Source organism: Zychaea mexicana (genome assembly GCF_025766255.1).
Source record: "Zychaea mexicana strain RSA 1403 chromosome Unknown BDB00scaffold_64, whole genome shotgun sequence".
In the NCBI taxonomy this organism is placed as follows: domain Eukaryota; kingdom Fungi; phylum Mucoromycota; class Mucoromycetes; order Mucorales; family Lichtheimiaceae; genus Zychaea; species Zychaea mexicana.
In genome coordinates, this window is record NW_026516727.1 from 40,891 (window position 1) to 176,972 (window position 136,082).

At 41.1% G+C, this 136,082-nt stretch overlaps 27 protein-coding genes across 27 annotated transcripts in view; 18 read left to right on the forward strand and 9 right to left on the reverse strand.

Moving 5' to 3' along the window:
• Positions 1-1,740: 1,740 nt before the first annotated feature.
• BDB00DRAFT_767898 (uncharacterized protein) lies at positions 1,741-2,293 on the forward strand (the record flags this gene model as incomplete). Its single annotated transcript, XM_053119702.1, has 2 exons — positions 1,741-1,833; positions 1,892-2,293. The coding sequence occupies 2 exons, from the start codon at positions 1,741-1,743 to the stop codon at positions 2,291-2,293; spliced, it is 495 nt and encodes a 164-aa protein (XP_052977212.1).
• A 4,284-nt stretch (positions 2,294-6,577) lies between these two features.
• Positions 6,578-8,836, forward strand: BDB00DRAFT_960223 (kinase-like domain-containing protein). The gene is made up of 6 exons (XM_053129707.1): positions 6,578-7,074; positions 7,150-7,272; positions 7,411-7,960; positions 8,077-8,140; positions 8,285-8,546; positions 8,702-8,836. Exons 1-6 carry the CDS (start codon positions 6,898-6,900, stop codon positions 8,792-8,794), a joined length of 1,269 nt encoding a protein of 422 aa, XP_052977213.1. The 5' UTR covers positions 6,578-6,897; the 3' UTR covers positions 8,795-8,836.
• A 3,290-nt stretch (positions 8,837-12,126) lies between these two features.
• On the forward strand, positions 12,127-16,211 carry BDB00DRAFT_521105 (P-loop containing nucleoside triphosphate hydrolase protein). Its single transcript, XM_053117708.1, has 10 exons — positions 12,127-12,291; positions 12,532-13,947; positions 14,048-14,258; positions 14,392-14,657; positions 14,799-14,942; positions 15,042-15,189; positions 15,295-15,356; positions 15,520-15,577; positions 15,665-15,721; positions 15,852-16,211. Exons 1-10 carry the CDS (start codon positions 12,208-12,210, stop codon positions 15,992-15,994), a joined length of 2,589 nt encoding a protein of 862 aa, XP_052977214.1. The 5' UTR covers positions 12,127-12,207; the 3' UTR covers positions 15,995-16,211.
• Positions 16,212-17,900: 1,689 nt separating this feature from the next.
• BDB00DRAFT_835242 (uncharacterized protein) lies at positions 17,901-21,346 on the forward strand. The gene is made up of 3 exons (XM_053124391.1): positions 17,901-18,056; positions 18,159-20,438; positions 20,560-21,346. The coding sequence occupies exons 2-3, from the start codon at positions 18,320-18,322 to the stop codon at positions 21,291-21,293; spliced, it is 2,853 nt and encodes a 950-aa protein (XP_052977215.1). The 5' UTR covers positions 17,901-18,056; positions 18,159-18,319; the 3' UTR covers positions 21,294-21,346.
• A 938-nt stretch (positions 21,347-22,284) lies between these two features.
• Positions 22,285-26,545, forward strand: BDB00DRAFT_835245 (pyruvate carboxylase). Its single transcript, XM_053124392.1, has 5 exons — positions 22,285-22,476; positions 22,571-22,669; positions 22,782-23,025; positions 23,147-24,457; positions 24,555-26,545. Exons 1-5 carry the CDS (start codon positions 22,387-22,389, stop codon positions 26,333-26,335), a joined length of 3,525 nt encoding a protein of 1,174 aa, XP_052977216.1. The 5' UTR covers positions 22,285-22,386; the 3' UTR covers positions 26,336-26,545.
• On the reverse strand, positions 26,546-28,993 carry BDB00DRAFT_835247 (mate-domain-containing protein). The gene is made up of 5 exons (XM_053124393.1): positions 28,500-28,993; positions 28,144-28,411; positions 27,645-27,999; positions 27,425-27,577; positions 26,546-27,312 (listed from the first exon to the last, which is right to left on the reverse strand). Exons 1-5 carry the CDS (start codon positions 28,710-28,712, stop codon positions 26,799-26,801), a joined length of 1,503 nt encoding a protein of 500 aa, XP_052977217.1. The 5' UTR covers positions 28,713-28,993; the 3' UTR covers positions 26,546-26,798.
• An 83-nt stretch (positions 28,994-29,076) lies between these two features.
• Positions 29,077-29,741, forward strand: BDB00DRAFT_835252 (uncharacterized protein). The gene is made up of 2 exons (XM_053124394.1): positions 29,077-29,389; positions 29,460-29,741. Exons 1-2 carry the CDS (start codon positions 29,263-29,265, stop codon positions 29,579-29,581), a joined length of 249 nt encoding a protein of 82 aa, XP_052977218.1. The 5' UTR covers positions 29,077-29,262; the 3' UTR covers positions 29,582-29,741.
• Positions 29,742-30,232: 491 nt separating this feature from the next.
• On the reverse strand, positions 30,233-34,717 carry BDB00DRAFT_835263 (P-loop containing nucleoside triphosphate hydrolase protein). The gene is given in 18 exon segments (XM_053124395.1): positions 30,233-31,421; positions 31,527-31,590; positions 31,652-31,674; positions 31,772-31,849; positions 31,921-32,110; positions 32,228-32,278; positions 32,385-32,464; positions 32,684-32,749; positions 32,871-32,938; positions 33,037-33,118; positions 33,196-33,315; positions 33,414-33,479; positions 33,614-33,620; positions 33,804-33,806; positions 33,823-33,865; positions 33,940-33,962; positions 34,082-34,145; positions 34,279-34,717. 18 exon segments carry the CDS (start codon positions 34,649-34,651, stop codon positions 30,549-30,551), a joined length of 2,274 nt encoding a protein of 757 aa, XP_052977219.1. The 5' UTR covers positions 34,652-34,717; the 3' UTR covers positions 30,233-30,548.
• A 200-nt stretch (positions 34,718-34,917) lies between these two features.
• Positions 34,918-38,752, reverse strand: BDB00DRAFT_521419 (Lecithin:cholesterol acyltransferase-domain-containing protein). Its single transcript, XM_053117710.1, has 10 exons — positions 38,230-38,752; positions 37,998-38,128; positions 37,763-37,873; positions 37,645-37,675; positions 37,214-37,416; positions 36,942-37,094; positions 36,292-36,873; positions 35,945-36,186; positions 35,771-35,835; positions 34,918-35,670 (listed from the first exon to the last, which is right to left on the reverse strand). Exons 1-10 carry the CDS (start codon positions 38,649-38,651, stop codon positions 35,394-35,396), a joined length of 2,217 nt encoding a protein of 738 aa, XP_052977220.1. The 5' UTR covers positions 38,652-38,752; the 3' UTR covers positions 34,918-35,393.
• Positions 38,753-39,157: 405 nt separating this feature from the next.
• Positions 39,158-40,176, reverse strand: BDB00DRAFT_874798 (ribosomal protein L5 domain-containing protein; the record flags this gene model as incomplete). The annotated part of the gene is made up of 2 exons (XM_053127262.1): positions 39,158-39,476; positions 39,632-40,176. The coding sequence occupies 2 exons, from the start codon at positions 40,174-40,176 to the stop codon at positions 39,158-39,160; spliced, it is 864 nt and encodes a 287-aa protein (XP_052977221.1).
• A 181-nt stretch (positions 40,177-40,357) lies between these two features.
• On the forward strand, positions 40,358-42,832 carry BDB00DRAFT_835281 (uncharacterized protein). The gene is made up of 3 exons (XM_053124396.1): positions 40,358-40,650; positions 40,747-41,211; positions 41,331-42,832. The coding sequence occupies exon 2, from the start codon at positions 40,765-40,767 to the stop codon at positions 41,026-41,028; it is 264 nt and encodes an 87-aa protein (XP_052977222.1). The 5' UTR covers positions 40,358-40,650; positions 40,747-40,764; the 3' UTR covers positions 41,029-41,211; positions 41,331-42,832.
• A 4,256-nt stretch (positions 42,833-47,088) lies between these two features.
• On the forward strand, positions 47,089-49,845 carry BDB00DRAFT_835303 (uncharacterized protein). Its single transcript, XM_053124397.1, has 8 exons — positions 47,089-47,251; positions 47,386-47,619; positions 47,771-47,817; positions 47,927-48,035; positions 48,126-48,475; positions 48,549-48,682; positions 48,785-48,907; positions 49,008-49,845. The coding sequence occupies exons 1-8, from the start codon at positions 47,153-47,155 to the stop codon at positions 49,724-49,726; spliced, it is 1,815 nt and encodes a 604-aa protein (XP_052977223.1). The 5' UTR covers positions 47,089-47,152; the 3' UTR covers positions 49,727-49,845.
• Positions 49,846-49,878: 33 nt separating this feature from the next.
• BDB00DRAFT_521560 (timeless protein-domain-containing protein) lies at positions 49,879-53,423 on the reverse strand. The gene is made up of 14 exons (XM_053117711.1): positions 53,054-53,423; positions 52,785-52,959; positions 52,564-52,693; positions 52,299-52,475; positions 52,092-52,226; positions 51,885-51,995; positions 51,710-51,803; positions 51,189-51,607; positions 51,078-51,122; positions 50,894-51,018; positions 50,646-50,776; positions 50,417-50,556; positions 50,204-50,347; positions 49,879-50,135 (listed from the first exon to the last, which is right to left on the reverse strand). The coding sequence occupies exons 1-14, from the start codon at positions 53,364-53,366 to the stop codon at positions 49,935-49,937; spliced, it is 2,340 nt and encodes a 779-aa protein (XP_052977224.1). The 5' UTR covers positions 53,367-53,423; the 3' UTR covers positions 49,879-49,934.
• A 644-nt stretch (positions 53,424-54,067) lies between these two features.
• BDB00DRAFT_835308 (uncharacterized protein) lies at positions 54,068-54,722 on the forward strand. Its single transcript, XM_053124398.1, has one exon. It carries the CDS (start codon positions 54,116-54,118, stop codon positions 54,605-54,607), a length of 492 nt encoding a protein of 163 aa, XP_052977225.1. The 5' UTR covers positions 54,068-54,115; the 3' UTR covers positions 54,608-54,722.
• Positions 54,723-54,762: 40 nt separating this feature from the next.
• On the forward strand, positions 54,763-58,462 carry BDB00DRAFT_521591 (anaphase-promoting complex subunit 5-domain-containing protein). Its single transcript, XM_053117713.1, has 19 exons — positions 54,763-54,988; positions 55,079-55,171; positions 55,243-55,288; positions 55,374-55,408; positions 55,486-55,723; positions 55,812-55,874; positions 55,968-56,064; positions 56,132-56,221; positions 56,305-56,380; positions 56,474-56,541; positions 56,619-56,760; positions 56,841-56,964; positions 57,054-57,154; positions 57,220-57,356; positions 57,441-57,570; positions 57,643-57,741; positions 57,845-58,018; positions 58,092-58,209; positions 58,286-58,462. Exons 1-19 carry the CDS (start codon positions 54,845-54,847, stop codon positions 58,363-58,365), a joined length of 2,055 nt encoding a protein of 684 aa, XP_052977226.1. The 5' UTR covers positions 54,763-54,844; the 3' UTR covers positions 58,366-58,462.
• BDB00DRAFT_521575 (NUC173 domain-containing protein) lies at positions 58,390-63,093 on the reverse strand. The gene is made up of 11 exons (XM_053117712.1): positions 62,959-63,093; positions 62,841-62,870; positions 62,720-62,773; positions 62,558-62,637; positions 62,258-62,474; positions 61,842-62,183; positions 61,676-61,767; positions 60,005-61,581; positions 59,817-59,933; positions 59,494-59,743; positions 58,390-59,424 (listed from the first exon to the last, which is right to left on the reverse strand). Exons 1-11 carry the CDS (start codon positions 63,019-63,021, stop codon positions 58,560-58,562), a joined length of 3,687 nt encoding a protein of 1,228 aa, XP_052977227.1. The 5' UTR covers positions 63,022-63,093; the 3' UTR covers positions 58,390-58,559.
• Positions 63,094-64,423: 1,330 nt separating this feature from the next.
• On the forward strand, positions 64,424-65,328 carry BDB00DRAFT_789904 (peptide methionine sulfoxide reductase MsrA; the record flags this gene model as incomplete). The annotated part of the gene is made up of 5 exons (XM_053120911.1): positions 64,424-64,450; positions 64,481-64,576; positions 64,885-64,998; positions 65,128-65,160; positions 65,260-65,328. The coding sequence occupies 5 exons, from the start codon at positions 64,424-64,426 to the stop codon at positions 65,326-65,328; spliced, it is 339 nt and encodes a 112-aa protein (XP_052977228.1).
• Positions 65,329-66,743: 1,415 nt separating this feature from the next.
• On the forward strand, positions 66,744-69,355 carry BDB00DRAFT_835316 (uncharacterized protein). Its single transcript, XM_053124399.1, has 7 exons — positions 66,744-67,431; positions 67,573-68,211; positions 68,290-68,587; positions 68,684-68,829; positions 68,905-69,037; positions 69,105-69,200; positions 69,285-69,355. The coding sequence occupies exons 1-7, from the start codon at positions 67,183-67,185 to the stop codon at positions 69,332-69,334; spliced, it is 1,611 nt and encodes a 536-aa protein (XP_052977229.1). The 5' UTR covers positions 66,744-67,182; the 3' UTR covers positions 69,335-69,355.
• Positions 69,356-69,368: 13 nt separating this feature from the next.
• Positions 69,369-70,476, forward strand: BDB00DRAFT_521671 (uncharacterized protein). The gene is made up of 3 exons (XM_053117714.1): positions 69,369-69,634; positions 69,701-69,797; positions 69,857-70,476. Exons 1-3 carry the CDS (start codon positions 69,402-69,404, stop codon positions 70,319-70,321), a joined length of 795 nt encoding a protein of 264 aa, XP_052977230.1. The 5' UTR covers positions 69,369-69,401; the 3' UTR covers positions 70,322-70,476.
• Positions 70,477-70,499: 23 nt separating this feature from the next.
• On the forward strand, positions 70,500-72,490 carry BDB00DRAFT_521872 (kinase-like domain-containing protein). Its single transcript, XM_053117717.1, has 5 exons — positions 70,500-70,683; positions 70,768-70,881; positions 71,001-71,285; positions 71,366-71,402; positions 71,471-72,490. Exons 1-5 carry the CDS (start codon positions 70,642-70,644, stop codon positions 72,343-72,345), a joined length of 1,353 nt encoding a protein of 450 aa, XP_052977231.1. The 5' UTR covers positions 70,500-70,641; the 3' UTR covers positions 72,346-72,490.
• BDB00DRAFT_521682 (regulator of chromosome condensation 1/beta-lactamase-inhibitor protein II) lies at positions 72,491-74,807 on the forward strand. Its single transcript, XM_053117715.1, has 7 exons — positions 72,491-72,821; positions 72,896-73,328; positions 73,491-73,649; positions 73,723-73,793; positions 73,964-74,042; positions 74,161-74,304; positions 74,440-74,807. Exons 1-7 carry the CDS (start codon positions 72,636-72,638, stop codon positions 74,595-74,597), a joined length of 1,230 nt encoding a protein of 409 aa, XP_052977232.1. The 5' UTR covers positions 72,491-72,635; the 3' UTR covers positions 74,598-74,807.
• A 2,146-nt stretch (positions 74,808-76,953) lies between these two features.
• On the forward strand, positions 76,954-78,196 carry BDB00DRAFT_874807 (E2F/DP family winged-helix DNA-binding domain-containing protein; the record flags this gene model as incomplete). Its single annotated transcript, XM_053127263.1, has 4 exons — positions 76,954-76,990; positions 77,106-77,355; positions 77,458-77,959; positions 78,056-78,196. The coding sequence occupies 4 exons, from the start codon at positions 76,954-76,956 to the stop codon at positions 78,194-78,196; spliced, it is 930 nt and encodes a 309-aa protein (XP_052977233.1).
• Positions 78,197-86,078: 7,882 nt separating this feature from the next.
• BDB00DRAFT_835384 (uncharacterized protein) lies at positions 86,079-86,396 on the reverse strand. The gene has a single exon (XM_053124400.1). It carries the CDS (start codon positions 86,360-86,362, stop codon positions 86,129-86,131), a length of 234 nt encoding a protein of 77 aa, XP_052977234.1. The 5' UTR covers positions 86,363-86,396; the 3' UTR covers positions 86,079-86,128.
• A 36,590-nt stretch (positions 86,397-122,986) lies between these two features.
• On the forward strand, positions 122,987-123,304 carry BDB00DRAFT_835476 (uncharacterized protein). Its single transcript, XM_053124401.1, has one exon. It carries the CDS (start codon positions 123,021-123,023, stop codon positions 123,252-123,254), a length of 234 nt encoding a protein of 77 aa, XP_052977235.1. The 5' UTR covers positions 122,987-123,020; the 3' UTR covers positions 123,255-123,304.
• A 6,944-nt stretch (positions 123,305-130,248) lies between these two features.
• BDB00DRAFT_930818 (cytochrome P450) lies at positions 130,249-132,711 on the forward strand (the record flags this gene model as incomplete). Its single annotated transcript, XM_053129016.1, has 10 exons — positions 130,249-130,467; positions 130,584-130,724; positions 130,814-130,894; positions 130,983-131,108; positions 131,194-131,233; positions 131,324-131,528; positions 131,615-131,732; positions 131,805-132,192; positions 132,291-132,465; positions 132,558-132,711. The coding sequence occupies exons 1-10, from the start codon at positions 130,324-130,326 to the stop codon at positions 132,709-132,711; spliced, it is 1,572 nt and encodes a 523-aa protein (XP_052977236.1). The 5' UTR covers positions 130,249-130,323.
• A 722-nt stretch (positions 132,712-133,433) lies between these two features.
• Positions 133,434-134,579, reverse strand: BDB00DRAFT_874821 (ribosomal protein L1-like protein; the record flags this gene model as incomplete). The annotated part of the gene is made up of 5 exons (XM_053127264.1): positions 133,434-133,507; positions 133,582-133,641; positions 133,750-133,788; positions 133,857-133,946; positions 134,057-134,579. 5 exons carry the CDS (start codon positions 134,577-134,579, stop codon positions 133,434-133,436), a joined length of 786 nt encoding a protein of 261 aa, XP_052977237.1.
• A 253-nt stretch (positions 134,580-134,832) lies between these two features.
• The window catches only part of BDB00DRAFT_522174 (uncharacterized protein), a 4,137-nt gene continuing 2,887 nt past the window's right edge, over positions 134,833-136,082 (reverse strand). The window contains exon 2 of the mRNA XM_053117718.1: positions 134,833-136,082. This exon is cut by the window's right edge and continues 2,282 nt beyond it. Within this exon, the coding sequence (XP_052977274.1) occupies positions 135,086-136,082 (997 nt within the window). The 3' untranslated portion in view covers positions 134,833-135,085.

The window sequence follows — 136,082 nt, forward strand, 5'->3', positions numbered from 1 at the left end:
CTTACCGATACAGTCTTCCCAATGATTGATCATGAACTACATTGTTGGGATAGTCGGCTTCATGGTTCAAAATGTTACTTGTTAATACTCGTGCTGTTCCGACATGATATTAGGACAACGAGTTTCGTAATGTATCATATTGACTAGTAAGCACAATAATATGCATATGTGGGATTCTTTCTACCTGCTCTTTCCAGTTGATTTCGGTTGTGTAGGAGTTGTTGTAAAGCACCCTTCCAAACTCGGTTCATGTAATTCTTGATATTTAGGACATGCTCTCTCATATCTGACATAAAATAAAAACGATGAGCTATCATATCTATTTTCCTTAGTTTCATAGTGCTTTTATATTCTGTACTTGAGCCATACTTTGCAGCGCCATGACAGCAAAATTGTTTGCTAGCGAATCTCTCAATGACCCAGGAGCAATATCCTCTGGCTCGAAGTATTCTAATATATCATACAGTACACATGCATCAAATAAAACAACGTTTAAACCATTGTCACTGATATACTGCTCTGTTAGTTTTTAAATTGAAATGTTGCAATCACTTACGTTCATTATTGTGTGGGTTAGTTCTTTCTGCGACAAAGATTGCTGCCGTGCGCATTAGGTCTTCTTTCCATGGTAGCTATTGGATTATCGGATATTAGCACGAATTTTGGAATAAATATGTAGATATATATTGAACATACAGGAGGAACTCACGTTCAAAAAGAATCCTGGTAATTCGTCGTGTAATCCGTACGAAAGCACTTTGAACGCAATGACCCAAAAGCCTTGCAAAAACAACGGAGGTGCATTATGATAATAACCCTCAAAGTGACGCCTGAGGTGCAAAGAAACAAGATTGTAAACATCTTGTTTTCGGAAAGAAACCAGTTCTGATGTTTGTCTTAGGATCGTCTACAAAAAAGATGTACAATCATCAGCCTCAATATTCAGGAAGGATAATAATAAGCTAAGGAAGTTAAAAGTGAACGTACTCGGAAAAAGTGGTATTCGCCATGAAGAAATGCTCTGACCGAGCAAGGTCGAGTTACGACCCGCGTTCTCTCGCCAAAGCCGTTGAACTCTACAAACGGCTCTGGGATAGCTGGAACAGGCTCTTGGACAACGGGAGGAGGGGGTTCTTTAGGGATCTGTGGAGGCTCTTCAACAACTGATGACATGCGTATTTTAAGAATGGGAGAGATTTGGAAAGAGCCGAAAAAGAAAGAAACTGATGGTTTTATACGGTGAGGTGATGGTTTCATGCAAAGTTGTCATTCTCATGGGACCATTGTATATGTATATCATATGACGTGTTGATTTAGCTCAGAGGCATGCTTTGAATATTCATGTTATCGGCTTACCATACAGAGCAGGAAGTGCAGCGCGCATGAATGATTTGGTACATAAAGTGTCCTCATTGTCATCCACGAGGGTTCGGCTGTTAAGACAGAAAATTATCAAACAATAAAGAAATGTATCCGCACTGGAATGAGCTTCGACGAATGCGTTTTATTATCCGTGATGGCAAATAGAATAAGAACAAGTTGTTGTTCTTTCAGTGATAAATAGGTCCACTTCAATCCGAGTTTATATCAAGTCATGCCGAGTGTTGCTCCTTCCTCTTTCCCAATCGCCCACCGCACGCCAGCTTCGTTTTGCTCAAAAAGAATGCATGGTAAGTTACAATAGAAGCAAATGAGGACTTCCCAAGTAGTAGACAGTAACCCTCTGTATTTTTTTCCCAGATGACCAAGTCAACTACCAAAGATCCTTTCGCTGATCAAGAAGTGACTGCATGGAAGTCGCAAAAGGCTCGCGCCTGGGAGCAACGGCATATGGTACGAGTAAGAAAAAGGAAATCACAGAAACTTGTGCTCACTCATACATCTCTTTTAGAATGCGGAACAGTATTATCTTCACCATGTGGATCCAGGCACGATGATTAACATTGGACAATTTAATGTTGCAGAAAAGGAACAATTTCAAGAAAGGCTTCACGAATGGGAGGAGAGAAATCTCGTCCAGAGTTCTACGTGGGGGGCATTTTCTCTTTCAATACCAGGCAGGACTGGAGTACAGTGCCGCGAACGCTACAAAAACATGGTCAAGGAAGGGTATACAAGCAGTTCAAACAAATCTTCATCCATAACTACTGCGGCACTGCCTGACACTGAATTATCCGAGTCGTGGGAAACCCAGGAAACACGACAACTCGAGAACCACATCGACTGCATTCATCAGCAATCGCATGGAAAGAGGTACTCCTTTTCTACTGTTGTTTACCGGGGGTTTCGATGAACTAAGAGTATGATAATCTAAAACGTTCTGTCCTGGAAAACGCGAAGCCAAGTGACATCAACATCAGCGGCCAGACAAGCAGTCGAACTACAAACAAATGGCTTGCCAGTTGATTCCAAAATACCACCAGCTCCAGCCCATCGACCCATACGTCCAAAGAAAGACGTGCCCATTTTGTTAAAAAGTCTTCTGAAAAAAGCTAAAGTCGCTTCTCTTGTTTTTGAAACAGCTACCAACAAAAAGAGGAACACCCAACAAGCAAGACCAACAAGTGAAAAGAGTTAGATTAGTCCTGTCACAAAAATCTATGAATTTGGATGAATAAAAGTCTTCTGTTATTATAGTACTGGGAGTGGGATAAAGACAAATAAGCACTTTTCAAAACTTAATGCCTGTATGTGCTTCATTGTCATTCATTTACTGAACGAGTATCTTCGATATGTCATTGTCCCCATTAAAAAAGTATATGACATATTTGTCAAAGCTCAGCTTTATTGGATATTAAGGTCTAATTTCATTGGCTCGCCCAGCCTCATACGTACTATTCCTGCCTTACTTTGCATGAATTTCCCAATCACACTGCGTACTGTCCAGGGAACCAACCACCTGCTGTAATGATTATATGAGTGATGGTAAACAATACAACAAGGGTAATAGCTGCAAAGGTGCGGGAGATGATACTTATCGTCCGATGATCACTTTGCCAGGAGGAGGCGTTTATGCAACACGAAGATCACCTTTTTCCTCCTTTAGATTATCAAACGTATAAAGTTGTCAATAGCCCCTGAGGCTCATCGATGTGTACATATGTTCACACGGTTTTTATCATATACACTATCAAAGCTGTACCAACCCATATCCTGGCATGGCCATTTTTTTACAAAATGGCAAGTAAAGGCTAATAAAGTCTTTTGTCCTTATCCAAAGGATATTTAAAAAAAAGTGGGAGCTTGATGATGTCAAAAATCATAGGTACTGTCAACAGCAGCAAAGGTAGCCTTGCCGAAGTTGTTACTCAAAAAGTGACGCGAGGTACTGTATATTTTGATATGTACGAGTTGCAAGACAGTAAGAAAGCACTTGTCGATCTTGAACAACAAAGGTTACCGTGTGTACATACAGCTCGGCCTGAATCAGTGGTATCGATATGTTATGTGCTCAAACAGTTGCATCTCTGTGTGTCTACATATTGAGAAGTGCAACACAATGGATAAACATAAAAAAGCACGCCAGATTGGTGACCCAGAAAAGGTATTAACAAAAAAAACTGAAAGAATCCATTGCTAGACTGAAGTATACTGAATCAACTCAAGACCTGTACCAGAAATGTTGAACCTGCTACAAGATCATTAGAGAAAGTAGCGCGGAAACGACGCATGAAAAGCGAGCTTCCAGATCCGCACAAGGTCGAGCATGCATTTTGGAGTGCTACTGAAGCCACCATCGTGACAATCATCTCTCAGTACTGCAGAAAGCTTAAATACCTCAATTTCAATTTCAAAGGGTAACGTGGTAACAGCAACAGCAGTGGTACAGTATCACCGGGATGGATAATATGATGACCATGAACATTAACGCTAATAAGGAGCACGTGTCATCATCATCACCGTCAGATTTCATAACAGCTCCCGCGACAACACTCGAAACCAACATAGAAGCACCTACCGACTTTATGGATCTCTTTGCAGAGCATTGCACAACCATTCAAAATTTACGAGCATCGATAGGCAATGTGCCTCTTAATAATTGGCGGACGCTGATCGCGATTTGCGACTTATAAAGCTTAAACACATTGGAATTGAATTATACACGCGGTTTTAACAAAGACATGAACACAATTATAGCCGATATGATTCGCCAATCAACCTAACCTGCGTCAGCTATCGTTTGAAACAGTCATATTCAAGGTCAAGAATCATTGAAGCGATAGCAAACTTACAGTGTGTAAAGGGCTCGAGAACCATCGATTGTAACGCCTCAAACAACGGTCAAAACCTATGACCTCTGTTTCCACAATTGGCTGTCAAGGCTGAAGGATAATTCACTTTACAAAAACTGGTCTTGTCAGAGACACTTTTCATGATTGACGAGATCATTATATGGAATGCTAACGAGGCGAGCCCGCGGTGACAGAAGAAAGCATGAATCTGTTCTCTGAAAACTTGGTTACTATCTCTCAATGCTATCATGCTGCTGCTACTCCTCGTATTCAGCAAATCACCCCAAACGGTCTGGAGTGTATTACCGATGTTACGCTTCGTCAGTTACTGTATCCAGAATCAAAGGATTGAAACAGTTATCGTTATTCGACTTACACAATATCACCCAAGAAGGATTTATGCGCGTTCGATCCGTCATCAGTCAAGCTTAAGGTCTTAAATTGCTGCAAAAATATTTCATGACTTGTGCCTTTGACCTCTTCATTACTTTGCATTTCTAGCTATCATAGTAAGTATTAAATAAATAAATAGTATCTTTGAGTTCCTTACCTTTCTCGAATTGTGGAAAACTCTCGGCGTGTCCACGATGGCCAGGTCATTATCTTACTGCACACAGTATCAAACTAGAATTATAATTAATACACATGGCAACGAAATGCTCTTGATAAAAATAAGCTTCTCATTCTACTGCCACTTGATGTATAAGATATATCTTTGATTCAATTAGCGCTGTTTCTTATTAATACGCGTCTTGTATTTATGATGCGGGTGGAAGATGATCATCGCCCCTATCAATTGATATGTGCATACAGCGGAAGGAAAAAAGAAGCACATCATTTGACAATCATTTTAGTGATTCCTATATAACTATTATTAGCTACATGCTGCATTCGGATCGATATCCGCTGCAACATGTTTTGAAACGGGCTGACGACAAGCACACGCGAAAGGGCCACCCAAGCGCAACTTGCATAAAAAAAATTAGACCCTTCCGAACGGGATGGCGTGTTTATCACGAGGTAATTATGACACACAAGAGCAAGAGAAGCTGACAGAATATCTAGATTACGGAACTGCTATTGAGATCATCCGTGAAGGAAGGATGAAGAACGATCCATTTTTACATATCAGAAATACTAGCGGTGGTACTAGTAGCAGCAAACCAAGATTCCGTAACAAGTAAAGGAAGAGCAGTTGGCGCCTTTATGGTTGATCTATTTTTTTTCTGCGTATGCAGGGCAAATCTTACAGCTTTTGTATTACGGTGCTAGCACTAATAGTGTGTTATGCTGCCAGCAGCCATATGCTGTGTGAAGAAGATCGTAGTATGCCTGGGCAGCCAGACGGTGATTGTTGAAACTCAGAAGCACGAGCGTAACAAAAAAAAAACACGGAAAGCGAGATTTTTTTTTTCTCTTGTGAAAATACTTTAATATTGATCTTAGGTTGAGTTCATTATTATCACGTTGCATCTGAACTGCTTCTTGTCAATTTCGTAACATCCGAGCTGTTGGAGAGTTTGAAATTGGCGGGATGTTGTTTCTTTACTTGCAGTCAGTTGGTAATGGACGATGAGAATAATGTACACCCATTGACACATAATATATGGAAGGTTTTATCCGGTGTACAATTGGCATTTTGGGAAAATGATGATACTTTCAGGTACTTCTGATTATAGCTTTCAAAAGGCTATATGACGAATAATTGTTATAACACACCTTGAGGATTTTTTGTTTCTGATTCCATACAACGAAATGCCAAAAGTACACGTCGTTAGTATTGCGAGCTTTGCCAAGAAAAGAAAATAAAAAAGGTTTATGAAACGCTATGTAAGGGAAACCAGAGTTCTGGGCATATGTGGGTTAATAGCTACGTGCGGCAGCAAGCAGCAGCAGCAGCGGATGCGGCGGAAGAGATAGAGAAAGAGGATGGAATGAAGCCAAAGAGAGAGACGGAGGGGGGTTGGGAGGAAAGAGAGAGAGAGAATAAGAACAATGGGATGATAAATGATGCAGCACCGTTTGCATGGTAGCCAAGTGTGACAGATGAGCTGTTGATGTTACCAAAGCGGTTGTGTTCATAATTATCTAGCATTTGAATTTGTGTTTCTTCTGCTACTGCTGCTGTTGTTGTTGTATAAACTTTCTTTTTTCTTGGCTGCTAGCTGTACGTAATGTAGTATCAACAGCAGTGGCAGTAGCTATAGTAGTAATAGCAGAAGCTGTATAATATGTGGGAACGACGAATCAAGCTTACAGCACCTCCTATTATGACCGGACCTTCTTTTCGAAGTGCTTCACCCATTCAACCCCCCTATCGCCCACACACGCAGGTGTGCAAAAAAGAGTGTTCGCCGCTTGGCCCTCCCCGGGAATCAACTTTTCCTTTCACAAAGTGGACATGCACAAAAAGCATGCTGCTCTTTCGAATATCTCGTGCGATGGGCCTTCTTATTATCCCACTGCTGGCTTGCTGCTGCAACCCTCATCCACCAGAAACCCAATCCTCCCCCTTTCCTTCCTTTCTCCCCTTCCCGCTTCACCATTCTTCTTTAAATAAGCCTTTGATTCTGCCCGATTCTTCTTTCGTCCCCTTCTCCCTCTCTCTCTCTCTACTTACTCATCGCTTATTTTTACCCATTCCTTCTATATACTACTTTATATTATGCAACGCTCGAAATCAGCATCAAATCGCTTATCACCACCGTCACCGTCTTACTCGCCCGACGTCTCTATACCCCAAACCACACGTCGTAAATCAGCTGGTTGTTTGAAACGTATCAACTCATATGGACAATTATCATCGTCTGCCGTCGACAGCAGTAGCAATTTGGCTGGCAAGGTAATCAAAATAAGCAACTCTCCTCTCTTCTCCCGACGACCGGCAGCTAATGCTGACCCATTCTGATTCTTTTAGAGTGCTTGGCGGTCCCCTGGACACTGTCAAATTCCCGACGTTCTTGGTAACGCATATCTTAAACCCGAACTGCCAACCACATATGATTTACGGCGTGTAGATCATTCGAAAAGAGTTTCTAGTGTAAGCGTTATTATTCATGATGGTGGTGCTGTCGTTGTTGTGGGGAACAGTGCGGTGTGGTTACAGTAGTAGAGATGTTTTTTAATTGCTTCTGACATAAATAATGACGCTCACTGACGATGGCAATAATATTAACAGCGTCCGTGGTATCCACCCAGCCCCTATTACGAGATCCCACAGCCTCCGCCACTCACCCAAAAAACTGACAACGAGTTTGAACGTAAACTGCGCAAAATTTTGAAAAGCGTGCGTGTACGCACAGCAGACCCTCGACTACGCTACGGCCACTTTCAAGAGATCGGCACTGGTGTCAACGGTGCTGTTGTCCGCGCTCGTTATCACCGGAAACCTGGAGTCCAAGTAGCCATCAAGCGCTGTATTCTTTACCCAGACCGCGACTACCGTCAAGCCATTGTCCGTGAACTGTGTATCATGGCCAGCAAACACCCCAACCTGATTCGACTTCGCGAAGTGTCTATCTGGCGAGATGACTTGTGGATTGCCATGGATTTGATGCGCTCGTCCGTATTCACAGTCTTGTGTCGTCGAGGCATTCCCGAGCAACACACAGTCTACATTACATGCGAAACGCTTAAAGCACTGATCTACCTGCATGCCATTGGTTATCTGCACCGAGATATCAAATGTGAGAACATTTTACTCGGGCGGGACGGTCAAGTAAAACTGGGTAAGCAATCACGATTATTTACCATTACTACATACGCAAAAAGGGAAAGTGCCCAAACATTCAAATTCCTCTAATAATTTTGCCTTCACCTCCCCTTTCTTGCGCTCCCCTTATAGCTGATTTTGGATTATCTGCATGCACTGATCGCCACAACCGCGATCGTCTGGGTACGAACAAGTGGTATGTATTTGTTGCAACATTCCGTTACTATTATTATTGCTGTTGTTCTTGCAGCTACAAAAAATTCATCGCAGCAAAGATCCCTATTGTTCTTGTTTCTAATAACCGTATGTGCTACCCTGCCAACTTTTCGTTTTAAAACAGGATGGCCCCAGAGCTGATTCGCCAAGAAGTCTATGATGAAAAGATTGACATGTGGTCGTTGGGTATCACCATCATTGAAATGATGGACCGTGTGCCCCCTCATTACTTGCTTAAAAACGAAGACGAGTTATTTCAAACCATCACAAGTGAACCTGGTCCAACGTTCAAGTATAGTTATCCCTCGATCTATATGCGCGGACTTGTTGCTTGGCTCCTGGATGAAGAGCCTCGATCAAGACCCGGTGCAAATGACGTGCTCATGGTAAGTTGTAGTTCCTTGTCAATTTTGACAGTTGACAAACAATAAATTGTCCTGTCTATCCAAGCATTACTGTCGACAGAAAACAACGAAAAGGAGAAAAAGTATACTCATTAGTCATCTACCAACTCTCTCTTTTTGGGTTCGCCATCTTACAGGAACTGGACGTGCACATCAAAAGTAATCTTCTCCCTTGCAGTTCGCCATCAGAACTGGCACGTTTTCTTGGCCAAGTTTTGCCGCCTCAGTGATCCAAAAGCATCCAATAATAAAGCATGTATTCATTGCCATCCACATCTTCAGTTGAACTTTGTTTCTTTTAGTATATTGGGTTATATAAATGCTGGAGTAGTAGCAATAGCTGCTTGCTCCTGTTTTTTGTCCTTTCTGTCTCAATTATATCTGGTCATGTCGCAGTGAACACTGTATACTACTATCATATTACTACTACTTTCGTACTTCCATTTACAGCTTACACACAGCGAACGATCGGTAATCGAGTTCAGCATCTTGGTTGTCTTCTTCCATTCCTAACGTCAGACTTGCATGAAATAGGGCGTGATATAACTGATTGATAGGTTGTATGCATGACTTTGACAGTGGAACTACAATTTTCATGTATACAAAGTAAAGAGCTAGAGAAAATATGTATGCAATGCGCCATGCACTCTCCTCTTTTCGACCGTTTTTTTTTTTCGGTGGTAGCATTAAATTAGTATGTCTTTTACAGACAGCTCTTGCTTCTACTTAAGATACTACTGTATTTCTCCAATCATACGTACATACTTCACGCATATGGGCTGCATATGCTACATGATACATAATGCCAATGGATAGTGATATGTGTACTGCGGCCCATATTATGTATTTAAAAATGGTATAGCTCACATCCAAAACCACAGTGACCGTTTGAACCTTTTGGGGCCGTACAATGCCTCGGAAAGTTGCTTTAGGTATCCCAATGGCCACAAACGAAAAGTTGGACTTTTGGGATGGCAGTAGACGTAGAATGGTGGTCTACCGAGAAAAAACGACTGTGTGCGATTTTTGGAAACGAAGAGAAAAGGGAAAGGGGGAGAAGCAAAACATCAAGCACAGATTGTCAATAGCATTTTCATCAACTATCGTGTATATAGAGAAATGGCTTTGATATAAATGCTGTAGGCCTTTTCGTGGATGGATTGTTTGTTGCGTATATGTAATTGATCAATAACAAAGCTGTCAAAAATCAGTCACTTGGAATTTCCTTGATTACCACTCTTTTTTGCTAGGGATGATCATATTTCATATAATGATATCAGTAACTCCCAAGATAACAGCCCTGGTTGTTGTTGCTGTCTTATCCTGTGTTGGTCCGTTCTACTTTAAAGCAAGACTTGTTATTTTGACAAGCAAGATCGATGTTGCTCCCAACGATTTGTATATCTATCGTAAGCTAAAGTACATTGCTGCTACTAGTTCTATGATAGGATATGAGAGAAGAGGGAAAACCTTTACCTTTATCAGGATTACAAGTGCTAGACTAATAAGTACCATTAGTCATTGATTTTGGAAGAAATGCTGCAATATAATAGTACTGTAGATGGCATTTTTCGTTTTCCTCGACATGTCAAATATAAAAAGTAATTGAGTTCGAGTCCCTTATTGGCAGGAGCTGCCACAGACAGAAAAAAGGGGACGGAGAGAATTCACAAGCACGAACACCCGTACAGAGTGAGAGACCGCTGTTCTTCTGGATCCTTTCTCTGATGGGCTATGATTATATTTTAACAGATGAACGGGGGTCCTGTATCGTAAGACAAGATTGATCGAAGGAGATACGAGACTAGTCCCTTGGCGTTGGCTCCACGGGAGAAATAGAGCTTATGTATACATACGCCCTCTTATCCATTATATGATAACTGGGGGCAACGGACATATGGTACATAGTAAAACAAGATCTCGTTAATTTCTTTGATATTGTATGTACATTCTTTACACAATTATATATACTACATACACGCCCCATCTTTGAAGGAGGCAACAACATGCTATAAAAAAAGGGAACAAAAATCATATTTTGTACCAATTACATTTATTATAGTCACGCCCTTATTATCTACCACGGGCAATACATCTCATCCATCTTTTTGAAAATGATGAGATAATGATGATGGTCGAAAATGCTAATATGACTTAAACGTGTGTGATGGTGTATGTGCACGCACAGATGAGTTACCCAGGCTGTCAGGCATTAAGGGGTTATGTGCGGGTACTATAAATGATGTTATGCACGTACAACTGAACTGGAGATCGAGCAGTCGCACCACTTTTACTGGCCTCTGCAGTATGATACGTACTCTCTCTTAGTTACTATTCGACATTAAAATGCAGCAAAAAGTTCCCGTATGCATATACACTAAATTCATATTCTCACTCTGTTATGCAAAACTTCACATTTTGCAATAAACTTCGGATCGATTGTGAAATGTGAAGTCTAACTGATAATAACCGATGTATCATAATCCTAAAATGAGTGGGAAATAAAAATAAAGTGCAGTTATTCTTTTTTCAACAAAGATTTTAAAGGGGTGCAGTTAATCCTCAGTGATAGCTTTCCAGAGTATTATTTTCTTGTACACAAAGATAGCATGCTTGATAAAATTTGAAGGTATGATATGCACGGATAGGTTTAGTAAAAAGACAGTATATGATATCTATCTAGGGGTTTTTTTTACTGAGCTTTTATAGCGGTGTAAAACTCGTGTCTTTAACCGAAGATTGCGACAAATGCATGGACCTTGATTTATCGTTTAATGGCCTAGGAACTGACAAGGATGTTGCTAACTAATAAACCGCGATATGCAGCACGAATACTGTATAAATTGTCATCACGCATGATCATGATGGTGTGCGGAAGTCGACAGGCCTTTTGTTCTAGAAGACACCAAACTATAAAAAGATGAACAGGCTTGCCAAATGCTGTAGAAAAGTATCAACGTAATTCGTTTTTTTGAATAATTTAATCAGTAAATCACAAATGTTTAAAGCATCTTTACCCAATTGCGGTATGATGTACAGTGCTACCCCTTCTGGTAGCAGCCCTTCAAACATTCGACTCATCCGTGCCGATTGAATACAGTATGCTACAATGCTCCCAGATTTGCTATACATAAAACTTGAGTATAAGCAGGAAGTGCTTATATATATGATGCATTTGCTATCAGGCGTCATTAGTACATGCCAGAACACGCATGATTGTAACATTGAGAAGTTTTCGCTGTAAGTTTATGTATTAACTTCTTATGTATTAACTTACGATGTGGCTCGCAGTAGTCTCCCATCGTCGTGCCATGTTGTACCATTTTCTTCCTTTTGTTAAATGAGCTCAGAGGGATTCTTGAAGTACTACCACTTGTTTTAATCCGTTGTCTCAATCCGAACAAGTACCTAATCATCAACATGGAAATTTCTTGGCTAAAAGCAGTAATAGAAGCAAAAAAAAAGTGGTCAGCTGTTCCTTAATTTCCAAAAATGGGCAAACGTCATTGTTTAGCTCTCCGACAGCATAATAGACAGCTGCGTCCTGCCGCCCTTTTTTTTGACACGTTCTGGGAAAAAAAGGCATAGAGTAATACATAGGCTCTCTCGTTTCCTCTCTTCCCTCCCCCAAATCTCAAGCGGAATGGTGAATTGTAATTGTGGCAACGATGCACGCCACTGTGCAATTATTCAGCCTGGTACTGAATTGGGTCGTTGGTATTATAAGGCAAGTCTTGTATATTTCTCCATTTCGAAACAGGGCTACTGGGAAGTTTGAAAGTGTTGGCTATTGTGTTGTCGTCCATTGCTCGCGCAGTAGTTGCAAGAAAAAGAAAAAGGCGATTCAACAAATTGCATTGCATTCATTGCGCCCGTGATCCGATTGCACGTTCTCCGTTACTTACCTTACTCGTTCCCCCCCTTTTTATATTGTGTTCTTTTTTGTTGGCACTCTCAAATAACATAGTGCCCAAGCAGCAGCTGCACTTTTTTCCAATGGGATGATGCGACACCACGTCAAAAGTTTACAGCATCTTCCGTCGCCTCTTTTCCCGGAAATGGGCAGTCGCAATACGGCCAACAAGTTGGAAATGGCAGCAACGATGCTAGTCGTAACCGCCAATCACAACGTCTACGTATCAATCGTTCCTTTACACCCACTGAAGTCACCTTCCAAGTGCAGTCAGTTACCCAAATCCGCCTCCACATGCGTAATAATCAACACTTGACTGAGCTTTTACGGGGAATTTCTACCTACAAAGACGACTGCTGGATGATCCCTGCGACAAAGCAAGCCTATGATCGAGCAGTGAGAACATTGATCAGTGATACCTCAGACACCATTACAAGAATCAATCCCTTGCCATCATATATCGTGAAACTCCTTCCTACTGAAGAAGAAGAAGAAGAGGACAAAGACAATGCAGAAGATGGCGGCGAGCTTGATGCTGATTCTGATGCTACAACCGACGACGGTCAAGACGAGGAAGGAAGTTTAGCAAATCACGATCAACAGAATCTTGACAACGACAAGTCCGAATCAGCTATCTCAACTGACGAACAAGAAGGTAACGGTGATGATGAAACTAAAGAAGTCGGCAGCAACAGCAGCAATATCGGGTCGCTCAAGCAAAAGAGCAAGGGAAAAGGTCGAGCCACACATGTACATGACGATGATGAAGACTATCAAGAAGAGGCAGAGGAAGACGATGAGGATGAAGAAGATGATGAATCGGTTCAGCTTAGCGCACACGGCCGCCGCACGGAAAACACAGAGTTCGAAGAGCAAAGAAGCCAGAAAAAACGTTTACGGGACATTCAAGGTACTGATCTCTGGCGCGTACTCAAGGACTTTCAACGCAAAGGCGTAGTTGAAGGCATCAAGAGGGACGGCCGCATGCTTCTTGGTGACGATATGGGCCTCGGAAAAACAATACAAGCCATTGCTATTGCGTATGCGTACTCAGACAGCTGGCCCGTACTTATCCTCTGCCCATCCTCGCTTCGCTTCACCTGGAAAAACGAGATCACGCGCTGGATTGAAAGCGTCGATGGGGATGATATACGTGTGATTACCAAAGGACCCCAAATGGTCGAACTTGCAAAGCCTGTCGTCGACGATGAGGGTGATAATGAGCAAGAAGAGGATGTGGCGGAAGACACGAAAGCATCGTCATCTAGCTCAACCGCATCAGTACTTCAACGACGAACAACAAGAGATCGTAGGTGCAAGCAGAAACTGCCGGCTAAACGCCGCAAGGTACAAAAGACCAAGTTCTGGATCGTAAGCTATGACATTGCCACCAAGCAGATAGACTATATCAGCCAGGCAAAGTTCAACTTTATCATATGTGATGAGAGCCACTACTTGAAGGGTTTAAAGGTATGTACCCGATACAACAATTATTATTAACTTATGATGTATGTGATCAACGTGTCGCTGTTGCTGATAGTTTTGATATTTTTTTATTTGCCTTTTACAGACACAGAGAACCAAGTCTATTGTTCCTGTTCTTCAAAAGAGCAAACATGTTCTACTATTGTCCGGAACTCCCGCTTTCTCAAAGCCGTTAGAGCTTTTCTCTCAATGCAATGCGCTACGCCCGGATATTTTCTCTTCTCTGTACGAATTTGGTGCGCGGTACTGTGCTGGTTCGAGTGGACGGAGCTACGGAAGAAACTCGGTATTCAAAGGCACGTATATGAATACTGTAGAAGCATTTCATGATCTAAAGTAACAGCACTTTTAACCGACACATCCCTTTTCCCACCCAGAAGAAAATAACAAACTCAAATAAGTACTAAAACCACCGTTGAAATATATTAGGCGCCAGCAACTTGCAAGAGCTAAACTTGCTTCTGACCCAAACTGTACTGGTGCGACGTCTCAAGGATGATGTTGGCATCGAACTCCCTCCAAAGACAAGACAAACCGTGTTCATGGATGTTGCTGCTTCGGTGAAGCGAGCGATGAAGAAGAACAATGAGTACATGCAAAAGACTTTGCGCGCAATGGATAAGCCTGACAATAGTGGAGGCGGTAGGAGCAGCAAGAGTGACGAGCCGAATAAGCGAAAGTTGATGTTACAATTGGTGAGTTAACACCAATTCCATATCGATTGAAATCATTCCTTAGGACGAGACACTGCTGTTTATTGTCGAAACTAACTACTAAGGATCATTGTATGACTATGATCAATCTCGGTATCATATTGCTTCTTCATTGATGTGTAGTATACGGACACTGCTGCTGCCAAAATCCCAGTCGTAAAAGAATATCTCGAGCATGTATTTGGCACCACTGATCAAAAGATGATCATCTTCGCTCACCATCGTTCAATGCTTAATGCCATTGAGGAATGTGCTATCAGTTGCAACGTATGTATATCAGTAATATCTTGCTTCTTACTGAGATTCTAATGTGGCCTTTTTCCTTTTGCTCTTCTACCACCATTACATTAAATGTATATACGATAGATCGGCTATATCCGCATTGATGGCTCAACTCACCCCGATGTGCGTCAGCAAATGTGCGACCGTTATCAAGCGAAGGGATCGAGTGTTCAAGTCGCTATCTTGAGCCTTTCCATTGGTGTTGGATTAACACTTAGTGCTGCTGATTTGGGTATGTTACCATTGTTGTTATTTGATATGAACATTAAATATCTATTTGAAGCCGACATACGGATCTACATCTGCTGCTTAACCTACTCAAACTACTGAAATGTAGTCCTATTTGCCGAAATACATTGGACACCTTCCACTCTGTTGCAAGCGGAGGACCGAGCTCACGTAAATATACTTGTATTTTTTCCCATCCTCTTTCCAAACAATCTCACAGTTAATCACATACACTTACCTTTAAATATTACTGGATATATTTGAATGATAATATCCTTATCAAAAAAACGCCATTCTTATTTCATTGCTTTATTTTCTCTTACCGATTTTTTAGCGAATTGGAAGAAGGGGACCGGTAAACATTGTCTACATCTTAGCACCCGATACCCTTGGTTCGTGAATAGTACTTATTTAAGAGGAGAACCATGTACTGCCCATTCATATGTTAACAATATCTTCTTTGTTTATACAATCATCAGATGGGTATTTGTGGAAACTCGTGAAGAAGAAGCTGAGTATTGTCGGAGCAGCCATCGGTAAGATGACTTAGGAATAGTTGTATATTTAAATTTGAGCTTTTTCTCTTTTTTTTTTTGGATCACCTGTGTGAAGGGAGGGGAGAAGTAACTATTAATGTATACTTTTCTGTTGCTTGTTTATGTTTAGATGGTACCATTAGTAAGGTCACCATCAATGAAGCATCATCTTCAGGATTTGACTGGCTTGGTGACGACGAGCAATCGGATTTCGAGCGACCTGCACAAGAAGACGACAAGGACGATGGTCAATCAGATGGTGACGTTGAATGAGGAGACATAGACGAAGGCGATGATGCCTAACCAGCGAAATTATACATTACCCACTCTAAAACTATATCTGTCTGTTACATAGCATTAGAAACACACTAGCACATACACACAAACAAAAACCATGTACATCTCTTTTATAATACCTTTGCACATAATATGTACTATATAGCACACAACACATACAAAGTTATCCTTGCATATAAATCACTGATAAAAATGACAAAATTCAATGTTACATATTGCTACCATTACAATTACAGTCGCTAACAAGCTCTAAAAGTGGATATGTACTAATCACATCTGCTGATGGTTGCCATATTTTTTTTTGTTTAGGATGCGCCCATGTTATTCTGAGCTTTTCAACCAGTCAAAAAAGCATTTTACTATAAAGCTGATCAATATCGAATTGCTTTCACGTTCTTGAACTGCACTGTATCATCAGCATAAGGCGGAAGGAAAGTTCACCAGTGTTAGTAATGGTGCCCTTGCTACCGATATACATGTACGGCCTTTCAAGTCAGCGAAGTTTGTTCTAGAATCACTGTATTGAAACACAACATGATGCTTGACCACTTCATCAACAAGATTACAGTTAATCTTCATTAAAGATAATCGATAATAGCAGATATTTTTTTTCTTCTTCGAAGGTACAATTGATATTATAGTTAGGAAAAAGCCATATAATTTTGATCGGCTGTTTCTCCGTAAGTCTTAAAACATATTACATCTTACGTGTGACAGAGTCAAGACCGCTATAGCTGCTATGAGTGGATCCGTCAATTATTCAGGAGGTGGTAGACTCAGCGATAATCCGAAAAAAAATATAATATAGAAGCTGTAACAATTGTTTCTTCCACAGTTTTAGTAACACTCACAGTTACAGGACAAAACATCTTATCGACTACTATCCGATGACTCGTAAGAGAAAATTATAAAGCGATCAAAATTTGATTTGATCGAGCAGTTGATAGACCGACGTACAATCACGATCTTCAAATACCTGCTTGTATATAGTGTATATGGAGATTATTTGTAGAAGTCAAATGAGGCTCGTCAAGGTCCACCTCAACAAGAATGATCGGAAATAAGGTATAGTCACAATCTGAACGAGAAGACATCTTTGAGCTGTTAATAAACCACCAACACCCGGGGCATTCGAAACTGATTATTATTGCCTCTCCAAGACCCACCACCCTACATTTCAAGCTAGCAAACGGACGTTATGTTTCATGTTTTGTAATAGATGCCGACAACACGAAAGGGGTACTGATGTCGTGAATGTATTAGCTATCTCTTCTTTCAAGACTGTATTAATCAACTCGAAACACTAAATTACTGTAATAAGTGCAGATAACAAGGTTAAACTCGTAAAAAAAAACCAACCTGTTGTTATTGGTAAACCCGCATTGGTCAGGTGGGTTGGGGTGGTTGAGCAGTATTTAAAGTATGTACTGTGGAGGTCATGTGTGTGTATCTGATTGCTGTGAAGCGGGTTATATAATAAATTTTCAGGAGAGATGCAGCACATTAATACGCTAGCCAGCATACATAGCATCCATATTTTGTACATATCTAGGACGAGCAGACCCTCTCTCGGTCCGCTCAACGGAATAATAATCAATCCATTTTCTCACAAAGGAACCGTTCGTCCCTCTCCTCCCCCCCCCCACCTCCCGTGGTGGTGGCCGTGGTTGGTATTAACATTATCCATTATGAAATGGTACAACCTGCCAAGTTGAAGCTTTGACGTATTATTAACTACAGGGCCTTGTTTGTAAGAGTAAAGCACTATTACTGATGCACATATGACAAAGAAAAAAAACGTGTCTTTGTGAAATGTGTGTAACATTGGACGAACAAAAAAAAAGACCCGCGTCTCTCTTTTTGGCCCTGTTGCCTCTTGCTGCTTGTGTTTTGTGATGTCGTTGAGACAGAGACCGGAAAGTTCACCCGTGCATATTTCATAGTTGTTTTTTTTCCCACTCAACCATAACCTACACACCTTTTTCCCCCTTTTATATATCCACACCCCCAAAACATACACTTTTTTATTATTCAAAAGGTAAACCTCTACAGAAAGCACTTTAAAAGAAAAGACAGAGAGAAAGAGAGAGAGGGAAGGGTGAGGATGTATAGTACGTGTATATTTACTGAAACGCTTCAGTTTACATATACCCCCCATACCAACAATAACCAACAACAGCAAAAAGCGAACTCTATAATACAACAACGAAAACCATACGTCTCTCTCTCTCTCTCTATATATATATATATATATATTCACTCATCACATCGCAACATAACCACAACATACCGCACATTTCTATGACCGCAATGGCAACGGCTCCTGCACCATCCACGAGCATGCAGCAGGAAAGGCAGCAGCAGGAGGAGGGGGAGGAGGAGCAAAAGAATCTTGTCTTTCACAGTCTGTGCACTACCCCATTGCCACAAAAGGAGTTAGAAGAACTTCAAGCCATGCGCAATAACGAAGACGATGACGACCATCAAGAAATAATGGCTCAAGTCAACATAATCTCAACAAAATTAACACAATGGCTCAGTGTGGCGCACATGACGGTATTTACACTGGAACAAAGTGTCAAAGATGACCCCGCCGTCACCTTGGATACGCGACCGCTCGACGCTGCTATGCAACAAGCCCAGCCGGTAATAAATGCATTTGTCGAGTTGAGCAACGAGTATGACGACGACGACTTGTTACCCAGCATGATGAAGATGACGGTTGCCAAGATACAGAGCGAGTGGTCTGGTTTGCAGCATTTTGCATCCTCCGTCACAAAGACCGTCAATGCGTTGGTTGAGGAGCGGCAGCTGGTGGCTACCATGGATTACGTCTTGCTGCAGCTGGACGATATTTCGTTGATGATTTTCCAGTACCATGAGAAAAAGGCCATGGTGACGCCGTCCACGTCGTTTGGCACACAAATGTCTTCGTCGACTAGCAGTTCAACTTCAAATAACACAACAGCAACAAACACCAAGGATGATGGAATTTTGGTCGCAATTGACGAACGGGTCGAGCCAGTGTTTCGCGAGGTAGAACGTGTCTATGCCCGTATGACATCTACATCTGATGCTCCTGCGGACAAGTCTGGTATGCTTGCACGGAAACATGCCATGGTTCAGGAACGGTGGGAGAATTTGCGATCGGAAATCGATGATCTCAAGTATGGACTCAAGGAGGATCGCTGGTTGACGGTGTTCCGACAAGTCGCTGACCAGGTCGATGTCATGATTGATGGGCTGGAAAAGACCACGGCTCAGTGCTATGTCATGATACAACAAGTGCGAGACAGAGCCGCCACCGCCGTTGGTGGTGTTCCCCGGCCGCATGGATCTACCACGTCGATATCATCCTCATCCTCGTCTGGATCCAGCCATAGCCACCATCACCACCCTCCAGTCGTTGTCGATCAACACAAGTTTCGGTCGGCGGAAAAGAACTTTGAGGCCAAGTACAAGTACTATACGCCATCGATTGATCGTATGCTCGCCATGCTTGGAAACGGGATAGCGTCACGTGTGGGCCAGGACTTGCAGACTACCCGACGGCACCAAACCATGTTGCAGAAATGGACACAATTGAAAGGCGAGATGGACGATTTGCGAATGCGCGATTTGCCAGAGACGGAACGGTTATTGATGGCCGACAGACCTATCAGTCCTGCCTGGTCACGTATGAGCGATCGGAGCGACAGAAGCTGGAAGGGGTATAGGAGTCCAGAGCCACCGGCCGTGTACGATCGTTCACGAAGTCCTTATTCACGATCCACTTTGTCGCGCACTGGGAGTCCGTTGTATGATGATCGACAGCAACATGGACGCAGTGCAACGCCAAGCAGTGGCATGCGAAGCCATAGTAGTATTGGCAGCGGCGGAGGCAGCAGCGCTTATAATCGAACCATGAGCCCACCGGTTGTGTATGGTCGTCAGCGTACTGTTAGCCCTCTTTCGTTTGGCAGCTTATTGCGGCCCAGTACGTCTGATTCGTCGTCCGTGTCTTCATCGTCACAGCGCACAGACGATGAACTACGGAAAAAGAGTCGGGTACCTACGGAGTCATTTATGAAGCCAACCAAAAGCAGCACATTACGCAAGCAGAAAGCGGCTGCAACTGCAGCAGTAACAACAGCAACAGCAGCAGCAGCATCCAGACAACGTGAAGCCAGTGTACGGTCAGCAACACCCAATAGCAGCGCCCATCGCTACCACAACATCAATAGTCACACACTTCCCAAACGTCCCATGAGCAGTATGGATCGGGTAGGATCGCCCACGCGGCTACCTGTTCCTTATTCTGAGCGCGAACGAGCCATGTCTCCTGTCCGCCGCTCAGGCACTCCATCCCTTATCCCTCGACCTAAGACACCCTCACGGGCAGCATCACCCACTCCACCACGACCTCGCTCCTCCATGGCACGTATGTTCACTTTGTCATGAATTGTCTTCACCTTCAATAAAGACTATCAATCGCTCCCACCCACCAACCCAAGAAACGGTTTATTAAAGATGGCTAACTTTTGGGTTTTTTTTTCAATCAGACAACTCACCAGTACCACCGGTCCCTAAGCAACAGCCACAGCAGCCATCTGCTGAGCACCAACGGAGGATATTACGAAAGAAGCAATCCATGCCGGCCTTGATGCATCGGTCCGGCTCACCTGCCGCAGCAAGACTCCTCAATGCACGTACACCATCACCCCAATACGGCTACCGTCGTAGTAGCGACTATACAACATTCAGCGATGATGAGGAAGAAGAAGAAGGCCAAGACGACTATTACTATCGGAGGAGGACGGACAACAACTATAACGACTACGATGATGAAGACGACGACGAAGAATATTTCAGTAATACTAAAAACGATAATGATAATGACTTGTTAACACCCTCATGGCGAAAGCAACAACAACGACAACGACAGCTGCAGCAAAGACTAGAAGAACATCCAGCGTATCGACCGGACCGCAAGGATCCACTGGACGTGGAGGTGGCCAACATTGTGAACGCCAGTCCGATTGCGATCAAATGCCAAAAGGGGCCCAACGGATCAGGGCGATACTACTTTGGCAGCGAGTTGAGTCCGTCGGTTGGAGGAGGCAAGAAGCTTTACACGTGCAAACTGATGAGCTATACAGGAGGAAGACGGAGGCATAACACGTCGAATACCGACAGGGCAGCAGCAGCAGCGCCGCGCAACAAGGTGCTTGTGCGTGTTGGAGGTGGATGGCAGGATTTGGAATTGTTTCTACTTCACTATGGGATCCTCCACTAATAAATAATAATAAATAAATAAACTGAATAAAACAATAGCCGGCTGTTAAGCACACATTGGGGTTGATGGGGTAGAGATAACCGTTTATTATCTCTTTTTTTGTGTGTGTGATCCACTATGCTATTCGGCTCGGTTCTTCACGTTAAGCCCGGCAAAACGTTAAGGAAAACCCGAAAATTGAATGTCCGGCTGGGTAAACCACTCATTGAACTAATAGAATCGGCGACCTACCAGATAAAGCAGGCAAGACAATCACTGCTCACTGATTAGCAGCTGGTTTTCAATGGCGCTGTAGCATTTTATCTCTTTCTCTCTCTCTCTCTCTCGCGCACCACCAACCACCAACCAAGGACCACAAAGCAACCAAAAGAGGAGCAGTGACGATTTTCATGTGGCCATGCTTGATATTCACGCGATCGACAACAAACAAAAAGTCAAAAAAGGTTTAAGGTTGCATGAACCGAGGGGAGGGCTCTCTGTCTCTTTCTGTTATCACCATCTTGGCCCTGTTATCTCTCCCTTTGCTTCTCCCATCAATGCCGCAAATGTGGGGAAAACAAGCGGATTTCGTTGGGAATGTGCGGGAATATGATTAGGAAAGTAGGCGGGAAATATTTGGTTTGATCTATTGGATGACCTTTTTTTTTTTTTTTTTTTTTTTTGGGGGGGGGGTGTGTGTGTGATGGAATTTCCAGTGAGTAAGGATGAGAGAGGCGGTGGCAGTGATGTTACCGAACCCGGGAATTTATTCCCACTTCTTTGCTCTCTTTTTCTCCTTCCTCTCTACTTGATTTTTTTTTACAAGGTACGTTTGTGACGGGTATGCTTTCTTCTCCGGGGCTTGTTCTTAGACGTCAGAGAGAGCGAGTGAGAGAGAGAGAAAGAAAGAGGCAAAAGAGAAGGTGGGGGTGCATATGTCATCATATGAATCTTTCCGGGACCTTCCACTTGGGACGCTTTATAAGCGTGTTTGATCGTCCATCGTCGTATTCACCTACTTTTCTTTTTCTTTTTCTTTCTTCCGTCTGCCCTTTCGCCTCCACAACCAGCCCCCTTCTCTCTTTCCCAACCCTCCATATCGTAACAACAAATCATGCCTCACCGCGAGCACTCCGTCGAAACAATTCGCAGAAACAGCGAGGTCATGGGCAGCCTGCGCAAACTTATGGTGGTCAACCGTGGTGTAAGTAGTACTACAATCTTGTTCATTGTGGTGACGCACCGGGACTCTTGCTGATTGTTCTCTCCCCCCCGTGCGTATGTGACAAACAAACCAGGAAATTGCCATTCGTGTCTGCCGCACAGCCCACGAACTCTCGATGCGAACCGTCGCCATCTTCTCGTATGAAGACCGACTTTCCATGCACAGATATAAGGTAATAGCACTCTATTCTTGTTCGCATAAGATGGAAGGATGGACGGATGGAGTGGTAGGAGAGGAGGACGACCAAGAAGTTAATGGACGAGGATGTATCCATCTACTACTAGGCCGATGAATCATATCAAATCGGCGAGGTCGGTAAGTTCACACCCGTTGGCGCCTACTTGGCCCAAGACGAGATTGTGCGCATTGCCAAAGAACGAGGCGTGTCAATGATCCATCCTGGCTATGGCTTCTTGTCTGAAAACGCCGAGTTTGCTCGCAAGGTGGAGGCAGCAGGCATCACATTCATTGGCCCGTCTCCTGGAGTCATTGATAGCCTGGGTGATAAGACCAAAGCCCGTCAAATCGGTGAGTTTTTCATTATGATTGGGTCTGCTTGCGTGTGTCACACCATCATTGTTTGTGTATGTGAAAAACTGAACTCTAATTAACGTCATGTCCTTACAAACAAACAACCACGCATCATCAGCCATGGAGTGCAACGTGCCTGTCGTGCCCGGCACTCCCGGCCCCGTCAGCGAATACTCTGAGGCCAAGGCCTTCATTGACACGTATGGATTCCCCATCATTATCAAGGCCGCCATGGGCGGTGGTGGTCGTGGAATGCGGGTCGTGCGCGACGCAGCCTCGCTCGAGGATTCCTTCAACCGTGCCAAATCCGAGGCCCTGTCTGCCTTTGGCGACGGCACCGTCTTCATCGAGCGTTTCTTGGACAAGCCCCGTCACATTGAAGTCCAGTTGTTGGCTGATCGTGCTGGTAACGTCGTCCACCTGTTCGAGCGCGACTGCTCTGTCCAGCGTCGCCACCAAAAGGTCGTCGAAATCGCCCCTGCCAAGAACCTCGACAACAAGGTCCGTGAGGCCATCCTCAACGACGCCGTCCGAATTGCCAAGCAAGTCAAGTACAAGAACGCCGGTACTGCCGAATTCTTGGTCGACAATCAGGGCCGTCACTACTTTATCGAAATCAACCCGCGTATCCAGGTCGAGCACACCATCACTGAAGAAATCACCGGCATCGATATCGTTGCTGCCCAGATCCAGGTTGCTGCCGGTGCGCTTTTGCCCCAGCTTGGCTTGACCCAGCAACGCATCCGTCAGCGCGGCTATGCCATCCAGTGCCGTGTGACGACTGAAGATCCCGAGAAGGGCTTCCAGCCTGACACTGGCAAGATTGAAGTATACCGTTCCTCGGGTGGCAACGGTGTTCGTCTGGACGGTGGTGCAGGTTATGCTGGCGCCATCATCACGCCGCATTATGACTCCTTGCTTGTCAAGTGCACGTGCTCTGGCTCCACCTACGAGGTTGCGCGTCGCAAGATTGTGCGCGCACTGGTCGAGTTCCGCATCCGTGGCGTCAAGACCAACATTCCCTTCCTGCAGCGTCTGCTGACCCACGACACCTTTATCAACGGCAACTGCTGGACAACCTTTATCGACGACACCCCCGATCTGTTCCGTCTTGTGCAGTACCAAAACCGTGCCCAGCGCATGCTCGGGTACCTCGGTGACGTGATTGTCAACGGCTCGCAGATCAAGGGCCAAGTGGGCGAGCCTTCGTTCAAGCACGAAATCGTCCTGCCTTCGATCCACGACGAGGCTGGCAAGGAAATCGACGTCGCATCGACCCAACCCACCGCTGGCTGGCGCAAGATCTTTGTCGAGCAAGGCCCCGAAGCATTTGCCAAGGCCGTGCGCGCATACCCGGGCACACTCATCATGGACACCACCTGGCGTGACGCCCACCAGAGCTTGCTCGCCACTCGGGTTCGTACAACCGGTAAGTTTCGCAAAACCATGGCATTTTCCTTTTTGAGTAAAATTCCCCGTCACAAATCTCATTCCCAGAAATTTAAACTTTTTTTGATTTTCACAAGATTTGCTCCGAATTGCACCTGCAACTTCACACGCTCTGGCCAATGCCTTTTCGTTGGAGTGTTGGGGCGGCGCCACCTTTGACGTCGCCATGCGCTTCCTCTATGAAGATCCTTGGGAGCGCTTGATCCAGCTCCGCAAGGCCGTTCCAAACATTCCGTTCCAGATGCTGTTGCGTGGCGCCAACGCTGTCGGCTACACCTCGTACCCGGACAATGTCGTCTACGAGTTCTGTGCCAAGGCTGTCAAGGCCGGTATGGACGTCTTCCGTATCTTTGACTCTCTCAATTATGTCGAGAACATGCGCTTGGGTATCGATGCCGTCAAGAAGGCCGGCGGTATCGTCGAGGCCACAGTCTGCTACACCGGCGACGTGTCCAACCCGAACAAGAAGTCCAAGTACGACATTGACTATTACGTCAACCTCACCCAGGAACTCGTTGACGAGGGCATTCACATCCTCGGCATTAAGGATATGGCCGGTCTGCTCAAGCCCGAGGCCGCCAAATTGCTCATCGGCACAATCCGTAAGAAATTCCCCGACTTGCCGATCCACGTGCACACTCACGACACTGCTGGTACTGGTGTTGCCGCTATGCTTGCGGCTGCGGCTGCTGGCGCTGACGTTGTCGATGCTGCCGTCGACTCCATGTCCGGTATGACTTCGCAGCCTGCCATGGGCGCTCTTGTGGCCGGCTTGGAACAGACCCACTTGGGCACCGGTATCCGCCACGAAGATATCCAGGCCTTGAACTCGTACTGGGAGCAGGCACGCATGCTCTACTCTTGCTTCGAAGCCAACGTCAAGGCTGCCGACTCTGGCGTCTACGACCACGAGATGCCTGGTGGCCAGTACACTAACTTGATGTTCCAGGCTCAGCAGCTTGGTCTCGGTACCCAATGGATCGAAATCAAGAAGGCCTATGCCGAAGCCAACCAGCTCTGTGGTGACATTGTCAAGGTCACTCCGTCCTCCAAGGTTGTTGGTGACTTGGCTCAATTCATGGTTTCCAACAAGCTGACTGCCAAGGATGTCCAGGAGCGCGCAAAGACCCTGTCGTTCCCTACCTCGGTTGTCGAGTTCTTCCAGGGCTACCTTGGTCAGCCCGCCGGTGGATTGCCCGAGCCTTTGCGCACCAACATCATCCGCAACTTGCCTCGCATCGACGGCCGTCCCGGTGCTACCATGGCTCCTCTTGATTTGGCCAAGCTCAAGGAAGAGCTCATCGAAAAGTACGATGGCATCAACGACTACGATGTCTTGTCCGCTGCCTTGTACCCCAAGGTCTTTAGCGAATACCGTGACATGGTTGCCCAGTATGGTGACTTGAGCGTCATCCCCACCCGCTACTTCTTGGCCAAGCCTGAGATTGGTGAAGAGTTCCACGTCGAGATTGAGGAGGGCAAGACGCTTATCATCAAGCTGTTGGCCGTCGGTCCCATCAACGGCACCGGCAAGCGTGATGTCTACTTTGAGCTGAACGGTGAGGCTCGTGTTGTCGGTGTGCAGGACAAGAACGCTGCCGTCGAGACGGTCACTCGCGAAAAGGCTAACTTGTCCAAGCCTGGCGATGTCCCCGCTCCCATGTCTGGTGTCGTTATTGAAGTTCGCGCCAAGGAAGGCACCCAGATCAAGGCCGGTGATCCTGTCTGTGTGTTGAGTGCCATGAAGATGGAGACTGTTGTCTCTGCTCCTGTTGCTGGTCGTGTTGAGTTGGTTCCTATCAAGGAAGGTGATTCGCTTTCGTCTGGTGACTTGGTCGCTCGCATTGTCAAGGACTAGGTTTCCTTTTTTCTTTTCTTTCTTTCCTCTTCGTATTTCCCTTTTTCCTAATTTGCATGATTTTTTGTACAATTTTTATATATTTTCTACCCTTCCTATACTTGTAACATAGCAAAATCGTTCCTTCTTCCTTCACGCACGGCATTATATTCTATAGATAGCTCCAAGTGGAAAAGAAGTGAAATATACATATGTTGTTTTAAACGCTAAAAAAGAGCGCTTTTTCTTTATTATTAATAATTATGGTATGATACAACTCGAAACGGTGATTGTTAGAAAGGATGGAGGTGGGGAGCGTGAAAGAAGAGGAAGAGATGCAGTAGTGTGTATTGTAAATTTCATGCAGTTAATGAGAAACAAATGTGGGGGGAAGGCGATAGTTAGTATATGAAAAAGATGACAATAATACGAATTTAAGGAGAAAAGAAAAAAAAACTTTTGTGTGTGAACGTGTGTAAGAAATCTATGCTGCATGTAAAAGAGGTTCTTGCTCGTTGTCCTCATGGATGTGGGTTTCTTCTGTTTTGACGCGACTGTGCACACGTGCCACCTCTGCGTCCCAATTGACCGTGAACAAGAACAGACACTCGCCCGCTGCACCCAAGAACAAAGCGACAGACAAGCTGATCCAGATGCCTGTCAAGCTCCAATCCGCGACAAACGTCAATGCATAGCCCATTGGCAGAGCAACCACATAGTAAGCAAACAAATTGATCCATGCTGCCACGTTCTGTCGACCGCAACCTCTCATCACACCACCAACAACACCACACAAGCCATCTGCGATCTGGAAAACGGCGCACAGAGGCAGGATATGGGCGACTCGTAAAACAACGTCTTCATCCGATGTGAACAAGTAGCCAAGGAACGGTCGAGTCACGATAAACAGGATCGAGTTCATTGATCCGAATACGATGGCGAATATGAAAGCTACCATGGAAGCACGCTTTGCTTTCATTGCGAAAGTTTCTCCAAGCCTACACAGTTCAGAAAGGGGGAGGGGATGGTCGAGTTAGTCCGGTTTTTATCCATAATTATATTAAATCGCCCTTTTGATATAAAGTTTGCGTTGGTTTTGGGATACATTACGCATTGCCAACACGATTCGAAGCTGCGACACTGATGCCGTAAGGGATGGTATACGTGGCTGATGCGACAGTCAGACAGACCGATTGAGCAGCTAAATCGACTGTGCCGAGGTACGAAGCTGCCAATGCTGCTAATTCGAATGCCCACCATTCACTAGAGCAGAACAAGAAGTTTAGTATCTCGGTGAAGCAATCTAATTCAAAGGTACAAGGTACCTTACCTGCACACCATGAGGATACCAGGCACGGCCAGCTTCAAAAAGGGCCACCATTCAGTAAAGGCTTCACGCGACCAGCCGCCCCAAGCCTCACTGCCCTTGTAAAAGCGGATGTAGAGCAACAACAGGGCGAGCATGAGCCAGTAACTGATACTCGTAGCCAGGGGTGCACCAATGAAGCCCAGGTTGTAAGGCTTGCCATGCACAAGCAGATAGTTCAAGCCAAAGTTGAGCGGTGAGGCAATCATCAATGCATACGTCGAGGCTTTCATGATGCCCTGTGCTTGCAAGTACTTTTTGATGCCTTCGAATGCAATGAATGCAGGTGCACCCAACAAGAGGTACCGCAAAAAGATACCTAGAAAGACATAATGTTTAGTAAAGTTATGCGGGGTAAATTTGCAAAGAGCGAGAGAAATAAAAAAAGTTTTCTCTCTCTCTCTCTCTCTCTCTCTCTCTCAATGCTGCGGGTGCACAAACAACAGAAAAGCGCTGTAAATACCAGCATGAAGAGCCAACTCCGGTTCCTGATTGAGCGCCAACAGAATTCGTGTAGCGTTCCACCAAACAATGGCAATGGGAATGAACAACACACTCAGAATTGCCAGTGCTCGCTGCAAGTGGACACCGACCAGCGTTTTGTCGCGAGCACCCGTCCATGCCTGTGAGCACAACGTATCCAACGCTGTGGCCGTACCAAATGCCACACTCCATGCCGACACATTTGCAAACATGCTAGCCAATGCGCTGGCTGCAAGTTCAGTCGAGCCCTTGATGATAACAGTAAATAGTCGCATTAGATAGGCAAAAATGTTTACATCCGCCAATGTTTGGATAGATCTGATCCTTAAACCTTACCAGGTGACCCAAGGTGAATATGCTGGCAAGCTGTAGTGAATTTTGTAGCAAATAGGTACCAATCACTGGTAAGCAGTTGAAGAGCAGCCAACGGAACTCAGAAGACCAGCTCCCGTCATTACGATTCCTCGACTTGGGTACAAGTGGGCTGGTCTCAGTGGGCGTTGCCGACATTGAAGAAGTGATCGACGCAATGTCGTCCTCTGAACGCATTTCACTTGGAAGGAGGGAAGGGGTTAGATCGACTGTTGTAGTGGTAGTACTTGTTGGTAACTGTTTACTGCTGTTGCTGCTGCTGCTGCTGCTGCTGCTGTGTGAATTCGAAAGCGTGCTCTCTTGTTTGCGTTTGTTGTGAACAAGGACGACGACGACGACGAGGACGAGGACCAGAGGAGGGGTATGAGCCTTTAATGAAGAAGGAAAGAAGAAGAAACAAAAAGAAGAAAAAAAAATTAGTAGGTCCAGTATAAAAAATTCCTTTTTCTGGATTTCTGACACTCGATTACTCAGATGTGTGTGAGGCCCCTAGTCTCGAAATAAGTATATTTTTTTTTTTTTTTTTTGAGTCAATGTGCCACAAGTCCGCAGTCGTCGGGCCTTTTCATCCGAACGATTGAACGATAAGCGATAGATGATCTGAACAAGGCTTCTCCATTACTAATGGTTCAATGTTTACAAGTCCTTTCTTTTGTTTTTCTCTGACGACCCCCTTTCCCTCATATTTCAAGTTTCAAATATGTTTTATCATGGGTTGGGATCATCCATGGATTCTTGCCAAAGATGGACTTTTTTTCGATTTGAACCCTTTTTGTCCTACCTTCTCACGCTTCTCTTACGAGCCACCCAATCCAGTACTGCTTGTTACTGCGGTGCTTTTCGCCATCCACCAAGTACGCACGTAATATCAGTAATTCAAACCAGAACCAAAACAGCAACGTCCCTAACTTTTCGATCTATCAGTCACAGTTGCACTGTTCGATAGCATAGTTATACAAGTCCTTCTTTTTTGTACAGCCATGATCTTCGACCATGTAAAGAGTCGTACAAGCATTACATGCGACAATGGAAACTATCTTTGTTGAAATTGAAAAAAGGGTTTTTGGGGTATAGTCTACAACATGATGGTTGTATCTGCAACGAGTTTCTCTATGCTCACAAGTCGTCTACATGGAGAATTTCGTTAGTTTGGAGGGGGAGACATCAAGCCCTCATCATCATCATCATCATCATCATCATCATCATATTTTGCTTCAAGATGCTACTGATGATTTCATCATTGTGAAATACTCATTGGATGTTTCTTAGGGCCACGCTCGCTGATGATTGTGCCGCTGCTCTGGTCGTATTATTATTGTTGTAGGTGAGATAATCATTTGACGTGCTGTCGAGTGCACCAAGTGTTTGTGCCTGACCCAAGTACTCCTCTTGTTTTACACATCCTGCATCAAGATCGTGGTTGGAAAGTATGTGGCGCAGCAACCATCAGCTTATGCGTGTACATCGTAATGATATAAAATGTGAAATATCCATACTGTACTTTCAGGGCACGCTGACGAACAAACTTCCCAGTTCTCTTGATTCTGCTACATATAACAAATAAAAAGCAGTAGTTTTTGTATAGCAAAAGGATAGTGTACTACTGTTCCCTTTCCATCCTTATCTTTCCACCATATGACTAATATAGGATACAAATATGAAATTTCGAATCGGTCGGTCGTGTTGCCTGTAGATATCAGATTTTAAGGATGACGCATTTGAACTATGAGGTGGCAGGATTATTGATTGATACTCAATTAGCAGCAACAAGAAGGTAAACAAGATAACGATGGGATTTAATGGTTCCGTCAAAGCGCTTAAATGTGTGGGAAAGGTATGATAGTAAAGCGAAATCAGCAGCTGGGGGCTGGGTATGGTACTGTAATGGGTTAATGTGAAAGGTTAAAAGTATGTACAAAGTGTGTGTGATGGTGGTAGTGATAAGGAAGGGGTATATGCTATTATATTTTTTTTTGATACAAGGATAATCTGGTATTATTATCATCATCATCGTCATGTGCTGATCGAATACGCGTACATGGCTGTTGCAGCAATGACGCTCCATACGCCTCCATACAAGACCGGAATGTTCAATTGATGACGAGCATCCTTAGCATTGTTGTTGCTGCTATGGCCTTCTTGTTGTTGTTGTTGTTGCTGCTTCATCACCATTGCGAGAGCTTCATCCACCAACCGCTCGTCTTTCTCTTGTAGTTCCTGCTGCAACTGCTGTTGCTGTTGCTTGGTAAATGCCAATTCAGCTGTTGTTTGCTCTAACGACCGCGCGTACATTGTGAGCTCCTGCTCTAACTCTTGCACACGAAGCTGATACGCCTGCTGCTGTTGTTCATTCTTGTCCGCATCCTTCTCGTCATCATCGTCATCCTCACTGTCGCTTTGCATTGTTGCCTCTTCTAATTGTTCCTGCAACAAGGCCACCTGCTCTTGAAGTGACTGATTCAAATGCTTCACTTGATCATCGTCGTCTTCTCGAGTCACAATGACTTGCACCAAATCGTCTTGCCTTTCCTTTGATGCAATCAACTCGTTCTCAAGACTTGCCATACGACTCGTCAGCTCCTTGATATGCTCACGGTATTCTTGCACTTGTTGTGCATATTCCTCACGATCCCGGTTGGCCGACGCTAGAGCAGTTTCAAATCGAGCAAGTGATGCTGTATATCTTGCGATTTGGCGCTCTTGTTCTCGAATATGGTCTTTTTGTTCCGAGGCTATTAGCTGTGAGCTTTCGAGTGATTGTTGTAGTTGCACCATTTCTTCGCGTGTTGCTGTTAGTCCTTGCTCGCATTGTGCAAATACTTCTTGCATGGTGCTGTGGCTTAATAAAGAATCGCTCGTGACAACTCGGTCGGCAAGCTTGGATACCTATAGGGTCAAGAGAGAGAGGAGTCATATAAGTGACTGGATGTTTTTTCTATTGTTATCTCGCTCTTTAAGCGCACACACGTGAGTGTCGCGAGGTATACATACAGCTGTAACAGTGGTAGGTGCATTTTTGGAACTTGTCAAAATAAGACTGAGAAGCTGACTTAATCTATCATTTTATCAAATTAGTAATTGTACCACAGAAAGATTGGGGATCTGCATATGTTTACCTTTCTTTGGTTTCGAACTCTTGCTATAAAACAAGCGCACATTAGTAAATTTGTTTGCTGTCCTTCTGAGAGAGCACATAGCGTGCCGCAGTATATACTGCAATACCACGGGAATCTTACCTCAGTTTTCTCCTGCACTCTCGATTGGAGATCAGCAATAGTGGATAGACACTTTTGTAATTCTGAATGCTCATTGATCTATTTCGCAAGCGACAGAATTGTTATTTAAAATTACTGATCCAACCGCTCGCTTTTTCCTTTCTTCTTACCTTTGTCATTTTGGCAGAAGTTCTAATTTGTTTGGCGCGTTGTGCAAATCGCAACGTATTGAGGGATTCATCCTTGGATCGCCATGTCGGATTGATAGTGCAGATGATGGAAATACGTGCATTGCCGGATAATGCGGTTTGAAGAACACGCGTCAAAGTTGAACTTCGATACTGAACGTGGACTTTTTCACTGATGATAGTTGCAATGATGGATCAATAAACAATACGGCTATAGCTCTCTTTTGTATCCCTGTGGCCTCCTGCTATTTTTTTTTTTTTTGCTTTTAAACGCTGCAGAAAAACTTACTTGTGCATTTTTTGCAGTATTTGTGATATCACATTGCCCAACGACAAGAGACTATAAAGGACATAAGAGAACAAAACTTTAGTATCTCTGTGGCGTCCCGAACCCCCCTCTCATTCTTTTTCTAGTGGCGAGTAGTAACAAGACATGTTTCGTTTACCTTTTGTTAATGTAACCGCCTTCTTGGCGTCGCTCAACATCCGAGGTTGCCTTTTCTGAACCAGCCAAATCAATCAAATTCTAAGAATAGTTTCGATGCATAATTTTGCATGTGTGTTTATGAGCTCATATTGCACAATAAGAAGAAAACAAAACTCTGTCGCAGCGATGCAGTATGTGATGCGATGTGATGTATGTAGGCTTTTTTATGTATAATTGTAACAGTAAGGGAGGAAGTGCTGCTTCTTCTACTGTATACACTCGAAAAGAAGAAGAATCACCCACACCAGATTAACTTACCAATTGCGATACACGAACCGAACCTTGATCGGGAACAAACGCAGCCTTATTTCGACTTTCAATCACCTGCAATGCAAGAGACGTTGCTGTTAGTAAACACAGCAGCAAAGACAAAAAGCAGGAGGTTCCCTAAGATAAGCCGCCCTTGCAGCATATCATGAGGGAAAGAAAAAAGAGGGCGCATTACAATTTGCAGGATGGTGTGCGATCGGCTGCTATGCGTATTGTAGTCCGTAGCACTGATATGTCGATTATCTATTGAATGACGCGTGTCACTATTCAACCCCTTCTTGGCTGCTCTTACATATACAAAACACTTGTATACGCGACAACAGAGAAGGGTTTTCACTGACCTTCACCCTTCTTGATAACGTCCAATACTTGTTGTGCAGAGTTTACAATCACTTCACGCAGGTTCTGTACATACACTCCTCTCTGACATACATGGAATGATAACAACACAAAGTGAGTACATGTCGCATCGATAGCAAGCAAAAACTGAGTCAAGTTACCTGTTTATCTTCACGAATCTCTGGCTTGACGTCGTCGTTATCCTCACCAATTAGGTCTCGGATCTTTTCTTTGTAGATTTCAAGGTACGAAACGCGTAACATGAATTCTCGGCCGGGATTCTATTATTGATGCATTACAAAAAGCAAGGTCTTAAAAATCATGCATCCTGCACAACGGCGTATTTTCTTCGTCCTCATTCTTTTAGCACGGAACTTACCTCTTCGATATATGTAAACAACTCATTGATGGATCTAGGAATAACACCAGGCTGTTCTTGTGTACCTGTTGTAGTAGCACATGCATCGCATAAGTCCGTAAGAGGATCAGTTGACCATGTCAAATAACAGGGACCCAACGTGAAGAGAGACATAGACTTACCCATCTACAGATGATATTGTGTAACGCGCCGTCGTCCAACATCATTTTTCATCAGTCCCCCTATCATTTCCACTAGGTATAATCCGTTTTAAACAGAAAGTAATCCTACCATTGTCTAAAAATAACAAGACGAAAATGACGATTAAGTGTTTCATTCTCTGTGGTAATACAAACAATTGCTGATTGTTCAAAGGGGTCGCCGGGGGAGGGGGGAATGAAGGTACCAGGGGTAAGAAAAGACACTTACATAAGTCTTTCCACTTGCAGTTTGACCATATGCAAATACGGTTCCTGGAGGATTTTAAATGAGCATCGTTAATTAACTGACCATGCGCAGAAAGAACTCAGTGTCGAATGAACCATACCATTGTATCCCGCCATCGTCGACCTGTCGTTGACATTGTTGTTGTTTATATGTTGTGTTACATATCAGCCTATTTATGATGGGCAAAAAATGGCTACTACTACTACTGCTACACTGTCACCGTAATAAAAAAAAATTGTTACCTGACAAGATCCCCGATGCCTGTGTCGTACACGAGTTTGTTATCCACCCCGCTGACCACAGCATCTAATTGGAACAAAAGGGGGAACGCACGTCAGTATACCAGACAGAGAAGAAGAAGAAGAAGATGTTGATGACGACAGCACCAAAGCCCACTCTATCCTTCCCTCCTCGTTCGTTTCAAAGAATGAAAGATTACCGTATTGAAACACTGAGCTGTTCTTCCGATTGTTCTGCGGTAGTTGGATCATGCCGGGCTCAGGGCCGACGAGCCAGCAGGGGCGCTCAGCTTTGGTGCGTTCTTCAGAAGAGTGAGGGCGTAGTCGGACCATGACTTGTACGTTTTCTTTGATGGACATGGAACGGGAAGAGCTGGACGGTGATGGAAACAAAGAAGGAGACGACATGGACTCTGGCGAGGATGGTATTAAGGGCGTGGCTGGAGGAGAAACTGGGCCGACTGCGGATGAAGAAGAAGCAGCAGTAGTAGAGGTGGTTGTGAAGGTGGTTGCAGCACTACTGCTCATGGATGAAGTAGGAGTTAAATTAAGTGATCGTGGTCGTATCATCATTTTTGCTGTGTTTGTTGCGTTTTGGTCAGTCGGGAAAAAAAAAAGTAAGGGAAAGGAAGGAAGAGAAGAGAAAAGGATGCAGGCTACAAAAAAATTAAAAAAAGAAAATAGTTTGTGGGACCGGAATCCGCCATCCGAGGCAATAGTCACATGTACACTACTGTGCCGATCCATCTTCTGTGTCTATAAAGGTGAATGTACCGCACGGTGGATGTGTCTGTTTGGATTGTAACTGTGCTGTGCTGTGCGCCATGTCTTGTTGTGGCCTTCTTGCTTCGTCAAGTCAGCTCACTTTTGTATTATTATTACGTATTCTTTATTTACTGAGTATAGCATTACAGTACATGGTATGTTGGTCATTATGTGGGTGGAGGAGAGTTGTCGACGGATGAATACGGAATTTGTCCATCCCTTTACAATGTTACCCTTTTCTTTGCAAAGCCGGCAACATGCTTGCCTCCATATAAATAGTTATGCATAGTCGTAGTGTGATGTGTAGAAGGATGTCGATCCTCTCGAATCTTTTGCAGTAGCCCGTTGTGCGTGTATGCGTGTGTGACAGAACAGACAGCTGTCAAAGCACACCTACTACTTAATCCCCTTTTTCTTCCCTAGTTGAGATCAATGTTGGCGGCGTATCGTTCAATGTCAGAGAATATACGCTGAGTGACATTGTTGCCTTTGCCAGAAACAATCTGCAGGATGTCCGTCTAATACATAACAAACATACAGTGTGCCAGTGTTAATGTTCTCCAGACAGTGTATATTTGAGTCGCATCCTCATCCCACATATGCATTTCATATAACTTACAATCATCTCCCAGTTGCCAAGAATGTCAACGTGGTCGCCTGCTTTTCTGCCACCGCGCACATCCAGCTTGCTCTCGCTCTCCTCATGTTTGTACTCCCTAAGGACCACTGGGATGTGTGCTGGGTTGTAGAGGTCGCCGTGCTTTGTCCATCCACCATTGTTTGGTTCACACATGTATCCTAACGAGAGAACTGGAATCGTACCGTCACTGGACACGTTACCAGGACAAAAGGTCTTTTTATGAATGAAACTGGAGAATGCAGGTCGTCATGTATATTTTAGGGCTTATTGTATGCCTCTGTCCTTACCCGTCCGCAAACCGCACCCCCGTCTCGACGCCATTTATCGGATCATGGGCATCTGGGTTAATGAACTATAATTGCCATCAAAACCCCCCCACCCCATTCCCCAGGAAGAATTAGTTCTCTGTGTATGTGTGTATGTGTTGTGTGAAGCACATTTATTAAAAGTATCTTGTGTACCAGTTCTGGCGGTCGTATCACTTCGTCTATTGTGCTCGATAATGATCCCAGGAACTCTTTGGCTCTTTCTTCATGTTCTTGCTGTGCTTCTTGTTCTCGTTGCTGTGCTTGACACCGTGCGTCCGTCATGTTGCTCTCGTCGCAATACACCTGCTCCCGCTTATCCTGGTTTTTGGCATAGTAATAACTTCGTTCGGTCGGCAGGTTAACACCATACATACAGTAAATCTTCATGCTCGGTGCTAATAGTAGCAAAAAAAGTTGAGTCGTGTGTATCATTTAAGTTTCGTGTACGTTGTGAAAGGAGCTTGCTAAACCATGGATTGAAATACGGTGTGTACACTTACCATTTGGAAGCTGTGTTTCAAGCACATTACTCCACTTTGTTTCATCTCGAGCATTCTTTTTCAGCTGTTTCTTGTCTGTCGATATACCAAAAGAGTAATTGCTGCGCAGCATATCGTGGTACTCCTTGGAACTGTTCTCATGTAATAACTGTATGACCGATTCAGCCGTGTGGTTGCGGATTCTGTCATCCTCAGCGTCCTCTTCTTTAATAGCGTCACTGCTGCTGCTGCTGCTGCTGCTGTTGTTGTTGTTCTCGTTGCTATCACTGGTACTGCTGTCACCACCACCATCACCAACATCGTCATTGATACCATCATCAATGAGTACAGTTGCTGCTGACTCGGCATTCGATTTAGTAAACGAAATCATGTTTCCATAGGAGAGGTGATCGCCCTGAAATCCGAGCACCGGGTCGTCTGGTGCCACGTCGCTTGTTCCCCAAATAAGTTCGCCGCCTTTCGGGAGCATGCTCGATGCGCCAGCCCATGTTCGTAGCAAGCTGGCCCGTTCTCGCCGCGAGAAGAATTTCTCTAACAGATATGCTCCAAAACTGCCTAATGCCATCGTATCACGCGTCTCACCTATCAAGTACAAGAATGCATGCGTGTTACGACACGTTGATCACATGCTGTCTTTGTCATTCGCTCACCTGAAAGCATGGCTGTAAGTGCCTTTGGACATCCTAAATAGGGACCTCCAATGTTCACAAACGTTTCTATATTATCTTCGGTCCACGATGATCCGCCATGACCGTGGTCATCGTCTTCAACCCATTTAAGAAAGTACGGGAATACAATCGAGCCTACAGTTTTATTTATTGAATTAGTTAGCATGATGAAAGTATACACGCATTTGAGAAAACTAGGCCATCCATCCCCTATCAAGTCAGCTGGCGTCCTATCCTGTATGTCTTTTTCTTACCCATTGAATGCGTGATGATAACAGTTTTGCGACCCTCATTACGATTTGCAGTCTCAATAGTTGATTTGAGTTTGGAGAAATATCTGTCGCGAACTTCGAGGTTGGAAAAGGATAGCCGCCAATCGTAGCTAGCCAAGTGCATGTTGTTGCTGTCGTAACCGATGGCAGCAAGATTCTCAATGACTCTTGCCCATACCCAGTATCTAGAAGCGAGTACAGCAGCGTAGAAGGAGATTGAAGGAGTGGATATTTGATCGATATGGAGCGAAACAGGGAGAGTGTGAACAGACAAAAGGGGAGTGTAAATGAGTAGTACATGGTAAAAATGGGGAGTAAAGATTAATTAGCCCGGCGGTTAGAAGCAACAACGACAATAATAACCCGTTTGGTATGCTATCCAACTACTTTGGTATTTCTTTTTGGTACTTTACCCCGTGACGAAATAATCGGCAGCATCAAGACCTAGCCATAAAAATTAAATATATCACACTTGTATCAGCCCTGTTATTGTTGTTGCCAGTATTGCGCCCCTTATTATCATATACACACCTTGAGCAGCCCGTATCTTGATGCCCGGTTCAGGGTCAAGTCCAGTGACCGCATCTAGTTTTAGATGGTCAGTCCAAAGTTCCTTATCCAGAAGAACGGATCGAAACATGGCTACATGATAGATATACACGATGAATTAAGAACGAAGATAAACAAGATCAGTAACGCGAACTAAGAGCTGGTAAAAATGATTCTTGGACATTGATAAATCGTAGTGATAGAACAGATACTGTACTGGTTGTGCCCCACATTCGTTTTCTAAAATACTTTTGACTTTTTTCCGAGACGCCCCAACTTTCGAGACCTGAAGAGATAATCCCGGGTATAAGGACAACGGGGTGATGTGGCTTTAAACCAAGCTCGTCTCTATAACATACACAAAAAATTCCCAAGAAAGGGGGGGAAACAATAAGTTTCTTTCCACATTAAAAAATTCTCAGCAATTAAAAAGCGCGGGGATCTTTTACTTGACAGATAACGCAGGCATAAATGGTATATCACTTGACGGTGATGGTTTGAAGAATCCGGTCACGTTGCCAAACAGTTCATCCACCACGTCTGTGCCAGGCATGATACCCGTTAGGTCAATATCTGCCAGCTGCAAGGCAAGATAGGTCTGCAGTTCATTAAAATGGTTTTGCGCCGTTGGCGTGGTTGACGCTGCACCAATCGCTGCCAAGGCACCGACAGAAACACCAATGATGAAATGAAATCGCTTGCGTTTCCAAAATGGTCGATCGTCGGTCCTGTACAGACCGCTGTCTGCCAAGATATCCTCAGGCGTTTCGGAATCTCTGGTATTCCGTGATGCAGCGCCTACCGATTGTCTCGGATCAAGTGGACGATCGTTCTTTTTGTTGTTGGAAGAAGTGTGAGTCCGTCGTCTCATGGCTGGTGTATATGTATATATATATCTTTTTTCTTTATTGTTTCTTCTTAAGCTGGGAGCGATGATAAGAAAGAGGCGTGCTTTGGGTGTTGGAGCTTGGGTAAAAACGAAATAGATAGGAAAAGGGAAAAAAAGAACGAGAGAGAAGTTTCAAAGATGTCTTTGCCATTTTTAGATCTCCCCTTTGGTATAATTCGACGTAATGGTGACCCAATCTGGCGAGACCAAGAAGGTACCTGAAACAGTAACCCGCCTCCTCCAGATTGATGAGCAATCCGAACCGATCCGCTTTCTAAATAGTATAAAAAGATACTTTTCTTTGTATATTAGGAAGGCGCAAAAAAAAACACATTTACAATGAAAGATAGAGGGAGCATGAGAAAAAGAGTGACAAGAGCGATAGAGAATTTTGATCTATAGGGTGTGTGAATATGTTGTGAGGATGTCGTGTGAGTGTTATGTTGTCAGTACAGACGAAACGAGGTTGATTGATAAGTTCCAATAGATCAGTTCTTGGTCTTGAACGGCACAGAGAAGCCGGAAAGAAGCAACCGACCGTCGGTATTGGTGTATGCAGTTGTGTTGAAAATGACATCGAAGCCGGTCATCTTGGGATAGACGTCGAAGGAGCCTTCGATTTCGGGGAAGAGCGCCAATGCCGAGGCGGGGAAGCCAAGGGCAATGTTACCATTACCGTCACCAGCAGTCAGCTGAAGTCCAGGCCATTCTTTTAAACGTGGCAGCACGATTTCCACCAACTTGTCCATAAACTGATACATTTCCTCACCGCGTAACGTCACCTTGACACCAATCGGCATGCCCTCACTAACATTGTCATCATCAACAAAATTATCAATAAGCACGTCAGGTTTTTCATCCTCCTCACCCCATCCACGCTCAACAACAAATATCCGCTATTACTGCCATGTTACAACCTGTTTACACGCGCCAGTATTCCACATAAAAAAAGATATAATTACCGTAATTTCCAGTTGGCGACCGAAGTGCGAGCATACACAACTTCAGGACGTACCGACGTGATACTCTGGAAGGCCATAAATGCAGACAGCAAATTATGCTTGCTGTGAATGGCGTCCTTGACCATGGCGTGCAATGTGATTTTATCGAGACCAGGAATCGTGCTGGCGCTCTTGGGAGGCTGAATAGGTTTGACGGGTTTGCCACCTTTTCGTGTACGTACAGCATCGGGTGTCACGGTCGTGTTTTCTTCCGTTGATGCTACTGCTTCCGAATCAGCGTTGGTTGCGGCCAGCGCACGGTCGATTTGTACTTGAACGTCGGGATACTTGTACGTCGAGGGCGCTGCACGAGCGTGATCGTATGTCAAGATCATGAGGTCTTCAGAAAGCGTGCTGTCATAATATTCTTTCAAACGCAACAATCCGTGAGACGAAGAAGCAGCGCATTGCGTGGTCGAGAAAAGTGCTCGTCGTGGTGCTGTTGCTGTTGTTGACGAAATAGTACGCGCAGCTCTTTGAGCAGCACTCCGTAGAGCAAAAGCCATGGCGAAGTTATAATGTGAGTGTGTCTTACAAATGTTGACAGGGCTCGCTTTCCTTGCCCGCCACCTCTTTTTTGTTGTTTTTGAAATTTCGTGACGGCGACTTTAACTGTCTTGGTCGGCCCAGCAAAGCAATTCAACCTCGATTTTTAAAAAAAAAAGTCAGCTCAAGCCTCTTTCATCACTCCGCATGACATGAGTTTCGAGGATTTATAACGAGCTTGGTAGTTTTTCGTTTTCTGCTCTATGCCATGCACACCTTACCAGGTGAAGCACGTTTGGGTGACTTGATTGTTTTTTATGGATCTTTTACTCTTAACAGCTGCATAATAAAGCCAGCTATATAGCGAAAAAGATTGTGCCATATCATACATTTTGCCCTGGTAAATGGCTACACAGCTTCATCAGTTGAAACGATGCTACTGCGGTAAAGAGTGTAATGTTGAGTAGCACACGCATTGCGTAAATTGTGGCAAAGTAAGCTATTACAACCATATAATAGAGACAAGGCTCGTTCGGGAATGATATAAGATACTACCTTTCCCTTTCTTTTGTAAACTGCTACTACTTCAGCGTAGAACATCAAAAGATATGACGATGAAATCAACCCGCAGCGGATGCCAACACGAAATCAGCGTATCCACAGAAGACAAGGAGACAGGTGGTGGGAGCAACAGCAATACCAGTAGTAGCAGCAATGGAAAAGAGAGAATGACAACGGCAGCAAGGAACATCCGCTTGATCAATATCTTGTCCTCTGATATTTGGTTGTTAATCCTTCATTATCTCTCAAGTCGCGAACTTTTACGTTGCGCTATCACCTGTACAACTTGGTGTGAACTTCTTCTCCAGTAGCCACATTTCTGGAAAACTTGGACACTGAACTGAAGCTGAGCGTAAAACATCACCAACATGTCGCACGTATCCTTCGACACCAGGAAACTGTCCATTTAATTGATGTGCCGGCCGTGCCACTGTTCGCGCGAGAATACTGGAGTTTACTCGTTGATATGCGACAACATGACACGTCTATAATTGGTAAGCGTCTCTATTTACACAAACACACACGTTAATAGACGATGGATTCTTTGTCAAATAAAACATTAAGTACAATTGAACCTGTTCTGGACATTATATGTGTGTGTGTGTGTGTGCAGAATTCGACGAGATGGAATTTGGTGATTCAAGTGGCCTGGAACCAGTGCTCAAGGCAGCAAATACAAACTTGGAGAAGCTGATTGTCAAAACTGCGATAACGTCCCCGTATATAACCTTTTGATGGACGATTGGCTCGAACCGTGCACAAATCTAAAGCAGCCAAGTCTCCCACGCAGTTGGCCGTGGCCAGAAAGCAGCAAGAATCAAACATCGACAATACCACCTAGATTAGCACAGGAAAAAAAATGTGCGATCATTTCAGCTCTTGTCGCTGCTCCATTTACATGTCTCGGTCAGTCCAGAGCTAGCTTACCTGGTGCCGTATATGTTACGCCGTTGCCCTAATTTGGAATCCCTTGCGCTCGATCCCGAAGATACGGTTGACGACCACGGCAAAATCTTAAACGTTGCTCTTGAATCCTGTCCTAACCTACAATGGGTTGCCTTGGCCCCATGTTGTGCATCGGCTCGAACACCATTTTTTAATGAAGCTCTGGACAACGAAGACTACTCAGAAGATGGCTTGTACGGATTGTTTTTCTGTGGCAAATACCTCCTTCTCAAGGATCCAAATGACATTTATCCGCTGCTGAAAAAAGAGCCACGCAACGCTTCGTGTTCTACATATGGTTTACGAGGGTTCAGCAATGTTCTGGCATACCTTGCACTATCTTGGACAGCTCGGCGTGCCAAAGTTGAAGGAACTGTCGCTCAATACGTTGGATGGCGCCGGTTTTCATACAAGTCGTTGCAATACCACATTTAACTATTGCAACAACAACTCATAAGATGGCAATAATGCTGGTGACGGCAAAAACACTTTGTCGTTCAAACAAGTAATTACACAGCTTATCAAACGAGCACCAGCGCTTCAAAACGTTCATCTTGACTGTGCAGGAGGCAATTTACCACCAGAGCTCAGAGTCACTGAAGCAATCTTTACCGAGTTAGGGAGGCGACAGCATCAATCCAAGCTTAAACGTCTTTTTGCCACCCATTGTTGCGAGCTGGGTTCTCTTGGCAGAATCTGTCGTACACCCAGTACTCGTCTAGAGCAACTTTCATGCGATTGTGGCGCTTTGAACGGCAAAGATCTTCGTCATTTGTTGAAAAAGGCACAGGCGCTTTGGGCTCTCGAGACACTTCATATGTCTCCAAGTCAGCTATACGATCCAGATTATGATCGCTTACGGAGAACGGTTCGTCTACGATGCTTTTCCGACAATGAAGAGACGCGTGATTGCGACTGTAGGGAGCAAAGATTTTTTTCTCCCCAAGACAGAGGATTCATAAAAGAAATACTTGCTATGCGGAAATAGCAGCTACAAAATGGATTACTTAAATTGGCAAATACTGTACCGTCTGCATGTACATCCCTAGTTCTCACCGTTACTGTGTAGCTTGAGTTTATCATATCTGTCACTGATTTATACAAAAAAATTGTTTATCGGGATGTCTATTTAGTTATGTCAGAGTTAGAGCCAGTCAAATCTTGTACGCACACCAGTGAGAGTATCATACATTGACGTATATGCACGATCGATCAACTTCTTTTCATTGCATCATCTGCACGTTTTTACATCGCCATCGTCGTCCACAGTTGTGGTTTCTATAATTTTGTATAAATCCACGACCAACAACAATTAGACAAGTCTTGTTTGTATATATTTATATATATTTTACAAGTGAATCACACACAGACACACACACAAAAAGCGCATCGATGCTATACATGAAAGGCGATCCTTGTTTTTGTTGGCGCAGCAGAGTTGATGCGTTTTTCTCCCTGAACTAAATCAGCACTATACTCCGTACAACATCAAACCAAAGTGAAAATCTGGTATATAGTGTACACGAACCAACAAGAATATCGATCAAAAGGGGTGATTTGATAATTCGCGTCAATTAGATGATGACAAAACTACAGGGGAACTGTAGAAGCAGCAGTCCAAGAATCAAATGACTTGTAAAACTATACAAGAACAACAACAATAATGCATGAATCCGGTAACCCGTAAACCTGAAACGCGGACCAGCATTAGCTTCGGATGGCGATCAAGCTTGAGCTGCACTGGTCTGCTTGTTGTTGGAAAAGGGAGCGCACAAAAGGGACTCGCCTATTGTTAGGCTCATTGTCCAGCTGCTCACATACACTGGATTATCCGAGTAGTGAGTGCTTCCATGACTGAGAACATAGTGTTTAGCCAGCTACTGTGGCAAGTATCCGTGTGCGTTATTTTGATCTTATAGGTGGCGTAATAACGTGGTTCCCCATATTAACAGTAGTATCAGATAGTTGACTGGAGAAAATTCTCTGTTTCCATTTATCTGGTGGTGACTCTCAAAAGCCTGAAAATGTAGCTCATCGCTACGCAACTCATCAGCCAGCAGCAGTGCATACAGCATCCTCAGCACACAATGATCGTTATTCAGACTTATAAAGCACGAACAAGTGGGCGTCTTTATCAAAGCTACTGATCCAGCACGCACCCATGCATGGTAAATCTTGCGAACGGGTCTCCAGCAAAAGGTTGTGAGTAGTAAAAGTAAGGCAAGTCAAAAGGCTATTGTAACAGACTCACAGTCAATCAGACGCTGTGTTACTTCCTCAGTGTATGTGCGGATGATGTAGGATACATGCGAAAAACAAGGATGGTCGGCTCGTACATACCCTCCGAGCAAACTCAATTATTTACGCGAACACAGAAAGTGAAGAAAAGGAGTGTCAAAGTGTGATAAAGCGCGTTGTGATCGTGTTACTGTTGTCTGTCATTGTTCCCCGCTTTGTTTAGCACGGAGCTGTGGGTGGGCAAAAAAATAAGGAACTTGTCAAGCACACGAAAAAAAGGCAAAGCAAAAAAAATAAATAAAGCGGCAAAACGTTTATGAGAAGAGTGCGAAAAGAAAAAGATTGTTTTATTTTGTTTATCATTTTCTTATTTGTGTGTAATAATGTGTGTAATAAATAATAGTAATAAATAATCTGTTCGTTCCTCACCCTCCACTGACCCGCACTGGTACATTGCAGTCATCTCTTCATGGCGGACCACTGAGCCCATCCAATCATCAGAAGACTCTGAACAATCGCCAGCACTGGCACGGAACTGATCATAGCACAGACAGTGACCCCTGCGCATACAGCCCAACGCCTTTCCAAAACGAACTAAAGTGAAGAAAAAAAAAGAAGTAAAAGAAAAGCGAAACTGCTCGCTTTATATAGACGTTTTTTGACTGTCACGCTCGGGACTTCAAAAAGTTCCACCAAGTTCCATGGATTTTCATTGGCTTTTGCTTAAAGGTATGAATTTTAGCATATGGCTCAAAGGGACTATCACAAAAGGAAAGGAAAGGGGGTGTGCTTGGTGGTCATCTAAACAAATGTGCTGCGGCGGTAGTGGTACGTGTCTCTCACCATGCGGAGCTGTACCCTCCGATGGTATCGGCGCTTGTTTGTGAATGGGGCCGTGCACGGCACCGTGTCAAGCGAAAACAAAGACACGAATGCGAATGAGCAAGTACATTCACGGAAGAAATGCTTTTCTGTGAGCAGTAAATGCCAGAATTAGGCGTGACTGACAAGGTAGACAATTCACCATCAGTGAGTATTGAGAACACCATCCACCCAGCAGCCAGTTTACAGTCCTTCAGCCAACAAGGCAAACAGCGTGTGTATATAGCGTACTTCACAGACAAATCCACAGTACTTTAATATTATCTTTTGACTGTGTGTGTGGTACGTAATGTTATGTGTGTGCGGAAAAAGATGCCCCCATCGCTGCACTTTATAATAAAGACCCGTTATCTTCTATGTTCAACCGTGCTCGTCAACTGTTGCTTTACCATTGTCGCTATCCGCCAACAGTTCTCTCCCTCCATCCTCCATCCCAGTTGATGCTACTGCTAAAGTTCTATCCTCCATCCCAAGCATGTGCTGCTGCAGATAAGTTGGCCCGCTCATAAATACTGTAAGTATCCGCTGCCGCTAGTAAATTCGACTCATCCTTCATTGTTTTACATTGCTGCCAATAAAGTAAATCGGTTCGTTGTTTTTGTGCGGTTCTACGTTCTTTTAAAGCAGCGTTCAAGATCCATTGGGACGATCAGAAAAATAACACTACAAACGATGACTTGCTACAACTTTTGACACTTTTGCGCGTAATTTCGTTGCTCCATTGATCACCTTGTTCACTCGCCATCCCTTTGTGCATTTCGCGTGCAAAGTCGATTGGCCAAATCGTTGCGTCACAGTGCGCTTTCACTCTACAAAGTTTTCGTTTCAGGGGAAAGCTGTTGGAACGTTCAAGGTTTGATACACGCGTAACTTCGTCACTATCCAAAAAAGGAAGATCTGCGTTGCTAGACTACCTTTGCTTCCTTGATGATTTGCGTACGTTATGCTTGAGCCTTCGTTATGTGATAATAAAAAAGAAAAGAGAGACACAGCGAATTTACCCCTACTGTTGCCTGTTTTCACAGCAAAATTCACATTGTGTCTCTGATCGTCTCTTTGCACACTTCTTGCCGTTTCCAAATTAATGATGTTATAAAAAAGCCCGAGAGAAAAGTCCTACTCTTTTGCAGTTGCTTTTTATATACGTTAAGAGCACCATTTACTGTGCATTACGTCCCACTTGGCTTAACATGTAGTCCCTTTTGGTATAAATTACGACCCACCTAACTTCTACTGTGTTTTACTTGGCTTTTATGTACGCGTCCAATGATACCAATGCGTTGAGCAAGCCTTGCTTGTGCTGCTTGAAACTGCTGTTCTTGTAATGTTCGGGCGTTGTCGCTTGAATAGTCGAGAACCCTCGCTTATATATACTAAGCATGTGGCTGTAGCTACAGCGCATTGAATGGAGCTCGCTCACGCGTACGTAGCTCGCTGCCATTGTGGACGCCAGCTCGACCACTTTTTTACGCGCCTTGTAAACCCCTTTCAATTTTTTTAGCCAGTTGATGAGCTGTTGAAGCGAAATTGAGTAAGTTAAGTTCATCTGAAATCAGATTATTTAGACTGGTTGTATGCTCCTGACTGCGCCCTGATAATTCGCGCATTCGCTCGCGCAGTAATCCGCGAGCCATCATAAAGTTGGAATTTTCGTAATCTTTAAAAAATCCAAAGACCTCTGCAAACAGGCCGACAATTCATATCGGTGTGACGCGAGAAAAAGAGTGTTTGTTAACCTTTATGTCGTCCTATGAAACTTACATTCGCTGCAGAATCGCACAGCAGACTGTTTTATACAGGGCTCTGTTATGTAAGTGGGAAGTTAAGAGCTGACTTGTTAATTAGTCCAAACCATCAATTCTGGTGATTATGCATATTATGTACGTGCCCTATTATACATTTGAACGTGTCAAAAGTCTATACACAGAGTTAGCAAGCAGCCCCTTTAGATCACAAGCGATGATCTGGAGTGCTGCTATGGTGGAGTAACCAATGGCAAAAAGTGACAGGTGCATCCTTTTTCTATGATCAGGGGCATCGTAAACCAGATCAAATTATCTGTCGTCGCCTGCTTTATACATACTTGTATCATGTAGCTACCACCTGAATATAAAGCGATTACTTGTTCAGCAACCATCTCATTACAGCTGCATAATGGTGAATAGCGTGGTGACTGAAGCAAAGGACCTAAACGATGTGTATATGCACGCACATAGTAACAAAGTCGTACAGTTTACACTTCATTATTGTTATTCCACAGAAAGAAGGTTTTCTGCTTCCGAAAAAGCCGGTTGGACAAGGTGGCACGAGCCTCTTTCTTTTATTTTCTCTTTCACTCCTTCCTCCCTACTTTTCTCTTTTATTACGTTCATGACGAAGCCCAATACAAGGATTCCTTCCTCCGCATCAATGCGTTCCTCAGAGAACGCAGACATTGCCAGTCGGAAACGGCAATCTAGAAAGGACGAGGCAAGTGCATAAGATCGTGCTACTTTTTTCTTTTGTTCTCTTTGTTTCTATTGTTACATATTTTTATCACTGGTGTTATTGTTCTGACATAATAATTTTTTCGTACGACTTTTTCTCTGAACGCTATATAACAGGCAATCCGTAAAAAACTAGAAAATGAATTGTCTAGAAAGAAATCAGGATCGAGTCGATTGCGACATAATCGTAGCAAACAAGTTGCAGGCACCGTGTCTGCTTTGAAACCTATGCAAGCATTGACCGTATCCGAGCGGATGTTGGTGATTGAAGCTGCTCAGCTTATGGCCGCAAAACGAAGCGACTGTGTGTTGGTAGTGGACGAAGAGGATCATTTAAGTGGTATCTTTACGGTACGTTAGGGGATTTTTTTCCTATAATTGCGTATTCGTGGGTGGAGCTGCTTGTCGCATTCCTCCTTCCCCTGAGATATGGCGATCAGGCGCAGTATTTTCGTTGCAAGGAGCTGACACACACGGGAAAAAATTCATATGTTTCTTTCAGGCAAAGGACTTGGCATACCGTGTCGTTGCGGAATCACTCGATGCTCGGTAATGTGATATATATATATATACAACGATATCTATCTCGAAAACGTGAATGGGTCACATTGGATTTGCTAACAAAAACCACGTGCTGCAACGATTCGGTTTACTATAGAGCGACGAGTGTTGCGCAGATCATGACAAAAGGACCGATGTGTGTCACCTCTGATACTTCAGCAACAGATGCCTTGAATCTCATGGTTGCTCGTGGATTCCGCCATTTGGTACGTGATATTCTTACTTAAAGAAACATCCACGTTATGCAAGATATGCGGGAGGCTAAAAATAACGAAATTATGTATCTGTCTTTGCAGCCTGTATGCAACGAGGAAGGCGATATCTTTGGCTTACTGGATATAACAAAGTGCTTATACGAAGCACTTGACAAGATGGAACGTGCTTATGGATCATCCCGCAAATTGTATGATGCGTTGGAGGGCATGGAACGTGAGTGGAACAGCAGCCCGGTGCAGCTTGTTCAGTACATGGAGACGCTGCGCGATCGCATGTCCTGCCCTGATTTAAACACGGTCTTGGATGGCAGCAAACCTGCTGAAGTCAGCGTCAAAAAGAGCGTTCGAGAGGTTACGCGCATGATGAAAGACTTCCATACGACTGCTGTGCTCGTTGTTGATAAGCATGGCCTTTCTGGTATCATTACAACGTAAGTATCATTCGATACAGTTACCATACACTCTTCTTTCAAATTTAATTGATGAACCGATGCATTCCGACAGTAAGGATGTGGTACTTCGTGTCGTTGCTCAAGGATTAAACCCAGATACATGTTCGGTTGTCCGTGTGATGACACCTCATCCCGATACGGCAACTCCACACACCACCATATTAGAGGCCTTGCGACGAATGCACGGTAAATATAGTGATATTGAGAGCAAATTCAGGAACACAATCATGGATGTAATGTACGTGGTGCATGCATGTTTATTTACCAATCTGTTTGCACTTGTTGTAGATGGTCATTATCTAAACCTGCCCGTTCTGGAAGACGGCGCTATTCTGGGAATAGTGGATGTCTTAAAATTAACCTATGCTACATTAGAGCAAATTCACAGTATACAAGGAAATGATGGCGAGGGTATGTCGTCTCGCTGCTATTTGTTTTCGACGATTTTTCCTGTGTTATTCTCGCTCCTCCTTTGATACTAACTTTTATGCCACTTGGCAAACATCAACAGGACCAATGTGGTCTCGATTCTGGGATAGTTTTGGTGACGGTGATAATGAATCACAAACCTCTGATCCAGCTATGTCATCACAGCCTACCACTGTAAACTCGCACTTGAGAAATGTGGCTGCTACGACCATTTCTCCAGAGCCACCGAGGTCGCCGTTCCCTGAAATCACACCCAATGAATCAGCAAGCATGGTTGCACACAGCGAAAACCGTCGTAATTCGTCACACCATGACGATGCGCGCTCAAGCATGTCAGCATCACGTGTTACCAGCAGCAAAGACCTTTTTGCATTCAAGTTCACAGCTGCCAGCGGGAAGACACATCGCTTCATGTCACCCAATAACAGCTTTTCCGAGCTCGACAGGATTGTTCACGAGAAACTAACCGGGGAGTACGACGGCGCAATTCATATCTATTACGTTGATGACGATAAGGATGAAGTGCTTGTTACCTCGGATACGGATGTGATTGGCGCAGTGCAACTGGCTGAACGCATGGGGTGGAATCGTGTGTTGCTCAAGATTGGTCTGGAAGTGGCAGAAAACAAACGAAGATCCATGCAGCAGCAACCCAAGGATAATCACAGCCGTCATGACCGCAATCCTCGAAAATCGTTGCTTCGTCAAGATATGATGCTTCCTGCAGCCATTACGTTCCTTGGCGCTGTCATCATTGGCGTCGTCGCATTTTCTAAAACCAGCTCCAATAATCGCTACTAAGTTCCAATAGATTAGTATGACTCTGACTCCCTTTTAACGATACTACCATTATTTATCCCAAACAAAACCTTCTTTCACAAATATATACATCGCATACATAAAATAATATTTTTTTAAAAACATTTTTATCATTAGTCCTCAATAACATAATGCTGGTAGTGAAGTAATGGTGGTGTTGTTTTTCAAAGTATCTACAGGTTTTATTTATTTACGATTGAATTCGTGAACCCTTCCTGGTTTTCGGGTTGGCGAATAAGATTTCTACAAAGAGCAGAGGGTACTCTTCAGCCTTTTTAAAGAATCGTCGAGTACAGTAACGTATAAAGTGTACTAATTCAGACATAGCACTAGTTTTCGGTAAGGATGGGTAAGTACCGACAATCCGGTTGAAAAGCTCCAGAACGTTAATCTAAATATACGTTTTAATTAGTGCACAAGAGAATTATTTCACTCGACTAACACCTATCTGATTATTACCTTGAAAAATACATGTTCGACTTCTCGTTTGACCATGATACGATGGAATAAGCTTGTGATACAATGCAGGGTTTCCGGTGACAGCATTTCAAATCGTTCCAGAAGAACACAGTATACTCGAACAACATCAGACGTAAAGTATTTCTTAAAAGTTTGGCGCCAGTTAACTTTAACAGGTTTTTCCGTTGAGGAAGTGTCAAAAGCATTTCTTACCTTTTCAAATGACTGGAACTTGAAAATATGCTCTCTGTATGCCAACTCTTGCTCTCGTTCATCCTCCTCATCGTCGCTGTCTCCACTACCATACGCTGCAGCATTTGATTCTGCTGCGCGTCCTTCAACACCGGATCCCTCTAGAAAAAAAAAGGATTTTGTTAGTTAGAAGGGCACTGTAGATTCACTGCATACCAGAGATGCTACCACAAGAAAAGGGGCTGCTCACCTTGTCCATCTGAAGATATTTTTGCCTTGGTATTTTTCTTCTTACGAACAAACATCACTTGATTCTTTTGGGAATATTGCTCGAGTAATTTCAACATCACATGCGTCAGCTTGACCGTACTCTCGAGATACCTAAGTGATAGCGTCTAGCGTAAGTTTCACTGATATTCATTCGTCTTAAGGTACATCTGGTACGTAGCGACGGTAGTCAAGGAACATATAACTAACCCATAAGATTGACTTTTATACTTGCGGATCAGATCGATAAAGAGGTCTAATGTGGCGTGCTCGTGATATATGTTGCTTTGGATATACTCGGCGACTTCCCGGAACTCTTCTTGTGGTGCCTTTGACATGGCATTCACTGTCACAAGCTTCAACTCTGAATCAGCCATCGATAAAATTCTTTTCACTTCTACAACGAAACACCTACCAACTGTCTGAAATTATCCGCAGCAACTTGAACGTGTAACCATAACTACAAAGAGCATTAGTTTCAGTGTCAAAATATACCCAAGCAAACCATAGATTTATCGGGCCTTACTTTTTGATCCATTGCCGTTCGCATCCACCGTAAGCAGACCATAAACGCTCGTAAATCCATAGCACTTGCCACTTGATCATAATCAACTCCATTCTGTTCTTCTTCTGTCTGTTGTTGCTGTTGTTGTTGTTGTTGTTGTTGACTTCCTTCTGCTATGTCAGCGAATGAACCAACCAAACCACCGGGCCCGCCGGAATCAGTTGTCATCCGTCGTGGTAAGAGTAATTCACCATTGTTGAATACGCCATCCTTCTCTTTCTGTTTTTGTCGTTCTTCTTCTGCTTTTCTGTTTGCAGCATCCTTTTCGAAACTAAAATATTCCAAGAACCATCTCATAGTGTGGAAAAAGTGCACATGATCCTTGACGAGAAATTTCGGATCTTCTCGCTCAATATCCTTGATCAATGACAGATAAAATTCTAATTAGAAAAAATCAAAGTTTTTAAATCAATTTGTTTCTTTTTTATGTGGGGAAACTTTCTAAAACGAGAATATTCAGAATGGAACTTTCTTATATTTACCATTAAACACAGCATCAATAAATGTCTGTGCCATATCTTTTAAATTCTTCAATGCGATGCTGCTGATATATGTCTTGCGCACATTGATTTCGTCCTACATAGAAAATAATGGAATGCATGAATTAACAATGCCCGATTTGATGCTAATTTGCTCGTTTACTTCCTATTAACTTACCATTTCCTTTCGCTTTTGTCCCCTTCGATCTTCCTTTTTATTTACATTGAGAAGTGAACTAAGATCGGCATATGCAGCATCAGGTTTGTGCGACACCAAAGTGTTTCCATCCTGAAATGACATTATGTGTCCGTCATGATTAATGGGTTCCTTCTCTCCTTAGTTCTGCACTCGACTACCAATAAATATCATTCTTCACTAACATACCCAGCCTTTGATGGCAAAACTGCCTCCAAATCGATTGTGTCTCGTAGGTTGATTTTGTGTTTTAATCCGCTTGACTCGATTTTCTTCTCGAAGCAAATTTGCCAGTTTGTCTGAAAGCATATTGGTATTGTCATTCTATCAAAAGCATAGTTAGCATTCCCGTTTGTGTCTTTTGTGTTATAAAGCATATCCAGAAGCGAATTTTACCTCCTCATCAAAGCTACCGGTAAATACATCCTTGGGGCTCACATTCCGTAATAGATTGTACATGATTTCCAGTACAATGACATTCCATTCTGCAGCGTCCGGCTCACCACTATTGGACGCAATAGCCAGTAGCAGATCCATGATCCCTGTCTCGTGAAACCGTAATACTGTTTTTTGCTGCATTTTCCAAGTCACAGTCGATAGATTAGAAACACCTTTTATACATAGTACCTCTCTTCTTTATATTATTAATTTCGATGCGCACCTGCATATAAGCCAATCGCAGAGTTTCTTCTGTTGAATCCTGTGAAGCATTCAAGTCGGGAATAGATGTGATATTGCGGAAAAAGTAAAGGACAAGGCGGATCACTGTTTGATCATGAATCGAACGTTCGCTGTATTACACAGTGCATAAGCATAGTTAGTTTTCATTTTTATCATCCAAAAATCCTCATTGTCAATGGTAAAGAAGGAGAGTTATCTTACCGGTAAGGGATGCTTAGAGGACCTGTTACTAGGCCTGTGATTGCTTCGAAAACACGTGGCGCTAAAAGAGCAAGTTTGTAACGACGATATCGGTCCACTAAGTTTGGGTCGTAATTCTCAAGATCTTCTTCGTCATCGTATTGTATGGGCCATGTCATGGGAACGAGTAATTCAACTAGGTTGGGTATCACATTTCGTTGAATATTGGCAAGACTTATTTTTGGCGCCTTTCTCTTTCGTTCTTTTCGATATTGTTACGTTTTATTTACCACAAGCAAGAATAAAACGCTCAGCCAGATCGGACGAATCACGCGCATGGAGCAAGATAATGGGTATAAGATCGGTTTCGATCAAATTAAATTCGGCAATGGCAGGCAGAAACGTTTTATAAGGTGTTTGGCTTTCGGCACGAATAGCACGCTTCAAATCCTTCAAACAGCCAAGGGCTTCATCGCCTAGCATGTACACCTTTTGGAATTCGCCAGGACTAACTTCTTTATCTTCAAATCCACCCAAAGCAGCACAAGTTGCTAAGATATAATTGCGATTGGTTTGTTTAATGTCGTTGACTTCGTCGTCCATGGTGGATGTCGCAAAGTAAAAAAGTACGGTAAAAATGGGAGAGTGAAGGCAGGAACCACACTATGACTGACTGACGCGCTTGCGCGCACATAATTTGAAACGCGTTTTTTGGGCTCCACGCGAAACTTTCGGAACGGACGCGTTCCGTGGAAAAGATCCATTTTTAAATTTCTTCATCTTTCCTCGAGTGCTTTTTCTCTGAACCTAAATGATATCGTACACTATGTGGAAGTGGCAAATGTTTAGTACTACGATTACAGCTGATTGACATGGTATTTTAGCTGTACAATAAAACCGCTATATGTCTCTCTTGTCGCTTCGTTTTTGGTTGTGTACAGTAATGATAGTAGTAAATGATGGAAAAAAAGGTCGGATGAAGAGAAGAAACATATTGTGTTCGATTACTAAGGGTGCCTGATGAACAAAGGAACCATAGAGGTAGTAAAATTGAGCTCTAGAGCTCTTAAATTGATGAGTATAAGACATAATCTTGCATGGAAAGGAGAAGTACCTTTCCATCCAGGCTAGGTACTTCCATGTAGAAACAAAAAATGATATCCCGACGGGATCACTAAGCGGGGATTTTGAGACAAGATTTCCATGTATAAACCTGGTAAAGCCTGTAGATAGATATATATTGTGTATATATATATAGCTCATTCAGGGTGCAGTTTTACAGGGTCTAGATTTATTCTTTGCACTTTTTTTCTTTACTGTGGGCCTACCGTTGATGCCTCCATTTTACATTTATGCCTGTCTTTGATCCACCACTGATACAGTATATCCGTGACTATCCATCCTCACCAACTTCGGCGGCGCGGTGCTACCGCAACGACCTGTCATCATCAACATGTTCCTCTGCTAGAAACAGTAACAACAGCATCCCACCTGCCCCTAATAACAACAATACCAACTCTTCTTCTGCAACATCACCTTCCAACACAACACCTACAACAACCGATTACGAAGATTTTGAAGATGAAGAGACAGAAGCTACCTGCGGCGAATGCGGACGACCACTAGGCCCTGGATGGCAATGCGAATCATGCCGAAGAAACTGCCCTCATTGTAATCGAGCCTTGACCACGGATCCAGACGACTTTTGCGAGCGATGTTTTCGCAAGTGTGACAAGCACAATATCATCTATAGTATTGTCGATCCCGGGTCGTTGCCGGCTGGGCAAGAAGAAGGTTCCAAGTGCCCAGAATGTCGCAAGGTCGAACAAGATCAACAGCATTAAAGTCTTTATTATTTATTTGTTTCTTCTGTACTAATTAGTAACTTTGCCTTTTGTTTTTCTGTAATATTATTGCCTAATCTTTTTATGTGTCTTTAAAATAAATTTTTATATTTGCTGGTCAAAAATCAAAAAAAAAAAAAAAAATGCTGGGAAATCTTACTCCTTTGGGAAAAGAGACAGAGAAGCCGGAGACAAGCTGTCTACTTAATTACTACCACTATTACTACTGCATTGAACATGCTGTCTCAATGCGTCATTCGCACCCGATACCTTACCCCTTTTAAAATAGTCATTCTGATCCTTATTAACAAATTCTGTCATTATGAATTACCGCCAGCTGTCAATCCTAAACTTGTTGGATTTATTCTCGACAGCATTGAGGTCAGCTTTCTTCTTTTCAAAATAGATCGCGTATTTTATAAACGCGCCTACCGCGTTTGTATTCACGAACACCAAACAATTTCTCTGTAGACATGTGACACACAACCTGAATATAATCTCGAACAAGTACTCAGTGAATTCAAAGAATTCACTGAAGAACTGGTGGAAGCGATCCGTTCAAGTGTAAATATGGAAATAATGAAATAGTAGGTGAAAAAAAAAGAGAGCTAAATATGCTGTGTTACTCTATATAGATTGTCGCTATTGACAAGCCATATACCTTGTTCCAATTCCTATCTTGTAGTTTGCAATATTTCTTTTAGCCATTTACTGTACTAGTAGTGGTTGTGAAAGTACACTAAAAGTGATCAATTTCTCTAAACAGCTCTAATCGAGATTCTGGAGGAAAGAGACAACATGGTATTATAGCACAAAATCCAATCATTTTAAATATAGTCGTGGGGAAGTATTGTTACTGAATACGCTTTTCTATACAGATGGACCCAGCAGATATTGCTATACTGGATAAAACGAGTCTCTTTGGAATCTTTGTACGTCGATGTCGCTTGGAGTTCTCCAAATCATCCATGCAACAACGTACCGAACTGTTCACAATCTTCCAACACTATGTGATGGCCAACAACGCACGTTCTATGGATACTGATATGGGGTCTATACTGATCAAAAAACCTTCTGTGCTTGCATCCAAGGATGAAGGAAAACTCAAGCAGGATGGTATAAATTGTTTTCTGGTCGCATGATTACACACAATATATGTTGTCGCTCAGCTTATGATATGTTGTTACTGTGGTGATCTGTTTAGGGTGGTGGTTTTCAGATCACAATGTGGATCGATTCTTGACAACGGAAGCCGAAAAGATCGAAAGTATGCAGTATCCGTTTTTCAAAAATACGTAGATGATAACACCATTTGTACGTTTGTGCTTAACCAGTTTTTGCATAACATGACGCTGTTTAGAAACTGGTACTAGCGAGATTCCGCCTGCCGTTCTACACAACTATCTCGACTTTTTGCAATCTCATGCACCCGATATTCGCAAGATTGATCAAGTGCGGTAAAGATAACGGCCACATCTCGTCTTCACGAAGCGACAAACCTTGCTGACCTTGTAATGATATTAGCTTCTATAATTACATTCGAACTGGCGAATACCAAGGTGCGCTGACAAGTTTACATCGATTTTTCGATTATTGCTTACTGAGCACAGAAACGTAAGGATTAATTTTTTATATACGCATATAAAGGTTGTCTGACGAGTAATGAATTGGTTACCCACTATTATTGTTGTCATCAGGCCCATGTACCAATATGCACTTCTCAGCTTGGGAGTTCTCGAAGCCAAGTTTGGTCATGCACAACAAGCACTTGCAGTATGTTTCTTCTCTGCTCAAGCCCTTCTACCGAAAAAAAATAGAGTTATACACCTGATTAATCATTCTCTTTTGTGCCTCCTTTCGTACCAGGCACTGAATGAAGCACTAGACATTGCACGAGAGAATCACGATGAAAACTGTTTAAACGAGGTTCTCAGGTATTACAGAACAGAATGCAGTGTTCTGTAGATGATATGATTTGTAGAAAAAAGACTCACTATAATCTTCTATATAGCTGGATACGTTTCATCAAAGGAACCAATTCGTCACTTGCCGATCAATATCCGACGTATAGCTTAGCAGACGAGTCGAATCCAAATGTCGTATATCTCGAGTGTTTAGATAAACTATCGCGGGCCAGAGAAATGATACGTCGGGTATGTAGCATCCGAAACATTCGGTATTCCAACTCCAAAAAAGATACCATTTTCCTAACAGCAAAGAATTGATAAAATAGGGTGACTCGGCTAGCAATGTATTCGAAGCTATTCATAGTAGCACCATACGAGGATCTGCTGGAAGTATTGAATACTTGAACAAGCTGGAATATCTGACGAAGGCCGTTGTGTGGGACTTTTATGGTATATAGTGAAACCTGAATTCAGCAGCCATTTTTTATAATTATTACAGCGAGTTAAATACTGATTGTATTTCTCTTTTTTTTTGTCAGGCGATCGGGTACAGTCCAAGGTCTATCTGGATATTGCACTTGATATAACTGAAGGTGACATTGATAGCGTTGAGAAGACATTTGTGCTTGCTGCAAATATGGTAAGCTGGATAACTTGCAAAGAAAGTATTTGTCAAAAATCTCACTACTATCGTGGGGGAAAAAGCATGCTTCAGTAGGCGAATATGACAAGGCTGTCCAGCTGCTCGAACAATTTGGAAGGAAATACTCAGATCAAAGCGTGCAATTGCTGACATGGAAGCAAGCGTTATGTCGCTACAAGCATTTATTGGCAAAGCAAACGTATGTATCTTTCTTTGCAATTTTCTATATTTTCTGGCAAGAGTGGATGACATGTTCTGATAAGGTATTTTTATGACAATTTAGAAAACAGCATCAAGATCTTGCCTCTCAGGAAGATTTGATGGTGTACATCCAACCACAAATGTCAGAAGATCGGTTCGAGGCACTTGGGCGATTTGCAGAACAGAAATACAGAGAAAAACACCCGGAGGAGGTACGATTTAATCCAGATACGCAGGACATCGTTGGGATTATGCTTTGGAAAGACTAACACACGTATTATCAGGCTTGTCTGCTTCTACAAAAGTGCTACGATGTGCTCAAAAGGTCTAATCATCCATCACAACTCGCACAAGTAATGACTGATTGGGGACGGATCGATTTGGTAAGAGAATCAAACCCTATTCTACATGCTGTCTTGTTATCAGATCGTTTTTGAACTGTAATCCTCTTATACACTCCCTTCTTTTATTTAAAATTAATAAAAGGATCGAGGCGATGTCGACGGTGCGATGGAATGGCTTCGAAAGGCGCTGGACATGAGCAGTAGAGCATGTGACTTTGACAGATACTTTACATCAGCCATTAAATTGGCAGAAGCGTATCTTGAACAAGCCAAACCAAAAACTGCTATTTATATGCTCGAAAGCATGCTTCCGCAGGTATCTATTACTAAAGAGCAACGCCGACTATCAAGTCATAATACTTTGCTTTAACTTCGTTAAAAAAACACAGGTACTGGCACATGGGTCTCTAAAACTACAGGCGGATCTCCACTTTGCATATTCAAAGGCACTTATTGAAGACGAACAAGTGGAAACAGCATTGCATTACCTCGATCAATCTGAACAAGGTACTCTTTGACAACATTTATGCACCTGACTAATATCTCTTACTCACTTTCACTATTTAACATCCTCTACAATCAGCATACCAAAAAATTGCCTCCCATACCGACATTCAACAAGTAACCTGGCTTAAGTCGTTTCTAACTACTGCTGCATCATAATGAAAGGAAGAAGATATACATGTACAAAAGCTTATTCTAAATGAAAAAAGTTATAAGAAAAGGAAGTGGATGGAGACTAGAGTAATGATGATAATGCATTGCAACAACTAGGAAGGGAAAAAGAAAGAGAGATATTACAAATGAAAGGAATAAGAAAACTTTTCTTGTTTGTGATGATGGATGATGGGGATGGTCTATCGCTTGACTCGGCCGGTAAATGTGACCCTGGGTCCTTTGCTTCGACCCTTCTTCTTGATGACCTTTCCAAGTGGCATGTATGCGTATGGATCAGCCTTGTTCTTGGATTTGACATCACCGCCGGCTCGTTTGGATCGATACTCCTTGCCGATAAGTTCGTATTGCTGCTTGGCAGCGCGCTTCTTTTTCCGCTTGTTTTCACCATCGACATCCATGGCGTCATCATCATCATCTGCGTCCTTACCGCCCTTTTTGAACTTGATCTTGTTTTGCTCGTTACGAACAAATCCATCCGCACTTTTTTGTGCTTGCATGTAGAAATCTTCTTCCTCTTCATCATCATCACCATCGCTATTGCCTGCATCTCCCGGCTCGTTGAACACCATACGACCTTCATCGTCATACTGTGCAGACTTGGCCAGGTTTTGCTTCTTCTTTTGTTGTGGTTTGGTAGAAGTAATGCGAGCCAAGGCAGAGCGATCCAAGAAATCCAATGGTGTGTCATCGGCACCTTCACGGATAAACGTGTCTGCATCTTGTTTGTGTGATTTCTTGTTGTTGGTGGCACCGTTCTTCGAGGCAAGTGCTGCCTTGACGTTGGAAATCATCTCGTTGTCTTCATCATCGTCCGAGCCTTCCAATTCACTTTCACTGCCATACAAGACTTCTTCGTATGCGTCGTGGAAACCAGCACCGACCTTCTTGGCAGATGCACGAGCAGCATTGTCTTCTTCGTCGCTGCTTTCTTCACCACCGGCAGCAGCGGTCGCTTTCTTTCTCTTGGCACGCATGCGACGCTTTTGAATGTTGCTGATCAGCTTTTTATCTTCTTGAGGCACAGCCTCTGATACACGGTCATATCTATTTTTTTGTCAATAGATTAGTTTCACCCTTCCTAGAATGATGACGGCAACAACTAGATGTATTTACCCGAATCGTCGGATTAGGCGCTCAAAGATGTGTCTGATCTTTGGCTTGAAGTGGTTGCGCGTTTGATGGCTGCACTTAAGCAGGCTGTCCACAATATTTACAAGTTCAGGGCCTACCAAGCTGTCATCCAGCACGACAATGCACACCTTGGCATAACCCAAAGCGGCACGCACAATTTCACGGTTGTTGGCAGCAACAAAGACGTTGATCGTCTGCATCAATTCCAAAGCCAAATCAGGGGAGATTTCATCTGTGTAAACCACAGAGTTTAGAGGCGACAATTCAAGTTTGGCACAGATAAAAGCAGATTATTTGTTCCTTACCCTTAAATTCGAAAAAGATACGTGACATGGCGGTAATTGTAGCAGCAATCATGTGCGCGGTTGTACCCGCCAAACCAGCAGTGACCATGGTAAAATACTCGCCAATAGAGGCAGGAGCTGAATAATAATTTAGTTAATTTCAAAGATATTCCATCTTCTTCAATTATAACTTTTCTGACTCAACTTACCATCAGGAACAGCTTCGTCCAAACCTTCCAGTTTGCTGTTTTTGACAACACCACCCTGCTTCATCTTTTCGCCCATCTCGACGAGTAAACTGAAAGCAACATTACGAGTCTTTTCGTTGCTGTCCTTGGAGCTAATGACAGTTTCTGACAAGATAGCAGGGATAAAGTGCAAGTCGCTGGATGGGAGAATTTGAACGATAGCAAGCAATGCCTTGATACGGTCTTTGCGAGCCGAGACGGTACATGATGCTGTAGCTTCCAAAACCTTGGCCTGTAATTCGTCAATATGGTTCAAGGCAACTTGACGGCCATTTGGCGAGTCGATCAAATGCTTGAGGATCTTGTAGCCCTTCTTTTGCAAAGGAGGCTCGTTTTCTTTGGCAAGCAAGGAAGTGACAGTGCCATTGTACAGCAATTCTACGGATTCAGCATCCAAATAAGGAATCATGACCACAGCAAGGTCCAACATGGTGTGAGACATGGGTGGAGGCATTGAAGGGTCGTTTGCAGGAGCAGCGGAAGCGCCGGATTCCAATGCTTGCGACAAGAGACCCAAGACCTTTTTGAAAGTCGAGTTAACGTCTTGAGGGGTAGCGATGCTCAAGTAGCTCTTGACGACTTCAGCCAAGAAACCACGGAACGCGGAGGCAATCTGACTGTAGACGTTGAAGAATACAGCCAAGTAGTTGACAGAGAACTTGCTCATGTGCTTCAAATTCTCGTTGGCTTGGGTCTTGCTTACGCCATAGGCCTTTTGCAAATCTTCGTCACTAGCAGCCGAACGAACGAGAGCTTGGTTCTTTTCGACCAAAAACTGCAGCGATTGGGCAACGGTGGGTCGCAACTCGGGTTGAGAGTAAAGCAACGAGCTAAATCGTTCGGCGATGCTGTCGTTGAATGCCTCACACAAATCCTTGGGAAGGTCGCAAAAGCCGGGCGCAAGACTCCAAATCTGGTTGACAAGTGTCTCGTAAACCTTAGCCTGCAACGCCATTTCGCGACCTGTAGCCAACTGTCCCTTTTCAGCCAAACGATCGCCAAGAGGAATCAACACATTGACAAAGTACGACAGGTTGGTGTTGGTAATGTATGTCTTGAGGAGAGGCAACAAAAAGGCACGGCCGACACCTTCGCCTTCAAGGTTGAGGGGTAGAATCGATAAAAAGTTCTCGGGGCCCATGGTTGCAATAGCAGCACCCAAAGTCTTGTCCAACTGTTCCTTGTACGATTCAGCTGGTGCCAAACGCAGCTCACCCAAAAGTGCGACACATCCATTCATCAAGGGGGAAGAAGCAAAGTGCAGACGCTTGAACAAGGCTTGCTGCACGCTCATCACTTGAACCCAAGCAGGTTGGAAATGTACACCCAAACCGCTTTCGACGACAGATACGATTTGCGTCACGCCATTCTCAACGCCTTGGCTTGCTTGAGCAACCATATCGTCCGTAACACAGTAATCGAGCAGTGCGATAAGACAGTTGACGATGGATTTGTAGCTGCGGGACTCTTGTTGGAAATCATTGAAAATGACGGTAAAAACAGTAGCGATATCGGCACCACATTGACCTGCGTTGATCCTAAAACCAAAGAACGGACAAACACATGTCAACTCCATCTACTCTTTTTTTTCCTCTCTTTCCAACTGATGCACGTTGCGGAAATGACACTTACTTTGCATAGGCGGGGTATGCCTTGCTGATAATCATGAGCCAAGTTGGCAGCAATCGATCATCGACAGCTGCAGGTTTCATATCACAGATCGACTATGGAAGACACATTGAAATGTCAGTTTTAAAGCTCGCGTACCCTATGTAACAGTAAACAACATCACACGTACCCGTAACAATGCAGCAAACTTGGGCTCATCGATATCAGTTTCCTGGGCATCAAAAAGAGTTTCAAAAACTTCAAAGGTTGCCTTGGTGAGGAAGATGTTATTGAACTTTGGGAGCTGGAGCAACGATTGGCACAACACCGAGAATTGATTGGGTGGCCAATAGGGAACAATCGATTGCAAAAGAGCCAAAATCTGTTGAGTGGCATGCTGATCATTCTTTGTCGTTTCCTGCAAAACGCGCAATATGAATTCGGCTGTGCCGTTGGCTGCGGGGTGGACAGTGCAGGGTGGTGGTGAACGAGACAAAATGTTTCGAACGGCGTCTTGAGCAGCTTTGCGAGCCTGTTGTACGGTTCCCTCTTCTCGTTTAGTATTTCCAGCTGCGTTTTCTTTTCTTCCTGACAAACATTGTTTACCTTGGGCGATGCATTGGCACTGAGGATCAACAGCATTTGATATGCCTTCTTTGCCATGGGCATACCCCAAACTGAAGCATCCTGGTTGGCCAAGAGTTCTTGCATACAGCCAATGATTGAACGAACGACCGGTTGCTGCTCCTTATTCATTTCATAGACACCCTCCAAGATTGGCATAACATCGTTGAACTTGGATCGAACTACAGATTGGGGCAAACTATAGACAAACAGATCCATGTTTAGCGCGCTCCCTCTCTGGACCATAACTCCTACTCCTTTCAAAGTCATTAGCGCACTTACTCTGGGAATACAACATCCAGCAAGTAAACCAGTGCACCCGCCACTTCACCTTCGGCTCCTGTGGCTTGCAATGTTGTCATCTGCATATACGATCGATACGGAGTAACACACAAAGAATTAATTTTTCTCGGTTCACTGGTTGACGTGCATAACAGAACTTACAATAGCACCAAAATAGGCCACCGGGGAGAGTGCACCATTTTGTTCACGGATCGTCTATTATTGAATCATCAATATATAGTTCTAAATCGTACAAGAGAATTCATATTGTGTCCAAGCAAACCTCTTCAATGGCAATCAAAGTCCGTGCATACTGCAAATGTACACAATAAAGTAAGTTTCCAAACGCTTGACGAAGTTGAAAGAGCTCCCAATTGCTCGCACATTATGACAAAACTTACAAGCTTCTGGTTCTCCAATTTGGAGTTGACCTGCTTCCTGATTTTCTCAAACTTGGCCTCCATGGAGAGAGAAAAAAAAGTGCAAGTTGGAATGTAGTAGATCAGAGAGATCGAGGCACCAAAACGAGCAAAAAGAAAAAAAATTGGGCGGAGACAGCAGTTGGCTTAGCAGTCTCATGCTAAAAAAAATTCATGCTACTTGTCAGACAATGGGGTCGGATATTCTCATCGCCCAATAAGTGCATGAGCCCATTTTGGTTGATCTTAAAGGTTGCGCACCTTGACTATCTAGATCAAATATTCCCACACGTATGAGCTAAAAGCCATACATTGAGCTTGTCGTGGACCATGCTAATAAACTTCGATCGTATCAAAAGACTATAATTGAAACCACACTCCGCACCTGCCAACCAGATCATCAAAAAGCGGTAGTAAACGGTAAGTACAGTTACAATTTACACAAACTGTCTCCACTTTTCGTTTATTAACATTTTAAAACTCTTTTTCAACATCACACTGATATAATCGCGCACATCTTTGCGTCTTACTACTGTATGCATTAATGTACGGTAGCGTCATCAACTTAATAGTGTTTCCGTGTGCTTGACAGAAGTACCTGCCTATTATCAAGAACTGGGTTCCGCTGCTATATGAAACGACTAACCCAGTCTATCATAATGGAAAAGAAAATTGGCCATAGTCTCGTTCAGTGATCTAGCACGAACATAAAAAAGTGTACTCTATGGTGCTCTAATATACATACTGTATGCACAGTAAGGGATGTAAAGACGCAACATTATTATGATATATATAATAAATTCCCATAGCTGCCGCCATCTCATATAACAGCAACAGGAACAATGACGACCACAGAATTGCTCTTATGAAACGTCACGAAAGGAGCACGGGCAGATGCATACACGAATAATATACCGCGACGTTTGCTAGTATAGTACAGCTATATGTTAATTTAGCTTCTTGAATGCTGTGTATGAGAAAAAAAGAAGTGGAAATCCTCACTCTGCTTTACAATCACGCAAATGGCGACGAAAAGAGCACAATTCCTGGCGTCAGATGTCGTACTATCACTTTTAGCGCGCGTGTCACCTTTATTTTTTCATCTCTTTCTCATACATATATTATTACAAGAAGACGAGCAGCACAACATGTCCGAAAAAGCAACTTTGGCCGGCGAATGCTTCTGGTAACAATATGGCTTCGACTTGCTACTACTACCTGTACTCCTGATGATGCGCACAGTGGTCACTACTGTATTCACTATGTAACAAAAGAGGGTCGTCGTTTTGTCACTGATCTCATTAGGGGAATCGAGCACGTATTTTGAAAGGAATATGAAAAGAACCATATCAAAAAGAAAGCCGGGTACACTGGTGGAAATACTGACTCTCCGGATTATAAGCTGGTACGCTGTTGTACGCTATGTGACATTGACATCATCGGCAACATGAAGTCGAACAAAAACAAGAACTATGTAAAATCATGCACTGGATCTCGTTGACAGGTTTGCACAGGAACCACCAATCATGCTGAAGCTCTCGAGATTGCTTTCGATCTTTCAAAAAGTTCTTTCGAGACATTGATTGAATTCTTTTACAAAGTACACGGTACCACATGTGTTCAGCTTTTACAATATTAATTTTCCCATCACCGTCTTTCTCCTAATAACTTTATACACCTTCCTCATAAGAAAGATCCCACATCAGTAAACGCACAAGTGATAAGGAAGAACTATATGATGATGGTGGTGCTCATGTCCTCCGATATGCGCTTTTATCTGTTGCGGCTTATATAGTAATAAAACATGCTAACAAATATGCCATTGATAATAAACTACGGTACAATTAGGACGAAATGTCGACAGACAATATCGAACTGTTATTTTCTATCATTCTTTGGAGCAAATAGCCATTGCTGAAATGGTCACACAGTAAATCCAAGAAGAACGCTAATAAAAACAAGAAAATCGTAACCAAATTAATTCCTGCTGGCGAACTCTTTGGTGCTGAGCAATATCCCCAGGTAAATGGGAAGGAACTCATACTGTTTTCCTGCTGATCATAGAGTGAGCTCAGCGTTTATAGTATGTTGCTTACCGTGCCTACTATCTTCTCTATTTTTCCCTACTTTACCTATTGGTACTATGAATAGCTCTACATAGAAAAGAATCCTGGCGGATATGTGGTAAGTGATGTCATATAGTACTTACATCGATTAGAACATATGGTTTTAACAAAAGGATGTTGGTTTACTATATACTCTAATTCATTTCTCTCAATATAGTGCACTATCTTCATTGGTAGTAGCAGCTTCCGATTATACAGCTTTTCCGTGTACGAACTACTACTGTAGCAGGAAAGCACCATCAAAACAAATGACATTACAATACTAAACATCCTTTACATTACTGTTCTATTATTCTCTCCATTAAATACTGCTTGTGCTGAAATATAAAGTCAGTACTATGATAGTATCATTGACAGCAATTATCAGACCGTAAGTTGAAGCCTGACATATATGATTGTCAGTTGCTATCATGTCTTTATAAAAAGCACATGTGCGTTTGCCTTATAACCTCAGCTTTATTCTCTTTTAACTTCTTCAAAAAGCAATTATACACTCAAACGTGCTTCAAAATGCCTTTTTTTAACATGTTTGCTTTCTTCGTTATTGAAGAATAGAAGAATAATTATGTTTGTGAAGAACAAGTATGAGCAAACAATTTCTGTACGTGTATATACATATATTATACTCGTCTACCTTTCAATGGAAAGATGCCACCTCTTTTGCCTTCTTTCTACACAAATCAAATAGGGAGTACTCTAATTATAGTAGTGACAATTATTGTTATAACTACTAGTGCAATTGATTATGTCCCACAGAAGGTCGGTCAAGTATTGTATGAATGAATGTGTGCACATGTCATATCCAAAAACAATATGTGTTTAGACAGCAGCAATAACTTTATAAAATAATTATGTACAGTAGTAGTATTATCAGGTTTACAGACATGTCTCCCTTATTTTGCCTTTAGCACTCGCTTAGTGTACTTGTTGCGCGCGAAACGAAAGAAACAGAAGATAGGTTAATACAAACAACAAGGGGTAAAATGCTAACCATTTCCTCTGTGTTTGTTGCCTTCCTCTCTCTCACGAGCACCCTGACTTTTACAGTGTATGTATAGACCAGACTCCAGACCACCGTGTAGTACGTAATACGCATGCTTTCCGCGTGTTACAGTATGCACAGATAGGATTACTTTACTGCTAGTACTACATCCATGATTATCGCACAGGACAACTCATGTCGCATAAAACCTCCTTCTTTTTCATTGTGTGGAAGTACATGTCTTCCATAGGAGCAGATAAGAGTGTACACAACCCGCACACAATATGCTTGGTAGTTGGTTTCTTTAAAGGAGCAAAACGAAAACCATAAAGAAAAAAAAATAGCTTAAATGCTATGGTGGAAAGGGGTTGGTGGTGAGTGTAGAACGGAATAATACTAAAGCTTATGCATGTATACTGTAGTCTTGGAAAGCCGAAATGAGTTGACGGAGGTGGGGAGGGGGAACGCATAGTGGTAGGCCTATCGATCGCGCCCTTTCCAATTCATTATACTTGTCAATCAGGTTCTTCGCATATAATAAGGAACAACAAAAAAAATTAGATAGGGATGATGATCCCAAAATCTAGGTACCAAAAGAATAAAAAAGTTTATTCCTATACGTCTTATCGCTTATTCCTCAAACCTTCCCCCCCAACCTCCCCAAACAATTTTTTTCCATAATGTGCTCCTGCCCGTCGTCTTGTTGCTTGCCTAACTAACATTTTCCCATCGTTATTTCTCTCCCGAACGGAATACATAGAATCTCAGACGAGCTTGACGCTCACTAAAATAGAAATATTTGCTCAAAACAGATGATAGAATAGCTGCTATGTTGATGACGGGCGGGGAATGGCAAAACAACGACGACACGTACGTAGTACCACGGTGCGGGGAATGCATGAAAGTGTATATATCATACCTCGTTCGTTCTTTTGGGGCTCTGTGTGTGAAAGAATAGTCATGGAGATCAGGCCATCATTGGTGGTACAAGAAAAAACTCACCCCGCACTACATTGCGAGACGCTTTAGCAGATGGAGTAAAGATACGCGCACTATTTCTATTCACCTCCCCAAAACCCCCCTGTTGCGTAATCAGTCATGTCAGTTGCTACTCGATCGATTCCAAACCGTATTGCACGCTTTGCTGCATATGAATGCACTGCCGATTTATCTCACCTGAGCACCCATGAGCGTGCCGCTATCCCTAAACTTGTCAAGGCCGCCAAGCTGTTTGATCAGATCTACTTGCGTCAGGCTTGGTCTGGTAACGAAGCACTTCAGGAAAAGCTCAAGGAGAAAGGCGATCGCGACTTGTGTCTGTTATTCGATATGTACAAAGGACCTTGGGTAAAGTATTAGATTTTCCGTATCTCTCATATGTAGCAGCAGCAGTATGCTTATTGATGACTACATATCACACGCACTCGCGTTGTTACTCCCTTTCTCCCCCCACACACACCTCCTTTACATCCCCAACTTCATTGAAAGGCGAGCGAGGATGAAAATGTACCGTTTATTGAAGGCGTACCCAAGCGTCCGGAGGGAGGAAACTTCTACCCTGAAGATATGAAGAAGGAGGAATTTGAGGAGTGGGTTAAAACGTTGTCGTCTCCCGAAGAACAACGACACGCCAAAGGCTTATACACCACTATACGGCGCAACAACGATGGTATTTTAGGATACGTTCCTTACAACCAGGAGTACAAGGATTTGCTTGAGCCAGCAGCAAAGCTGATGCATGAAGCAGCGGACGACTTGGCTCAATTGGCTCCCTTGGAGGAAAAGGGCACCAACATTCAAACGTTCCTTCGTTCGCGTGCTGATGCCCTGTCATCCAATGATTATCTGCCTTCTGAGTTGGACTGGCTTTCGTTGAGTAAGAGCAACAAACTGGAGATCACTGCTGGTCCTTATGAGGTCTACACCGATGCCATTTTTGGTTACAAGAGTGCTTATGAGTTTTATGTGCATGTGCGCGACGAGGCCTCGTCGCGTCTTTTGGAGGCGTTCAGTGATCTTCAGTTTGTGGAGGATCATTTGCCTATTCCCGACAAGTACAAGAACGACAAGCTGATCCCAGCACCTATTGTTGTGGTCAACCAGCTCTTCTCTGGCGGTGATGTAGCAGTAAGTGTTTACCAAAACGTGGGCTATTATAGTCTATGAAGTGTATAATGTTATGGAATGTATTATGCGTGGTACTAGGTCCCCATGACAGCAGCATACAATCTTCCCAATGATGAAGAGGCAGTAAAGAAAGGTGGCAGCAAGCTTGTGCTTATAAAAAACGTGCAAGAAGGCAAATTCAAGCATGTCATGGCACCTATTGCCGAGCAAGTGCTTGCAAAGGATCAGCTCCAGTACCTCTCTGCTGACGCTTTCACCACTCATATCCTGCTCCATGAAGTGTGCCATTCAAACGGTCCACACCACACTTTGGGAGGCGACACTGTCCGATCCAAACTTCAAGAACATCACTCTGCTTTGGAAGAGGCCAAAGCTGGTAAAGTTTCTATAGGAATGGTTGGATCAACCTCTTATGAGAGGACGTAAGGTTTTACTGACTAGAAATTTCTACCACCATCGCAATCATGCACAGATATCGCTGCCTTGTTCGCTGCACATTTGATGGTCGAAAAGGGTAAAATTGAAAATGTAACAAGCCGACAGTTCTGGGCGACGTTTTTGGCTGCAGCCTTCCGAAGCATTCGATTCGGTATCCAAGAAGCACACGGCCTTGGACAGGTAAACGATGAACTGCTTTTTCCTTTAAATGCTTGTGATGTTTGATTTTGACGATTGGTTTGTTTTGGATAATAGGCGTGCCAATTGAACTACTTGTTGGAGAAGGGTGGCGCTACTTGCGATCCTGCAACCAACCTTTTCAGTGTCGACTTTGACAAGATCGAGCAAGCTGTTGCTGACTTGACCCATGACATCATGGTCCTGCAAGGTAAAAGCCAAATGATTCAAACGTATGCTTTCGACTACTAACGTATAGAACTTGTCATCATTTTCAGGTGATGGTGATAAGAAGGCTGTGGATGACTTTGTCGAGAAGTACAGCAAGCTTGGTCACGAGACCAAGAAAGCGCTGGATCGCATTGAAGAAGCTGGTAAATAATGACTTTATCGATGGATAACCAACACACGAACGTGCAATAACTCATATTTTGGGATCTCTTTTACATGTGAAATAGGCATTCCCGTGGATATCAGACCCATCTATCCCATTGCTGAGGAACAATAAAGTCAAACCGAAAATTTGATTACTCTATTTTGCGCTTCTTTTTCTTTTAATTTTAAACTACCGTGTTATGCAACCTCAATCCGATGATTCACGATCGGATGATCCAAATAATAATAACGGCATGATAACTGCCCTTAGCCCATTAGAGCAACAGGCTCCTCATACGAATGAACCTGACAATGAATCAACAACAACAAAAATCGACGCACATGCATTCACAGCCGACATGTTCAAGCCTACAGCGTCTCATTTATTTTTGAAACGTAAACGAGCTTCGCATGCTTATATACCCGAGTCAGCGTAAGCAGAGGCATATAAAAAAGCGATATATTAAAAGATCAGCTAGCTAACGAAATAATATGCTAGTGAACGTGTCAAAAGATTGTATCCAGAGCTGCAGGCAGATCAGGACTTTCTTCACCAAATGCTGGATATCTGGACAAACAAATTGCACCAACTTCAGGTAAGAAGGGGAAATTACAACAAAGAGCTTTATTTAACTAAGAAACATGATATCAATAGACGGACCAACTGATACTGGAAAGGATGGCTGGCATACCGGAATCACAACTACAAGGAGTCAGCCCGCTTGGTGGCTCATTCAACTATACCCAACAACAACGCACGCGAGCCTTGGCAAATGGCAAAAAAACCAGGCAGCCATGTTTACGACGACGCCGAGAACAACTACAAAAACATCATTACAATCACCGTGAGCCCGTAAACGGGAATGACGAAGCCGGCGATGTTGGTATACATGACGGAGAGCAGCAAGAGCGTAAAGAAGATGATGATGCGGATATTGGCGGTGGTGATGCTGCCAAAGATGGCGGTAGTGATGAGGACGAAAACGATCGACACATTTGGGACGCAAGAGCAATGTTAAGCGACGATAGTGACAACGAGAATGGAGCGGATGAAGATGAGGAAGCTGCACGTCGTGCACTGACATTCATGCTGGCCGAGTTCGGGGATGAACTTGAGTAACTACATATCACAGTTGTTACTAGCTTTCTTAGTTGTTGAGGATAGAAAAGGAACCAAAGAAAATCTTCAATTGTAAGTAATACCCACAAAACATTGAAACGAGTAAACGAAAATTCTTCGGCTTTTACTGATGCAGTCTAAAGTCAAACGACGTATTCGCTTGATCTTACATGCTTGAGGCAGGGAAAAAGTTTCCGAGAGAGAGAGTCAGCGTTCTTTCTTCTTGGCCCTGCCTACTCTTTTTCTCTCTTTTTTTTTTCCTTTTCCTTTTTTCCTCCATTTAGCGATCTCATCACGATTGCGATCTTTTTACACACGTTATGGCGGCCGTAGCTACTCTGTCTTCTAGGCGACTGGATGAAGTGAGAGGAGTCTACTTTTTTTCTGGGATTGATTTTGAGGAACCAAAATCGTATGTGGGAATAATAAAAAAGGGTTAAACGCAGGTCAAGTCCAGGAAAAGTGCCTTATTTGATGGCCGTTATGAGAAAATATGTACCTTGGGAAAAGGGAACTTTGGCAAAGTGTATCTAGCAAGAGATTGCACCACTGGACAAGAAGTAAGCATCTTCTCAATATTCTGTAAGAAACAAGACGGGGTTTTTGAGCGTGCCAACTAACTAGCTCTCTGTAAAATCGGACGACACTACGATCACGACAACAATAATTCATATGCAAGGTGGCTGTTAAGGTCGTGGATAAAACATCAATCAAAAGTGGCGACCAACGTCAACACGCGCTAAACGAGAAAGAGATATGTGAAGGATTCGCCCAGCGACTGGACCATAAAAACATAGTCCATGTCTACGAAGTGTTTGCAGACCACGAAAACATCTATGTGGCCATGGAGTATGTTGAAGGAGGAGAGCTTTTTGAAAAGATCAAGCAAAGGCACCGACTCGAAGAGCCACTTGCTAAACGTTGGTTTCGAGAGATCGTTGAGGCTGTCGACTATATCCACAAGGTGATGGGGGTTTTTGACATTAAAGTGAGGGGAACATGAAAGAGAGACAATGGTTGTGCTGATAGTAAAGTGCGCTACAGAATGGCATCGTTCATCGAGATCTGAAGCCAGAAAACGGTAAGCTAGTAGAGGCGTGCTAGAGTTATATCAGTGTTCATCAGCTAACATTTATTTATTGTTTACAGTCCTCATTGACAAATATCAGAAGATCCGTATTTGCGATTTTGGATTTGGCAAGTTTTGTGAGCGCCAACAGGTACTTAATACCTATTGTGGCAGTCCCTTCTACGCCGCACCCGAAATGGTGACCGCCACGCCGTACCGCGGGCCACCTGTTGACATGTGGAGCTGTGGCGTGATCTTATTTGCAATGCTGGCCGGCACATTACCATTTCAAGGCGACGACATGCCACAATTGTTCCGCCGGATTAATACCGGAGCTTACACAATGCCTCAACATATTTCGCAGGAAGCAGCCGATCTTATCAGCCGATTATTGTGCAAGAGTGCCAAGGGCCGTATCAGTGCAGAAGAATGTCTAAAACACCCATGGCTCAATCATAAGAACCGCACAGTCTATGGACTCGAGCCATCCAGTTCTACCTCGACAACCACCAAACATCGGCCTACGACGACAACAGCATCTAGCCATCCATCATTATCTCGTTTACCATCATCCACTGCTGCTGCTACTGCTGCTGTTGATGCCGCTCATCATAGCACAGCACAACGACAGAAACAATCAGCCAATGCTTCCACTCCTACACCCACCGTAACCACAACAACTTTGGCTGCATCTACTTCATCGTCTTTACAATCGTCTCGCAACAAGAAATCCAGGGCATCTCGACTATTCACAAAGATGTTCACCAAGAAGACGCAAGTTGCTCCAACGGTACGCGCCATTGAAAAGACCAGTGTAACAGCAACAGCAAATCAATTGTCAGCATCGCAAACGAAAAGCAAGAAAAGAATTAAAGGCGTCGAAAACAAGGTCGTTCATCGATTCAAAGGGCTTTTGAAGACGGCTTTCCAACGACGACTTACTGATAAAGATTAACAAAAGCACGTCTCTTTTAAATCTTAATACTTCTGATACTTGATATGATATATACAATATAACTCTACCTACCTACTTTGTTAACAACTCATTTAATAGCACTAATAGTAATACAAGTAAATGTGATACGGGCTTCTTCTTTCTTTTTGTCTTTGTTCATCTCCACAAAGTAGTTCCCTCCGCATTTATGATTAGCGTGTTGGTGGCTGGGATTGGATTCTATTGTTGACAGCTACTCTCCGTTTCTCGTATCTTTCTCCCTGCAAAGAACTTTAAGACAATTAATAAGAATGAGCAGAATGTTGAATCGCCGTCTGGCTCATTCGTTAGCTTCTTCTTTCTCGACGGCGACGAAAACACCAACTTTATATGGCTGGGGCAACAGAAAAGCACTTCCATTGACGGCATGTACCGAGAATGACGTTTTTCTTAAACCTGTACGACTCGACATTCGACCTGAATATGCATTGCCACAAGTGAGTTATTCAATACTGTTAATTGTCACGCCAGCAAAACTGAAGGTCTAGTTTCTTCTTTTTCTCTGTCCAAGGAATCAGTTATAACACACATTGCAGCCGGGTGGGGCCACTCACTACTTGCTACGGACGCAAAGCGTGTATATGGTTTCGGTTTGAGCCGTTGTGGCCAAGCAGGTGAAAGTGAAGGCGGTGGTCTTGTATTTGAGTGTCCGGCAGCAGATGATCACAGGGATATCCAAATACGACAATTGGCATGCGGACGAGAACATTCACATATCGTTACCACGTCGCAACAACAGCATCAACAAGGGAATCGTCATGGACAAGAAACGCAGCTGTATTCGTTTGGAAACAACATGTATGGCCAGCTCGGTCTTGGAAAGAGCAAAGAAACGCACCCAGGGACATTTGTAATGCAAACTCGACCGCAGGCTGTGGAAACTTGCATGATGAACATCACCGACATTGCATGCGGTCTAGACCACACTGTGTTTGTTGCAGAAGGTATTGTAGATCACCCACCCCCTACTACGCTATCCCACCACATATACCCACTTTTGATCCACCCGCGCATTTTAAGATGTGTGTGCGAGAGTTAGAGAGAGAGAGAGAGAGAGAGAAAGAGAAAGCGCTGAACTAAAAAAGAAAAAAAACCTTGTTGCTTAGATAAGCATGTATATGCAATGGGTTGGGGTGCAGATGGCCAGCTGGGTCTGGCTGAAGGATGGACGGGTGATAAAAACCTACCCACTCAACTGCCATCGCTCGGTGGTGCACCCATAAAAAAGATTGCCGGATCTACAGATTTCACACTCGCCTTGACAGGTAATTAAATTGTAATAATAATCCTGAGGAAGAGGAACCCCTTGATCTAATACCCAATTATTTCTCTTCTTAGCTGATGGTGGATTATGGACCTGGGGTAACTCTGAATATGGTCAAGGCATGACTGGCGCCAAAATTGATCGGGTATGGAGCAGATAGTAGTTTTTGTTGAGCAAAGATGCTACGCATTATTTGTAGTTTGTTTTTAAGTAAGGGCGTGTTACGGCGACTACCTAGTAATCCCTCCCCCACCCCCCAAGGGCAAAAACTCACCATGCAAAGTTTTGTTTTTGTTTTTTGTTTTTTTTTAACAGATTCTGCAACCCATTCGGTTAGAGCATCGAGGCATTGTAGATATTGCAGCTGGAGGACCGTTCTCGGTAGTGCTTGCTGGTAACGTCTGTTTTATCTTTTTCGTTGTTTCTTTCACCCTTGTTCGTTTCTATATACAAGCGGTGAGCTATCAGTGATAACTGGTGATGCTGACTCATCACCCGTTGTTTTGGTGCAGAGGACGGCTCGGTACACACATGTGGCTATGGTGCCCTGGGACTAGGTAGAGATACAATTGAAACGCTGAGCCTGCAGCGCATACGCGATCTTCCACAAATCCAGAAGGTTTTCGCCACAACCGATTTCGCGGCCGCAGTTGCAGGTAAGAACAGTTAATTAGCTGGCTAGTTCGTCAGGGCTTCATTAAGCTACGATTTATTTTTATATACGCATACGTAATATTTTGCAACAAAACAATAATCAATAACAATACTAATAATGATTATTTATATTGTAGCATCGGGCGAATTGTTTACGTGGGGTCTGAATGGGTCAAGTGGTCGGCTGGGTTTGGGTCATCAGGAACACGCATTCCAAGCTGAGCGTGTGGATATAGACAAAGAAGTACATGACATGGTGTTAGGAACGAACCACGCCTTGGCCATCTGTATATAGAGTTTACTTCGTTCTCTCTGGAACGCGCCTCGTGAGGTAACGACCTGAATTGAAAAGCTATCTGGTGATAGTTATTGCGCTCTGTAGTGTTCATACATACATAGATACATACATACAATACGAAGCTGTTGTTGTTGTTGATGTGGCTCATGCGTGCACCCGTGAAAAATGGGTCAGATGGAAGAAGTTATATAATGAACGCCCCCCTTGTGTTTGAAGGGCGCGAAAGAAAAAACAGTGGACAAGTGCTTCATTAACGTGTGTCACAATAATACAACAGCAACAGCAACAACAACATTGCGGCTGTTGCTGCTGCTACTGATGATGGATGCTGATGATGACACTTTCCGCAGATGACGGAAACGAGCTCCGTAGCAACTTTTTCCATGTCACACAATACGTATCACCTGTTGTTTCCCTGCAAACTTAATTTGAGAAGCAGCTGAAAGGGAAAAAAAGCCGTGTGCTGTGTATCCGCCGCCATTGCGCATCATATTTTAAAGGCTTTCGTGTGTGTGTGTGTGTGTGAAAAACAGAGAGATGTGTCTCGATTCATGCAAAAGAGCTTGATCCCACAATAATAATAATACTACTAAAGGGAGCCATAAAAGTTTGGCTTTTGTTGCATAGGCTCGCACAGGAAAGGTAGAAGAAAAAGGGATGCATATTGCTCTATTGCAGTTGCAGTTGCAGTTAGAGAGCTAGTTAGTGAGTCTGCTGTACCCTCTAGAACAAGGTATGATCGATTATTTTGTCGAGCAGAAAAAAAAAACTATAGTACTTCTAAGAGACTCTACACAAGGAAAATGAGGGCAAAAGGGGGCAGGAAGGGAGGAATTGCCTCCATTCTGGGCCACATGATCATCGTTTTGCCCTGATCCAGCAATTCCACAAACGTGGTGCCTCGGAAACAGAGTCCGGGTACCCAACAAACACGACCGACATCAGAAGAAGAAGGACAACAAGAGGGTTTCTGTCGGAAACCCGCTCCTGGTAACAATGGTATACTGCTATACGTCGTGTATGGTACGTTGCTATAATTATAACAAGGCGCATTGTTAGATCAAATTGGAAATGAGCTTGTGGGGGGTGGGGGTGGGGGTGGGTGAAAGGCACTTTGCATGTAGGAAGAAGAGGAACAAGAACAAGATGAACGAGGACGGACATGCCGCCCTACTAGGGAAAAAAGGGACATTATAGCGAATTCGAGTACCTTGACTAGCAGCATAGCGCTTGTTAACGAATGAAGGAATGACGGAACGAACGAACGAACGACAACAACAACAACAAAGCAGTGCAAATGATCGCTTGGGGCTTGTTGGAAATGACGCGCCGCAGCCCTCATGACTCGTGTATTAGATGCTGCAGGCAGCTGGCTAGCAATAGAATAAGATTATAATAGGCTGTGGGCCCGTCAAAGCCGGTGTAACGAACTTTGCAGAAGTTTGGACGCCAAGGCAAGGTGTGTGATACTGCAGCAGGCAGTAGATGCTCTTGTTTCCCCGGAGGAACATCCCCGCGAAGAGTGACTGAGAGACCCATGGAACAAAGAATCGCCATCTGCGTGTGTTGAGGGTCATTCCCATTGTATAGGAGGAGGATCAGCGAGAACAAAAAGCTCAATTATAAGAAACAAAAAACAAGAAAGAAAGAAAGAATAGGGAACCTCTCTCGTCGTACACCACCAACGTCCATGGCAAGAAGAATCTCGCCCCCCCCCCACACACACACCTCCCCTCTCCTGTCCTATCCTTCCCCCCCCCACCCCCACGGAGGCCTTTTTCTTTCTATAAACTACGCTTGAGCTACAAATGTCACACACTGCTGGTACTGGTGCTGCTTATACTGCTGCCTGAGGATGTGTCTATGGAAATTTAGCAGATAATGCAAAAGACGAGGATGTCCAGGTTGAATGATGCTGTTGCTGCTGCTAATGGTGGTGATGATGAGGCCCAGCTGATCAGCAGGGGTGTCATAATAAAGGCAAACACAGAGAGAGGGGGGGGGATAGAGAGAGACAGAAAGTGAGTATAAGTTAGCTTTTTGTGCGTAGGTAGCAGCAGCAGCAGCAGCGAGTGTGGGTCTTGTGCAAAAGTTCAGCCTAAAATAGGAGGTTTCTCCGGTCCGTGCAGATGCTTGCCTGGTACACAAAGCGACGAGATTACATGTTGTATTTGCATGGCGCTTTTTTCTTTCTTATTTAAAATCTCGCTCATTTTTTGGTTTTTCTTTTTTTTTTTATTTTTCTTCCCTTTCCCTTCACACACGCCCCCTTTCTTCACTAGTCTTTTTTTTTTTTTTTTTAGCTCGCACTTACTCACTCACTCACTCACTGACTCTCAAACACACTTTTACAATGACAAACAGCCATCGGAGATCTCGACATGAGTCCGGTATGTCATTTTTGGCGCCATACTCTTTCTATTCTTACCCATCATCACCGTCACCATCATCCGCACTGAACGAGTAGCGAAAGAAGAACTAACATTCAAGATGTGCTATTCGTAGTACCTTTTCAGATCCATCCTTCTGGAGCCATCACGTCGCCTAGCGCCCAGTCCTGTCGCTACGATTCGTCGCTAGGGCTCCTGACCAAGAAGTTCATTACGTTGCTACGCTCCAGTACCCATGGCGACTTGGATCTCAACCGTGCTGCTGCTCAGCTCAAAGTGCAGAAGCGACGCATCTACGACATCACCAATGTCCTGGAGGGCATTCGACTTATTGAAAAGAACTCCAAGAACCATGTGCGATGGATGTAAGCAAAGCCAGAGTTTATTTGTTGTTGATCCCACAAACAAAAGAAGGGAAAGTGAAAAAATCAGACGACTGAGTGTGCATCATTATTTTTATTCTTTAGTGGTAACAACAACAACGGCAGCAGCAGCAGCAGCAGCAACAACAACAGTAGCAGCACGAGTGCTACGAGCAGCCCATCCGGATATCCTTCAGACAACGTTGCCTCTCCCGCATCCTCCACATCGTCCCTGTCCTCTCTCTCGTCATTCTCTTCATCGTCCAAGGACTCTGTCGACGAGTTGGAACACCGACTAACACTGCTGAAGCGACACAACGGAACTCTGGAACGGGAATACGAGCATTTGAACGACATGAAACAGCAGGTCGACCGTGAAATAGAGCGCATCCTGAAACGTCATAAAGGCCATTGCTATCTGACGCTCGATGACCTGGCTCGGTTTGAGGCCATGCTCCATGCGCAGCAGGAAGTGCTTGTGGTTGTCAATGCTCCCTATGACACCGACATCACCGTTCACCAACCACCCAAACAGCATCATCTCCACTCGCCACGGCTATCGGCATCACCACGAATGCGATTCCAGCCATATCCCAGCCCTGTCAAGGTAATATATCCGGACCTGTAAAAATGTTACATTGCGCAAATAGAGAGCGACTGACATTTTGACCCTTATTATTTCATTATTCTTATTTGCCTGCAGACACCGTCAGGAGTACCAGCAGCACCAGCAACATCAGCAGCAGCAAAGACCAAGTGCTTCATTCGCGTACCAGACCGCTCCAGTCAGGCACTACATATTGTATCGTTATCGGCACGACACCATTCAAATGAAAGGCATTAATAATGGCGGCTTTCTTGGGATCTGGACTGCATCAAAACCCCTCGTCCACATCATCAGCTTCCCTCGCATTTCTTTTTTTTGGATCCCAACGTGATATATCACTACCCGTTAAAGAAAGTCTACTACTACCACCACGACAGTCTTCTCTCCACACGCCCCCCCCTTTTGCATATACATATCTTTTCTGGCACATTGCACACAGTAAGCGAAACCACTCGACAACCATCCAACAACAGCAACCACGGTCAGATGTTAACGACCATTATACCACACACTAGTCGCCATCTCGTCATGATTCCCCACATATTGCATAGCATCAATTCACCCACTATCCGCACAACCGATCTTCTCGTATTAACGTTATACACCCACGCACATAGCACGCCCTCTTTTCCACATTTTGCTATTATGAGTATCCTCGAAGGAAACTCGTAAAACCTGATGTCCCTTATTATACATAGTGATTTGCTTCCCTTCTTCTTTTCTCACACGCACTGCTACTAGTTTATTTTGTCTTTCTTTCTTTCTTTTCTTCTTCCTTTCTCCTCCTGGCGAGTGAGAATCCATATACATACAGGCGGGGACAACGGTTGACGGTGATGATAATAATAAAGGATACCCGAAAAAGGAATAACTCTTTTTTTTTTTCATTATGATGATAATGGAGGTTGTCTCACTCACACGACTTTGGCATTCAAATAAGCGCTGCTGCGTGTAAATGGGGAGGGGTGGGGGGCATGGGCGGGGGGTTCAGAAAGAAGGAGAGAGTAGAGGAACGAATGAGTGGATTTTGGGGGACAGAGCGAGAGGGCAGTGCTAACAGCGTGATCATGAGCTGCAGTGTCGAGTGTGTTGGTAATATAAGAGAAGCAAAGGCCAATCATAATCAAGACAGGGAGGTGTGCAAAGGGGGGAGAGTGTGTTCGTGAGAGAGGGCTGGAGGAGTAATTGAGGAGGAGGGCACAAGGTTCGTCATACTGCATCTTAACATATGCGTGTATGCCGCGCGCGCGCTCTTTTTTTTTCACTTCTTATTACTTATTGCTTATTGGATACATGAAAGAAAGAAGCACTCCCCTTTTTCCTCATCCTCAACACATTCAATGGTAAAGGCGTGCTTGAGGGTGTTTCTTTATTTCACACGCTTCAATCCCCCTTCCCCTCACTCCCCCTACCTTAAATCTCAGAGTGTTTAAAAGGGAAAAGTAAGGGGCCGCGAAAGGTGGGGAAATTCTATTTTGACTTGACATGTTGGATTGTACGCCTACTATACAGCCTTAGGGGTACGACAGAATAAGTAACAGCGATGCATTCAATCTACTTTTACATCTGTCCTCCTCCTTTCGTATTTATAGCAGTAAGAACCAAAAAGAGTCCTATCTTTCTAAAATATGACATATAGCAGTTAGCAGCTAATACACATAATCAAGAGAAGGATCGGACATGAGAGTGTGTGGGTATGTGTGGCTAACTCTTTATTTATTGATAAATATAGACAAGTTCTGTTGCTGCGGATGGTTGAAAACAAAAGGGAACTGATTTTCACGGGGGTTCTGTTCTTTTTTAATAATGCGGAGGCGGTTATACACTGAGAAGAAGAAGCAAGGGCTGAAATTGTGTGTATGTGTATGTACTTGTGTTCTCTTTGGTGCAGCAGAAACGCGGGAAATGTATCCAATCTGGCATCTTAATTATTATTGCATAAACTGACAAACATATCGCAGCTACTACTAGTATCGGCCATGTAGTTATTATCATTAACAATTCAGTGATGAACAGCCGTTCATCATACTCCAACTCTTTGCTTTTCATAATGTAGCCATTACAGCCAATTACTATTGCCAAGAATCATCACCTTTTCAATTCTTACATTGCTTTGCTATATACTCAAACATAGCATACATGCATCATCGTCACCCCCACCCAAACTTATTGAGAACCGTAGGATGTATACATGCTCATCGGTGATCGGTGATGCCGCTGAAGGCGAGTATAGTGTTGATGGTAATCCTGACCAGCTTCTTTTACGCATAATGACGCTATATGTATAAAGAGCCAAGGAGAGGAATAAATTTCCAAATTGTTATTTGCATGCCATGGAACCACTTATGTATTAGATCCAGTCAGTCAGTCAGCAGCAGCAGCAGCAAAAAGATGCATACAACAAATACAGCAACAACGATAGTTGTTTTTTTGTACCCACCATTATTACATTTACCTCCTTTCGAATGATATCATATGCAGGAAAGACCGACAAGTACTAGGTAGATCTACCTATTTGCTACTAGGTGGGCAAATTGAGATCATGTGAGTTCAGGCCATCGTCTACACAGATACATGAACATGCAAAACCTATGATAAAAGCGTCTTTGCTGCTGCTGTCCCTTAAAACTCGTCTCCCGCTAATATGTGTATCATACATACTTAAATGCATCTGATGCTGTCGGTTGAGCTCGAATGTTGACACATAAGACGGGCGGATGTAAAAGTGGAGAGGGAGCAAACAACATTCAGCCCAGCAACATCATATCAGTCAGTCAGATTATGATGTCCTCTATTTTTTCTGGTCCAAACATCTCGCCAGCCTTCAATTTAATATAGCAATGATTAAGTGAATTATATATATATATATTAATCAGTTCAGTGCGGGGTTAAAGCTACTGGGGTAGACTCTCATCCAATGATATTAAAAGTTAAGCAACTGCTCTCTGGGTGCAAAGTGTGAGGGTAGCCAAGTTAACGGGGGTTGTTACGTGTGCCGATATCTTGTGTTGCCCCTGTGTAGCGCTTGTGTGTGGGTATATCAGTTGGCGTTTTGATTGTTCCTGTCAACGACAGCACTTTTACACGGGTCTTTCGTCTTGTATTTTTTCTCACTCTATCACCTCCTCATAACGTATTTGACAAATAATGGGTGATTCTACTTCTCGGTCAGATGGAAAACGTCGTCGCGGTAGACCTCTAGGTAGCAAAAATAAAAAGCAGAAATCCTCCTCGGCTCGCGCTCGCGGTCAGACGAGCTTGATGCAATACGTTCCTTCGCGCTACCTTTCTTCAGAACAACGCGACACAACAAGCGCTGAGGCCACAGCCTCACCACCCGATATCAATGAGCAACCAAGCTGTGAAGTTTCCTCCCAACAGGTTGTATCCGGAAAGGGCCACCACATACATATACTTATTGTATCGATTATATAGGCTCGTGTGGATGACGATGACTATACTTTAAAGGACTTGATCGACGAATTAGAGGAAGAAAATCATACTAATTATGATACTGGCGTGGAAAACGAGGAAGATCCCATCCCTGACGAAGCACAAACACTCAATGATGACGACAGAGGATACAAAGAAAAAAGTTTCGGAGTGCTCGCCCAGTATTTCTTAAGTATCCAAGATCGTATCAAGACCAAAGATGGTGGTTATCCAAGGGAATACAAGAATGGAACTTTTTGGATTGAGCCAAAGTCGCCTTATTTTGCATTACGAGACGAAAGTATATTAAATCCCAAGCCATTGTACTTTCCTCGTGTATTTCTATGGTTCCCTCATTTATTGGTTGATCGATTGTACTGCCGCGATCCGAGGTGCTACAATGAGGCGGACGAAAATACCTTTGAAAAAAGCAAACTTGAAGATAAAGGCTTCTACAAGGATCCTTATGCACGTCGAGTGGTGGACATGAACAGATATGAATTATTAGCAGCAACAAGCATGGCAAGCCTTTAACAGCGAACTATGTGTTTGAAAGATGCTTTTATATTATGTCAAGACGATATGATTGCAAAACCTGTCATGCCTCATTGGGTGCACACGATGAAAAAACCTTGAAACAGCTGCCCGACGAACTAGCAGCAGAATTTCCCGCCATTTTTTCCTATCGGTGTGCTATCTCTAAGGATCTCATTGACATTTTGCGACCATGTATGCAGCACGGTATGGGAGTTGCAAACTTTCAAGATATGCTACAGGAGCTGCACCTCAAACGCCATATCCGACTGCATATCATATACACCCTATATCAAATACATCGTCGAACGAACCCAACTTACAAGGAGACCGAAAATCGCATCAGAAGCTACCCTGAGTTCTCGACATTCAAGGATTCTCGAGGATACGCTGGATACGTTCCTTCTATACCATATTTTCGACTCATATACAATGCTATCATGGATGTTCTTCGGCCAATTATGGACAAGCAGATGGTTACTATTGATGGAGAGATACTCAAGGGAGACCACACATTCAAGTTTTTGAAGGAAGTTGCAAAAATGGGTGACGCACCGACTTTTGGCGCTCTATATACTATATGTAACGAGTATGAGGAGATACGAATGCAATTGCTAGTCCCCACCAAGTCATTATCGCATTTACAGACGCCTTTTAAAGGAAATGATGAAACATACGACATGTACGGGTATAAACCACCGCAGCTATTTTTTACTGACAACGTCCGGGGAGACAAGGCGTTCCTACTTGATAATATCAGCTCATTGAAGAACGGTCCCAAGATTAACAGTTTGACTTTAACTGAATCTACCCGCAACAATCACATATTACACCTGCCAACCTTTATTACTACGCACTACATACGCAATGAAACCGAAGCTGAAGAAAAAATTACGAACACCATCTTGTGTGATATTGATCCACAAACGATTGTAATTGGTTTGGATTGCGAATGGAACTTCAGTCGACATGCTTCCCCTGGCAAAGTGGTAATATTACAGTTAGCATACAAGGTATTGGCTCTGTTCTGTTACACTATCGTTTTGGCAAGTTACTGCTTCACGCTAACAAAATAACTTGTGGTTTAGAGCTACGTCTTTATCCTGCCAATCCACCAGTATAATAATATTCCTCCTTCTATCGAAACTCTTCTAAATTCGTCCAAGGTCCTAAAAGCTGGCCGTAATGTTAGTGGTGACTTAAAAAAACTAAAGCGCGACTACGGACTAGACTATCATGAAGGCACGGGGTTGGAGCTCGGCAAGTTCTCTCGTAGACGAGGCTTCATTGAAAATGGAAATGTAGGACTATCTACAATTGCTGAAGAAATACTTGGGGGTAGGATCGAAAAAAATGATAGAGACAGCAACTGGGAATTACAAGATCTTTCCGAGAATCAAGTGTATTATGCAGCGCTGGACGCGTGGGCGTCGTTGGCGATATATACAAAGCTTGTGTGTTTTCGTACACTGGGTAAAACCGTACTAAATCCTCCTCCGCATGGTGGGTACGTTGCTATTTATTCCCGTCTTCAATGTTCATTTCCAATTGCATATGGCGAGATATTACACAATGAGCAGCAGGTACTTTACGATTTACGTAATATTCTTTGGAAGAAATATGTGATTCATTAACAACATGTGCTTCTCTTCATGAATTACTAGATAACATTCGACGACAACATGGCATATATATCGATCAATCACGTTTGTGTTCCTGGCGCAATTCTTGACTCGCACACTCAAAAAACTCTTATGGAATTTGGAGACCTCCCTTTTGCTGTGACAGTACCGGTATCCATGCTACGATTCGAAAAAAAGTCGCTATGTTTATGGAGAGAGCAACCACCGCATCAAGGCAACAACCGATCACAAGCCAACATACCTGACGATATGCACGATACACCTCATATAACCGACAGTATACCAGACGATAGTGATCAGGAGTCAACATCTTCTTGTTCGACGTCAACATCACACGAACCCAATGACAACTCCAATGAACAAAGCACATCGAATATACCATGTTCCGACTCTTCAAACTTCAACTTCACAAATATTTATGCGCAGGATACCCAGCAGCAACCAGTATATTCGAGAATCCTAAAAGACATCTATCACTTCATGGCGCTTATCAATATACCCAAACGGCACGTTCTCGCAAAAGAATTCTCCCGGCAACTACGCAACGCTATCTTTGTTGTGCACCAAGAAGATCGGCAAAAAGTGGAGCAATATCTAGCGACCAAAAACATTACATGGGAATACATGCTGAACACGAATCCATCTTGGGTTATGCGAAGAGTGAAACGTATCGTCCCACCACCACACGAGCTCGGTCCTAAAGTCCAAAATCTTTTTGCTGAATACAGTAACCTAATTTGCACCAGAACTGGAAGGAAATTGTTTGATAATGATGCCCACCGTCAAGCCCAAAACATGCTCAAGGCAATATATGAAGGCCAAGTTTCCGATCATCCCGATATGCCGCTGTACTATAAAATTGGATACGACAAAAAAGCAAACCTTCCCCTTTATCGGTGTGCCCGTGGAACAAACTCTCTAGAGGGTGGAGTCCATCAAAACATTATCCGTGCTATTGGTTCTAGCGGTGCCGGACCACATTTGGCTGATTGCTTTCTTGCTGAGTATCGACTTTGTCATAACTTGAAGGTAAAAGGTGATATCCACTGAAATCAATCAGTTTTGATATTGAGATACCTTATATATCAGGTCGGCACTATGAATCGATATTTACGTCAGTACAAGGGACATTATGATCCATGGTTGATTGAAGCATTGGTATACCTACGGATGAAGCTTGGGATTTTCGGCACTGGTGGTGCTATTGAGGAGCAAGCGGGTGCCCATGTCCAAGGTTTGGAGCTGAAAGAGTGCAGCGAGACATTTGGTATTGCAGAATTTGCACCTGACGTTGCTCGCACACTTGGGATAGACATGTCTTCAGCAGAAGAACGAAACAACGAAGAGCATCGCGACCAAATGAATACGCTCAAACCTCGGCCATACTCTTTCAACATTAGTATCAACATCTTCTTACCACCTGGTTCTACGGCCAATCCTTTGAATAAGCGCTACATCTTTCTTGCCCACAGACAAGGAACAAAGTATGCTGTTACCCCTGTCCACACGAAGCAGGAATTCGAAAAGTTTCAAGAAATCATCCATGGACCAGCTCAAAGAACTATTGGCGCATCAGACTGGACCAGATTGGCAAAGCTTTGGAATGCATCCACATCCAAGCCGGTAGATGGAGTAACAGTATTTTACAAGACACCAGATCATCTAAAAATGCATTACGAGCGATGGAATGAGAGACGATTGACACGCGCTAGCAAAGCAATTAGCGATGGCATTTGTGAAACGATGAACGCAGAATTGATGTCACCAAGCAGAGGATATTCCGCATTACCTGCTAGCACACCGTCACCACCTCCATTTGCCCTCCAATCCATAGTACAAGAAGGACCGCAAAACTCGTTACCATCATCAATAGCAGTAGCTGACCCGTCATCAGTAGCAACAACTATCTCATCATCAACACCAAACTCTCTCGGTGCATCACCATTAGGTTTTAGTCGCAATAGTCCTAGAAGAATTGCTCTGGCGCCATCACCATTGTCTACACCATCACAACCACTGTTTACAGTTAATGTACAAATCCCCAAGAAACGAGCGCGCCATAAAAAACATGTATTACAGGGATCCTAAAGACTAAGCTACACACCCTTGGAACTATATACATATCATATTACAATTTTACCGTCATCGATACCACTCAACAATAAATGATATTGGGTTCTTCCCCAGGAATATTACTAGGGCCCTTTTTTTTGGTCTACGCAACAAGGAATTACAGATTGTAAGGAAAAATCTGGAAATCGGTGTGGGGAGAAGTTTGGTCCACTGAAGGAGTGAAGACAGTAGTGGGGACGTGTGTAACGGATGTTTAAACTCCTATATGTAAAAATTTGGTCTCCGCAAGGGAAAATTTGGGTCGCTCGAGCTGCTCTGTAATAAAAAATTAGTGACTAACGCTGGTTTTGAAAACTGCTAATTTTAGCAAATAAATGGGGATTTAGCGGGCAATTTTTAGCAGAGAAAACTGCATGCATGCGGTGGCAATAAAAAAGCTGCAACTGAAAAGGATATATTCATACAATGGACAAGAGGATGATGATAATTAATGGCTATAATGACTAAAGATTGCCTTTCGTTTGTTTGAGCTTTTGGTGTCAGTGATCTGGTGCATAGTGTGATCAGTTAGTGTCACAGGATTTTGGACATAATTGTGGGTATCGCCATTTACTACACTCTGGAAACAAGTAATGACATCGATAACTCTGTTCAATTGCGAGATGAAAAGCGGTACTTGATCAAGACTGAGTGGAAGTTGGATATGAGCAATTTCACACATAGTATAGAGCTCAATTTCGGCGCGATTAATGAGGGCATGTCAGTTTGTCTCTATATTACTTTACATCTGGTGATTTTATATTATCGGCTGAGTTTTAAAAATCAGTATTAAATTTAATTATCATATCAAAAAAAAAATTGATTTTTTTTAATATAAAAATAAATACATCAAACTTCTCTTGGTATTTACAGAAATTTAAAAATGGTCATACTTAATACTGATATTACTATAAGCAAAGATAATATGATTAATTATATACAAAATATAATGAAACAAGTTATTGATAATTATTTTGAAGATGAAGTATTGGTTTCAAAAAAAGAAGACAAAAAAAGATTAATGCAAAAAATTATGAAAGATGAAATAAGTTACAATCAAAATAGTAATCATTTCTGGTATATGATTAGCAGCGATAATCATTGTACTCATATATATTAAAAAGGAAAAAATGATGGTCATATGTGCCAGAAAAAAATAAATACTAACATAGGTAACAATAAGCCTGATTATCTATGTTGTTTTCATAGTAAGATTCATATACCTAAGGAAAAAAATAAAAAAGTGATGAAAAAAAATAAAAAAGATATTAAGAAGGTGTTTGAAAAGAAAAGAACAAAGAAAATTTTCATATGTAATGGTGGATATATGAACTTTGGAAAAATAATAGAAAAATTACTTGAATAAATTAAAATAAAAAAATATTTTTAATCTCTTTAAATTATAGGGTAGAGTATCACACTTTTTATTTGGGATGCACTATTGGATATTTTTATCTTTCAAATATTGGTTTATAATATCTTTTGTATTAAATTCTGATTGTTTAACCCAAGTATTATCCTCATTACTATAACCACACCATTTTACATAGAAAATATATTTACGATTATTATCTATCATATGATTTAAAATTTGTTCAACTTCATATACATCTTCTTTATTTTTATTTAGATTTCGTCTTCTATTTTTAGATGAATCTTGTAAAACATCATTATTTTCTATATCCATTTCTTTATCATCTATTTCAATATCTTCAATATTAAGGTCTAATATTTTAGCTTGTAGTTCCATCATTTCATTATATTCTTTTTTAACTTTTTGTTCATTACTAAAAACTAAATTAATTTTATTTAACTTTGATGGAAACTCAAATCTAACACCATACCATAATTTATGATGTGACTGAACTTCTATATCAAATTTTTCACAAAAATTATGTATATTTTTTATTAAACAAGCAACACGGAATTGTAAGTTATAATATTTTTAATCGGACATTTAAAGTGCTGCTTTATTATTATTAAATCTATCAAACTTAGATGCTTAAACAGAAAATTGATTTTCTATTTCAGATCTAAATAAACCAAGCTTACTATTAAAATTTAACTCAGAAGCTGATAATTTATTATTAATTTCTTTTCTAATGGGGTATACAAAATTTTTATTATCAAAATCATATCCATATTCTGCAGCTTTTTCAATAAATTTTTCAATATATAAATTATAACCACCATCCATACCTAAACAGTCTAATTTATTAATATATTTATATAATTTCATATTTAAGAACATTGTTCCATCATTGCCTTCTACACATTTTTGGCTATTTGAAACAACTAATATACTTTTATTAATATCAACTACAATTTAAGTTCTTAAACCTGAACCTTTTAATTTATAACTATATAAATTTTTTGTACTTTCATTAGGACTATAATATTTTATTTTACTATCATATCCATCTATAAATACAGTTACATTCTCAAATCTATTAGGATTATTTGCTTTTGCAGCTAAAACTCTAATTTTTATATTTGAAAATAAACTTTCTAAATCTTTTTTACTTTTTTTATTTAAATCTGTATAATTAGATATCCAAAAATCTTTATATAAATCATAAAAGGTAGTATATGGTATTATATTTGCCATTTTAGGACCTGTTCTACCAGATATCATATGATATAATAAAATTAAACCTTTTTCTATTTCTCTATAAGGTCCAGGATATTCTTTATTTATATATAAAACTGTCAAAAAATAATAAACAGGAATATACCCTAATTTTTCTAATAATTCTTTTTTAATTTCATTCATAATATCATTATCTTTAATATCTTTAATTTTTGTTCTATGATTAAATCTATTTCTAATTTATGGCTATTGTTTATCTAAAAAATCCCATTTATTTAAAATTAATTTTTCAATTTCATCTTTTAATTTATTTTCAAAGACAATATTAACATTATTATCAAGTTCCATTTTATATTGATATAAAATTCATTTTTTTTAATTAATATAAATAATGTTTAAATATCGAAAATCATTATAATACCGACTTGTCCCCAATGATGTAAAACGTAGCATTTTGACCTATATGATAATACAGAATGAGAATGTTATAGACCTATGAAACACAACAAATACTTTACCAACGACAAGGAAAGCAAAAATAGATTTCAACTTGTGTTTATCCGAAGCATCTTTAGCCAATTTTGCAACACGCATCAGATCGATACCAACAAGCCGGTGACTGAGGGCCTGGTACTGCGCTTTCACTTCGCCGCAACCAATTCGATCACTCAACAATGCTCCATGGCGCATATGCATTACCAACTGTTTTTATATAAAAACTATTGGTAATAAATATTTATTGGTAACAAAAATTTAAAATGATTGTTAATTGATTTTGATTTTTATATAAATAGAAAAAAAGGAATTGGATATTAATTTTTGAAATAATTTAGAAATGATATTCATCATTTTTAAATTTATTGGATTATAACAATATTTTAAATTTCAAAACTTCTAAATATTATTATAAATAAAATTTTAATTATAAATTATAACTTAAAAATAATATTGAAAAAAAAACAATTCTTTTTTTTTCTTTTTCCGTCTAGTCAAGAATCTTTGATTCTTGTAAAATAAATTAAAATTTATTTTAATTTAGGCGAAGCCTAATAAATATTAAGTAGCAAAGCTACGCCTCAAAAATTTTTAATTTTTGATTTAAAAAATAAAGGCGAAGCATTGCTTCGCTAAATAAAAATAAATTTTATTTTTTTAATTCTAGAGCAAAGGTAAACCTTTGCCTAAGTAAAATGGTACATTTTACTTATTAATATATATCTAAGAATCGAAGATTCTTGATATATAACCAGACGGAAAAAGAAAAAAAAGAATTGTTTTTTTTTCTATATAATTTAGATGTTCAATTAGAAAAAGTTAAGTGTAACTTTACTTTTATAATGAACATTATGGCATAATCATAAAGTTATATTATTATTATTTCATTAAATTTTATTTAGACATTAAAAAACAATTATTTTTATTAAAAATAATTATGTTTTTGTAACCAATAAGGTAATGCAGTACCCGCCATGTATTATATTGATCGATGCGTCGGGACATATATTAGCTTGATTTTCGTCATCACTGACAGAGGTCCTATTCAATTAAAAGTTATGAATATCAAATCGTCCCCTCTCCATCACATCCTTTTTCGTCCCAGCCAAAAGTTGCAATTACCATCGAAATGCTATGTCATTATCCAAGTCCTCAAAAAGGGGAGTGAGAATTGCTTCCAAATGTCGTGTGATTAGTTCCGTTTCCTTGGGCCCATTTTCAATGATTCGGCGTGGCAGCTTTTCCACTCTATTAATGATTTAAAATTAAACGCGATTTTTAGCAGCCTAAAAACTTACATGTTTCGGATGGACAACAAAATCCTGTTAATAGGATTAAGGACATCACTGTATTGTATCAGGGCAGAAATTTGTCGTGATGCTGCTAGGCGCGTGCATGCTTTACCTCGGTTACCGTCCTAATATGGATCAAAAATAATAAAATAAATAAAGTATAAAAAACAAGAACTATTCATTTTTCTATTCTGGTTTCTCTTCCAAATTTACCACATCCAATTGCATCATAATTTCTTCGAGTTGTAATTTGACTTCAGTTGGAAACGACTGATTAGTCATTTTATGTTTTTCAATGATATGCTGGCAAAGTGCATCACATGTTTTGAGATCAATGTGCTTGTGCAAATCTTTGTGGGTGCGCGCTGGCTTCAGCAACAATATAGAGGAGAGAGCAAGTAAGTGTTGCACATGCTCTTCAATGGTAATAGCGATGCCTTGCTGTATGTGGTTGTTTACATCTTGTTTGAAACTATAAAATCGAGCAGATATATCAATGTCGTTGAAAATCATGCGATCATCCATCGTTGGCGGTGAAGTATTAATTTCAGCAAGTTGAATTGGCACGGGTAATGGAGATGAAATGGATTGAGAGGTTGGAGTTGTTGAGATGTATGGCACAATTGGTGTAATCGTTGCACTTGATAATGTAGCCAGGGTTTCGTCGTTCTCGTTTCCAGAGACTGGCATCACAGTGGTTGGGATTCTGCGCTCACCAGTATTCATTGTAGTTGTCGCAGTTGTACACCGATCATCACGCTCATCATGCACGCGTAAAGAGGGCGAAATTTCAACAGAGCCAGTTTGAGGCCCAGCATCAGTTATTGAATCATAAATGAACATGCACTTCAACTGTTTCTTTGCCAAATGCGCTTTCAATGATTTTGCAGTCTTGTAATACTTTTTGCAGCATGGACATGGAAATCCATTAGAATTATGAGAGACTGTCAACTCCCCTTTACGATTCTGGTAAACATGTAAGAATCAGTAATAAATAAAAACAAGAGAATCAATAAACAACACTTACCGACTCGCACCTTTGAAATATGTACAGCAACCATATGGCTGTCTCGTTTAGTTCTCGTGCTTAGTTGAGCATTGGAGGTAAAACAATAACAATAAATATTTTTGAGAACTATAAAATCTTTGTAATCACTAGATTATCAAAAATTAATATGTTCTCTTTCATTTACAGGATTTTTCATCTGCTAGTGGACGTTTGAACTTTTATTTAGGCAGAAGGGATTTAATCTTAGGCAGAGTAGACATGAATGTTAATCTGAGTGGACATGAATGAAAATCGAGCTGGACATGAATGAAAATTGATCTGGACATGAATGAAAATCGAGCTGAACATGAATGAAAATTGAGCTGGACATGAATGAAAATCGAGCTGGACATGAATGAAAATCGATCTAGACATGAATATAAATCGATCTGGACATGAGTAAAATCAATCTGGACAAGATAAAAATCAATCTGTACATGAATGAAAATCATTCTTTACAAGAATAATAATCATTCTGGACAAGAATAATAATCAATCTAAACATGAATAATAGACAACCTGGACATAATAACAGTCAACTAAGACATAATAAAAGTTGAAGTAGATAATATATTAAGTGTTGTAGCAGAGCAGAATATTTGAGTATCTAAGATTTTCAATTCAAGTCAAGACATTATAGATGTTAAGCAGTACAAAGCCAATGTCACGATATAGTAGTATGGCTGTTTCACTCGTGACAAGAAGCTTGTAGGCTAATGTACAGGAAATGGCAAGGGTACCTCAGAGACACACTGTGCGCATAAGCCTATTATGCTGCTGTGGGAACAGGGCCTGAGCGTTTCCCCACATTTCATTTTACCTGGGTTGAGTTTGAAACAAATTGGAGGCTGGTGGCAGAGGTAGGTGGAAAGTGTGGGGTTTGTTAGCAGCAGCAGGGAGGAAAAAAACAACAACCAAAGATCCTTTTTTTTCTCATTACCATTCGCCATGGCAAATCAACAGCTTCGACGCACACTTGTAAATGGCTCCTACTCTCTTCACGATGAATAAAAACAAAGAAAACAAAACGGCACAATCCACGGATTTATTGAAAAACGAAATGAAGGTAACTGTTTTCTTAAAAAAAGCATGTGCTCAAGATTTATAAAGGAGTAGACCGCCGTTACTGCTGCTTAAAAAACGCTGGATAAGTGAACAAGGGAAGGAAAAGGTTATCGGTTGTGCTTGAGGTATAGCTTTAGTGGAGATATGCCCATTCAGAATTACTGCTTCTTTCTCTTTTTCTATGTATATACTTATGCACCATCTTGTACCATTCCAACGTCAAACTTACGTGTGTAATACAACATCGTCCTTTACCTGCACAAACCATTCGTACTCACAATAAGAACGACGCAACAATCTTCTTCTCCATTACTCATACACAATTATATACAACATAACGCTGATCCGCCATTGACTTGCAAAATATACAGCCTGACGCATTTATTTTTCACTATCATGTACGCCCATATTACATGATGACGACTATGACGCCGGTCTTTTTGTTTTAATACTTGTACGCTCAAGCACATCATCATCGTAATGACGGTCATCTCTTTCTTTGCTGTTTGTATTCACATCAATGCGATGATAATTATATTCCTATGATGCATACACACCACCACAACTATAATCCTCCTCTGCAATTCGCTGTACTCGCACACACACGATGGCAACAACGATTACCTTTTTCTTTTTGCATATGCCAACACGAACATTGCCGGTCTTGATGGATAAGGTAGTTATATATGCTGATGGGTGGTATGTAGGGTTTTATTATTGTTACTGTAGATGTTATGGTTGGGATGAAAAAAATAAAAGTAAAAGATCATACATTATGTAGTCATTATGTTTCAGTTGTCTGCATAAACGGGTGTGAGATGGGATTGCATGTTTTACAAGTGCTTCATGGATATAGCTCTGAGCGGTGTTGATAATATGGCAGGGACAAAGAAGAAAAGGCGTTTGTTGTTATGAAGGAGGAAGTTTCTTTCCTATTACAACAGCAACTTTATTTGTTGTTAATAACAACAACTATGAACAACCGACAAGTTACTACCCTTGACGACTCGCTACACTCTCTCTCACTCGACTGTACGTGGAATTCTTGCACTCATTTCTAATGAAATCGTGTGCGTTCCTGCTGCTCGATGGCAGATTTTTAAGGATCGCATCTTGGAATTGTGTGGCTACAAATGGGTTCACAAACGCGAGACCGTGCATGGCACCAGACGCTCTGCCCTGCAATATCAATAATTACAATAACCATCCTTCACCACGAAAAACATCCTTCGCACTTGTATAACTCTTGTAGAACCTTCTTCGTTGTCTTTCTTATATAACGGTCAACATACTTTATTTTCATCTAATCCACAGCAACACAAAAGGAAAGAAACCCGTCAGTTATCCTTCCTGCTATCTACAGCTCATTTATCCATAAAGACCGGCGATGTTAACGTTGGTATATGCAAAACGTAAAAAGTAATCGCGTCAGGCTGTATGTTTTGCAAGCCAATGGCGGATCAGCGTCATGTTGTATATGATTGTGTTTGAGTAATGGAGAAGACTGTTGCATCGTTCTTGTTGTGAGTACGAATCGTTTGTGCAGGTAGAGGACGAAGTTGTATTACGCACGTAAGTTTGACGTTGGATTGGTGCAAGATGGTGCATCACGTATATACAGAGAAAAAGAGAAAGAAGCAGTATTTCTGAATGGGCATATGTCCACTAAAGCTATACCCCAAGCACAACCGATAACCTTTTCCTTCCCTTGTTCACTTATCCAGCGTTTTTTTAAGCAGCAGTAACGGCGGTCTACTCCTTATAAATCTTGAGCACATGCTTTTTTTTAAGAAAACAGTTACCTTCATTTCGTTTTTCAAATAAATCCGTGGATTGTGCCGTTTTGTTTTCTTTGTTTTTTATTCATCGTGAAGAGAGTAGGAGCCATTTACAAGTGTGCGTCGAAGCTGTTGATTTGCCGTGGCGAATGGTAATGAGAAAGAAAAAGGATCTTTGATTTTTTCCTCCCTGCTGCTGCTAACAAACTCCAATTTGTTTCAAACTCAACCCAGGTAAAATGAAATGTGGGGAAACGCTCAGGCCCTGTTCCCACAGCAGCAAAATAGGCTTATGCGCATAGTGTGTCTCTGAGGTACCCTTGCCATTTCCTGTACATTAGCCTACAAGCTTCTTGTCACGAGTGAAACAGCCATACTACTATATCGTGACATTGGCTTTGTACTGCTTAACATCTATAATGTCTTGACTTGAATTGAAAATCTTAGATACTCAAATATTCTGCTCTGCTACAACACTTAATATATTATCTACTTCAACTTTTATTATGTCTTAGTTGACTGTTATTATGTCCAGGTTGTCTATTATTCATGTTTAGATTGATTATTATTCTTGTCCAGAATGATTATTATTCTTGTAAAGAATGATTATTATTCTTGTAAAGAATGATTTTCATTCATGTACAGATTGATTTTTATCTTGTCCAGATTGATTTTACTCATGTCCAGATCGATTTATATTCATGTCCAGGTCGATTTATATTCATGTCCAGATCGTTTTATACTCATGTCCAGCTCGATTTTCATTCATGTCCAGCTCAATTTTCATTTATGTCCAGCTCGATTTTCATTCATGTCCAGATCAATTTTCATTCATGTCCAGCTCGATTTTCATTCATGTCTACTCAGATTAACATTCATGTCTACTCTGCCTAAGATTAAATCCCTTCTGCCTAAATAAAAGTTCAAACGTCCACTAGCAGATGAAAAATCCTGTAAATGAAAGAGAACATATTAATTTTTGATAATCTAGTGATTACAAAGATTTTATAGTTCTCAAAAATATTTATTGTTATTGTTTTACCTCCAATGCTCAACTAAGCACGAGAACTAAACGAGACAGCCATATGGTTGCTGTACATATTTCAAAGGTGCGAGTCGGTAAGTGTTGTTTATTGATTCTCTTGTTTTTATTTATTACTGATTCTTACATGTTTACCAAAATCGTAAAGGGGAGTTGACAGTCTCTCATAATTCTAATGGATTTCCATGTCCATGCTGCAAAAAGTATTACAAGACTGCAAAATCATTGAAAGCGCATTTGGCAAAGAAACAGTTGAAGTGCATGTTCATTTATGATTCAATAACTGATGCTGGGCCTCAAACTGGCTCTGTTGAAATTTCGCCCTCTTTACGCGTGCATGATGAGCGTGATGATCGGTGTACAACTGCGACAACTACAATGAATACTGGTGAGCGCAGAATCCCAACCACTGTGATGCCAGTCTCTGGAAACGAGAACGACGAAACCCTGGCTACATTATCAAGTGCAACGATTACACCAATTGTGCCATACATCTCAACAACTCCAACCTCTCAATCCATTTCATCTCCATTACCCGTGCCAATTCAACTTGCTGAAATTAATACTTCACCGCCAACGATGGACGATCGCATGATTTTCAACGACATTGATATATCTGCTCGATTTTATAGTTTCAAACAAGATGTAAACAACCACATACAGCAAGGCATCGCTATTACCATTGAAGAGCATGTGCAACACTTACTTGCTCTCTCCTCTATATTGTTGCTGAAGCCAGCGCGCACCCACAAAGATTTGCACAAGCACATTGATCTCAAAACATGTGATGCACTTTGCCAGTATATCATTGAAAAACATAAAATGACTAATCAGTCGTTTCCAACTGAAGTCAAATTACAACTCGAAGAAATTATGATGCAATTGGATGTGGTAAATTTGGAAGAGAAACCAGAATAGAAAAATGAATAGTTCTTGTTTTTTATACTTTATTTATTTTATTATTTTTGATCCATATTAGGACGGTAACCGAGGTAAAGCATGCACGCGCCTAGCAGCATCACGACAAATTTATGCCCTGATACAATACAGTGATGTCCTTATTCCTATTAACAGGATTTTGTTGTCCATCCGAAACATGTAAGTTTTTAGGCTGCTAAAAATCGCGTTTAATTTTAAATCATTAATAGAGTGGAAAAGCTGCCACGCCGAATCATTGAAAATGGGCCCAAGGAAACGGAACTAATCACACGACATTTGGAAGCAATTCTCACTCCCCTTTTTGAGGACTTGGATAATGACATAGCATTTCAATGGTAATTGCAACTTTTGGCTGGGACGAAAAAGGATGTGATGGAGAGGGGACGATTTGATATTCATAACTTTTAATTGAATAGGACCTCTGTCAGTGATGACGAAAATCAAGCTAATATATGTCCCGACGCATCGATCAATATAATACATGGCGGGTACTGCATTACCTTATTGGTTACAAAAACATAATTATTTTTAATAAAAATAATTGTTTTTAATGTCTAAATAAAATTTAATGAAATAATAATACAGTCGACCCCCGTTAACGTCAACCCTCAGGGTACCTGCAAAAGTGTTGACCATATCGAGGGTTGACGACTACCGGGAGTAGCGAGATTAGGCAAAATGTTTATCCTTGCAGACACTAAATGAATCACCGCTTCCCGACATTATAAATATGCATATGAAAATGTTGTCAATCTTCAGTCCTACATTTCACTTCACGCCATGAGTACACCACGCGACCAAGTTTCCTTTACGAACGAGCAGCGTGATGCGATTTATGCGTTTAAGAACTCAAAGCGGGGCATCACCCTTATGCAGACGGCAGAATGGGCTCAAAAAGAATTCAACCTAAGTAAAACGCCTGATAAGAGCACCATTTCGAAGATGATAAAGCGAAAATCCACAGAAGCTCCTGGTGATGAAAGGGATGCGAAGAAAATTCGTAATAGAAGGAGTCAATTTCCTGTAAATATCGAATGTAATTCAATCAGTTTAAAAATTCGGTGAACTGTAGTGTTTACTTTTTGTCAATGTTGTATTGATTAGGAGGTTGAGGAAGCAGTGTTACTCTGGCTCAATGTCGCGCAGAGAAACAAGATCCAGGTTACATGGGAATTGATACAGTTGAAGGCGAGAAATTACGCGGACATGATCGGCATCGCAACATTCAAAGCATCGAATGGCTGGACAGACCGGTTTGCAAAGAGATACGGACTCAGTGCACGCAGCATTCATGGCGAAGCGCAATCTGCCGATCTTGAAGCTTTGGACGAACAGAGGGAAGCCATTAAGGCCACCATCCAAAAGTATGAAAAGCGAGACATCTATAATCTAGATGAAACCAGTCTGTTTTATCGCTTGGAGCTAAAGACGACGATCGGCACTCATGGGTTCAAGGGGAGAAAACAAGACAAATCAAGGTTGTCTGTTGCTCTCCTTTGCAATGCTGATGGCAGTGACAAACGGAACGAACCTATCATCATAGGCCGCTCTGAAAAACCTGATGCATTCATGGTTCAAAAAAAACGCAAAGATGCTTCTTTCCATGGATTCAAGCGCTACTTTTTCAATCAGAAGGCGTGGATGACTCGTAAAATCTTCAGAGATGTTTTGCGTCAGTTCGATCGAGCCATGGGCCACCAGAAGAGAAAAGTACTTTTGCTACTTGACAACTTCTCAGGTCATTACGTCGATTACGAACCTGTTAATGTTGAGCTACTCTATTTGCCTCCGAACACAACATCACTTATCCAGCCTCTTGATGGTGGAATCATTCGCTCGTTCAAGGCTCAATACAAGCGGCGACAACTTGAGAAGGCTTACCGCACCATCGGAATGTATCAGAACGGAAACGGGAATGTTGTGGGACCTGTCGGAAAAGTTTTTCTTGTTGACCAGCTGCAAGCAATGAAGTGGATAAAGTTCTCGTGGGCCGCTGTGTCTGCTGAAACGATCAAAAATTGCTTTGATGCAACAATCTTTCGATATATTAATGACAATGACGAAGCCCAAGGAACTGCTAGGAGCCAAATCGAAGAAGAAGACGAGTGTGACAGGAAGGTGCTGGAAGCTCAATTACGACGAATCGCCGATACACAACTTGTTACACTAAATCAGTGCCCCGACATCGACCTTGATCCCAAGTATGAGCGCGATTCGTATCTCTTTTCTCTCACAGATAGTGAGATTGTTCAAACAGTGACGGCAGTTGCTGAAGATGATGACACCCCAGATGTTGACGAAGAGCCAGTTTTGCAGGAAAGAAGAGTACTTACTGCTAAAGACAAAGTTACCAACGTCAACACATTTCTCGATATTTTGGATGAAGAGCAAGATCTACATGATACCATTGTGAATGCTTTACCTGAAATTCTGAAACTACGCGACAAATATTTAAAATCCATGTATTCTAAGCAAGCCTCTTTGACAAATTTTTTGTACCACAATCCCAATAAATGTAATCTAATTGGACAAATTTCACCCTCGATAACTAGTCAACCCTCCTGAAGGTGTTGAAGTTGACCTTATGTAGAAGTTGAAGTTTTTCACTGCTAAATTTGAAAGGGTACCAGCGAATCGGTTGACGCTATCGGGGGTTGACGTTATCGGGGTGGACGTTAACGGGGGTCGACTGTAATATAACTTTATGATTATGCCATAATGTTCATTATAAAAGTAAAGTTACACTTAACTTTTTCTAATTGAACATCTAAATTATATAGAAAAAAAACAATTCTTTTTTTTCTTTTTCCGTCTGGTTATATATCAAGAATCTTCGATTCTTAGATATATATTAATAAGTAAAATGTACCATTTTACTTAGGCAAAGGTTTACCTTTGCTCTAGAATTAAAAAAATAAAATTTATTTTTATTTAGCGAAGCAATGCTTCGCCTTTATTTTTTAAATCAAAAATTAAAAGTTTTTGAGGCGTAGCTTTGCTACTTAATATTTATTAGGCTTCGCCTAAATTTAAAAAAATTTTTAATTTATTTTACAAGAATCAAAGATTCTTAACCAGACGGAAAAAGAAAAAAAAAGAATTGTTTTTTTTTCTATATAATTTAGATGTTCAATTAGAAAAAGTTAAGTGTAACTTTACTTTTATAATGAACATTATGGCATAATCATAAAGTTATATTATTATTATTTCATTAAATTTTATTTAGACATTAAAAAACAATTATTTTTGATAAAAATAATTATGTTTTTGTAACCAATAAGGTAATGCAGTACCCGCCATGTATTATATTGATCTATGCGTCGGGACATATATTAGCTTGCTTTTCGTCATCACTGACAGAGGTCCTATTCAATTAAAAGTTATGAATATCAAATCGTCCCCTCTCCATCACATCCTTTTTCATCCCAGCCAAAAGTTGCAATTACCATCGAAATGCTATGTCATTATCTAAGTCCTCAAAAAGGGGAGTGAGAATTGCTTCCAAATGTCGTGTGATTAGTTCCGTTTCCTTGGGCCCATTTTCAATGATTCGGCGTGGCAGCTTTTCCACCTTATTAATGATTTAGAATTAAACGCGATTTTTAGCAGCCTAAAAACTTACATGTTTCAGATGGACAACAAAATCCTGTTAATAGGAATAAGGACATCACTGTATTGTATCAGGGCATAAATTTGTCGTGATGCTGCTAGGCGCGTGCATGCTTTACCTCGGTTACCGTCCTAATACAGATCAAAAATAATAAAATAAATAAAGTATAAAAAACAAGAACTATTCATTTTTCTATTCTGGTTTCTCTTCCAAATTTACCACATCCAATTGCATCATAATTTCTTCGAGTTGCAATTTGACTTCAGTTGGAAACGACTGATTAGTCATTTTATGTTTTTCAATGATATGCTGGCAAAGTGCATCACATGTTTTGAGATCAATGTGCTTGTGCAAATCTTTGTGGGTGCGCGCTGGCTTCAGCAACAATATAGAGGAGAGAGCAAGTAAGTGTTGCACATGCTCTTCAATGGTAATAGCAATGCCTTGCTGTATGTGGTTGTTTACATCTTGTTTGAAACTATAAAATCGAGCAGATATATCAATGTCGTTGAAAATCATACGATCGTCCGTCGTTGGCGGTGAAGTATTAATTTCAGCATGTTGAATTGGCACGGGTAATGGAGATGAAATGGATTGAGAGGTTGGAGTTGTTGGGATGTATGGCACAATTGGTGTAATCGTTGCACTTGATAATGTAGCCAGGGTTTCGTCGTTCTCGTTTCCAGAGACTGGCATCACAGTGGTTGGGATTCTGCGCTCACCAGTATTCATTGTAGTTGTCGCAGTTGTACACCGATCATCACGCTCATCATGCACGCGTAAAGAGGGCGAAATTTCAACAGAGCCAGTTTGAGGCCCAGCATCAGTTATTGAATCATAAATGAACATGCACTTCAACTGTTTCTTTGCCAAATGCGCTTTCAATGATTTTGCAGTCTTGTAATACTTTTTGCAGCATGGACATGGAAATCCATTAGAATTATGAGAGACTGTCAACTCCCCTTTACGATTTTGGTAAACATGTAAGAATCAGTAATAAATAAAAACAAGAGAATCAATAAACAACACTTACCGACTCGCACCTTTGAAATATGTACAGCAACCATATGGCTGTCTCGTTTAGTTCTCGTGCTTAGTTGAGCATTGGAGGTAAAACAATAACAATAAATATTTTTGAGAACTATAAAATCTTTGTAATCACTAGATTATCAAAAATTAATATGTTCTCTTTCATTTACAAGATTTTTCATCTGCTAGTGGACGTTTGAACTTTTATTTAGGCAGAAGGGATTTAATCTTAGGCAGAGTAGACATGAATGTTAATCTGAGTGGACATGAATGAAAATCGAGCTGGACATGAATGAAAATTGATCTGGACATGAATGAAAATCGAGCTGAACATGAATGAAAATTGAGCTGGACATGAATGAAAATCGAGCTGGACATGAATGAAAATCGATCTAGACATGAATATAAATCGATCTGGACATGAGTAAAATCAATCTGGACAAGATAAAAATCAATCTGTACATGAATGAAAATCATTCTTTACAAGAATAATAATCATTCTGGACAAGAATAATAATCAATCTAAACATGAATAATAGACAACCTGGACATAATAATAGTCAACTAAGACATAATAAAAGTTGAAGTAGATAATATAGTAAGTGTTGTAGCAGAGCAGAATATTTGAGTATCTAAGATTTTCAATTCAAGTCAAGACATTATAGATGTTAAGCAGTACAAAGCCAATGTCACGATATAGTAGTATGGCTGTTTCACTCGTGACAAGAAGCTTGTAGGCTAATGTACAGGAAATGGCAAGGGTACCTCAGAGACACACTGTGCGCATAAGCCTATTATGCTGCTGTGGGAACAGGGCCTGAGCGTTTCCCCACATTTCATTTTACCTGGGTTGAGTTTGAAACAAATTGGAGGCTGGTGGCAGAGGTAGGTGGAAAGTGTGGGGTTTGTTAGCAGCAACAGGGAGGAAAAAAACAACAACCAAAGATCCTTTTTTTTCTCATTACCATTCGCCATGGCAAATCAACAGCTTCGACGCACACTTGTAAATGGCTCCTACTCTCTTCACGATGAATAGAAACAAAGAAAACAAAACGGCACAATCCACGGATTTATTGAAAAACGAAATGAAGGTAACTGTTTTCTTAAAAAAAGCATGTGCTCAAGATTTATAAAGGAGTAGACCGCCGTTACTGCTGCTTAAAAAACGCTGGATAAGTGAACAAGGGAAGGAAAAGGTTATCGGTTGTGCTTGAGGTATAGCTTTAGTGGAGATATGCCCATTCAGAATTACTGCTTCTTTCTCTTTTTCTATGTATATACTTATGCACCATCTTGTACCATTCCAACGTCAAACTTACGTGTGTAATACAACATCGTCCTTTACCTGCACAAACCATTCGTACTCACAATAAGAACGACGCAACAATCTTCTTCTCCATTACTCATACACAATTATATACAACATAACGCTGATCCGCCATTGACTTGCAAAATATACAGCCTGACGCATTTATTTTTCACTATCATGTACGCCCATATTACATGATGACGACTATGACGCCGGTCTTTTTGTTTTAATACTTGTACGCTCAAGCACATCATCATCGTAATGACGGTCATCTCTTTCTTTGCTGTTTGTATTCACATCAATGCGATGATAATTATATTCCTATGATGCATACACACCACCACAACTATAATCCTCCTCTGCAATTCGCTGTACTCGCACACACACGATGGCAACAACGATTACCTTTTTCTTTTTGCATATGCCAACACGAACATTGCCGGTCTTGATGGATAAGGTAGTTATATATGCTGATGGGTGGTATGTAGGGTTTTATTATTGTTACTGTAGATGTTATGGTTGGGATGAAAAAAATAAAAGTAAAAGATCATACATTATGTAGTCATTATGTTTCAGTTGTCTGCATAAACGGGTGTGAGATGGGATTGCATGTTTTACAAGTGCTTCATGGATATAGCTCTGAGCGGTGTTGATAATATGGCAGGGACAAAGAAGAAAAGGCGTTTGTTGTTATGAAGGAGGAAGTTTCTTTCCTATTACAACAGCAACTTTATTTGTTGTTAATAACAACAACTATGAACAACCGACAAGTTACTACCCTTGACGACTCGCTACACTCTCTCTCACTCGACTGTACGTGGAATTCTTGCACTCATTTCTAATGAAATCGTGTGCGTTCCTGCTGCTCGATGGCAGATTTTTAAGGATCGCATCTTGGAATTGTGTGGCTACAAATGGGTTCACAAACGCGAGACCGTGCATGGCACCAGACGCTCTGCCCTGCAATATCAATAATTACAATAACCATCCTTCACCACGAAAAACATCCTTCGCACTTGTATAACTCTTGTAGAACCTTCTTCGTTGTCTTTCTTATATAACGGTCAACATACTTTATTTTCATCTAATCCACAGCAACACAAAAGGAAAGAAACCCGTCAGTTATCCTTCCTGCTATCTACAGCTCATTTATCCATAAAGACCGGCGATGTTAACGTTGGTATATGCAAAACGTAAAAAGTAATCGCGTCAGGCTGTATGTTTTGCAAGCCAATGGCGGATCAGCGTCATGTTGTATATGATTGTGTTTGAGTAATGGAGAAGACTGTTGCGTCGTTCTTGTTGTGAGTACGAATCGTTTGTGCAGGTAGAGGACGAAGTTGTATTACACACGTAAGTTTGACGTTGGATTGGTGCAAGATGGTGCATCACGTATATACAGAGAAAAAGAGAAAGAAGCAGTATTTCTGAATGGGCATATGTCCACTAAAGCTATACCCCAAGCACAACCGATAACCTTTTCCTTCCCTTGTTCACTTATCCAGCGTTTTTTTAAGCAGCAGTAACGGCGGTCTACTCCTTATAAATCTTGAGCACATGCTTTTTTTTAAGAAAACAGTTACCTTCATTTCGTTTTTCAAATAAATCCGTGGATTGTGCCGTTTTGTTTTCTTTGTTTTTTATTCATCGTGAAGAGAGTAGGAGCCATTTACAAGTGTGCGTCGAAGCTGTTGATTTGCCGTGGCGAATGGTAATGAGAAAGAAAAAGGATCTTTGATTTTTTCCTCCCTGCTGCTGCTAACAAACTCCAATTTGTTTCAAACTCAACCCAGGTAAAATGAAATGTGGGGAAACGCTCAGGCCCTGTTCCCACAGCAGCAAAATAGGCTTATGCGCACAGTGTGTCTCTGAGGTACCCTTGCCATTTCCTGTACATTAGCCTACAAGCTTCTTGTCACGAGTGAAACAGCCATACTACTATATCGTGACATTGGCTTTGTACTGCTTAACATCTATAATGTCTTGACTTGAATTGAAAATCTTAGATACTCAAATATTCTGCTCTGCTACAACACTTAATATATTATCTACTTCAACTTTTATTATGTCTTAGTTGACTGTTATTATGTCCAGGTTGTCTATTATTCATGTTTAGATTGATTATTATTCTTGTCCAGAATGATTATTATTCTTGTAAAGAATGATTATTATTCTTGTAAAGAATGATTATTATTCTTGTAAAGAATGATTATTATTCTTGTAAAGAATGATTTTCATTCATGTACAGATTGATTTTTATCTTGTCCAGATTGATTTTACTCATGTCCAGATCGATTTATATTCATGTCCAGGTCGATTTATATTCATGTCCAGATCGTTTTATACTCATGTCCAGCTCGATTTTCATTCATGTCTAGATCGATTTTCATTTATGTCCAGCTCGATTTTCATTCATGTCCAGATCAATTTTCATTCATGTCCAGCTCGATTTTCATTCATGTCTACTCAGATTAACATTCATGTCTACTCTGCCTAAGATTAAATCCCTTCTGCCTAAATAAAAGTTCAAACGTCCACTAGCAGATGAAAAATCCTGTAAATGAAAGAGAACATATTAATTTTTGATAATCTAGTGATTACAAAGATTTTATAGTTCTCAAAAATATTTATTGTTATTGTTTTACCTCCAATGCTCAACTAAGCACGAGAACTAAACGAGACAGCCATATGGTTGCTGTACATATTTCAAAGGTGCGAGTCGGTAAGTGTTGTTTATTGATTCTCTTGTTTTTATTTATTACTGGTTCTTACATGTTTACCAAAATCGTAAAGGGGAGTTGACAGTCTCTCATAATTCTAATGGATTTCCATGTCCATGCTGCAAAAAGTATTACAAGACTGCAAAATCATTGAAAGCGCATTTGGCAAAGAAACAGTTGAAGTGCATGTTCATTTATGATTCAATAACTGATGCTGGGCCTCAAACTGGCTCTGTTGAAATTTCGCCCTCTTTACGCGTGCATGATGAGCGTGATGATCGGTGTACAACTGCGACAACTACAATGAATACTGGTGAGCGCAGAATCCCAACCACTGTGATGCCAGTCTCTGGAAACGAGAACGACGAAACCCTGGCTACATTATCAAGTGCAACGATTACACCAATTGTGCCATACATCTCAACAACTCCAACCTCTCAATCCATTTCATCTCCATTACCCGTGCCAATTCAACATGCTGAAATTAATACTTCACCGCCAACGACGGACGATCGCATGATTTTCAACGACATTGATATATCTGCTCGATTTTATAGTTTCAAACAAGATGTAAACAACCACATACAGCAAGGCATCGCTATTACCATTGAAGAGCATGTGCAACACTTACTTGCTCTCTCCTCTATATTGTTGCTGAAGCCAGCGCGCACCCACAAAGATTTGCACAAGCACATTGATCTCAAAACATGTGATGCACTTTGCCAGCATATCATTGAAAAACATAAAATGACTAATCAGTCGTTTCCAACTGAAGTCAAATTACAACTCGAAGAAATTATGATGCAATTGGATGTGGTAAATTTGGAAGAGAAACCAGAATAGAAAAATGAATAGTTCTTGTTTTTTATACTTTATTTATTTTATTATTTTTGATCCATATTAGGACGGTAATAACCGAGGTAAAGCATGCACGCGCCTAGCAGCATCACGACAAATTTCTGCCCTGATACAATACAGTGATGTCCTTAATCCTATTAACAGGATTTTGTTGTCCATCTGAAACATGTAAGTTTTTAGGCTGCTAAAAATCGCGTTTAATTTTAAATCATTAATAGAGTGGAAAAGCTGCCACGCCGAATCATTGAAAATGGGCCCAAGGAAACGGAACTAATCACACGACATTTGGAAGCAATTCTCACTCCCCTTTTTGAGGACTTGGATAATGACATAGCATTTCGATGGTAATTGCAACTTTTGGCTGGGACGAAAAAGGATGTGATGGAGAGGGGACGATTTGATATTCATAACTTTTAATTGAATAGGACCTCTGTCAGTGATGACGAAAATCAAGCTAATATATGTCCCGACGCATCGATCAATATAATACATGGCGGGTACTGCATTACCTTATTGGTTACAAAAACATAATTATTTTTAATAAAAATAATTGTTTTTTAATGTCTAAATAAAATTTAATGAAATAATAATACAGTCGACCCCCGTTAACGTCAACCCTCAGGGTACCTGCAAAAGTGTTGACCATATCGAGGGTTGACGACTACCGGGAGTAGCGAGATTAGGCAAAATGTTTATCCTTGCAGACACTAAATGAATCACCGCTTCCCGACATTATAAATACGCATATGAAAATGTTGTCAATCTTCAGTCCTACATTTCACTTCACGCCATGAGTACACCACGCGACCAAGTTTCCTTTACGAACGAGCAGCGTGATGCGATTTATGCGTTTAAGAACTCAAAGCGGGGCATCACCCTTATGCAGACGGCAGAATGGGCTCAAAAAGAATTCAACCTAAGTAAAACGCCTGATAAGAGCACCATTTCGAAGATGATAAAGCGAAAATCCACAGAAGCTCCTGGTGATGAAAGGGATGCGAAGAAAATTCGTAATAGAAGGAGTCAATTTCCTGTAAATATCGAATGTAATTCAATCAGTTTAAAAATTCGGTGAACTGTAGTGTTTACTTTTTGTCAATGTTGTATTGATTAGGAGGTTGAGGAAGCAGTGTTACTCTGGCTCAATGTCGCGCAGAGAAACAAGATCCAGGTTACATGGGAATTGATACAGTTGAAGGCGAGAAATTACGCGGACATGATCGGCATCGCAACATTCAAAGCATCGAATGGCTGGACAGACCGGTTTGCAAAGAGATACGGACTCAGTGCACGCAGCATTCATGGCGAAGCGCAATCTGCCGATCTTGAAGCTTTGGACGAACAGAGGGAAGCCATTAAGGCCACCATCCAAAAGTATGAAAAGCGAGACATCTATAATCTAGATGAAACCAGTCTGTTTTATCGCTTGGAGCTAAAGACGACGATCGGCACTCATGGGTTCAAGGGGAGAAAACAAGACAAATCAAGGTTGTCTGTTGCTCTCCTTTGCAATGCTGATGGCAGTGACAAACGGAACGAACCTATCATCATAGGCCGCTCTGAAAAACCTGATGCATTCATGGTTCAAAAAAAACGCAAAGATGCTTCTTTCCATGGATTCAAGCGCTACTTTTTCAATCAGAAGGCGTGGATGACTCGTAAAATCTTCAGAGATGTTTTGCGTCAGTTCGATCGAGCCATGGGCCACCAGAAGAGAAAAGTACTTTTGCTACTTGACAACTTCTCAGGTCATTACGTCGATTACGAACCTGTTAATGTTGAGCTACTCTATTTGCCTCCGAACACAACATCACTTATCCAGCCTCTTGATGGTGGAATCATTCGCTCGTTCAAGGCTCAATACAAGCGGCGACAACTTGAGAAGGCTTACCGCACCATCGGAATGTATCAGAACGGAAACGGGAATGTTGTGGGACCTGTCGGAAACGTTTTTCTTGTTGACCAGCTGCAAGCAATGAAGTGGATAAAGTTCTCGTGGGCCGCTGTGTCTGCTGAAACGATCAAAAATTGCTTTGATGCAACAATCTTTCGATATATTAATGACAATGACGAAGCCCAAGGAACTGCTAGGAGCCAAATCGAAGAAGAAGACGAGTGTGACAGGAAGGTGCTGGAAGCTCAATTACGACGAATCGCCGATACACAACTTGTTACACTAAATCAGTGCCCCGACATCGACCTTGATCCCAAGTATGAGCGCGATTCGTATCTCTTTTCTCTCACAGATAGTGAGATTGTTCAAACAGTGACGGCAGTTGCTGAAGATGATGACACCCCAGATGTTGACGAAGAGCCAGTTTTGCAGGAAAGAAGAGTACTTACTGCTAAAGACAAAGTTACCAACGTCAACACATTTCTCGATATTTTGGATGAAGAGCAAGATCTATATGATACCGTTGTGAATGCTTTACCTGAAATTCTGAAACTACGCGACAAATATTTAAAATCCATGTATTCTAAGCAAGCCTCTTTGACAAATTTTTTTGTACCACAATCCCAATAAATGTAATCTAATTGGACAAATTTCACCCTCGATAACTAGTCAACCCTCCTGAAGGTGTTGAAGTTGACCTTATGTAGAAGTTGAAGTTTTTCACTGCTAAATTTGAAAGGGTACCAGCGAATCGGTTGACGCTATCGGGGGTTGACGTTATCGGGGTGGACGTTAACGGGGGTCGACTGTAATATAACTTTATGATTATGCCATAATGTTCATTATAAAAGTAAAGTTACACTTAACTTTTTCTAATTGAACATCTAAATTATATAGAAAAAAAACAATTCTTTTTTTTCTTTTTCCGTCTGGTTATATATCAAGAATCTTCGATTCTTAGATATATATTAATAAGTAAAATGTACCATTTTACTTAGGCAAAGGTTTACCTTTGCTCTAGAATTAAAAAAATAAAATTTATTTTTATTTAGCGAAGCAATGCTTCGCCTTTATTTTTTAAATCAAAAATTAAAAGTTTTTGAGGCGTAGCTTTGCTACTTAATATTTATTAGGCTTCGCCTAAATTTAAAAAAATTTTTAATTTATTTTACAAGAATCAAAGATTCTTAACCAGACGGAAAAAGAAAAAAAAAGAATTGTTTTTTTTTCTATATAATTTAGATGTTCAATTAGAAAAAGTTAAGTGTAACTTTACTTTTATAATGAACATTATGGCATAATCATAAAGTTATATTATTATTATTTCATTAAATTTTATTTAGACATTAAAAAACAATTATTTTTGATAAAAATAATTATGTTTTTGTAACCAATAAGGTAATGCAGTACCCGCCATGTATTATATTGATCTATGCGTCGGGACATATATTAGCTTGCTTTTCGTCATCACTGACAGAGGTCCTATTCAATTAAAAGTTATGAATATCAAATCGTCCCCTCTCCATCACATCCTTTTTCATCCCAGCCAAAAGTTGCAATTACCATCGAAATGCTATGTCATTATCTAAGTCCTCAAAAAGGGGAGTGAGAATTGCTTCCAAATGTCGTGTGATTAGTTCCGTTTCCTTGGGCCCATTTTCAATGATTCGGCGTGGCAGCTTTTCCACCCTATTAATGATTTAGAATTAAACGCGATTTTTAGCAGCCTAAAAACTTACATGTTTCAGATGGACAACAAAATCCTGTTAATAGGAATAAGGACATCACTGTATTGTATCAGGGCATAAATTTGTCGTGATGCTGCTAGGCGCGTGCATGCTTTACCTCGGTTACCGTCCTAATACAGATCAAAAATAATAAAATAAATAAAGTATAAAAAACAAGAACTATTCATTTTTCTATTCTGGTTTCTCTTCCAAATTTACCACATCCAATTGCATCATAATTTCTTCGAGTTGCAATTTGACTTCAGTTGGAAACGACTGATTAGTCATTTTATGTTTTTCAATGATATGCTGGCAAAGTGCATCACATGTTTTGAGATCAATGTGCTTGTGCAAATCTTTGTGGGTGCGCGCTGGCTTCAGCAACAATATAGAGGAGAGAGCAAGTAAGTGTTGCACATGCTCTTCAATGGTAATAGCAATGCCTTGCTGTATGTGGTTGTTTACATCTTGTTTGAAACTATAAAATCGAGCAGATATATCAATGTCGTTGAAAATCATGCGATCGTCCGTCGTTGGCGGTGAAGTATTAATTTCAGCAAGTTGAATTGGCACGGGTAATGGAGATGAAATGGATTGAGAGGTTGGAGTTGTTGGGATGTATGGCACAATTGGTGTAATCGTTGCACTTGATAATGTAGCCAGGGTTTCGTCGTTCTCGTTTCCAGAGACTGGCATCACAGTGGTTGGGATTCTGCGCTCACCAGTATTCATTGTAGTTGTCGCAGTTGTACACCGATCATCACGCTCATCATGCACGCGTAAAGACGGCGAAATTTCAACAGAGCCAGTTTGAGGCCCAGCATCAGTTATTGAATCATAAATGAACATGCACTTCAACTGTTTCTTTGCCAAGATGGATAATCAGTAATAGTAAAATATCCAAATAAGTTATATATAGAAAATATTATGTAGTTTATTATTTGAAATAGATATTTTATATATTTATATTTATATATTAAAATTGTTGATAAAAAAAATACTTAGAAAAAAATATTATAATTTATTTATTATTTATCTTCATGTTTAATTTTCTTTTAGATTTAAAAAAATAAGTTTTTTGTTTTATAATTTTAATTTTGTTTTGTAGGATAATATTAAATTGGTAAAAAATAAAACACAATATATTAATTAGTGGTGGCGGAATGGTAATGAGCATATCCCTTCTTTAGGCAAGGAAAACTTGGACGCAGCCTAACTTGACAATGATATTTAGAGATGGAAGGTTGCAGAGGGAGGCAAGCCTTCCATGGGTAATTAATATTACCAACGCCTTCCTTTAAATTAGAATTAAAAAAATATATATAAATAACCATTTATTCATCCAAATGCGCTTTCAATGATTTTGCAGTCTTGTAATACTTTTTGCAGCATGGACATGGAAATCCATGAAAATTATGAGAGACTGTCAACTCCCCTTTACGATTTTGGTAAACATGTAAGAATCAGTAATAAATAAAAACAAGAGAATCAATAAACAACACTTACCGACTCGCACCTTTGAAATATGTACAGCAACCATATGGCTGTCTCGTTTAGTTCTCGTGCTTAGTTGAGCATTGGAGGTAAAACAATAACAATAAATATTTTTGAGAACTATAAAATCTTTGTAATCACTAGATTATCAAAAATTAATATGTTCTCTTTCATTTACAAGATTTTTCATCTGCTAGTGGACGTTTGAACTTTTATTTAGGCAGAAGGGATTTAATCTTAGGCAGAGTAGACATGAATGTTAATCTGAGTGGACATGAATGAAAATCGAGCTGGACATAAATGAAAATTGATCTGGACATGAATGAAAATCGAGCTGAACATGAATGAAAATTGAGCTGGACATGAATGAAAATCGAGCTGGACATGAATGAAAATCGATCTAGACATGAATATAAATCGATCTGGACATGAGTAAAATCAATCTGGACAAGATAAAAATCAATCTGTACATGAATGAAAATCATTCTTTACAAGAATAATAATCATTCTGGACAAGAATAATAATCAATCTAAACATGAATAATAGACAACCTGGACATAATAACAGTCAACTAAGACATAATAAAAGTTGAAGTAGATAATATATTAAGTGTTGTAGCAGAGCAGAATATTTGAGTATCTAAGATTTTCAATTCAAGTCAAGACATTATAGATGTTAAGCAGTACAAAGCCAATGTCACGATATAGTAGTATGGCTGTTTCACTCGTGACAAGAAGCTTGTAGGCTAATGTACAGGAAATGGCAAGGGTACCTCAGAGACACACTGTGCGCATAAGCCTATTATGCTGCTGTGGGAACAGGGCCTGAGCGTTTCCCCACATTTCATTTTACCTGGGTTGAGTTTGAAACAAATTGGAGTTTGTTAGCAGCAGCAGGGAGGAAAAAATCAAAGATCCTTTTTCTTTCTCATTACCATTCGCCACAGCAAATCAACAGCTTCGACGCACACTTGTAAATGGCTCCTACTCTCTTCACGATGAATAAAAAACAAAGAAAACAAAACGGCACAATCCACGGATTTATTGAAAAACGAAATGAAGGTAACTGTTTTCTTAAAAAAAGCATGTGCTCAAGATTTATAAAGGAGTAGACCGCCGTTACTGCTGCTTAAAAAAACGCTGGATAAGTGAACAAGGGAAGGAAAAGGTTATCGGTTGTGCTTGGGGTATAGCTTTAGTGGACATATGCCCATTCAGAAATACTGCTTCTTTCTCTTTTTCTCTGTATATACGTGATGCACCATCTTGCACCAATCCAACGTCAAACTTACGTGTGTAATACAACTTCGTCCTCTACCTGCACAAACGATTCGTACTCACAACAAGAACGACGCAACAGTCTTCTCCATTACTCAAACACAATCATATACAACATGACGCTGATCCGCCATTGGCTTGCAAAACATACAGCCTGACGCGATTACTTTTTACGTTTTGCATATACCAACGTTAACATCGCCGGTCTTTATGGATAAATGAGCTGTAGATAGCAGGAAGGATAACTGACGGGTTTCTTTCCTTTTGTGTTGCTGTGGATTAGATGAAAATAAAGTATGTTGACCGTTATATAAGAAAGACAACGAAGAAGGTTCTACAAGAGTTATACAAGTGCGAAGGATGTTTTTCGTGGTGAAGGATGGTTATTGTAATTATTGATATTGCAGGGCAGAGCGTCTGGTGCCATGCACGGTCTCGCGTTTGTGAACCCATTTGTAGCCACACAATTCCAAGATGCGATCCTTAAAAATCTGCCATCGAGCAGCAGGAACGCACACGATTTCATTAGAAATGAGTGCAAGAATTCCACGTACAGTCGAGTGAGAGAGAGTGTAGCGAGTCGTCAAGGGTAGTAACTTGTCGGTTGTTCATAGTTGTTGTTATTAACAACAAATAAAGTTGCTGTTGTAATAGGAAAGAAACTTCCTCCTTCATAACAACAAACGCCTTTTCTTCTTTGTCCCTGCCATATTATCAACACCGCTCAGAGCTATATCCATGAAGCACTTGTAAAACATGCAATCCCATCTCACACCCGTTTATGCAGACAACTGAAACATAATGACTACATAATGTATGATCTTTTACTTTTATTTTTTTCATCCCAACCATAACATCTACAGTAACAATAATAAAACCCTACATACCACCCATCAGCATATATAACTACCTTATCCATCAAGACCGGCAATGTTCGTGTTGGCATATGCAAAAAGAAAAAGGTAATCGTTGTTGCCATCGTGTGTGTGCGAGTACAGCGAATTGCAGAGGAGGATTATAGTTGTGGTGGTGTGTATGCATCATAGGAATATAATTATCATCGCATTGATGTGAATACAAACAGCAAAGAAAGAGATGACAGTCATTACGATGATGATGTGCTTGAGCGTACAAGTATTAAAACAAAAAGACCGGCGTCATAGTCGTCATCGTGTAATATGGGCGTACATGATAGTGAAAAATAAATGCGTCAGGCTGTATATTTTGCAAGTCAATGGCGGATCAGCGTTATGTTGTATATAATTGTGTATGAGTAATGGAGAAGAAGATTGTTGCGTCGTTCTTATTGTGAGTACGAATGGTTTGTGCAGGTAAAGGACGATGTTGTATTACACACGTAAGTTTGACGTTGGAATGGTACAAGATGGTGCATAAGTATATACATAGAAAAAGAGAAAGAAGCAGTAATTCTGAATGGGCATATCTCCACTAAAGCTATACCTCAAGCACAACCGATAACCTTTTCCTTCCCTTGTTCACTTATCCAGCGTTTTTTTAAGCAGCAGTAACGGCGGTCTACTGCTTTATAAATCTTGAGCACATGCTTTTTTTAAGAAAACAGTTACCTTCATTTCGTTTTTCAATAAATCCGTGGATTGTGCCGTTTTGTTTTCTTTGTTTTTATTCATCGTGAAGAGAGTAGGAGCCATTTACAAGTGTGCGTCGAAGCTGTTGATTTGCCATGGCGAATGGTAATGAGAAAAAAAAAGGATCTTTGGTTGTTGTTTTTTTCCTCCCTGCTGCTGCTAACAAACCCCACACTTTCCACCTACCTCTGCCACCAGCCTCCAATTTGTTTCAAACTCAACCCGGGTAAAGTGAAATGAGGGGAAACGCTCAGGCCCTGTTCCCACAGCAGCAAAATAGGCTTATGCGCACAGTGTGTCTCTGAGGTACCCTTGCCATTTCCTGTACATTAGCCTACAAGCTTCTTGTCACGAGTGAAACAGCCATACTACTATATCGTGACATTGGCTTTGTACTGCTTAACATCTATAATGTCTTGACTTGAATTGAAAATCTTAGATACTCAAATATTCTGCTCTGCTACAACACTTAATATATTATCTATGGTGCATACTGTCTTAAACCATGAATAAATTCGATCACCGACATAAAAAAAAAGGAATCCTATCAGGGCTGTCTGAAATGAAGTTATCGATATTTTGCGACGTAGAACATGTTTATAAAGGTATTCTTAACACATTGTACGTTTTTGTTTTTTGAGAAAAGCATTTCTCATTGCTCTGATAGCCTTTGAAGTTTTGTCGGAATATGAAAAGCTACTAAGTAGGTGGAGGATTTCGACAGTCGGCTGGGCAAGGGGAAGAAATGTTTTTGGCAGTGTGTAACCATAGATGACCCAAGGTTACACACAAATAGCTGGCTTAACCAGTAATATGAGTGCGTTACTACTCTTCTTACCCATTTTTTCCAAAAGCACGCCTGTGACGAACCACATTGATACACTGCTTAAAATATCAACAATAAGATATTCGGTTAAACATTATAGCACACATATATGAATACTACAGCATCTCGGCTAAACACTATTGAGTAAAACCTCTCACTCGGATGATTGACCTTACGTGAACAGGACAATGAACCTATCAACAGGTACCTCGGCAATTACATCAGCTAATGCCGGTTTCAAAGATGTGCCCGATTAACATAGCGACTTCAAGAGAAGTTCTGATACGTCCTTGATCCTTCCTCTATCACATAGTTTATCCACTAGTCGGATGAATTGATATCGCCGTCTTAATAGCTAGAAGATAAAAAAGCTTTATCTTTTGGGATTAAAACATCATCTCAAAGATATTTAATCTTGTCTCTTATTATTATCAAAGCTCTATCATCACAGAATCCGAAAATGGCTCCCAGATCCAATAAACAAAAACGCGCCTTAGAACAGCTTCAAAGCTCAAAAAACGGACGATTTCAAAAAGTCGCAAGACTAGAAGAATCGCCGATTGTCGAGATCCGGACTTCATCTGACGCGACCGAACAAGAACCAAACGACTTCGAGATTCTCACTGCATTCGAAGAGGCAACAGAAACCACAACGACAACGACGACAGCGACTACAACAAGCCAAAAGTTTCCTATTATGTGGGATAATAAAGCAGATTCCAATTCCCGTGGCAAATATTGGGGACATGGCAGAACCACAAAATACTACCAGCTACAGAAAGCATCGGAAAAGAAGAAAGGGAACCACGAGATTACTTCCTTCTTTCATAGCGCTGATGAAGTAGAGGTTGTTTCGGAGGACTTTGTGCCAGTGCTGACTGTCGAAGAAGCATTCTTGAAACTGACCCCAATTGTCCAGCCTCAAATGAACTCGAAAAATGACAAGGAGCGAAACATGAGCGACTACGAGCTACGAAAACACATCGGCGCTCATGCGTATTTTCGCGAGCTGCTTAAGGGCAAAGGAGTAATGGAAGCTTCCAAGGCAGCAGCTGAAATTGCGTGGATAACACCATCCAGGTTTTACCGCCCTGAAGCGATCAAGACCTATGCCAAGGAATATATACGATATGGTAAAATCTCTGTACACCAGCAAGGCAAACACATCAAACGCCTTTCCCTTTTAAGCGATGAAGATGTCAAAGCAGCAGCGCAACAGTGGTTGACAAACACCAAGCCAGAGAAGCGAAGCATTCCAGAAATGCTAAAGTTCGTCAACGAAATTGCCATCATGGACGCCCTTGGTCTTCCCGGACACATCTCAGCTTCTGTACTTCGCAATTATTTGATCGAATGGGGCTACAAGTATCGGCCCAACCAAAAAAACATCTACTACGACGGCCATGAACGTGAAGATGTCGTAAAATACAGACAAGAGTGGGCCGCCCAAATGGTAGACTACAGCCGCTTCATGGAGACGTACGACGAGGATAACGTTCTGGTCGAGTACCAACCTGTTCTGCCAGAGGGTCAGAAGAAAATCGTTATGGTCACGCATGACGAATCTACCTTTTATTCGAACGACTGCAAAACAAGCTTGTGGTTACAAGAAGATGAAAACCCTATCCGAAAGAAGGGCCCAGGTGGATCTATCATGGTCAGCGAGTTCCAATGCCCGTGCCACGGAACTATGAGGATCAAAGGTTGGAAATCTCGCCATCTGTTCAAAGCGGGAACCAACCGTGAAGGCTACTGGACGTCAAAAGATATGGTCAACCAGCTCAAAGCAGATGCTATACCGTTGTTCGAGAAGCTCCACCCTGGCTGCCAGGCTTTATTTTTGTTTGATCAATCAAGCAATCACAGCGCGTATGCACCAAGCGCTAAATTGGTGAGCCGCTTTGGTCTAAAAGATAAAGTGCTGAACTCAATTGATGAGCGCGTTATCTTGCCAGGTAAATTCACTAGACCTAATGGAGAAAAGGTTATCCAAAACTTTTACACCTTGGAAGTCAAGCAAAAAAAGACAAGGAAGGGGTTCAAGGAAGAGCGTATCTGGACGAGGAAAGGCATCAAGACCATCTTGGAAGAATGTGGACTCGGCCGTTGGAAAGAATTCGAAGCGAAAAAGAAGCATTGGAAAACCAACTGCGAGCAACCACCAAGTCAAGATCGTACCTGCTGTCCCTACCACATGCTCGAAGGTCAACCTGACTTTGTCTCCCAGAAGACAGCATTGCACGAAGTTGTCGAAAGAGCTGGTCATCTCTTTGCCCTCTATCCTAAGTATCATTGTGAGACTAATTGGATTGAGAGGTATTGGGGTGCAGGGAAACGAATTGCGAGAAAGGAGTGTGACTACTCGTTTTCAGCTCTTGAAAAAAGGCTCGAGGATTTCTTGGATCAGGTATCTCCACCTGATGAACCACCTGCAGAAATTCGCCGTTACTACAACCGTTGCTGGCGCTATATCCAAGCATATAATGATATGAAAACTGGAAGCGAAGCTCTTAAGCTAGTTGAAAAGTTTACGACACGTAGATATCGCTCTCATAGAAGAATTGGAACAGAAGATTGAATCTACACATTGCTATCAATATATCAAAACGTCTACTTTTGAATTGGCTGACAATGCCTTTATAGCAGTTATTCTATTATCCAGCGGCACTTTAAAATATCTCAATTTTCGACAATTCATGGTTTAAGACAGTACAGTGCCCGCTCGATAATTCGATCACTTTGGTCACGGCCATAAGTGATCGAATTATCGAAATATCGAGTTATGAAATTAGGACTCCGTTAATAAAAGGAATATTCATTGGGAATACATATTAACTCTAGACTCTGATGTATGATCCGACACTGATCGCTAGTTGAATTCCACGTCACTAAGCATTTCTATTGGTTTATACTTGTCGATATGTCACAGCCAAGCGATCGATGATCGAATTATCGATTTGTCGATATTTTACTGCTTACCAGCCTGGTCATTTGAGAAAGTGATCGAATTATCGAAAATATCGAGTTATCGAGTATCGAATTATCGAGCGGGCACTGTATGCACCATACTTCAACTTTTATTATGTCTTAGTTGACTGTTATTATGTCCAGGTTGTCTATTATTCATGTTTAGATTGATTATCATTCTTGTCCAGAATGATTTTCATTCATGTACAGATTGATTTTTATCTTGTCCAGATTGATTTTACTCATGTCCAGATCGATTTATATTCATGTCCAGGTCGATTTATATTCATGTCCAGATCGTTTTATACTCATGTCCAGCTCGATTTTCATTCATGTCTAGATCGATTTTCATTCATGTCCAGCTCGATTTTCATTCATGTCCAGCTCAATTTTCATTCATGTCCAGATCAATTTTCATTCATGTCCAGCTCGATTTTCATTCATGTCCACTCAGATTAACATTCATGTCTACTCTGCCTAAGATTAAATCCCTTCTGCCTAAATAAAAGTTCAAACGTCCGCTAGCAGATGAAAAATCCTGTAAATGAAAGAGAACATATTAATTTTTGATAATCTAGTGATTACAAAGATTTTATAGTTCTCAAAAATATTTATTGTTATTGTTTTACCTCCAATGCTCAACTAAGCACGAGAACTAAACGAGACAGCCATATGGTTGCTGTACATATTTCAAAGGTGCGAGTCAGTAAGTGTTGTTTATTGATTCTCTTATTTTTATTTATTACTGATTCTTACATGTTTACCAAAATCGTAAAGGGGAGTTGACAGTCTCTCATAATTCTAATGGATTTCCATGTCCATGCTGCAAAAAGTATTACAAGACTGCAAAATCATTGAAAGCGCATTTGGCAAAGAAACAGTTGAAGTGCATGTCCATTTATGATTCAATAACTGATGCTGGGCCTCAAACTGGCTCTGTTGAAATTTCGCCCTCTTTACGCGTGCATGATGAGCGTATGATCGGTGTACAACTGCGACAACTACAATGAATACTGGTGAGCGCAGAATCCCAACCACTGTGATGCCAGTCTCTGGAAACGAGAACGACGAAACCCTGGCTACATTATCAAGTGCAACGATTACACCAATTGTGCCATACATCTCAACAACTCCAACCTCTCAATCCATTTCATCTCCATTACCCGTGCCAATTCAACTTGCTGAAATTAATACTTCACCGCCAACGACGGATGATCGCATGATTTTCAACGACATTGATATATCTGCTCGATTTTATAGTTTCAAACAAGATGTAAACAACCACATACAGCAAGGCATTGCTATTACCATTGAAGAGCATATGCAACACTTACTTGCTCTCTCCTCTATATTGTTGCTGAAGCCAGCGCGCACCCACAAAGATTTGCACAAGCACATTGATCTCAAAACATGTGATGCACTTTGCCAGCATATCATTGAAAAACATAAAATGACTAATCAGTCGTTTCCAACTGAAGTCAAATTGCAACTCGAAGAAATTATGATGCAATTGGATGTGGTAAATTTGGAAGAGAAACCAGAATAGAAAAATGAATAGTTCTTGTTTTTTATACTTTATTTATTTTATTATTTTTGATCTGTATTAGGACGGTAACCGAGGTAAAGCATGCACGCGCCTAGCAGCATCACGACAAATTTATGCCCTGATACAATACAGTGATGTCCTTATTCCTATTAACAGGATTTTGTTGTCCATCTGAAACATGTAAGTTTTTAGGCTGCTAAAAATCGCGTTTAATTCTAAATCATTAATAGGGTGGAAAAGCTGCCACGCCGAATCATTGAAAATGGGCCCAAGGAAACGGAACTAATCACACGACATTTGGAAGCAATTCTCACTCCTCTTTTTGAGGACTTGGATAATGACATAGCATTTCGATGGTAATTGCAACTTTTGGCTGGGATGAAAAAGGATGTGATGGAGAGGGGACGATTTGATATTCATAACTTTTGATTGAATAGGACCTCTGTCAGTGATGACGAAAAGCAAGCTAATATATGTCCCGACGCATCGATCAATATAATACATAGCAGGTACTACATTACCTTATTGGTTACAAAAACATAATTATTTTTATTAAAAATAATTGTTTTTTAATGTCTAAATAAAATTTAATGAAATAATAATAATATAACTTTATGATTATGCCATAATGTTCATTATAAAAGTAAAGTTACACTTAACTTTTTCTAATTGAACATCTAAATTATATAGAAAAAAAACAATTCTTTTTTTTCTTTTTCCGTCTGGTTATATATCAAGAATCTTCGATTCTTAGATATATATTAATAAGTAAAATGTACCATTTTACTTAGGCAAAGGTTTACCTTTGCTCTAGAATTAAAAAAATAAAATTTATTTTTATTTAGCGAAGCAATGCTTCGCCTTTATTTTTTAAATCAAAAATTAAAAATTTTTGAGGCGTAGCTTTGCTACTTAATATTTATTAGGCTTCGCCTAAATTAAAATAAATTTTAATTTATTTTACAAGAATCAAAGATTCTTGACCAGACGGAAAAAGAAAAAAAAAGAATTGTTTTTTTTCAATATTATTTTTAAGTTATAATTTATAATTAAAATTTTATTTATAATAATATTTAGAAATTTTGAAATTTAAAATATTGTTATAATCCAATAAATTTAAAAATGATGAATATCATTTCTAAATTATTTCAAAAATTAATATCCAATTCCTTTTTTTCTATTTATATACAGTGCCTGCTCGATAATTCGATCACTTTGGTCACAGCCATAAGTGACCGAATTATCGAAATATCGAGTTATGAAATTGGGACTCCGTTAAGAAAAGGAATATTCATTGGGAATACATGTTAACTCTGGACTCTGATGTATGATCCGACACTGATCGCTGGTTCAATTCCGCGTCACTAAGCATTTCTATTGGTTTATACTTGTCGATATGTCACAGCAAGCGATCGATGATCGAATTATCGATTTGTCGATATTTTACTGCTTACCAGCCTGGTCATTTGAGAAAGTGATCGAATTATCGAAAATATCGAGTTATCGAGTATCGAATTATCGAGCGGGCACTGTAAAAATCAAAATCAATTAACAATCATTTTAAATTTTTGTTACCAATAAATATTTATTACCAATAGTTTTTATATAAAAACAGTTGGTAATGCATATGCGCCATGGAGCATTGTTGAGTGATCGAATTGGTTGCGGCGAAGTGAAAGCGCAGTACCAGGCCCTCAGTCACCAGCTTGTTGGTATCGATCTGATGTGTGTTGCAAAATTGGCTAAAGATGCTTCGGATAAACACAAGTTGAAATCTATTTTTGCTTTCCTTGTCGTTGGTAAAGTATTTGTTGTGTTTCATAGGTCTATAACATTCTCATTCTATATTATCATATAGGTCAAAATGCTACGTTTTACATCATTAGGGATAAGTCGGTATCATAATGATTTTCGATATTTAAACATTATTTATATTAATTAAAAAAAATGAATTTTATATCAATATAAAATGGAACTTGATAATAATGTTAATATTGTCTTTGAAAATAAATTAAAAGATGAAATTGAAAAATTAATTTTAAATAAATGGGATTTTTTAGATAAACAATAGCCATAAATTAGAAATAGATTTAATCATAGAACAAAAATTAAAGATATTAAAGATAATGATATTATGAATGAAATTAAAAAAGAATAATTAGAAAAATTAGGGTATATTCCTGTTTATTATTTTTTGACAGTTTTATATACAAATAAAGAATATCCTGGACCTTATAGAGAAATAGAAAAAGGTTTAATTTTATTATATCATATGATATCTGGTAGAACAGGTCCTAAAATGGCAAATATAATACCATATACTACCTTTTATGATTTATATAAAGATTTTTGGATATCTAATTATACAGATTTAAATAAAAAAGTTAAAAAAGATTTAGAAAGTTTATTTTCAAATATAAAAATTAGAGTTTTAGCTGCAAAAGCATATAATCCTAATAGATTTGAGAATGTAACTGTATTTATAGATGGACATGATAGTAAAATAAAATATTATAGTCCTAATGAAAGTACAAAAAATTTATATAGTTATAAATTAAAAGGTTCAGGTTTAAGAACTCAAATTGTAGTTGATATTAATAAAAGTATATTAGTTGTTTCAAATAGCCAAAAATGTGTAGAAGGCAATGATGGAACAATGTACTTAAATATGAAATTATATAAATATATTAATAAATTAGACTGTTTAGGTATAGATGGTGGTTATAATTTATATATTGAAAAATTTATTGAAAATGCTGCAGAATATGGATATGATTTTAATAATAAAAATTTTGTATACCCCTTTAGAAAAGAAATTAATAATAAATTATCAGCTTCTGAATTAAATTTTAAAAGTAAGCTTGGTTCATTTAGATCTGAAATAGAAAATCAATTTTCTGTTTAAGCATCTAAGTTTGATAGATTTAATAATAATAAAGCAGCACTTCAAATGTCCGATAAAAAATATTATAACTTACAATTCCGTATTGCTTGTTTAATAAAAAATATACATAATTTTGTGAAAAATTTGATATAGAAGTTCAGTCACATCATAAATAATGGTATGGTGTTAGATTTGAGTTTCCATCAAAGTTAAATAAAATTAATTTAGTTTTTAGTAATGAACAAAAAGTTAAAAAAGAATATAATGAAATGATGGAACTACAAGCTAAAATATTAGACCTTAATATTGAAGATATTGAAATAGATGATAAAGAAATGGATATAGAAAATAATGATGTTTTATAAGATTCATCTAAAAATAGAAGACGAAATCTAAATAAAAATAAAGAAGATGTATATGAAGTTGAACAAATTTTAAATCATATGATAGATAATAATCGTAAATATATTTTCTATGTAAAATGGTGTGGTTATAGTAATGAGGATAATACTTGGGTTAAACAATCAGAATTTAATACAAAAGATATTATAAACCAATATTTAAAAGATAAAAATATCCAATAGTGCATCCCAAATAAAAAGTGTGATACTCTACCCTATAATTTAAAGAGATTAAAAATATTTTTTTTATTTTAATTTATTCAAGTAATTTTTCTATTATTTTTCCAAAGTTCATATATCCACCATTACATATGAAAATTTTCTTTGTTCTTTTCTTTTTAAACACCTTCTTAATATCTTTTTTATTTTTTTCTATCACTTTTTTATTTTTTTCTATCACTTTTTTATTTTTTTTCTTAGGTATATGAATCTTACTATGAAAACAACATAGATAATCAGGCTTATTGTTACCTATGTTAGTATTTATTTTTTTCTGGCACATATGACCATCATTTTTTCCTTTTTTATATATATGAGTACAATGATTATCGCTGCTAATCATATACCAGAAATGATTACTATTTTGATTGTAACTTATTTCATCTTTCATGATTTTTTGCATTAATCTTTTTTTGTCTTCTTTTTTTGAAACCAATACTTCATCTTCAAAATAATTATCAATAACTTGTTTCATTATATTTTATATATAATTAATCATATTATCTTTGTTTATAGTAATATCAGTATTAAGTATGACCATTTTTAAATTTCTGTAAATGCCAAGAGAAGTTTGATGTATTTATTTTTATATTTTGATATGATAATTAAATTTAATACTGATTTTTAAAACTCAGCCGATAATATAAAATCACCAGATGTAAAGTAATATAGAGACAAACTGACATGCCCTCATTAATCGCGCCAAAATTGAGCTCTATACTATGTGTGAAATTGCTCATATCCAACTTCCACTCAGTCTTGATCAAGTACCGCTTTTCATCTCACAATTGAACAGAGTTATCGATGTCATTACTTGTTTCCAGAGTGTAGTAAATGGCGATACCTACAATTATGTCCAAAATCCTGTGACACTAACTGATCACACTATGCACCAGATCACTGACGCCAAAAGCTCAAACAAACGAAAGGCAATCTTTAGTCATTATAGCCATTAATTATCATCATCCTCTTGTCCATTGTATGAATATATCCTTTTCAGTTGCAGCTTTTTTATTGCCACCGCATGCACACAGTTTTCTCTGCTAAAAATTGCCCGCTAAATCCCCATTTATTTGCTAAAATTAGCAGTTTTCAAAACCAGCGTTAGTCACTAATTTTTTGTTACAGAGCTGCTCGAGCGACCCAAATTTTCCCTTGCGGAGACCAAATTTTTACATATAGGAGTTTAAACATCCGTTACACATGTCCCCACTACTGTCTTCACTCCTTCAGTGGACCAAACTTCTCCCCACACCGATTTCCAGATTTTTCCTTACAATCTGTAATTCCTTGTTGCGTAGACCAAAAAAAAGGGCCCTAGTAGTATTCCTGGGGAAGAACCCAATATCATTTATTGTTGAGTGGTATCGATGACGGTAAAATTGTAATATGATATGTATATAGTTCCAAGGGTGTGTAGCTTAGTCTTTAGGATCCCTGTAATACATGTTTTTTACGGCGCACTTGTTTCTTGGGGATTTGTACATTAACTGTAAACAGTGGTTGTGATGGTGTAGACAATGGTGATGGCGCCAGAGCAATTCTTCTAGGACTATTGCGACTAAAACCTAATGGTGATGCACCGAGAGAGTTTGGTGTTGATGATGAGATAGTTGTTGCTACTGATGACGGGTCAGCTACTGCTATTGATGATGGTAACGAGTTTTGCGGTCCTTCTTGTACTATGGATTGGAGGGCAAATGGAGGTGGTGACGGTGTGCTAGCAGGTAATGCGGAATATCCTCTGCTTGGTGACATCAATTCTGCGTTCATCGTTTCACAAATGCCATCGCTAATTGCTTTGCTAGCGCGTGTCAATCGTCTCTCATTCCATCGCTCGTAATGCATTTTTAGATGATCTGGTGTCTTGTAAAATACTGTTACTCCATCTACCGGCTTGGATGTGGATGCGTTCCAAAGCTTTGCCAATCTGGTCCAGTCTGATGCGCCAATAGTTCTTTGAGCTGGTCCATGGATGATTTCTTGAAACTTTTCGAATTCCTGCTTCGTGTGGACAGGGGTAACAGCATACTTTGTTCCTTGTTTTTGGGCAAGAAAGATGTAGCGCTTATTCAAAGGATTGGCCGTAGAACCAGGCGGTAAGAAGATGTTGATACTAATGTTGAGAGAGTATGGCCGAGGTTTGAGCGTATTCATTTGGTCGCGATGCTCTTCGTTGTTTCGTTCTTCTGCTGAAGACATGTCTATCCCAAGTGTGCGAGCAACGTCAGGTGCAAATTCTGCAATACCAAATGTCTCGCTGCACTCTTTCAGCTCCAAACCTTGGACATGGGCACCCGCTTGCTCCTCAATAGCACCACCAGTGCCGAAAATCCCAAGCTTCATCCGTAGGTATACCAATGCTTCAATCAACCATGGATCATAATGTCCCTTGTACTGACGTAAATATCGATTCATAGTGCCGACCTGATATATAAGGTATCTCAATATCAAAACTGATTGATTTCAGTGGATATCACCTTTTACCTTCAAGTTATGACAAAGTCGATACTCAGCAAGAAAGCAATCAGCCAAATGTGGTCCGGCACCGCTAGAACCAATAGCACGGATAATGTTTTGATGGACTCCACCCTCTAGAGAGTTTGTTCCACGGGCACACCGATAAAGGGGAAGGTTTGCTTTTTTGTCGTATCCAATTTTATAGTACAGCGGCATATCGGGATGATCGGAAACTTGGCCTTCATATATTGCCTTGAGCATGTTTTGGGCTTGACGGTGTGCATCATTATCAAACAATTTCCTTCCAGTTCTGGTGCAAATTAGGTTACTGTATTCAGCAAAAAGATTTTGGACTTTAGGACCGAGCTCGTGTGGTGGTGGGACGATACGTTTCACTCTTCGCATAACCCAAGATGGATTCGTGTTCAGCATGTATTCCCATGTAATGTTTTTGGTCGCTAGATATTGCTCCACTTTTTGCCGATCTTCTTGGTGCACAACAAAGATAGCGTTGCGTAGTTGCCGGGAGAATTCTTTTGCGAGAACGTGCCGTTTGGGTATCTTGATAAGCGCCATGAAGTGATAGATGTCTTTTAGGATTCTCGAATATACTGGTTGCTGCTGGGTATCCTGCGCATAAATATTTGTGAAGTTGAAGCTTGAAGAGTCGGAACATGGTATATTCGATGTGCTTTGTTCATTGGAGTTGTCATTGGGTTCGTGTGATGTTGACGTCGAACAAGAAGATGTTGACTCCTGATCACTATCGTCTGGTATACTGTCGGTTATATGAGGTGTATCGTGCATATCGTCAGGTATGTTGGCTTGTGATCGGTTGTTGCCTTGATGCGGTGGTTGCTCTCTCCATAAACATAGCGACTTTTTTTCGAATCGTAGCATGGATACCGGTACTGTCACAGCAAAAGGGAGGTCTCCAAATTCCATAAGAGTTTTTTGAGTGTGCGAGTCAAGAATTGCGCCAGGAACACAAACGTGATTGATCGATATATATGCCATGTTGTCGTCGAATGTTATCTAGTAATTCATGAAGAGAAGCACATGTTGTTAATGAATCACATATTTCTTCCAAAGAATATTACGTAAATCGTAAAGTACCTGCTGCTCATTGTGTAATATCTCGCCATATGCAATTGGAAATGAACATTGAAGACGGGAATAAATAGCAACGTACCCACCATGCGGAGGAGGATTTAGTACGGTTTTACCCAGTGTACGAAAACACACAAGCTTTGTATATATCGCCAACGACGCCCACGCGTCCAGCGCTGCATAATACACTTGATTCTCGGAAAGATCTTGTAATTCCCAGTTGCTGTCTCTATCATTTTTCGATCCTACCCCCAAGTACTTCTTCAGCAATTGTAGATAGTCCTACATTTCCATTTTCGATGAAGCCTCGTCTACGAGAGAACTTGCCGAGCTCCTACCCCGTGCCTTCATGATAGTCTAGTCCGTAGTCGCGCTTTAGTTTTTTTAAGTCACCACTAACAATACGGCCAGCTTTTAGGACCTTGGACGACTTTAGAAGAGTTTCGATAGAAGGAGGAATATTATTATACTGGTGGATTGGCAGGATATAGACGTAGCTCTAAACCACAAGTTATTTTGTTAGCGTGAAGCTGTAACTTGCCAAAACGATAGTGTAACAGAACAGAGCCAATACCTTGTATGCTAACTGTAATATTGCCACTTTGCCAGGGGAAGCATGTCGACTGAAGTTCCATTCGCAATCCAAACCAATTACAATCGTTTGTGGATCAATATCACACAAGATGGTGTTCGTAATTTTTTCTTCAGCTTCGGTTTCATTGCGTATGTAGTGCGTAGTAATAAAGGTTGGCAGGTGTAATATGTGATTGTTGCGGGTAGATCCAGTTAAAGTCAAACTGTTCATCTTGGGACCGTTCTTCAATGAGCTGATATTATCAAGTAGGAACGCCTTGTCTCCCCGGACGTTGTCAGTAAAAAATAGCTGCGGTGGTTTATACCCGTACATGTCGTATGTTTTCATCATTTCCTTTAAAAGGCGTCTGTAAATGCGATAATGACTTGGTGGGGACTAGCAATTGCATTCGTATCTCCTCATACTCGTTACATATAGTATATAGAGCGCCAAAAGTCGGTGCGTCACCCATTTTTGCAACTTTCTTCAAAAACTTGAATGTGTGGTCTCCCTTGAGTATCTCTCCATCAATAGTAACCATCTGCTTGTCCATAATTGGCCGAAGAACATCCATGATAGTATTGTATATGAGTCGAAAATATGGTATAGAAGGAACGTATCCAGCGTATCCTTGAGAAACCTTGAATGTCGAGAACTCAGGGTAGCTTCTGATGCGATTTTCGGTCTCCTTGTAAGTTGGGTTCGTTCGACGATGTATTTGATATAGGGTGTATATGATATGCAGTCGGATATGGCGTATGAGGTGCAGCTCCTGTAGCATATCTTGAAAGTTTGCAACTCCCATACCGTGCTGCATACATGGTCGTAAAATGTCAATGAGATCCTTAGAGATAGCACACCGATAGGAAAAAATGGCGGGAAATTCTGCTGCTAGTTCGTCGGGCAGCTGTTTCAAGGTTTTTTCATCGTGTGCACCCAATGAGGCATGACAGGTTTTGCAATCATATCGTCTTGACATAATATAAAAGCATCTTTCAAACACATAGTTCGCTGTTAAAGGCTTGCCATGATTGTTGCTGCTAATAATTCATACCTGTTCATGTCTACCACTCCACGTGCATAAGGATCCTTGTAGAAGCCTTTATCTTCAAGTTTGCTTTTTTCAAAGGTATTTTCGTCCGCCTCATTGTAGCACCTCGGGTCGCGGCAGTACAATCGATCAACCAATAAATGAGGGAACCATAGAAATACACGAGGAAAGTACAATGGCTTGGGATTTAATATACTTTCGTCTCGTAATGCAAAATAAGGCGACTTTGGCTCAATCCAAAAAGTTCCATTCTTGTATTCCCTTGGATAACCACCATCTTTGGTCTTGATACGATCTTGGATACTTAAGAAATACTGGGCGAGCACTCCGAAACTTTTTTCTTTGTATCCTCTGTCGTCATCATTGAGTGTTTGTACTTCGTCAGGGATGGGATCTTCCTCGTTTTCCACGCCAGTATCATAATTAGTATGATTTTCTTCCTCTAATTCGTCGATCAAGTCCTTTAAAGTATAGTCATCGTCATCCACACGAGCCTATATAATCGATACAATAAGTATATGTATGTGGTGGCCCTTTCCGGATACAACCTGTTGGGAGGAAACTTCACAGCTTGGTTGCTCATTGATATCGGGTGGTGAGGCTGTGGCCTCAGCGCTTGTTGTGTCGCGTTGTTCTGAAGAAAGGTAGCGCGAAGGAACGTATTGCATCAAGCTCGTCTGACCGCGAGCGCGAGCCGAGGAGGATTTCTGCTTTTTATTTTTGCTACCTAGAGGTCTACCGCGACGACGTTTTCCATCTGACCGAGAAGTAGAATCACCCATTATTTGTCAAATACGTTATGAGGAGGTGATAGAGTGAGAAAAAATACAAGACGAAAGACCCGTGTAAAAGTGCTGTCGTTGACAGGAACAATCAAAACGCCAACTGATATACCCACACACAAGCGCTACACAGGGGCAACACAAGATATCGGCACACGTAACAACCCCCGTTAACTTGTTATCTCATTGGCTACCCTCACACTTTGCACCCAGAGAGCAGTTGCTTAACTTTTAATATCATTGGATGAGAGTCTACCCCAGTAGCTTTAACCCCGCCCTTTTTCTTTTTTCGTGAACAGAGTTGCTAGTCGTCAGTGAAACATTAATCAACAGTTTGATCGCCTTTCATTTGCCCAATTCGTAAATGTCCATATTACATATAGCTAATACTACTACATATGTATACTACATAAGTAATGCCCTCCTACAATACTGTTACACTACTATATACATTGTAACCAAGCCCCTCTGATAGCGCTTGAGGGTGGTTCTCAATCTCGCACAAGAATTAGTCGTGACCTTTGTTTTTCACTTTTAATAATACAAATATGCTACATTTAAGCGTCATTTTTAGTATACATAGGCATGCGAAGATTTTTTGGGCAAATATTGGAATCAAAAAGTTACTGAGTTATCATTCATTTGCGATATTTTACAAGTACATACTGTAGTTTTTACTATATTAAGGAATGCATTCTTTATGACAACAACGTAGATTCATGATGTTAGAGAAAAAGGCTGAGGGCTTATGCGGAGATACCGATTTTTTCATATATGAAGGGTTGTCGTCGCAGACTAGTACTAACCTCACTACTCGGGCCACCACCATCATCGTCTTTATCATTTGCAATGGACCGTGCGTAACAACAAGAGTTTTTAAATCACCTTTTGAGACGTGTAGTGCCATCTATCCATACAAAAACAGATTCGCTTCCAGGTACGTTGGTAACTACTATATTCATCGCATTGAAAACATGTCCTACCTCCCTTTTTTTAAGAATTTTAAATTCTCTTTTACCGATAAATACCGATAAAGAGAGAGAGAGAATTTATTTCTGCATTACCTGCATACTCAAACATGATTAGGGTTACGTACTCATGTAATTGTACATAATGTACAATTTACCTTTACGCGTACAATGGGGAATTTGACATGTTGCGAGTGGTGTATACATACTTTAATATACAATGCGCAACAAGCTTTTCTTTATTTGATATGCGCTGTCAAATTTTACTGCCCGAAACATCTCAACCCTTCGTGGCACATGTTTGATGTTGCAGCACTTGCTACAACCAACAGGCCGGTAACGCTCTTTTCAGTTTGAATTTCATTTATGTGCTCTTTCTCATATACTGCCATTTACGAAATGTGACGAAGAATGAGGATATCACTGATCCACACACGTGTGTGAAATTTGTTAAAGATATTTGTCAAATCACACAATATCATGTTAATTGTAGTCAGTTCCGCCAGTTGCCCTTTTGCGTGTAACCTCCAATAATAATTTGCATACAAAATAAGCCCAACTGTTCGCAAAGCTCAGGTCTCGATTCGATTCCATGGTGATTGCGATCCATAACTCCACGGCTCTCCACATTTTTTGTTGTAACTTATACCAAGCGTGCTAAATAAGGCTAGTTGCAATTTCTTCCGAGCATGAGTGAAGGTTTGCTCTGTTGTGCGTGTGTATGCCACGCCTACGACGCCTAAGCTTTTGAACTCGCTGCTGCAGTTGAGTAAATTAAGGGGGATATTTAAAAATAGCCACCGCAGCCGTTTTCTTTCTGTAGTTATATGAACCACAGATCAGAGGCTTTTCACGATGTTGCTCTACTGTAATACTACTTAGCGTGGATCACTGGATAATGAAGCTTGCGCTTGTTTACCTGTTTAATTTACATCCAATTCGGAGCTGATAAAAGCATGGGAAGCTCGAAAGATTCTTCGGAGCCTGCGCCGAAATATAATAAATACTCTTCCTTTCGGTCCCATATTCTCAAAAGCTCCCCACTCCCGTCCAAACCCACACCACTCAATATCCGACACCATGGTTACGCTTCCGAGCCGCGATCAACTTGTTGACCTTTTCAACGAAGTCAATAGCAAATTATCTCCGCGCCAACAGACCGGTATCATTACTGCTGCTACTGCGGTCACTGCCTACTTTTTATACAGACAGCTTTTTGAAAAGGTAACAACAATAGCTGTAGTAGGAGACTTTCGCTATTGTGTTACCCCCTCTCTCTCTGTGTATATAAAATTTGGGCTTCCGTCAAAAGTCTGACCAGATATGGAAATTGCAACTAGTCTAAAGATCAATGCCCCGCTGTTCCTTATCGAATCCCGATCTTTGGATCAACAAAAGAGTACGCTGAAAATCCTCAAGCTTTTGCTGAGAAATGGACCGCAGAACTAGGCGAAGTGTACCGTGTCCATTTATTTGGAGCTGTAAGTCTTTCATGTATGTGTGTGTGATCTATGGTTGGAACAGAAGAACTAATTATGACATAATAAACTGTCCGAACAAACACACTTAGATGTCCACTGTCGTTTCTGGACGTTATGTGCGCGAAATCCTGTTGAATCCCAACTTCAACTTTATTACAAGTGTTACCAAGGTAGGATTGGCTTTTTCTAATCATCGTCATATATTTATACACACATAATGATTCTTTAACATGACTAATAATTAATCTTATATATCAGAGATTTGATATGAATGCGCTAGCCCGCATTCCTGCCCATATTATTACGGGTGATACATCCAGAAAAATCGTTGTCAATAAGCTGACGCCAAATCTGAAGCGTTATACCCCACGCGCTGTTGAAAGTGTACGTCTAAACTATAATGCTTTGATGATATAATTTAGGTAATGACATTTCAAATATTGATCACTTGCCCTACTACTTTCATTAGCTCATTGTCGGTCTGCAGGATATCGTTGGTGATCTCAACGGTATGTAGTAAAATAAGATCATCATGTTTTCTAATATCCGTATTCTTATGAGACTACTGTATATCATTTTTCTTTTTACTATTTTTATAGAACCCAAGGAGCTACCACACGTCTATAAACTTGTTCAGCGTATGGTAGCACGTGCTAGCGCTTCAGTCTTTGTTGGTGAGGAACTTGCCAAGAATGATGAATTGATTGATATCTTTCAAAACATCACAATTGATATTGGATCTTTGCTTCGACCCAAGATCCCTATCATGATGTTTTTCCCTCGTCTGATGGGTATGCAGATGCGGTAAGTAGTTCCCACCTTTGCTATGTATTTTTTCTCAATAAATGTCATAGAATTAGCATTTGATAATAACCAATAATCCCTTACAGTCTTTTGGGCAAATTCTCGCCGACAGTGCAAGGCTACCGACAGAAAATGATTGAAGGCATGACGCCCGAAATTGAAAAGCGTTTAGAGGGTGCCAAGAATCCCAGCTGGGAGAGACCAGTATGTCACTTACTGTTTGACAAAAGAAACCGCTCAACATTGTAAGAAATTGTCTACTAATAATTATTAAAGGACGATATCCTTCAAGATTTATTGGAAGACAATCCTCCTGAACCGGGTACCTCGGTTGCAGAACATTGCGTCAACTGGATGTTCTCTCTAATTTTTGCTTCGGTGCACACTACGAGCGAAAATGCCACCGTTGTGATTTATCGTTTGTTGGAAAATCCAGAGTTGATGGATGAGCTTTTGGAGGAACAGAACGAAGTTTTGCGTCGTCATGGCGTTGAAGCTGGCAAGGGCAGTGAGGCATTCTCTTTTGATATTATCAAAGAGTTTGTCAAACTGGACAGCGTGTGTCGTGAGGCATTGAGATTGAAAAACCAATATTACGAGCTTTCTCATACCAACATTTCTGGCAAGAACATCGTGTTGAGTAATGGCGTAGTCATTCCTCCAGGTATACAGCCTGATATTCTTTTTTAGCAACCTCAATGACAGCTAGTCGAGAAAGATTTCGTGTATACGTATTCATTAATTACCTTTGTTTGATTGTAGGCCAGGATGTCTATATCAACTACTGGTATAATCACCGTGATAGCAACTACAACAAAGCTTCCACGGGCATCGACCTTGCCGAATTCCAACCATGGCGCTTTGTCAATACTGGCCGCCCTTCCACAAAAGTTAGCGATGACTTCCTTCTTTTCGGTGAAGGAAAGCACGCTTGCCCGTAAGTTTTTTGAGCTCATATTGTAAATACTAACGATAATCCATAAAACTCACACCAACACACATCACGCATTTTCTTATGAACGACCTCAGTGGCCGTTGGTTTGCCATCCAAGAGATCAAAACTATCATCTCTCTACTCCTTCGCGATTACAACATTCGTTCAACTGAGAAGATCAAGTTCCCTAATACGATCATGACTGGCATGCCCTCTGGCAAGTTTATCATTGAAAAGAAGTTGAAGTAGGGGAAAATGTACAAAAATGTCGCTTCAATATTATCATGTAGCTCTCTCTCTCTCCCTATCATACTACTTTATACATTAGCTAAATCATATTACCTTTCACTATACACTCTTTTCTACTATGCAAAATTGTATTTATCGTATCCATTCATATACTACTTATACGATATCATCACCATTCCTTTTACAATTGCTCATGGACATAGCACTTGCTTATTTTTGTAAAAACGACTATCCTTCAGTGGTTCATTAGAGAAAAAGAGGAAGACACAACCGCCGTATACAATAAGCCACGTGGCTGCTTTATGCAATGTCCACGCGATGAATTAATATCTTTTATAACTCGGTAAATCAAATAATTGATCGTTTTCTGCATAGCGAAACCGGTTATGTGGTCATAAAGATCGAACTACAATGCGGCTGCTTTATATGGATAATGATTTTCCGAGAAGCTTAACCAATCGTCCAGCTACAAACATACACGAAACATACAACCATATCACACAACTCAAGTTACTTACAGGATCCGCTATCATCGTTCCTTCTCACGCAATCTAGTTTCATCCGATACATTAGCTCATACTTTTCCCTTCTTCGTGATAAGTCGATCATGAGGCGATAAACCACCATTCAAGTATGAAAAGGTGTAATAATAATAAAAGAAGAACTATTTATTACAGCATGCTTTTTTTGTCTATACTTTTCGAATTGAATTTACATGTTTTCTAAAGGGAGGGTCCGCCAGCGATGACAATGCCTGGTCCTCTTGTGGACGACAAGACAACGTTTTGAATGATGCCTAAATACATGAAAGTAAGTTACGGATCCCTCACATCTAGTGGTCTCCACTTGTTATTTCTTTTAAATCTTTACCTTTGAGATTATTTGTTTTGCCAAACGTCCGTAATTCTTCCAAGATGGTCTTGAGGTTGGCTAAATTTATAGAACCAGCAAATATGGATGAGCATTTCGATCCTTATACATAGTAACTAGTATTGATAACCAGCCACTACTGGTCACTCTGCATCATCACCAGCTTACCTTCAATATCGGTTCCCTCAAAGTTCACCTTGCCAATACCTACAAAATACAACAGCGTTCAGTATTCACAAATAACTGCATTACGGATAAATCTTATGTTTCTGTACCTGTGTGCAAAACACCACGCTTGTCTCCCTTGAAATCAAATGCACCCTTGGATGTCCGTACAATATTAGCGATATCATCAGTAACGGTTCCTATATTTTCGTGAAAACAAGTTAAAAAGAGTGTTTCTCATCCTTCTCATCAAACCGACATCCGATATTTTGCGTAATCCTGTTTTTCAAGAAGGATTTTCCGTCTTTACCCTTTTTAACAGTGGGCATCAGGCCCTTGGGACCCAAGACTCGAGCAATTTTTGTGACAGCAGGGAACATGGCAGGCGTTGAGATACACTTGTCAAACTTGAGTTCACCATTCTGGACCTTTTCAATGAGTTCTTGACCGCCGACAAAGTGAGCGCCGGCAGCAACGGCTTCTTCGGCCTGCTTGCCAGAAGCAAAGACAAGAATAGTAGCCTCTTGCTTGATGCTGCGAGGCAACACAACCGATCCACGAATAAGAGGCGTCGACTTTTCGATTTTACACTGTACGTGTGCTTCGATTTGGTGTTGAGGATGGCCGACTTCGAATGCTTTCAGTACGCGCACAGCTTCTTGAATGTCAAGAGCGTCTGGATTTTCTCGTGCTGCTGCTTTCTTCTTCTTCTTGGAGACAAATGTGCGAGTGAACACGGTTGGTGCTGCTGCTGCGTTCAATGAGACATTGAGTGCAGATCGTAAAGTAAATGCGGTGCAGCGTCGGCCGGCAGTGCGTACAATGGGTAACATTGTTGAAGTTTGTTTTTATGAAAGGTTCATTAACTGGTGTGTGGCCGCCACAAACCACAAAACCTGGGCAATTTGGATCTCCGTCAAACGTACGGTGGCTATTTTTGTCAAAGAACCTGCTTGTTGGATAAATCATGCTTTTCAGGAGTAAACAGCTAATATGATGATTGCAATTATGTTATGTTACAGTATGCTTCTTTGCAAAATATATATAATCCACACCAAGGTTGTGTATATTTTGTTTTGTGTGTACACATAAAGCAGAAAGAAAGTGATAAAGGGATGCGTTCTCAAACATATAGAATACAGAAAGGAAGAGAGGAGGAAAAAAGAAATAGACGCAGTAGAGAGTAGAAGGAGAAAAGAAACAACAACAAGAGACAAAAATGAACAGAGTGAAATGGACGAAGGGAGAAAAGAAAGAAGAAGAAGATTGAAGGGAAAACGCAATAATTATATAAAAGATGTCATGTTTTTTTGGAAGGGGTGGTGCTGCACTGCTATTGCTATGCTGAATCATCCCATTCACGATGGACTCTCTTTCTGCTAGCTGCATACATTGCTGCTGCAAAGTTCGCTTGTGAGGATGGTCCGCCTGGTTGCTGTTGTTGCTGCTGCTGCTGTGGATGTTGCTGCTGTCCAAAAGCCATCCCCATACCATCGCCGGCCCCAGCTCCTGATGCTCCAGCAGAACCGTATAACAATGCGTTCATAGCCGCTGGATCCATATTGACGTTGGCAAATAAAGAAGCTGGATCAAATCCTCCGCCAGCTGATGATGTTGCATCGTTCATTCCATACGATGACTGATTCATGCCTGCGCCTTGTAGTCCAAACAGCGCTGGATTGCCAAACAAGTTACCAGCGAATGAAGATGGATCGTTAGGGTTGTTAGGGTTGTTATTTGGACGGTGTTGCTGTTGTGATTGTTGCGGATGTGGTGGTTGGGTTTGTGGTGGTTGCTGCTGTTGAGGAGGTTCCTGGGGTCGTTGTTGCTGTTGTTGCTGTGGACTGTATATATCTGCTTGGTTCATATCAGTGAATGGGAAAGATGCGCCAGACGAGGGATTGGGTGCAAACGAAGTGTCCCCGAGCATATTCGAGCCTAATGATGCGAATACATCTTGCTGGCCCATCATACGGTCCCCGCCTTGGTTCATCGAAAAATCCATGTCGCGGAACAGCAGCTGATCCATCGGCGCCTCGCCACCAGCACCCGTGAATCCCATTAATGCGGGATTATTAAATAACATGCCAGTACCAGTCGACATCATGTTGTTAGATGTTGCATTAGATAACTGTTGAGGATATCCCATTGAATCGGCCATTTGTTGTGGCTGCTGCTGCTGTTGATGATGTTGATGATGGTGATGATGTTGTTGTTGTTGTTGAGCTTGCTGTGCCAATGCCCCAGGCTGGCGTGAACGGTCGGAAAGGGATTGTTGTGGTGATGGAGTCATAGGAATCGGGCTCGGCATAGTTTGTTGACGTGGATGAGGTGAT

Coding starts and splice junctions, on each gene's coding strand:
- BDB00DRAFT_960223 (XM_053129707.1), top strand. CDS start 6,898: ATGCAACGCTCGAAATCAGCATCAAATCGCTTATCACCACCGTCACCG. Junction 7,075..7,149: donor GTAGCAATTTGGCTGGCAAG/GTAATCAAAATA, acceptor TGATTCTTTTAG/AGTGCTTGGCGGTCCCCTGG. Junction 7,961..8,076: donor GGACGGTCAAGTAAAACTGG/GTAAGCAATCAC, acceptor CTCCCCTTATAG/CTGATTTTGGATTATCTGCA.
- BDB00DRAFT_521105 (XM_053117708.1), top strand. CDS start 12,208: ATGGTGAATTGTAATTGTGGCAACGATGCACGCCACTGTGCAATTATT. Junction 15,357..15,519: donor AAGCGGAGGACCGAGCTCAC/GTAAATATACTT, acceptor CCGATTTTTTAG/CGAATTGGAAGAAGGGGACC. Junction 15,578..15,664: donor CTTAGCACCCGATACCCTTG/GTTCGTGAATAG, acceptor TACAATCATCAG/ATGGGTATTTGTGGAAACTC.
- BDB00DRAFT_835242 (XM_053124391.1), top strand. CDS start 18,320: ATGACCGCAATGGCAACGGCTCCTGCACCATCCACGAGCATGCAGCAG. Junction 20,439..20,559: donor ACCTCGCTCCTCCATGGCAC/GTATGTTCACTT, acceptor TTTTTCAATCAG/ACAACTCACCAGTACCACCG.
- BDB00DRAFT_835245 (XM_053124392.1), top strand. CDS start 22,387: ATGCCTCACCGCGAGCACTCCGTCGAAACAATTCGCAGAAACAGCGAG. Junction 22,477..22,570: donor TTATGGTGGTCAACCGTGGT/GTAAGTAGTACT, acceptor CAAACAAACCAG/GAAATTGCCATTCGTGTCTG. Junction 22,670..22,781: donor TTTCCATGCACAGATATAAG/GTAATAGCACTC, acceptor ATCTACTACTAG/GCCGATGAATCATATCAAAT.
- BDB00DRAFT_835247 (XM_053124393.1), bottom strand. CDS start 28,712: ATGCGTTCAGAGGACGACATTGCGTCGATCACTTCTTCAATGTCGGCA. Junction 27,578..27,644: donor GGTATCCTCATGGTGTGCAG/GTAAGGTACCTT, acceptor GTTCTGCTCTAG/TGAATGGTGGGCATTCGAAT. Junction 27,313..27,424: donor TCGAATCGTGTTGGCAATGC/GTAATGTATCCC, acceptor TGAACTGTGTAG/GCTTGGAGAAACTTTCGCAA.
- BDB00DRAFT_835252 (XM_053124394.1), top strand. CDS start 29,263: ATGGATTCTTGCCAAAGATGGACTTTTTTTCGATTTGAACCCTTTTTG. Junction 29,390..29,459: donor TGCTTTTCGCCATCCACCAA/GTACGCACGTAA, acceptor TCGATCTATCAG/TCACAGTTGCACTGTTCGAT.
- BDB00DRAFT_835263 (XM_053124395.1), bottom strand. CDS start 34,651: ATGATGATACGACCACGATCACTTAATTTAACTCCTACTTCATCCATG. Junction 32,939..33,036: donor CGTTATCAAGAAGGGTGAAG/GTCAGTGAAAAC, acceptor GTCATTCAATAG/ATAATCGACATATCAGTGCT. Junction 31,850..31,920: donor CTTCTGCCAAAATGACAAAG/GTAAGAAGAAAG, acceptor CTTGCGAAATAG/ATCAATGAGCATTCAGAATT.
- BDB00DRAFT_521419 (XM_053117710.1), bottom strand. CDS start 38,651: ATGAGACGACGGACTCACACTTCTTCCAACAACAAAAAGAACGATCGT. Junction 37,095..37,213: donor TATCATCACGCATTCAATGG/GTAAGAAAAAGA, acceptor ATAAAACTGTAG/GCTCGATTGTATTCCCGTAC. Junction 36,187..36,291: donor TGAAACACAGCTTCCAAATG/GTAAGTGTACAC, acceptor TGCTACTATTAG/CACCGAGCATGAAGATTTAC.
- BDB00DRAFT_835281 (XM_053124396.1), top strand. CDS start 40,765: ATGACGATGAAATCAACCCGCAGCGGATGCCAACACGAAATCAGCGTA.
- BDB00DRAFT_835303 (XM_053124397.1), top strand. CDS start 47,153: ATGACGAAGCCCAATACAAGGATTCCTTCCTCCGCATCAATGCGTTCC. Junction 47,252..47,385: donor GGCAATCTAGAAAGGACGAG/GCAAGTGCATAA, acceptor GCTATATAACAG/GCAATCCGTAAAAAACTAGA. Junction 48,683..48,784: donor GGCCTTGCGACGAATGCACG/GTAAATATAGTG, acceptor CACTTGTTGTAG/ATGGTCATTATCTAAACCTG.
- BDB00DRAFT_521560 (XM_053117711.1), bottom strand. CDS start 53,366: ATGGACGACGAAGTCAACGACATTAAACAAACCAATCGCAATTATATC. Junction 51,608..51,709: donor TATTGATGCTGTGTTTAATG/GTAAATATAAGA, acceptor TTTTCTAATTAG/AATTTTATCTGTCATTGATC. Junction 50,557..50,645: donor AATATCTTCAGATGGACAAG/GTGAGCAGCCCC, acceptor TTTTTTTTCTAG/AGGGATCCGGTGTTGAAGGA.
- BDB00DRAFT_835308 (XM_053124398.1), top strand. CDS start 54,116: ATGCCTGTCTTTGATCCACCACTGATACAGTATATCCGTGACTATCCA.
- BDB00DRAFT_521591 (XM_053117713.1), top strand. CDS start 54,845: ATGCTGTCTCAATGCGTCATTCGCACCCGATACCTTACCCCTTTTAAA. Junction 56,065..56,131: donor CGCAAGATTGATCAAGTGCG/GTAAAGATAACG, acceptor TAATGATATTAG/CTTCTATAATTACATTCGAA. Junction 56,381..56,473: donor ATGCACAACAAGCACTTGCA/GTATGTTTCTTC, acceptor CTTTCGTACCAG/GCACTGAATGAAGCACTAGA.
- BDB00DRAFT_521575 (XM_053117712.1), bottom strand. CDS start 63,021: ATGGAGGCCAAGTTTGAGAAAATCAGGAAGCAGGTCAACTCCAAATTG. Junction 62,871..62,958: donor AATTGGAGAACCAGAAGCTT/GTAAGTTTTGTC, acceptor GTACATTTGCAG/TATGCACGGACTTTGATTGC. Junction 61,768..61,841: donor AGTTTGCTGCATTGTTACGG/GTACGTGTGATG, acceptor TGTCTTCCATAG/TCGATCTGTGATATGAAACC.
- BDB00DRAFT_835316 (XM_053124399.1), top strand. CDS start 67,183: ATGTCAGTTGCTACTCGATCGATTCCAAACCGTATTGCACGCTTTGCT. Junction 68,212..68,289: donor TCTCTGGCGGTGATGTAGCA/GTAAGTGTTTAC, acceptor GCGTGGTACTAG/GTCCCCATGACAGCAGCATA. Junction 69,201..69,284: donor GGATCGCATTGAAGAAGCTG/GTAAATAATGAC, acceptor CATGTGAAATAG/GCATTCCCGTGGATATCAGA.
- BDB00DRAFT_521671 (XM_053117714.1), top strand. CDS start 69,402: ATGCAACCTCAATCCGATGATTCACGATCGGATGATCCAAATAATAAT. Junction 69,635..69,700: donor GCTTATATACCCGAGTCAGC/GTAAGCAGAGGC, acceptor ATAATATGCTAG/TGAACGTGTCAAAAGATTGT. Junction 69,798..69,856: donor ACAAATTGCACCAACTTCAG/GTAAGAAGGGGA, acceptor TGATATCAATAG/ACGGACCAACTGATACTGGA.
- BDB00DRAFT_521872 (XM_053117717.1), top strand. CDS start 70,642: ATGGCGGCCGTAGCTACTCTGTCTTCTAGGCGACTGGATGAA. Junction 70,882..71,000: donor ATTGCACCACTGGACAAGAA/GTAAGCATCTTC, acceptor TTCATATGCAAG/GTGGCTGTTAAGGTCGTGGA. Junction 71,403..71,470: donor AGATCTGAAGCCAGAAAACG/GTAAGCTAGTAG, acceptor TATTGTTTACAG/TCCTCATTGACAAATATCAG.
- BDB00DRAFT_521682 (XM_053117715.1), top strand. CDS start 72,636: ATGAGCAGAATGTTGAATCGCCGTCTGGCTCATTCGTTAGCTTCTTCT. Junction 74,043..74,160: donor GTTCTCGGTAGTGCTTGCTG/GTAACGTCTGTT, acceptor GTTTTGGTGCAG/AGGACGGCTCGGTACACACA. Junction 74,305..74,439: donor TTTCGCGGCCGCAGTTGCAG/GTAAGAACAGTT, acceptor TTTATATTGTAG/CATCGGGCGAATTGTTTACG.
- BDB00DRAFT_835384 (XM_053124400.1), bottom strand. CDS start 86,362: ATGTGTGAAATTGCTCATATCCAACTTCCACTCAGTCTTGATCAAGTA.
- BDB00DRAFT_835476 (XM_053124401.1), top strand. CDS start 123,021: ATGTGTGAAATTGCTCATATCCAACTTCCACTCAGTCTTGATCAAGTA.